This window comes from Pinus tabuliformis, chromosome 7 (genome assembly GCF_031772625.1).
Source record: "Pinus tabuliformis cultivar Carrire ecotype Pingquan chromosome 7, CPIR1, whole genome shotgun sequence".
Classification (NCBI taxonomy): Eukaryota; Viridiplantae; Streptophyta; class Pinopsida; order Pinales; family Pinaceae; genus Pinus; species Pinus tabuliformis.
The window spans coordinates 1707267894-1707412072 of NC_142293.1; the positions used below are offsets into that span (position 1 = coordinate 1707267894).

Genomic DNA, 144179 nt, shown 5'->3' on the forward strand with positions numbered 1-144179 from the left:
CAGCAGGTAGAGAAGGCCAGAAATGAATTAGATCAAGCCGAAGAGATCATAACTGCATATCTTGACTGGCAAGATTCTGATCAAGGGAGAGCAGCAAATTTGCCCAGGATCTTAGAAACACATAAATATATACTCTTCACAGAATGGCAGACTCAGGTGATGAAAGCAGAGAGGGCGGCTTCAAGATGTAAATCAACTTCCAGCAATCTAGTTGAACTAGTTAACAACACTCTCTACTTAGCAAATATGATTTCCCAATGTACACCAGGAAAGATGACAACAACAAACATATTGGAGCAATCATGTTATCCTGATTTAGAGGAAAAGGGGAGATTAATCGCCGGGATTAACAGTTTAACCTTCGAGGCATATTGGCTCTTCCTGATTAAGCCGCATACACAGAGAGCCGCCCTTAAGTGCCTAACAGATGCAATCGGGTATATAATTCCCGATATTCAGGATGCCACCTATGCCGCCCAGCTCAGTTCGCGCCTCAACAAACCTCCTGAAGTAGAGCCAATGCTTGCGATAAGTCAGCTCAGATTTAAAGGCAAGCAGCCTACTTGATGAATCATGCCGCCGATTGCCAGATCGCTGAGGGAAATAGGATCAAGATTTATTGATACCAATTTAGTAGGATTTCAGTTTAATAGATATTTAGATTAATTTAGTATTTATAGACCCTTTCATTGTTTTGGAAAGGGTCGTAAAGTTTTGTACCAGACTTAAAAGACTGAAGTTTGCACTATTGTGCTTCAGTCAATATTCTTTTATGAAACTGGACCAGTTGTTCTTAATTCGACAAGGAAGCTTTTTATGCAATTGTGCACTATTGTCTTTGTTGAGAATGTTTTTGCGTTGAAGGAAGAACTACAAGTAGCGATTGATATTGGGAATGTCAAGCAGCTCATATGGTATTTCTATCTATGTCTGAATTCATTCCTTTCATATGAATTGCTATGTGATTATTCTTGCTATTATTGATTATATGCATGCGCTGTAACAGCAGATCTATATTCATTCCACTATTGGATGTTTTATGATGTGTTTCTTTTTAATCATGTATATGTCAATGATATAAATGATAAGTGTGGTAATATCGCTTTAATCGCTTTGCTTAACTATTTAAGCATAGTAATCATGAATGAAATAATGTCTATGTCTGTTAAATAGAGTCATCTATATGCCTGTTTATAGACACAGATCATCAAGCGCTGCACTTTAAAGCTCAAATAAGTTCCCGGGATAGATTATAGTTTATGTATTCTTGTTAATAGTTTAGTTATTCGCTCACCGTTAGCTTAGTTTATAAATCATCCATTCATCCCGTTTATCCACTTTTGGGAAACTGGTCCCATTATCCCCAGTCGGAGCCACTATTCCAAACGGAAAAGGAGCTGTACTAAGGTCCGGACCGGGTGGTTATCCCCAATGTTGTTGCAGCGATTTTCGAGGCATCAACACTTTCTTAACCAGCAGGGTGCATCTTTGAATGAATAAATTGAAATCTGTTGAACATATGGACATATCCACACCTCTATCCAATTCTACATAAATATTTGAATGTCCTGAACAATGTTTTATATGAATTTTTTGGCTCGCTGACTCACTACACGGATCAGTGTAGGGCATTAGACACTCTAGATGACAGGTTGGATCGTTTTTCCTTTAGGATTAATGAAGCTCCTTGAGGCCGAGGAGGTGGAGGAATAGGGGGGGGGGTACATGAGGCCGAGGTATGATCTAGTGCTACAATTGTGATCAAGAGGGGCATGTTGCAAGATACCGACCATTACCTAGAAGACCTCGGTGCTGACAATGCCGAGTCAACAGATACATAATAGAGGATTTCCTGGAACTAATCACCAGATGGGAGGAGCATAGCCGACAAAGGGGGGTAAATTTGATCAATGTAGAACCATGGGAATTTGAACCAACTTTGATGTCAAACATTAACATAGTCACTCGGGGGGGGGGGGGGGGGGGGGGGGAGACTGACGCTGACTCTAGGGTCGCTGAACAACCAAGGATCATAAAACTTGCCTCTCCAAATCGTTCTTATGATTCCAACCAGCAGAAGAAGTATTATAAAGACGCTGCAGATATTTTCAACCAGTTGGTTCTGAATGATGGGCCCCTATAAGAGAAACCATAACTTTTGAAGCCAACAAGCCCAAAGCTACCACAAAACAATTCCTAACTTGTAGAAGAATGATTCAAGTTGTTCCTGCAAATCATGAATGATGAATCAATGTTGGGGCAGTTGCGGAAGAAGCTTAAAGTTGTTGTTAAGTATGGGGAACTCTTGGAAGGGCTAATCTCTTTCAACTTTCTCGAGAGGCATTCTAGGCGAGTGTGGAGGAACAAGAAAAGGACATGGAGGGAATTTTGTGTTGATTCCCAAATTGCAGGGTTCCAGATTAAGGATACTATGCTATATTTGGGATAAGATGTGAACATTCTACCAAGGAAGATCTGGGAAGCCTTGGGAATACCTAAGCTAGCATTCTCCCCGATTCAGTTTCTCATGGAAAATAAATACTGTATCCTCCCAGTCGGACACCTGGAAGATGTAGAAGTAGACATAGCATGGGTGAAGATGTATGCAGACTTTGAGGTCATAGACATCATGAGAGATAAAGATCCCTATCCGGCATTGCTGGGGATAGATTGGGCCTTCGAAAATTATGCAGTGATTGACATAAATAGGGAAACAATGACTTTCGAGGTAGATGGATTCAGGGTGATTCAACCCTTAGATCCCTACCAAGGTCCTAGGTTCACTAAGTCAGTGGATGATGGGGAAGAACCAGAGTTACTAGATCAATTATACTAGTTCACAACAGGAAAGAGAGAAGACTACATCAATCCTATAGCGAATGGATAGATTATTTGGATAAGTATTCAAAGCTCCAAAGTCAAATCAGAAGTTACGTGGGATGATTGGAAGCAAGGAGGCCATGAGATCCACTCTAGGCGATGTGCAATGATCCACTGTATCCATTAGGTTGGTACAGAGGTACGAGAATTTCATGTTTTTAATGGTATGGGTTTCGTTATTGATTTTATCAATGAAGTTGATTCGAACATTTTGGAAGCACAAAAGGTGCCCTTACTGGATGTCGCCCTTCAAGTGACATTGGTAAGGTAGTTGGGATACCATTGCAACCACCTCAGGGATTGGAGATGGTTAAATCTGCATTGGTATGTAAATTCGGGTATTAAAAAGACTACTTGCCTGATCTCATTAAGTATGAAGGGTACATTGATCCTCACCAACAAGTACAAAACTATAAGGACAGGTGGACTAAGGAAGGACTTCATGAGATTTTGTGGGTGCATAGATTCGTCAACACTCTCGGAACATTCCCCTAGGTATGGTACATTAAGAAAGAAATAGGGAGGCAAACTAGTGAGTGGGACCGCATGACAACACAATTCATTAGTGATTTCTCCTTTGTTGATAATGAAAAGAGGATAACAATTGCCTTGAAAGAAGTTAGGAGGGTCATGTTCCCAACATGAGTGCTTACTAAGGACTATTGCAACTAGGATGCCTTCAATCATATGTATGAATCTGGATTTCATGAGGTTGTGGCTTGCGAGAAGATAGAACTTGAACCTAATGGAGAAGAATTAGAAGGGCTAAGGCACTTAAACTTTAAGAAATGTGAAGGGGAACGAAACATAGAATATGGGCCTATAACAACTGATCCGTAGCTACAACCTCTCAAGCTGAGGAAGCACAACATTGGAACTGAAGAGAAACCAAAATTGGCTTCCGTTGAGGACTACTGGGATGAATAGACCACCAAGGAAATATTCGATCTTCTAAGGAAGTATGAGGACTTGTTCCCTTCGTCTGTTGCAGAGCTTAAACGAATTAAGGGGGAGTTGGGATAAATGAAGACTGTACTCAAACTACATTTGATACCAATGAAACATTGGTCATATAGACTAAACCCAAGGGTCAAGGAGAAGGTGAAGAGGGAAATTGACATGATGTTGGCAGAGGGTCTCATCTTCCTGGTTGATGAAGTTGAGTGGGTTAGTTTGATTGTAATCCATAACAAGAAAGATTTTGAAGAAATTTGAGTCTATGTAGATTATAGGAGCTTGAACAATGCCTGCATCCATGACCCCTTCCCACTCCATTCAGTCACGAAGTGCTTGATAATGTTGCAGGTAATGAAACCTACTCCTTCACGGATGGGTTCTCTAGATATCACCAAGTTCGCATTACAGAGGAAGACAAGAAGAAAACCACCTTCACGACTTTATGGGGCTCTTACGCCTACCATGTCATACCATTTGGGTAGAAGAATGTGCCAACAATATTTTTAAGGATTTTAATTGTGTTATGAAACCAGTTCAAAAAAAGATAGAAAAGATAGTTGAACACCTTATAATTCAGCCTCTTCGAGGGGGCAACCTCCTTTACATTACACAAATGAACAATTCTTGGATGATTCAAATGAAAAAACCTCCTTTCTATATATAGGAGTCTAAGGAGTCACAATATAACCCAACTGACCTAACAATAATAATATAAAGCCACAAAAATAACAATAGAGGGATTCTATGGGTCACAGTAATAACAATATGGGGAAAATAGGGGCACAACAATATTAATAAGGGATACAACTACAATATTAATGGGGTAGTCACTAGTATTATAGGGACCTAACATGCCCCTCTCCTTCAAAAAAGTGTTGTCCTCAACGCTTGAGTAGTCCTGGATGCTTCTGTATAAAATTCTCATCCTCCCATGTGGAATATTTAGCGGATAAGTTCTTCCACTTGATGAGATACTCCGAAATTGATCGATTTCGTAGCTGTCGAGTTCTTGTTTCTGTGACTACTTCCGGTTCCAATATAATTTTTCCTTCCTCATCAAGTTTTGGCAATATTGTTTGAACTGGGAGCTTGTCGCCTATAACCTTCTTTAAACATGAAACATGGAAAACTGGGTGCACTCGAGAAGCTGCAGGAAGCTCCAATTTGTATGCCATCGTATCAATCTTTTGCAACACCTTGTACGGACCATAATACTTTGGTGATAATTTATTATCCTTCTTAGCTTGCTTGAGGGACATTTGTTTATATGGTTGCAGCCGTAGGAATACCCAATCACCTACATCAAAACTTCTTTCGCTGCGATGTTGATTTGCATGTGGTTTCATTCTATTCTGTGCCAACATGAGGTTATCCTTTAAGAGTTGGAGGACTTGTTGCTGATGTTCGATGTGATGTTACACTGCTTGAACCTTAGAATTTTCTCTTAAATATGATGTGATGGATGGTGGCTGATATCCATAAAGTGCCATAAATGGGGTCGTTTTTGTTGTTGTATGGAAGGAAGTGTTATACCACCATTCAGCCAGAGGCAACCATTTGACCCATTGTGTCTGTTTATCAGATACAAAGCAATAAAGATATCCTTCCAAACATTTGTTTACTATCTCAGTTTGCCCATCAGATTGAGGATGATAAGATGAGCTATGAGCTAACTGAGTACCAAGACAAGAAAATACTTCTGTCCAAAAATTTCCAGTGAAAACATGATCTCTGTCACTTACAATAATCTTTGGATTTCCATGTAGCTTTTGAATTGTTTCCATAAATGCAGTAGAAATTGTACTGGCTTTAAATGGATGTGATAATGCAAAAAAGTGTGCATACTTGATAAGTCTGTCAACTACTACCATGATGACACTCTTTCCCTCAGACTTGGGTAAACCTGTGATAAAATCCATTGAAACCTCCACCCAACGTTGGCTTGGAATGGATAAAGGTTGTAATAGACCCGGGGTCTTAATTATTTCCACTTTATTTTGTTGGCAAACCAAACATTCCGCCACAAACTTTTGAATATCCGATTTAAGGCCATCCCAAAAAAATTCCTTCTTAACCCTGTGGTAAGTTTTTAAAAATCTTGAGTGCCCTCCTAAGGGAGAAGTGTGCAATTCCATAAGAATCTTTTGTTTGAGTTGGGAATTCTTACAAAGATTGTTGGCATTATGATTCTGGTATGGCTCTATGTTACAGGTGTTGTACTTGATGGCAACTCTCTTAAGTGGCAATGCTCTGTTCAGGCTCTCAAAATGTTGGAAATTAAGAGGTACGCAGGTGAATGGTTCAAAAGGTGCAGACCCGCAGGTACGCCGGCCAGGAAGTGCGTTCATACCCGCAGGTTACCCGTTCATGAGGTGCGGACCCCTAGTTCACTCACTTCAAGGCAGAGAAGCGCGCTCACGTGGGGTTTCTTATGTTTGGCCCGTGGTATTTAGCCCGCCGTTCTTGATTCTATGGTTTTGGCCCGTGGTATAGGATCTAATTTAGCCCCGGTTTGGATCCCTTGTATTGGTTATTGATGGTTTTGTCCCATGGTGTGAATAAGGGCTTGACTATAAATAGGGAAGGAGATCACTTGGCTAAAGTATCTTTTGCAAATTGAATATCTTAAGATCTGAAATATTGGGTTATCGGTTTAAAAGCTTGATCTATATAAAAGTGAAGTTGAAAGTGAATCTATGAAGTGTGATCTCTCGGGCACATGATCAAATCTGGGCATCTGACTATCTGTGGCACACTGGTGGACTGCTAATTTGGCCCTAATCAGAGGTTCGCAGGCGATTAACGGTGCAAGTGCGGGGGTACGCATCCCAGAAGAAGGAGCAGTGCGTGGGTACGCAGCGCGACAGAAGTCCAGGTGCGGTGGTTCGCAGTGAAGAGAAAGGAGAAGCGCGGAGGTACGCTGTGCGACAGAAGCCGCAGGTGCGGAGACACAGTGAAAGTACGCGGCGCGATAGAAGCAGTAGCTGCGGAGGCACAGTGAAAGTACGCGGCGTGATAGAAGCAGTGGGTGCGGGGGCACAGTGAAGGTACGCGACGCATTTAAAGGAACAGTGCATGGATACGCAGTGCAGTTCAAGGCTCTCTGCGGGGATACGCAGAGGTGCAGAAGGTGAAGTGCGTAGCAACGCATGCCAGATAAAGAAAAACTGCGGATCTGTATTAAGGCATTTATTTGACTGACTTTTCTCTGTTGATAAGGTGTTCTGGGTTTAGTTTACTGTTACTATTGATCTGGTTACTGCAGTTGACTGGGTGATTTACTTGTACTTGATGATCATTTGATGTTCATGGATCCAGTTTGAAAATTTATGAAAAGTGATCCTTGAAAGAAAAGAAGTAGGGGGTTGTAGCTCCCTTCCAGGAGAGACTGGAAAACGAGAGAGAGTTGTAGCTCTCTGCAGGTTGCAACCTGCGTACTGGTAAAGGATTGCACCAATACAAAATCATTGTAAAAGGAGTTTCTAATTTGAAAGAAGATAGAGACATATTGCAGCAGGTGGTTTTCACCCACATTGGGTTTCCACCCACATTGGGTTTCCACCTTATATCTGGTGTTCTTTGGTGTGACTATCTGTTTTTCTTGTTCATGCTCATTATTTTATGGTACTGACATACAAAAATAATTCAAAGTATAAATAAGGAAGATTTATTAAAAGAACTTGATAATACTGATTCACCCCCCCTCTCAGTATTATTTCCAACAATTGGTATCAGAGCAGGTCCTTCAGAGAAGCTTGATCGCTTGAAGGAAGATCACTCATCATGAGCAACTACGAGAGGGAAGCATCAATCAGGCCACCAATTTTTGATGGGACAAACTTCAATTATTGGAAGGTAAGAGTTACTGCCTATCTTCAATCTCTTGGTACAAAAGTTTGGGATATCATAGATACAGGCTACACTTTTCCTTCAACTACTCCTACAGATCCAGCCGAAAAGAAGAAATATGAAACAAATGCTAAAGCAGTCAATACTCTGCTGGGATGCTTATCTCAAACAGAATTCGTGAAGGTTATGCAATATAAATCCGCAAAAGAAATATGGGACAAGATTGTCTTGAGCTACGAAGGAGATGAACAGGTAAAGCGTGCTAAACTTTAAACCCTCAGGATTCAGTATGAGAATCTCAAAATGTATAATGATGAAAGTGTGGCTAACTATTTCCTTCGGGTAGACGAGATTGTTAATTGCATGAAAAACTTGGGTGAAGAAATAAAAGAGGCTATTGTGGTTGAAAAAGTTCTAAGATCATTGTCCCCCAAGTTTGAATCTAAAGTGTCTGCAATAGAAGAAAAGGAAAATCTACGAACTCTTACTATGTCTCAGCTACACGGAATTCTAACTGCTTATGAAATGAGAAAGGGAGGTCCATCAGACAGGAGAGAAGCTGCTTTCAAGGCTTCAGGCAAAGGAGACTACTATGAAGCAAGTCACGTGCCAGAAGAAGAAGAAGAATCAAATTCTGTCAGAAATCTTCAACGGGGTACTAGAAGGTTCAGAGGTAAGTTACCTTTTAAATGTTTTGCTTGTGGAAGAGTAGGTCATTATGCTGCAAAATGTCCTCATAAGGATAAGATTGACAAAGGAAAGGAACCTGCTAGATGGAACAAGAAACAGAATGCAAATAAGAAAAGCTACTACACTCATGAAGATAGTGATGGTCTATCAAATAGTGATGAAGATGAACGAGGTAATGACTATAAACTTTTAATGGCATTTGAAGATGATGATTACATGGATGCTATAGATGTGGATAGCTTTTATGAAGAAATTTCTAGACTCAAGACATGTATAGAAGAAAAGAATAGGATCATTGATACCCTACAATGTCAAATTGATGAAAAAGAAAAATATCTTGAAAAGTTAGAAGGTGAAATTGTTGGTCTTAGAAAAGAGATTGAGAAAACAAAGGCTATTAATCTTAAGTTTGTCAAAGGATCTGGAACTCTGGATGAGATCATCAATGTACAACGTTCTCCTCTAAAAATTACAGGTCTGGGCTATAATGGAGAAACTTCTCAACCATCCACCTCAAAGAGTTATCTTGATGCAGCAAGAAGGAATGAGCAAAAGCACAATGGAGATCACCAGGTAAAACAGGGGCGAATTACAACAAGAACAAACAAGGACTATCAGGTAAACCAAGGGCAATCCGTCTTAAGGATGAACAAAAGCTACAACCAGCCATAGGTAAAATCCTCTCAATTTGCTTCAAGAATGGATGACAATAGAAATTACAATCATTTGGCCGGAAGATTTGATAACCGCAGAAGTTTCTTCAATGGACAATGCTTCTCTTGCCATAATTTTGGTCACAAAGCAGCTCAATGTTCTGCATATAAAACAATCATGACTAGAGAAGCTAAAAAACAAAGAAGTATGACTGGGATTAAAAAAAGGACCTATAACAACTTTTCGACTCTTGAAAATGAAGTTGAATGTTCTATTTGCAATAACTTTGGTCATGAAGATTCTGAATGCAGGAGTAGGTTTCAACAGACAAAGGAACAAGCCTCAAGCACCAAAACATGGAGAATAAAGGAACCACAAACAGAAAGATGTGGGATAGAATTTTATGCAGAGGGACAGGAAAATCTATGGTACATTGACAGTGGATGTTCGAAGCATATGACAGGTGATAAAGAAAAACTTGAATCATATTCTGCTTTAGAAAAGGGAAAGAAAGTTTCTTTTGGAAATGATACTCCTGCAGCTATAAAAGGAAAAGGCACTGCTCAGTTAAAAGAAAAGGTCAAAGCTGGAAATATTTTGTATGTTGATGGATTGAAGCATAATCTTCTAAGTGTCAGCCAGATGTGTGATCAAGGAATCGAGGTGATATTCATATCAAATGGATGTCTTGTTCGTGATCTTGATACAGGTGAAACAATGATCAAAGGTAAAAGAACTCCAAATAATCTATACATATTTGAAGAAGGACAACAACAATGCTATCTGAGCAAGGATGATGAACACTGGTTATGGCACTGGAGGTTGGGGCATCTAAGCTTTTCACAAATAAGGAAAGCATGCAAATATCAGGCAGTTCATGGTCTTCCAGATATCAAAATTCCAGACAACACCATATGCAAATCATGTCAGTTTGGAAAGCAAACCAGAACTAACTTTCCGGAGAAGGAAGGATCAGCTAGCATGCCTCTTGAGCTAGTACATACATATGTATGTGGCCCATTCAGGAAAAGGACACCTCGAGGAGAAGAATACTTGATATTATTCATTGACGATTTCTCCAGGTTTGTCTGGTTAGGACTTATGAAGCACAAAGATGAAGCATTCGAAAAATTCAAATCCTTTAAAGCCTTGGTTGAAAATGAATCAGGATACAAAATTAAGTGCCTCAGGTCCGACAGAGGTGGGGAGTTTACGTCAAATGAATTTTTCGATTTCTGTGAAGAACATGGGATAAGAAGATAATTCTCTACAGCTAGAACTCCTCAGCAAAATGGAGTGGTGGAAAGAATGAACAGAACAGTCCAACAAATGGCTCGTGCTATGCTTGATGAGTCTGGAACTCCCGCAACTTTCTGGGGTGAAGCTGCATATGTTGCGGTTGTTATTCTCAACAAAACAAATGTCCGGGTGAACAACACACAAACCCCTCATGAGCTCTGGTATGGTGAGACTCCTTCGGTAAAGCACTTCAAAATCTTTGGGAGCAAATGCTATATTAAGAATACTGATGAGCAACTTGGCAAACTTGAAACTAGAGCAGATGAAGGAATTCTTCTTGGTTATTCTCCATACAAAAAAGCATACAAGTGCTACAATAAAAGACTTGGAAGAATTGTTGACAACATTGACGTAGTGGTTGATGAGAAGGGATACATTCCTAGGCAAGTAAATCATGAAAATATCGAAGAAGATGAAGACTACCCTCAAAGACAGAATAATGAAGAAGAAGAACCTCAAGAAGAACCAGAGGAGCAGATAAGGATAAAAGAGAAGACTCCATCCAGGTATGTTCAGAAGAATCATCCAGAATCTCAGATTTTGGGGCAAAAAGAAGCAGGTGTACAAACAAGAAGAACAATTGCAGAAGCTTCAAGCTATTTGGCATTACTCTCTTCCATTGAACCACAAAATGTGAAAGAGGCATGCAAAGATGAATGTTGGGTCAAAGCAATGGATGAAGAACTTGAGCAGATTGAAAAGAACAACACTTGGGAGTTGGTTCCTAGACCAAAGGATAAGAATGTTATAGGGAAAAAATGGGTCTTCAAAAATAAATTGAATGAAAATGGAGAAGTAATTAGAAACAAGGCCAGACTTGTTTGTAAAGGGTATGCGCAGCAAGAAGGAATATATTTTGAAGAAACTTTTGCTCCTGTTGCAAGACTTGAGGCCATCCAAATGTTCCTTGCTCTCTCAAGCTTTCAAAACTTCAAAGTATTTCAAATGGACGTGAAATCAGCCTTTCTGAATGGAGACTTGGAAGAAGAAGTATACATTGAGCAGCCAGATGGTTTCATTCTTGGGAATGATCCAAATCTTGTATGCAGATTGAAAAAGGCTCTCTATGGTCTCAAACAAGCTCCAAGGGCTTGGTACTATCGTTTGGACAAATATCTTCATCAACAAGGCTTTTCAAAAGGATCAGCAGATAGCAATCTTTATATAAAAGTTGAAAACAACAAATTGCTAATACTTGTTGTGTATGTAGATGACATTATCTTTGGCAGCAATGAAGAAGCTATGAGTCAAAGCTTTGCCTTGGTAATGCAGAAAGAATTCGAAATGTCCTTGCTGGGAGAACTGACATATTTTCTTGGTTTGCAAATCCAACAAAAAGAAGGAGGGATCTTTTTGTCTCAAACCAAGTATCTCAAGTAGATTTTGAAGAAATATGGCATGGAAGATGCAAAACCAGTATGTACACCCATGGTCACAGGATGTAGCCTCAGTGCAAATGATGAATCAGCAGCAGTGCATCAACCAACCTACAGATCTATGATTGGAAGTCTACTTTATCTGACAGGTACCTGACTAGACATCATGCATGCAGTGGGAATAGTTGGAAGATTTCAGGAAAATCCAAAGGAAACTCATCTTCAGGCAGTAAAGAGAATCTTCAAATATCTTCAAGGAACTCAAAACTATGGCTTATGGTATCCTAAAGATACAGATCTCACACTTCATGCTTATACAGATGCAGATTGGGCTGGAAGCGTGGATGACAGGAAGAGCACAAGTGGTGGTGCATTCTTAATGGGTTCCAGATTAGTATCTTGGTTCAACAAGAAACAGAGTTCGATTGCCTTGTCTACAGCTGAAGCAGAATATGTTGCTGCTGCATCTTGCTGCACTCAACTCCTTTGGATGATGCAGACCTTGCAGGATTTTCAAATCACTTGTACACCACCTATCTCCATCTTATGTGATAATACAAGTGCAATCAGCATTTCAAAGAACCCAGTCATGCATTCAAAGACCAAGCACATACCAATCAAGTATCACTTTCTCCGGGAACAAGTGCTTGAACAAAAGGTCAAGTTGGAGTATGTTCCTTCTAAGGAACAAGTTGCTGATATACTCACCAAACCATTGCCCAGGGAGACTTTTGAATACCTCAGGTGAAAGCTGGGGGTTGTTGATGCATCATCATGTTGTTGAATCTCTTCTGATTGATGGTTGTACGCAAGGTTCATCTGGGGTATATGCGTACATGTGCTGGGTTGCGGATTGGTCGAAGATCGAATGGCACAGGTTCAGGGGGAGCATATAATGCATTGTTGGCATTATGGAGGAAGTACAGAAGGAGATCATGGATGATGGTCTGAATAATGCTGCAATATGTCTCTATTTCTTTCATGGTCATTAATGGTGTTTGGTGAATTATGGTGCTTCTTTTCAGATCTGGTTTATAGTCAGGGGGAGCATGTTCTTAGGGGGAGCATAACCCTTTGCCCTTGATGTCAAAGGGGGAGAATGACGTTGAAGATCTTGAGGTTTCCATCAAGTCCAAAGGGGGAGATTGTTGGCATTATGATTCTGGTATGGCTCTATGTTACAGGTGTTGTACTTGATGGCAACTCTCTTAAGTGGCAATGCTCTGTTCAGGCTCTCAAAATGTTGGAAATTAAGAGGTACCCAGGTGAATGTTTCAAAAGGTGCAGACCCGCAGGTACGCCGGCCAGGAAGTGCGTTCATACCCGCAGGTTACCCGTTCATGAGGTGCGGAACCCCAGTTCACTCACTTCAAGGCAGAGAAGTGCACTCACGTGGGGTTTCTTATGTTTGGCCCGTGGTATTTAGCCCGCCGTTCTTGATGCTATGGTTTTGGACCGTGGTATAGGATCTAATTTAGCCCCGGTTTGGATCCCTTGTATTGGTTATTGATGGTTTTGTCCCATGGTGTGAATAAGGGCTTGACTATAAATAGGGAAGGAGATCACTTGGCTAAAGTATCTTTTGCAAATTGAATATCTTAAGATTTGAAATATTAGGTTATCGGTTTAAAAGCTTGATCTATATAAAAGTGAAGTTGAAAGTGAATCTATGAAGTGTGATCTCTCGGGCGCATGATCAGATCTGGGCATCTGGACTATCTGTGGCACACTGGTGGACTGCTAATTTGACCATAATCAGAGGTTCGCAGGCGATTAATGGTGCAAGTGCGGGGGTACGCATCCCAAAAGAAGGAGCAGTGCGTGGGTACACAGCGCGACAGAAGTCCAGGTGCGGTGGTTCGCAGTGAAGAGAAAGGAGAAGCGCGGAGGTATGCTGTGCGACAGAAGCCGCAGGTGCGGAGACACAGTGAAAGTACGCGGCGCGATAGAAGCAGTAGCTGCGGAGGCACAGTGAAAGTACGCGGCGCGATAGAAGCAGTGGGTGCGGGGGCACAGTGAAGGTACGTAGCGCATTTAAAGGAACAGTGCGTGGATACGCAGTGCAGTTCAAGGCTCTCTGCGGGGATACGCAGAGGTGCAGAAGGTGAAGTGCGTAACAACGCATGCCAAATAAAGAAAAACTGCGGATTTGTATTAAGGCATTTATTTGACTGACTTTTTTTAGTTGATAAGGTGTTCTGGGTTTAGTTTACTATTACTATTGATCTGGTTACTGCAGTTGACTGGATGATTTACTTGTACTTGATGATCATTTGATGTTCATGGATCCAGTTTGAAAATTTATGAAAAGTGATCCTTGAAAGAAAAGAAGTAGGGGGTTGTAGCTCCCTTCCAGGAGAGACTGGAAAACGAGAGAGAGTTGTAGCTCTCTGCAGGTTGCAACCTGCGTACTGGTAAAGGACTGCACCAATACAAAATCATTGTAAAAGGAGTTTCTAATTTGAAAGAAGATAGAGACATATTGCAGCAGGTGGTTTTCACCCACATTGGGTTTCCACCTTATATCTGGTGTTCTTTGGTGTGACTATCTGTTTTTCTTGTTCATGCTCATTATTTTATGGTACTGACATACAAAAATAATTCAAAGTATAAATAAGGAAGATTTATTAAAAGAACTTGATAATACTGATTCACCCCCCCTCTCAGTATTATTTCCAACAAAGATATAAGCGATATTTGTACCATAACGAATCATTTTGCCAGCTAAATGTATCAGATGTACTGGAATCTTGTTGTAACTTTCGAATAAGTGCCCACACTTATTCATCATTCTTCCATTCCTCCCTTGCTTCGTTTATCCAATCTGGTTGGATAATAGAAATGGTGCACAACAATGCTTCCAAATCCTCATCCTTTCTTGAGAGTGCATCTGCCACCACATTTTCTTTCCCTTTTTTGTAGATGATTTCAAAGTCATAACCCAACATCTTTGTGACCCACTTTTGTTGCTCTTCAGAGGATAATCTTTGTTCTAAAAATTATTTAAGGCTATCATGATCCGTTTTTACCTTGAAGTGTCTTCCCATTAGGTAGGGTTGCCATTTCTTAAGTGCATCTAGTATTGCCAACATTTCCTTCTCATAAATAGCTTTGTGTAAAAACTTTCCCTTGATTGGACGACTTTCAAAAGCAATGGGTCTTTCATCCTGCATTAAAACAGCACCAATTCCATTTCCTAAAGCATCACATTCCACAATAAAGGTTTTTGTGAAGTCTGATGTAGCTAAGACCGGTGCTTGGCACATTGCCTCTTTAAGATGCTCAAAGGCCTTTGTTGCTTCTGGAGTCCATGAAAATGCATCTTTCTTCAATAATGTTGTCAGAGGTGCTGCTATTCTCCCATAAGTCTTAACAAACTTGCGATAATACCCCGTCAACCCGAGAAATCCTCGTAGATGATTTATGGATGTGGGGATTTTCCATTCCTTAATGGCTTTAATTTTTCTAGGGTCTACCTTAACTCCTTCATGAGATACAATATGTGTTATGAAACCAGCTCAAGAAAAGATAGAAAAGAAAGATCAACGCCTTAGAATTCAGCCTCTTCGAGGGGGCAACCTCCTTTACATTACATAAATGAACAATTCTTGGATGATACAAATGACAAAACCTCCTTTCTATATATAGGAGTCTAAGGAGTCACAATATAATCCAGCCGACCTAACAATAATAATATAAAGCCACAAAAATAACAATAGAGGGATTCTATGGGGCACAGAAATAACAATATGGGGGTAATAGGGGCACAACAATATAAATAAGGGGTATAACTACAATAGTAATGGGGTAATCACTAGTATTATAGGGACCCAACATGCCCCTCTCCTTCAAAAAAGTGTTGTCCTCAACGCTTGAGTAGTTCTGGATACTTCTGCATAAAATTCTCATCCTCCCATGTGGAATCTTCAGCGGATAAGTTCTTCCACTTGATAAGATACTCTGAAATTGATCGATTTCGTAGCTGTCGAGTTCTTGTTTCTGTGACTGCTTCCGGTTCCAATATAATTTTTCCTTCCTCGTCAAGTTCTGGCAATATTGTTTGAACTGGGAGCTTGTCGCCTATAACCTTCTTTAAACATGAAACATGGAAAACTGGGTGCAATCGAGAAGCTGCAGGAAGCTCCAATTTGTATGCCATAGTACCAATCTTTTGCAACACCTTGTACGGACCATAATACTTTGGTGATAATTTATTATCCTTCTTAGCTTGCTTTAGGGACATTTGCTTATATGGTTGTAGCCGTAGGAATACCCAATCACCTACATCAAAACTTCTTTCACTGCGATGTTGATCTGCCTGTTGTTTCATTCTATTTTGTGCCAACACGAGGTTATCCTTTAAGAGTTGGAGGACTTGTTGTTGATGTTCGATGTGATGTTCCACTGCCTGAACCTTAGAATTTTCTCTTAAATATGATGTGATGGATGGTGGTTGATACCCATAAAGTGCCATAAATGGGGTCATTTTTGTTGCTGTATGGAAGGAAGTGTTATACCACCATTCAGCCAGAGGCAACCATTTGACCCATTGTGTCTGTTTATCAGATACAAAGCAACGAAGATATCCTTCCAAACATTTGTTTACTATCTCAGTTTGCCCATCAGATTGAGGATGATAAGATGAGCTATGAGCTAACTGAGTACCAAGACAAGAAAATAATTCTGTCCAAAAATTTCCAGTGAAAATGGGATCTCTGTCACTTACAATAATCTTTGGGTTTCCATGTAGCTTTTGAACTGTTTCCATAAATGCAGTAGAAACTGTACTGGCTTTAAATGGATGTGATAATGCACAAAAGTGTGCATACTTGGTAAGTCTGTCAACTACCACCATGATGACACTCTTTCCCTCAGACTTGGGTAAACCTGTGATAAAATCCATTGAAACCTCCTCCCAACGTTGGCTTGGAATGGATAAAGGTTGTAATAGACCCGGTGTCTTAATTGTTTCAACTTTATTTTGTTGGCAAACCAAACATTCCGCCACAAACTTTTGAATATCTGATTTAAGGCCATCCCAAAAAAATTCCTTCTTAACCCTGTGGTAAGTTTTTAAAAATCCTGAGTGCCCTCCTAAGGGAGAAGTGTGCAATTCCATAAGAATCTTTTGTTTTAGCTGGGAATTCTTACAGAGGTATAAGCGATCTTTGTACCATAACGAATCATTTTGCCAGCTAAATGTATCAGAAGTACTGGAATCTTGTTGTAGCTTTCGAATAAGTGCCCACACTTCTTCGTCATTCTTCCATTCCTCCCTTGCTTCGTTTATCCAATCTGGTTGGATAATAGAAATGGCACACAACAATGCTTCCACATCCTCATCCTTTCTTGAGAGTGCATCTGCCACCACATTTTGCTTCCCTTTTTTGTAGATGATTTCAAAGTCATAACCCAACATCTTTGTGACCCACTTTTGTTGCTCTTCAGAGGATAATCTTTGTTCTAAAAAGTATTTAAGGCTATCATGATCCGTTTTTACCTTGAAGTGTCTTCCCATTAGGTAGGGTCGCCATTTCTTAAGTGCATGGAGTATTGCCAACATTTCCTTCTCATAAATAGCTTTGCTTAAAAACTTTCCCTTGATTGGACGACTTTCAAAAGCAATGGGTCTTTCATCTTGCATTAGAACAGCACCAATTCCATTTCCTGAAGCATCACATTCCACAATAAAGGTTTTTGTGAAGTCCGGTGTAGCTAAGACCGGTGCTTGGCACATTGCCTCTTTAAGATGTTCAAAGGCCTTTGTTGCTTCCGGAGTCCATGAAAATGAATCTTTCTTCAATAATGTTGTTAGAGGTGCTGCTATTCTCCCATAATTCTTAACAAACTTGCGATAATACCCTGTCAACCCAAGAAATCCTCGCAGATGCTTTATGGATGTGGGGATTTTCCATTCCTTAATGGCTTTAATTTTGCTAGGGTCTACCTTAACTCCTTCATGAGATACAATATGACCCAAATATTCCACCTCCTGGACTCCAAAGAAACATTTGGATCTTTTTGCATATAATTGTTTCTCCTCCAATAGTTGTAGCACCCTGTCAACATGTTCAACATGATCCTTCCAAGACTTGCTGTAGATTAGTATATCATCAAAAAATACTAACACAAATTTTCTAAGGAATGGTTTGAAAATTGAATTCATCAAACCTTGAAATGTTGAAGGTGCATTGGTAAGGCCAAAAGGCATGACCAAAAATTCATAATGACCCTCATGAGTTCTAAATGCCGTTTTCGGAATGTCTTCAATCTTCATTCTGATTTGATGATATCCCGAACGAAGATCCAACTTGGTGAAGTAAATTGATCCATGCAATTCATCCAGTAATTCATCAATGACAGGAATGGGGAACTTATCTTTAATAGTGAGCTTGTTGAGCTCCCTATAATCTGGACACATGCGCCATGATCCATCCTTCTTGTGCACCAATACTACTGGAGCTGAGAAAGAACTTTGACTCGGTTGAATTATACCAGCCTCTAGCATTTCTGCAACCATACGTTCAATTTCACTTTTTTGGACATAGGGATATCTGTACGGCCTGATGTTTGGAGGAACACTTCCTGGAATCAGATGAATAGCATGATCATGATCACGCATAGGTGGGAGACCTTTGGGAGTCTCAAATACCTTGGAATGATTGTCCAGGACTTTTTGGAGATCTGGAGAAATAGATGATTCCAATGTGGAAACATCTAGCGAACATAATTGTGCAATTACACCTCTTTGCTCCTTTTTTAGAAGCTTTGTCATGCCATTAGAGCTGATTATCTTTCCTGGTTTCCCTGCAATACCCCTTAATTCAACTTCCTTTCCTTCCACAGAAAATTTCATGAAAAGTTCTTGAAAATTAAAAGCTATTGTACCCAAGGATTGTAGCCATTGGACTCCTAGTACAACATCAGCACCTCCCATTGGAATGGAAAGCATTGGGCTAGTCAATACATATTCTCCCATGGATAGCTTGATATTATGGCACTTTCCAGAACAATTTATTGTTCCTCCATTTGCAATCATCACTTGACACTCTGGTGCTGGATATAGGAAGCAATTCAATTCTTTTGCTACCCTACAATGAATAAAATTGTGGGTGCTTCCTGAATCAATCAACACTATTACCTTTTTCTTCTTGATTTGTCCTTCTATCTTGATGGTTTGAGGAGTGGTAATTCCCGCCAATGCATTACAAGATATGGTCGGATTTATTTGTTCTTCATCTAGGCTTTGTTCCTGGAATATATCCTCTTCTTTTGACCTTTCTTGCTCCTTTTCTTCTTCCTCTTCACAATCTATGTAGAATAATTTCTTCTCAGCACACTTATGACCTTTTGTGTATTTGCTATCACAATTGTAACAAAGCCCTTTTGCTCTTTTTTCTTCCAATTGTTGTGGTGTCAACCTTGTAGGTTGTGGAAGACTATGGGCAACAACACTTCCGTCTTTATAGTTGTGAGTGGTATGCTTCCTAGTTGCCATAATTTTGCTTTCCATTTTTCTTGCTAACCTGAATGCCTTCTCTAATGAATCAGGTTCCCAAAGGCGCACATCATGTTGGATATTATCCTTTAAAGACCCTATGAACACATCAATCCTATGCTCCTCTGGAATATCTTTTACCCTTATGTTCAATTTTTGGAACTCCTCAATGTGCTCCATTATTGAACCCTTTTGTTTGAGACTTATCAATTGGCTAAAAAAAGTGTTGCTTTTTGTATCCTCATAATGTGCTATCAATTCTTCCGTAAAAATTGCCCAAGTGATAAATTGTTTACGAGAACAAAGCCATTGATACCATACAAACTGATTTGGTTCCAAATATAAAGTTGCCATACGTACCTTTTGTGTGTTTTGCACATTATTGAGATCGAAGAATTGCTCCATCTGTAATATCCATGTGGCGGGATCCTTGCCATCAAACTTCCTCATATCGATTTTTGGAATATGGTGAGTCTTCGATCCAACATTAGAGTCTATGGAATCATGATTAACATTTCTTTTGTTCTCATCATGAGTTTCCTTTACTACCTTTCACCATTAGTGACTATTTCTTGTAGCAACTTATCCATCTTATCATCCATGCCATCAATTTTAGCGTCCATGCCATTCACCTTAGCTTCCATGCCATCCATCTTAGCTTCTACACCTTTCTTTAAACCATCCATCTTAGCTTCTACATCTTTCCTTAAACCATCCATTTTAGATTCTGTTGCTTTTTGTGCAAGTGACATTTGTTGCACTTGTTCTTGTAATTTTGATATATCATGTAGCATTTCTTCCTCTTCTTCATGAGTCATGCTAGAGCTTTCAGGTTCCTTACTAGGTGTTTGCATTTTCTTTCCTCGGGGCATCAGTTACCGATAATAATGCTCTACTATGCCCTTTGAATTCCTTCAAAATAAATTTTCAAACCAAGCTTAAGCAAAAATTAAAAAAATCTACACACCTTTTTTCACTTTGTAGGAGCTCGATATTGCCTCTGATGTATCTCTGTACTTTCTGATCATCTAGTTCTGAATTTGTGACCTGTAGTAGCCCTCTGTGTCCTCTTTCCAATGCCACAAGTCTGACCCAAATTGGATTCTCCAAGGAAGAGTTATGCGAAATCTCCCACAGTGACTTGATTATAGACTAGTTCAGTAGAGCGAACTTGTACGACGTGCCACGAGTCACTGTTTCAACCTTTGACTCTGAAAAATATATAAAAGAAACTACAGTCCGTCCTCTTTCTGTACCTTCTTACGAAATTTCAATCCGATCCTCAGAGAGAAAGTTATGACGATTTTCCCCAGGTCACCTGTTTTGAATGTAATTCAGGAGTCTGCAAAAAGACCAACTTCCTCAGATCATATCTCCGAAAATATCGCGCAAAAAGCTCTGAAATTTGGACCCAAGGTTCAGCGCGATTTCTTCTCAAATGGGTTTTTTTTTGCGACTTCTGAAACGTCACAGAAAAAAAGTTATAGCGAAAATGCCACGATGACCTGTTTGGAGCAGCGAAACCCTAGAATCCAAAGCTCTGATACCAAATGTTATGAAACCAGCTCAAGAAAAGATAGAAAAGATAGATCAACGCCTTAGAATTCAGCCTCTTCGAGGGGGCAACCTCCTTTACATTACATAAATGAACAATTCTTGGATGATACAAATGACAAAACCTCCTTTCTATATATAGGAGTCTAAGGAGTCACAATATAATCCAGCCGACCTAACAATAATAATATAAAGCCACAAAAATAACAATAGAGGGATTCTATGGGGCACAGAAATAACAATATGGGGGTAATAGGGGCACAACAATATAAATAAGGGGTATAACTACAATAGTAATGGGGTAATCACTAGTATTATAGGGACCCAACAATATGTGATCAGGGGTTCATGTCCCAAGTGTTGTAAAATGCTCAAAATTTAAAATGCTCAAAACTGGATCAAACCTAAACGACTGGATAGAGCTCATCGTCCTGATTCCGATGCTACAAACGGTTCGAAAAAACGGTTGCCATATGAGAGCCAAAAAGAAGAATTTCTCAATAACATTGAAATTTTGAATTTTTCAAAAAAAATTAAAAAAGAATATTTCACAGAATATTCCAGGGAATATTCCATTTGGGAAGCCAATAGCAATCTGCCACGTGGCAGGCTCGAAGGCAGCCACGTGGCCTGGATGACGTCAGCAGGTCGCAGGTGCGTTATACAAAATTTTGGTGGCAGTGAGGTTCGATCCCATGACCTCCCGTTCAACAACCAAATGTCTTACCATTCCGCCACAACTACAGTTCATGTTAGGGGAGTGGCCTAAACATCATATGAACTGTAACGTTGGTTTGGGCGGGGCCCTAAGGGGGCCAGCCCCTAACGGCCAGCCCCCATTCCATGTGACCTCCGCCCTTGGACCGTGGGCTCCTTCCTTAACCGCCAGCACGAACTCCAACGCAAACCACCTGCCGAGGTTTCCGGTCACATGCGCGCTAAAACTGGAGTTAACTGCCAGTCAGCATGGCGGAAAATTTGGCGGAGCGCCAAATTTGGGTGGTCCCGCCATAATTGGCGGAGCTAACTGGCCCCAACTACAGTTAGCTGGAGTTTTTTTAGGCTAAACTGGAGGGAATCTTTAATGGGCCATAACTTTGGGTAGGAAAGGCGGTTTTGGATGATTTTTTTTTTTTTTTAATTTTGGGTATTTTCGACCTTCTGAAACCATTGGCATAGGTCTTACAGCCATCTGAGGTCATTTGCAGAGGTTTTGGAGCCGTGGAAGTTCTAGGAGCTGTTGAGGGCCCGGAAATCGGGTCGACAACAAGGGGGATACCCACCCGGTCCGGAACTTGGTTGGCAGCTCCTTGTCCGTTTGGTATAGCGGGTCCGACTGGGGATAATGGGACCAGTTTCCCAATCTAACGGGTGTGTGTGTGTGTAGAGTTTGATGATGCTGATATAGAAGTATATTTTAAAGCTAATTTAATTCTAACTTCTAAACTGACTCTATGCTATTGTAATCTAATAAAAACAACACATCTAATCTACGCTAACCCGGGGTAGATTTCCTCTATTATGCGATCTAAAAAGATTTCGAACAATAACTTGTAATAAAAATCATTCAGCTATCATAAGAATAGAAATCAATTAAGATAAGCCATTCTGCATAAAAAGTTAGACAAAACAGTTGTGAACAGCATATCGCATAATAAGTTATTCATATGTCAAGCACAAATAAATGACTCCACCGTACAGAAGTGCCAAATGGTAACCCACACATTCATACATTAACATACAAACAACTCAGCTGCATATCACTCTAAGAATATAAGTAGAAATTGGTCAAGAGATAAAAGTACCATTTATGACTGATTTCACTCATAAACTTCAAGCAATAACGATTTATCTCTACTTGTTCTAATATCTACTAAGAGTACAGAAGTGCAACATCAGTAGCAGACATTAAAATGCAAACATAAATAAATCTTGATCCATCCATTCATCAAAAACCCCCTCCGAGGGTGCAAAAGTGCATGTTCTGAGGACAAGTTTTTTGACAAATTTCCGGACCCTTCTCCAAATGCCATGAGAAGGGTTAAATACTACTAACTAATTAATCTTAATTACACAAATTTAGGAAACGGCTTCAAATGACCTCCCTTTTACTAAAACAAATTTATTTCTAAAAATTGAATCTAATTTCTAACCGTTTCTGTATCTGCTCCTTAGTGCTGTAAGCAATGCAACGTTCGCCTGGAAAGGGTCGACTGGTTGTCTTTTCCTTTCGTTCGAGCGATAAAAGTAGAAATAACAAGAGCTGGCACCTCTTTCTGACAAACTAGGAGATATTTTTGAAAATCTTCCTCTGGCTGGGTGTATTCGCTGTGTGTATACTTAGTGTAACCCAGATTTCTTTCAAACTGATTGTGTTGTTGCTATTTCGGTTTCCGGCCGTGCGAATGACTCAATGAGTTAGGGATTTCGTTGCCTGAACAATCTTCTGTATTGAAACTTGCTTCCGTTCTTTGTTCCAGGTTTTTCTGGAGCGTCTTCCCTCTTTAGCGTTTTTCTTTTTGCTTTACCCAGTCTGAGCTTCAGGATCTTTTGCAAACATGCTGCTTTTGTGCGCCTTTGACTCTGAGTCTTGGATAGTCTATTTCCATCAGTATCTTTTGAGTGATACTCTAGAATCCGCATTCCTGCTGCATGCGGCAACCATTTGCGAAGGCATCTCCTCTCTGTTCTCCTAGTATTGGCGCTTTCCCCTTCTCCTTAGATGTTTCCTGCATATTGATTTATATTAGTTGCTGCCTTACAGTTTACGCAAAGGAAAAGAAGAATTACGAAAAGATTGACATGAAAGCATTAAGTTCTAATGAATGCATAATCATGACACTCATAATGACTTGACTCTTCGAAAAACGCAACACAATCATTCTTGGATACTCAGGCGTACAATCATTAATTTCCCTTAAGGTGCGCGCTCAATTTTGGGTTTACAGACTATGTCGAGGAAATCTTGCGATGAGTGGTTCTGCGATTCGCATCGCAGTATCGAGGATTGTGATGTCAAGAAGTGTCATCGTAGGAATTGATAGTCTCATTCATCGCAGATCGCAAATCGCAGGATCGCAGATCGCGAGATCGCGTTTTTCATTTAATCACTGTGTGTTGCTTATGCGATGTTGCGATATGCGACGTCGCATATCGGCCGTCGGCGATTCCTTCAGATTTTTCATTTAAGGGCGCTTTCAATATATGCGATGCGATGAATTTCGCGTCGCTTCTTCGCAGCTTATTTATGCGCATAGGAAACGCTTCACTCTCTCTTCGCGATGCGATCTAGCTTTAGGGAGTTAAAATACAAAAAATTTGATAAAAATATTTTTTGGATTTTTTGCTAAGGGTCCCCCTTTGCTTGGTGTTATTGCTAATATCAAACAAAGAGGGGGGTTGTTGGTGACCACAACAATGGCGATTCACTGTGAAGAACCAGTTATCTCTGCTTTTCTATTGAATTTCCACTTCCGAAACAAAAATTTTTTCGTATGTCTAAATTTTGTTATGGACAGATAGAGTATGTTACCCCTTATCTTGTCAACGATACTTTGTCTCAACCTTTTCATATTCCAATTGTCTGCTTCCTCAGGCTTAGTTCTTGCATTCATACCAGACATTACTTGGTTTTATTAAAGATAAAATAAGGTTTTCTCTGCGTATTGGCTTTTTAAAATATGCTCATTTGTCGTAGGTAGAGCCTCTGCTGCCCGCAAGCGTCCATAGCCTCGACAGGGTTACCATGTTATCCAGCAATGATCCTTTTTCCTGCTTGAGGTTATTTACAACATTTCAGAGAAAAATCCTTTTTGACACTTTTTCCTTTTTTATTCTCTAAAGAACAATGTCTTGGTTTGGTGGCCAAATTATGACACAGTCATTCACTTGATTTACACTTTTGCTGAACAAGCTAGCTCGCGATGAGACCCCTTGTCTTTTGATTGCAACAATCTTGAGTCATTGCCCTGTTTTGATAGACAGTATTGGAAAAGTCAGTAAGTTATAATATCTGTGATCATGATAAGTCGGCTCGTGATGAGACCTCTTATTCTTTGAGATATAGTGTTTTATCGGATTGTTCCTCTGAATGCTGCGATTTCCTTTAGCAGGGAGGAAGTCATTGTTTTTCCTTAAGAAAGCTCTGGACGAAAATAATAGAGTTTGAAAACAGCAGCTTTACAGAGAATATTTATTTTATTATTGATGATACCTTTCATTGTGCTAACATGAAACAATTTTTTACCAAAGGTTGCTTTCATCAAAGTTTTTCTTTTAAGGTTGAAACTAACATCATATTCAGGCTAAAGTTAACTCTACTTGTCAATAATAAAAATCAGATTTCTCGAAAAGTTTTGCTACTTTTACAAGCGAAATCAAAATCTGATAGAGAATTGGTGTGCTCTTTCATGAATCCTTGTTGATGATCATTTACAACCGGTTTTATTTATAAGAAAGAGAAAAACAAATAAAAACTAAAACTATCCTACAAAAATAGAAGAATGATCTTCTATGGAAAATACATTTTAAGAATCTGTCCATTCACAGGCAAAGAATCTCTTCTACCTGCCAAATCCTGCAACACAAACGTTGATGGGCCTATGACTTCTACAATCTGAAAAGGACCAAGCCACAACTTCTGAAATTTCGTATGTTTGCCCTTTTCTTCATGAGCCTTATCCCATTTTAAAACTAAATCTCCCATCTGAAAGTTTTTTCTGGTCATTATGCTTGAGTCAAAAGAGGATTTTATTAGCGCTTGGTGGTGAGCATGGGTTTTCTTAGCTTGTTCTCGTCGTTCTTCTAGTTTGATTATTTCCATTTGTCTCAGTTGTAAGGAGGAAGTAGATACTTCATCGATGTATTGTACTAAAGACAAAGAGGAATGACTATGTGAGTTGGAAAAACCACTTCTTTCCCATAAACTAAATTAAAGGGAGAAGTGCCGATTGAAGCTTTCTTCGTAATTCTATCTGCCCATAAAGCATTTACCAGCGCTTTGTGCCAATTCTTTTGGTTTTGGTCGACTGTTTTTTTAATAATCCTGATTAGGTTTTTGTTTGTTGATTCAGCCAACCCATTACCTTGTGGATAGTAGTTGGCAGAATACTTCAATTTGAACCCTCTTTTAAGTGCAAACTCAGTCATTGTATCTCCAGAAAAGTATGAGGCATTATCAAACATTAAGGCCGTTGGCAATCCAAACCTAGTGATGATAAATTGATCTATGAATTCAATAATGTTTTCAGAATTAGCTGTCTTGAGAGGAACTGCTTCTACCCATTTAGTAAAATAATCTGTTGCCGTGAGGATATACCTATGCTGCATAGAAGAGTGAGGAACGATCTCACCTATTATGTCCAAGCCCCATTGGCTGAATGATTGCTTGATGTTAACCGGCTGCAGTGGCATGGACGATTTATTTTGTCTCCCTGCGGCAGTCTGGCAGACTTGGCATTTCCTTACGTAATTATATGAGTCTCCGAACAGTGTGGGCCAATAATATCCTGCACGTAAAATTTTATGTGCAGTAGCTTCTCCAGCATAGTGTCCACCTGCTGGTCCATTGTGGAGTTCCTGCAAAACCTTTTCGGCTTCAGTTTTCTCAAGACACCTAAGAAGTACAAAATCGTAATTCCTTTTAAACAAAACATCATTTATGAGTTGGTATTGTTTAGCTTTCAATCTTAGAGCTCTTTTCTTGGTGTGGTCCAGGTGTGATGGAGCATACCCGTTCTTAAGATAATAAATGGTGTCAGCATATAAGGATTCTGCGTCGTTTAGGCTTACCTCATACGTATGTACCTCTTCAGATGAGTTCTCAAGAATTTGCGATGCTCCAGCTAACATCTTGCAAAAGCCTTGACCTCTTACGATGTTTGCTGGCTTGATCTCAAGATCGTATTCTTGTAAGGCGGTAATCCAATTTGCTCTCTTTTTGCCCACATCCTTCTGTATCAGAAGGTTTCTTACCGCTGGAAACGACACTATGACTTTGGTATGGGCTTTAAGTAAGAAAGGTCTGAAATATTTGATCGCTTTGAAAACAACATATGCATGTTTCTCCACGTCTGAATAATTGAGTTCAGCACCTTGTAAGTTCGAGCTAAAAAATGCGATTGGAGCTTCCGCCTTCTCTTGATTTGCTTGAGTTAAAATCGCGGCATAAGATTTCTCTGAGGCAAATGTGTATAAGATAAAAGACTCTGAAAAATTTGGGGTCGCTAAAGATGGAGCGTTGATGATAGCTTGTTTGATCAAGTTGAATGCTTCATGTTCGTCTTGACCCCATTTAAAATTTGAATTCTTTTTTATCATATTTTGTAAAGGAGAAATAATACGTGAAAAATCCGGGACGAACCTTTTTACAAAATTGATTTGACCAAGGAAAGATTGCATGGCCTTTTTGTTATGGGGCATGGATATTTCGGAAATTTCTTTGATTCTGTCAGGTTCAATGTGAATACCAGATTTTGACACTATGAATCCTAGAAATTTCCCTTCACTTAATGCAAAAAAAGATTTCTTTGGGTTAAGTGAAATCCCATATCTTAAACATCTTTGAAAGATTTGTTTCAAGTCTTTGAGATGGTCACTTCGCTTCTTGGAGTACACTGTTATATCATCCAGGTAAATCACTACAGATTTATTGACTAATCCTTTAAACGCGATGTCCATGGCTCTCTGAAAGGTAGCGCCGACATTGATCAGACCAAATGGCATCTTCCGATATGCATATGTGCCCCATTTAGTTCGGAATGTGGTTTTTAACTGATCATCGGGATGTACCAGCACTTGATTGTATCCTGAAAATCCATCCAGAAAAGACATTAATTCTGAGCCTGCTACTGCCTGTAATATTTGCTCCATAGGTGGGAGGGGAAAATTGTCTTTTTGACAGGCTTTGTTGAGATTCCGGAAATCGATACAGATCCTAATATCTCCGTTTTTCTTTCTAACGGGCACCATATTGGATACCCATTTGGAATGTCTGACGGGGAAAATTATTCTGGCTCTCAACAACTTATTTAACTCAGTCTTTATCTGATTTTCTAAGTTGGGGTGGATTTTTCTGAGTTTCTGCTGGACAGGTTTTTCATTGTCAATCATAGGGATAGTGTGTTGAATGATAGAAGTGTTGTATGTCTTCATCTCATCGTAATTCCAGGCAAAAACTTTTTTGTATTGTCTCAGAAGATGGATATATGCTGACTTTTCTTCAGGGGCTAGGCCGTGGCCTAGATTAACGTTTTGTGGCTTCTCATCGGTTCCTAGGTTCACTAATTCATAGTTTAGAGTCGAACTGTAGAGTTTAGAATTGGCAGACCTTTTAAACTGACTTTTTAGATCATATAAGTCTTCTAACTTAACCACCGATTTAGGTATAGCATTATCAGTGCTATTTAGTTGTATTTGGTGATCATGATGGTCTTCGTCAATTATTTGGTTTGAGTAGGATCCTTCAGAAGTGAGGAAGTTTACAATGTCAGGATCGTCGTTGAATACTCTCCAGTTGGTGATGTTGTCAGGGATGGATGGTCTAAAGATTAATTCTATTGAGAATCTATCTGGACTAAAATCTTCGGAGGGAATAAGTCTTGGGATTGACGAAATATTGAATGCTATGAAATGTACAGTCAGATCTTGTACTAAAGATTGATAGTGCTTCAAATGACCTGATAGGCAATGTATGGTGTTACGTACCTGTTTGACGATGATCTCAGAGTCTCCAAAGACTTGAAGATACTTAACGTTCAACCCGATTGCTTTGTATAGGCCTTGCACCAAGGCCTCGTATTCCGCTGTATTGTTTGTGCAATCGAACTCAAGTCTGCACATAAGCATGGTCTTATTTCTGTCTGGGCTAATCAAAACGCATCCTGCTCCTGCTCCCTCGTTAGATTTGGAGCCATCAAAATATAATTTCCTAAACAAAGATGTATTTACAGGGTTATCTAAAAAATTAACACATTTTGAATTATCAGTTTGGGAAAAATTTTCAACTTGGGACAGAACTGAATTTTCTAAGTAAGGTGAGGTATGAGCATTGAAATTGCCGAGGAAAGAATCTACCGAGTAATTGCCTATGATACTGTTGTTGTATGCTATTGCTTCATTCTCTCCTTCCAATTCCGTCACTATGTATTTTTGGTGCAACTCTCGTTCAACCTTTATTTGATTCGGTTTACCGTTGTAGGGTAACCACATGTGCGACCAGTCGGTTGAGAAATATCCGTGGAGTTTTTCGGACCAATCCCTGCTAAGAATCAAACCATAGAATTCAGGGATATCAGCTACTAGAATGTCGATAACCTGGCATACCTTCGGGTTAGACGACAATCTTATGGTCACTTGATTAAGTTCACCAATCACTTCGACTTGAGATCGATCAAGTTGAACTATGCGCACTGCGGATTTTTGTGGTTGAACATTCTATTTGGGACATATTGATCTGGGTAAAATATTCGTTGAAGCACCAGAATCAACCAAGCAATTGTGCACGTTTTTATTGAAAATTTCATAAGTGAGAAGAAAAGGAGGAGTATGAGATCTTGATCTTCCTCCAATCAAGGTGATGTCATTTGGATCAATCTTATTGATCGTGTTGGTTGGAGGTCTTCCCATGTTGTGGGAAGCTACGGCTGTAGGTAAGGATGTAGTAGGCACGGCATGTAATTCCTTCATCATTATTTTCTGTTGATGTTTCAATTTGCTCAACTCGTAAAGAGTGATATTAGCCCTAGTCTTTTTCATGTCATCGATAATGTTATACTCCATTTCATCCGACACTATCAGTGTTCTTGATGGAGGTGCTTGATCTGATTGGACTGGGCTAAATTGGGTCGCTCTAGCGGTTGTTTTCTTTGTTGCGACCTTATCTTTTGTTGCAGGGCTTGCGCCCTTCTGTTTAGGGGTAGTTTGGGGAGGATCAAGTTGGTTTTTGCTTCGTGTGCTAACCGGGAATGCTTCTTGATCTTCTTCTTGTGGGAGGATGAAATCCCACATTCCTTGTAGTTCCACAACTTCTTCATCATCGGTCTGCCCTTCAGTGGTATTCTCTTCTTCTTGTTCTTCTTCAGATTCGACGTTTGAGACAGCATTGGGTGGTCTGACATCCATGGGAGGATTTCTTTTAAAAGCTCTGTAGGGCTTTTTTGAAGAAGTTTCTGCTACTTGTTTTTTTATGTCAATCATCTCATTGGACATGGCCTTTAACACTTTTTGTAATCCTTCCAAATCAAAAGGATCTTTCGTTTGTTTCTTCTTGGTGTCTTCTTTGAAAGAGATTTTCTTAGATTTGCGTTCTTCTATTGCAGATCTCTTTTCTAGGGCCACTACGCGCTTTTCTACTGCTAACGCCTCTGTCAAGTTTTCAACTAAGGTCATCTTGTTTGCCCTATCTACGAAGATAGCCAAGTTTGATGGTAAGGCCATGATATACCATTGACATCTTACTTCCTCGCTGGGTTGAGAAGCAGCGGGAATTTTGTTGAGGATCTTATTGAACCGTAAATTGAAATCTTTAATGGGTTCTCTAGCCTCAACTTTAAGATTGGATAGGTCATTAATCAATGTCGCTGTTGATCTGTCATCACCGAACTTGGTAAGGAATTGACTCTAAAAAATGTCCCAGCTTGTGATAGACCCGGAAGGTAACGAAAAGTACCATGACCCGGCTGTTCCTTGCATTGTATAGGGAAAAAGCCGGACAACAGCATCTTCGTTGGTAACTCCATTGAGATTAACAGAAAGCATGAAATTATTGATATGCTCTTCAACTAGAATTCCTGTTTCTGGATTGAATTTAGGTAGCCATTTCTCAGGATGGGCCGGTATTGGGCTCAGGGGTGGAGGCATTAAAACCGCCCCAGGGTTGTTCCATGGAGACTGGGCCATCGTTGAGCTGCTAGTTAATGAAAGTGCAGGGGATGATCCCTGATGCTGAGAAGATGAAGATATTATGATCTTTGATGATTGAAGAGGAGGGGTTGTGGAAGATGGATGAGTGATTTGGGATGAAGATGTGGGTGGTTGACTTCGCGATGAGGGAGTTGAAATGGACGAAGTAGATGAAAGAGTCTCACTGTCGGACTCTGGTGGTGTTTTCCTTTCTCTTTTCCTAGTGGGGAGAGGAAGTTCAGTTGGCTGGATGCTAAACTTTTCACTCTTCAATCTGGTCAGGGGATGAGCAGGATTGTATTGCGAAGTCACGTTGCTTTGAGATTTATCAGGCCACTGATTGAAAATAGAGAATCCCTGGAGTTTACGAATCAGAGTTTGAATTTCAGGGGTTCAATGATAAGTTGGTCTGATATATTAGGGTATGTAGCAGTGGTGGATACTCAAGCGACTTCTAACTCCGGGTTTAACCGTACTGGAGAAGTGGGGGGAGTTGATGAGGGTGATTTACTCTCAGAAGGGTATTTATATTTTTATTTAGGTGCCATTCATAGTTCGTGCCCTCCTTCTAGCGCCAAATATGTTGAGGGCCCGGAAATCGGGTCGAAAACAAGGGGGATACCCACCCGGTCCGGAACTTGGTTGGCAGCTCCTTGTCCGTTTGGTATAGCGGGTCCGACTGGGGATAATGGGACCAGTTTCCCAATCTAAGGGGTGTGTGTGTGTGTAGAGTTTGATGATGCTGATATAGAAGTATATTTTTAAGCTAATTTAATTCTAACTTCTAAACTGACTCTATGCTATTGTAATCTAATAAAAACAACACATCTAATCTACGGTAACCCGGGGTAGATTTCCTCTATTATGCGATCTAAAAAGATTTCGAACAATAACTGGTAATAAAGATCATTCAGCTATCATAAGAATAGAAATCAATTAAGATAAACCATTCTGCATAAAAAGTTAGACAAAACAATTGTGAACAGCATATCGCATAATAAGTTATTCATATGTCAAGCACAAATAAATGACTCCACCGTACAGAAGTGCCAAATGGTAACCCACACATTCATACATTAACATACAAACAACTCAGCTGCATATCACTCTAAGAATATAAGCAGAAATTGGTCAAGAGATAAAAGTACCATTTATGACTGATTTCACTCATAAACTTCAAGCAATAACGATTTATCTCTACTTGTTCTAATATCTACTAAGAGTACAGAAGTGCAACATCAGTCGCAGACATTAAAATTCAAACATAAATAAATCTTGATCCATCCATTCATCAAAAACCCCCTCCGAGGGTGCAAAAGTGCATGTTCTGAGGACAAGTTTTTTGACAAATTTCCGTACCCTTCTCCAAATGCCATGAGAAGGGTTAAATACTACTAACTAATTAATCTTAATTACACAAATTTAGGAAACGGCTTCAAATGACCGCCCTTTTACTAAAACAAATTTATTTCTAAAAATTGAATCTAATTTCTAACCGTTTCTGTATCTGCTCCTTAGTGCTGTAAGCAATGCAACGTTCGCCTGAAAAGGGTCGGCTGGTTGTCTTTTCCTTTCGTTCGAGCGATAAAAGTAGAAATAACAAGAGCTGGCACCTCTTTATGACAAACTAGGAGATATTTTTGAAAATCTTCCTCTGGTTGGGTGTATCCGCTGTGTGTATACTTAGTGTAACCCAGATTTCTTTCAAACTGATTGTGCTGTTGCTATTTCGGTTTCTGGCCGTGCGAATGACTCAATGAGTTAGGGATTTCGTTGCCTGAACAATCTTCTTTATTAAAACTTGCTTTCGTTCTTTGTTCCAGGCTTTTCTGGAGCCTCTTCCCTCTTTAGCGTTTTTCTTTTTGCTTTATCCAGTCTGAGCTTCAGAATCTTTTGCAAACATGTTGCTTTTGTGCGCCTTTGACTCTGAGTCTTGGATAGTCTATTTCCATCAGTAACTTTTGAGTGATACTCTAGAATCCGCGGTCCTGCTGCATGCGGCAACCATTTGCGAAGGCATCTCCTCTCTGTTCTCCTAGTATTGGCGCTCTCCCCTTCTCCTTAGATGTTTCCTGCATATTGATTTATACTAGTTGCTGCCTTACAGTTTACGCAAAGGAAAAGAAGAATTACGAAAAGATTGACATGAAAGCATTAAGTTCTAATGAATGCATAATCATGACACTCATAATGACTTGACTCTTCAAAAAACGCAACACAATCATTCTTGGATACTCAGGCGTACAATCATTAATTTCCTTTAAGGTGCGCGCTCAATTTTGGGTTTACAGACTATGTCGAGGAAATCTTGCGATGAGTGGTTCTGCGATTCACATCGCAGTATCGAGGATTGTGATGTCAAGAAGTGTCATCGTAGCAATTGATAGTCTCATTCATCGCAGATCGCAAATCGCAGGATCGTAGATCGCAAGATCGCGTTTTTCATTTAATCACTGTGTGCTGCTTATGCGATGTTGCGATATGCGACGTCGCATATCGGCCGTCGGCGATTCCTTCAGATTTTTCATTTAAGGGTGCTTTCAATATATGCGATGCGATGAATTTCGCGTCACTTCTTCGCAGCTTATTTATGCGCATAGGAAACGCTTCATTCTCTCTTCGCGATGCGATCTAGCTTTAGGGAGTTAAAATACAAAAATTTTGATAAAAATATTTTTTCGATTTTTTGCTAAGGGTCCCCCTTTGCTTGGTGTTATTGCTAATATCAAACAAAGAGGGGGGTTGTTGGTGACCACAACAGGAGCCACGAGGGCCCAGTATTGGGAAGACTGTATAGGGTTGCAGGTACCCATTTGAGGTGAACCAGTAGTCAATCCTGATTCAGGATTCAAGTGTTATGAATCTGTTTTTACCATCTATTCCACCTGTAGATGATTCTATTCAGCTGTATATTCAATTTGAGCATTTAATTAAAATGAGGACAGGCCCATTTGGGAGCCTTGGACCCAGTAGACGTAGCCCAAGAGGGGTGAACTGCTTCATCAACTTCTTTTGCATCTGTGGTTGATTTATTTTGCAGAACAAATTCGTTTTGGTGTGTTAAACAGTTAAAGGAAATAAATCTGCTATACTTAAATGGGTCATGAACAGCTGAAAATTTCATTTGTTTCTTTTCTGCAAGACATGGACATTTTTTAAACATGTATATATCTGAATTGAATACCTTGCAAACCATTTACAAGTAGTTTCAAATTCAGATCAAGTTGGTATCGGAGCCAGGTTGTTGTTTCTTTGTATCAAAATCAGTCAAATAAACTATAGACAGAGCCTGAAACGAGCCTGAAACGAGCCAGGAAGCCTTCGAAATGCTCTTGTTATACAATTGCAAATTAGATAAATGCTCTTTCAGTCAATCTCTGGTGTAGTTGTCTTTTGATTTTTTTTGTGCAAAGATCTTCTAATTGTCTTGCAAGTATTGATGCTTACTAGGTTGAAACTTAAAAGAGGGGAAGGACAGTTGACTAGAGAATGAGAGAATCGTCAGTCAAGGAAGGCCAGAGAGCCATCACCTCCACCTTCAATTTCACCCTCAAGAGTCTCAGCAGAAGTTTCAAGAATGTCTCCACATGAAGGAGAAATTTCTGCAGACATGGATCCAAAAGAAGAAGAAAGAGTCTTTAGAAATGCTTTCCTGGACCTCACTGAAATGGTGAGGATATTGTACTAAGAAAGAAATGAGAAATTGGCTGGAGAAGGTTCCAAACATCCACATGAAGGAGAGGGATCTTCAGGAGCTAAGAAGGATGATGATCATTACAAGAAAGGACATGGAGGTAATGGTGATCCACCACCCCCATCATCACCTTCCTCCTCTTCATCCTCGTCTTCTTCTTCTGTTCATAAGCATAGATCCTCTGGAAAAAGTCATTTTTTGAAGCTTGATGTAAAATTCGAATTACCTATGTTTAATGGTGAAGTGAATGTAGAAAATCTTGACAACTGGATTAGGCAGTTGGAAGTTTACTTGAGGATCCAAAATATGCATCATGATGCCACAAAGATTCAGTTGGCTTCTTTGAGAATGGATGGAGCAGCATTGGTCTGGTGGGAGGCCAAGACTAAATAGGAGATCAAGAAATTTGGTAAGGTTACCTTAACATGGCCTGAATTTCTTTTAGCCATTAAAAAACAGTTTTATCCTCTTGCTCACATGCAGAAAGCCATTATGAACTGGCAAAATTTCAAACAACTTAAGGGTCAGAGTGTCCAAGACTACACCCAAGAATTCAGGAGAAGAGCTCTCTTGTTAGGGGTAGATTTACAGACCCAAGAAACCTTGCTGAAATACATTGGTGTCTTGCATAGCTACCTTAGACACACCATCTTGATGTTTACCCCTACTAGCCTAGACGAGGTTTGTGTCCAAGCTACCCATTTAGAGGCAAGGGGAAAAACACATTTGAAGAGGGTAGAAACAAGCCCCCCAAGGGGAAAAACAAAGAAAAAGCCTCCAAGGGAAAGGGAAAAAAGAATGCATCTGTCAAATAGGAGAGTGAGAAAGTGATCTGTAAACATTGTTCTAAACCAGGCCATGAGGAGAAAAACTGTTGGAAATTACATCCTGAAAAAAGACCTCAATTTAACAAATCCAAAGGGAAACAGAAAACTGCTGCTACTACATCTACACCACAGGATTTAGGGGATGATTCAGGTGATGAAACCAAAATTGTAGCCATGGGTTTGAAAAACTTGAAGGGAAAAGAAATTGAAACTCAAGCCAGCACTAGTACCTCAAACTACCATGTACAAGCTCCTAATGAGGAAGAAAGAATTGAACTGTTTCATGTGAGGGTGATTTCAAAACATACTAAAATTGACACACTTTTTTATAGTGGGTCATAAGAAAACTTAATATCAGAGGACTTGGTCAAGTAGCTTAAACTTGAGACCGTTACACATCCGAAGCCATATCCACTTGGATGGATTTGCAAGGATGCAAATTTACAAGTTTCAAGAAAGTGCACATTGCGCTTTGCAATTACTGCACATTTTATTGACACAGTTGAACTTGATGTGGTACCTTTTGATATAGCAGGAATTGTTTTGGGAAGTCCTTACTTGTTTGACAGGAAATCTATCTTTCATCGCCATGAAAACAAATATCATCTTTTCAAAGATGGCAAGGAGTTCATTGTTAGAGCTCATCGTAAGAAGACAAATATAGCGATGGTGAATGCAGAACAGGGAAAAAGGCTGGTCAATTCAAGTAAGATTTTTGTTCTTCTTATGATTAAGCCCAAGGTTGATGTGAATCATGAGTCATTTGACAATTGTGATCCAAAACTTAAATCAGATCTATATGATGTAGTTGATGCATATCATGAGATGTTTCGGGAGCCAACAGGTTTGCCTCCTAAGAGGGAGATTCAACATGAAATCCATTTGCATCCAGATTGTCCTCTTCCAAACATAGGCATGTACCGCATGTCTATTATGGAGAATGCTGAAATAAAGAAGCAAATCAAGGACTTGTTGGACAAGGGTTTCATAAGGCCAAGTACTTCTCCATGTGGGTCACCGATTGTATTGATTCCAAAGAAAGATGGCACTTGGCGTATGTGTGTTGATTTCAGGGCCTTGAACAAGATAACAGTAAAGAATCGTTACCCACTCCCAAGGATAGATGATTTGCTAGACCAGCTGAAAGATGCTCGATATTTCACTAAGTTAGACTTGCGTAGTGGATATCATCAAGTAAGAATTGAAGAAAGTGACATTTGGAAGACAACCTTTAAAACCAAACAAGGACTCTTTGAGTGGCTTGTGATGCCGTTTGGTTTGTGCAATGCAACTGCAACTTTCATGCGGGTAATGGATGATGTCTTGCGTCCTTTTCTTGATGATTTCATTATTGCCTACTTAGATGACATCTTAATTTTCAGCAAGTCTAGAGAAGATCATGTCATGCATGTTAGGAAAGTACTTGATGTTTTGAAGAAGAATCAGTTATTTCTTAAAATGTCAAAGTGTGAATTTGGAAAGACTTCTTTGGTTTATTTGGGACACATAGTAGGAGGAGGTGTTTTGAGAATAGATCCTACTAAAATAGAGGCTATTGTGAATTGGCCTACTCCCAAATCCATAACAGAGGTAAGAATTTTTTTGGGTGCAGTTCAATATTGGAGGAAGTTCAACTCTAACTTCTCTTCTATAACAGCTCCTATGCATGCAGTGACAAGTGTGAAGCATGCTTTCCAATGGGGAGGCAAGCAGCAAAAAGCTTTCGAATCTTTGAAAGAGAAGATTAGTTCAGCTCCGGTCCTTGCATTACCGGATTTGAGACAACCATTTGAGATACAAACCGATGCTAGTGATTATGCCATGGGTGCAGTTCTTCTACAGCATGGTAAGCCTATTGCTTTTCATTTTGAAACTTTTAATGGTGCTGTTGTAAATTATCCTACATATGATAAGGAGTTGTATGCATTGGTACAAAGCGTCAAAAAGTGGAAACACTATTTGATTGGCAAAGAAACTGTTATACATACCGACCATCAGCCCTTACAGTACTTGCAATCACAAAGCAAGTTACAACAGTCCCGACACTTCAGATGGATGGGCTTCTTGCAACAGTTCCATTTGGTAATAAGGTACAAGAAAGGTACTCTGAATAAAGTTGTTGATATGCTTTCAAGGCCTATTATTGGTGCTATTACTTTACTTAAGAATGATTCATTGTACATGATAGTTACATAGAACAATATGCATCTGATGATGACTTTAAAGATGTGTATGCTAACTTGAGTAAAGGGAATCATGTAGAGGAAAATGACAATCACATGCATAACAATTTGCTGTTTCATTTGGGCAAGTTGTGTATACCACAGGGGGAGAGAATAAATGTCATAAGAGAAGCTCATTCTTCTCTTATTGCTGGCCATTTTGGTGTAAGCAAAACAATTGCACATCTACGGAGGTATTATTATTGGCCTCACATGGTAGATTCTGTTTGAAGGTTCATACGAGGTTGTTCATTATGTGCTACAAGCAAGCCTAGTAATAGGAAGCTTGGCTTGTATACTCCTTTTCCAGTACCTTTTAGACTATGGGAGAGAATCTCTATGGATTTTGTAGGAGGTTTTCCAAAATCTAGAAAGCAACATGATTATTTATATGTAGTAGTTGATCGTTTCAGCAAAATGTGTATACTTATGCCTTGTAAGAAAACTATAACTGCTGAACAAACTTCTGAATTATTTTTTCATCATGTATGGATTCACTTTGGTTTGCCTACTTCCATTATTAGTGACAGAGATTCTAGATTTGTGGGGAATTTTTGGTCCAACCTATGGGAGATGATGGACACAAAGTTGAAGAAAAGTACTGCTTTCCATCCGCAAATAGATGGACAAACAGAAGTTGTGAACAGAACCATTGTGCACCTCTTGAGAGGTTATTGCCGCAAGCATCCCAAGCTTTGGGATGAACATTTGCACTACATACAACATGCTTACAATCGTGCCAAGCACTCTTCCACAAACACCTCACCGTTTGAAGCTTGTTTTGGTTACTTGCCAAAATCACCTCTTGATTTCATTCTTGAGAAAGATGTCACCATTGAGGGACATAGTGATATTGACAAAGCTCGTTCATTCATTGAAATAATTCAGCAAATACATCAGCAAATTCAAGAACAGCTTGAGAAGAGTCAAGGCAAGTACAAGGAAAGACACGACAAGCATAGAGTCGATCACAAGTTTCAAGAAGGGGATGAGGTATGGCTGTACATTAGTAAGGAAAGGATGCAAGGAGAAGGTAAAAAGCTGAAGCCTATTCGTTATGGTCCATTCAAAATCCTCAAGAAGGTTGGAAATAATGCTTTTCAATTAGATTTGCCTTCCTATATGCAAATGTATTCTGTTGTCAATGTGGAGAACTTACGTTTGTATGAACCTCCTTTGATTGCTGATCATGAAAGTGTTGTTCAACTGCCATCTATAGAATATTTCTCGCCATAATTCTTAGATGAGTTGAAAGAAGATACAATCCTTGACAGAAGGATACACACTTCAAGGAGGGGCAATGTAGATTATGTGCGGGTTGGTTTCAAAGGCAGCCAACCGAACAAGGCAAAGTGGATGGAGGTGGACAGAGTGAGGGAGCTATACCCTCACCTCTTTAACAGGTAGTTGAAGGCTTTTGGGGTTCAAAAGCTTCCCAATGGGGAGGCGTGATCAGGGGCTCATGTCCCAAGTGTCATAAAATGCTCAAAATTTAAAATGCTCAGAACTGGATCAAACCTGAACGACTGGATAGATCTTGTTGTCCTGATTCCAGCGCCACAAATGGTTCGAAAAACGGTCGCCGTATGAGAAAGTTATGCCAAAAAGAAGAATTTCTCAATAACATTGAAATTTTGAATTTTTCAAAAAAAAATTAAAAAAAAAAAAAAAAAAATATTCCACAAAATATTCCTTGGAATATTCTAGGGAATATTCCATTTGGGCAGCCAATAGCAAGCTTCCACGTGGCAGGCTCGAAGGAAGCCACGTGGCCTGGATGACGTCAGCAGGTCGCAGGTGCGTTATACAAAATTTTGGTGGCAGTGAGGTTCAATCCCATGACCTCCCGTTCAACAACCAAATGTCTTACCATTCCGCCACAGCTGCAGTTCATGTTAGGGGAGCGGCCTAAACATCATATGAACTGTAACATTGGTTTGGGCGGGGCCCTAAGGGGGCCAGCCCCTAACGGCCAGCCCCCATTCTATGTGACCTCCGCCCTTGGATTGTGGGCTCCCTCCTTAACCACCTGTCGAGGTTTCCGGTCACATGCGCACTAAAACTGGAGTTAACTGCCAGTCAGCATGGCAGAAAATTTTGGCGGAGTGCCAAATTTGGGCAGTCCCGCCATAATTGGCAGAGCTAATTGGCCCCAACTACAGTTAGCTGGAGTTTTTTTAGGCTAAACTGGAGGGAATCTTTAATGGGCCATAACTTTGGCTAGGAAAGGCGGTTTTGGACGATTTTTTTTTTTTATTTTGGGTATTTTCAACCTTCTTAAGCCATTGGCACAGGTCTTATAGCCATATGAGGTTATTTGCAGAGGTTTTTGAGCCGTGTAAGTTCTAGGAGCCACGAGGGCCCAATATTGGGAAGACTGTATAGGGTTGCAGGTACCCATTTGAGGTGAACCAGTAGTCAATCCTGAAGGATTCAAGTGTTCTGAATCCATTTTTACCATCTATTCCACATGTAGATGCTTCTATTCAGTTGTATATTCAATTTGAGCATTTAATTAAAACGAGGACAGGCCCATTTGGGAGCCTTGGACCCAGCAGACGTAGCCCACGAGGGGTGAACTGCTTCATCAACTTCTTTTGCATCTGTAGTTGATTTATTTTGCAAAACAAATTCGTTTTAGTGTGTTAAACAGTTAAAGGAAATAAATTTGCTATACTTAAATGGGTCATGAACAGTTAAAAATTTCATTTGTTTCTTTTCTGCAAGACATGGACATTTTTTAAACATGTATATATCTGAATTGAATACCTTGCAAACCATTTACAAGTAGTTTCAAATTCAGATCAATATGACCCAGATATTCCACCTCTTGTACTCCAAAGAAACATTTGGATCTTTTTGCATATAATTGTTTCTCCTCCAATAGTTGTAGCACCTTGTCAACATGTTCAACATGATCCTTCCAAGACTTGCTATAGATTAGTATATCATCAAAAAATACTAACACAATTTTTCTAAGGAAGGGTTTGAAAATGGAATTCATCAAACATTGAAATGTAGAAGGTGCATTGGTAAGGCCAAAAGGCATGACCAAAAATTCATAATGACCCTCATGAGTTCTAAATGCTATTTTCAGAATGTCTTCAGTCTTCATTCTGATTTGATGATATCCTGAACGAAGATCCAGCTTGGTGAAGTAAATTGATCCATGCAATTCATCTAGCGATTCATCAATGACAGGAATGGGAAACTTATCTTTAATAGTGAGCTTGTTTAGCTCCCTATAATCTGGACACATGCGCCATGATCCATTCTTCTTGTGCACCAATACTACTGGAGCAGAGAGAGAACTTTGACTAGGTTGAATTATACCAGCCTCTAGCGATTCTGCAAACAAACGTTCAATTTCACTCTTTTGGGCATAGGGATATCTGTACGGCCTAATGTTTGGAGGAACACTTCCTGGAATCGGATGAATAGCATGATCATGATCACAAATAGGTGGGAGACATTTGGGAGTCTCAAATACCTTGGAATGATTGTCCAAGACTTTTTGGAGATCTGGAGAAATATATGATTCCGGTGTGGAAACATCTAGCGAACATAATTGTGCAATTACACCTCTTTGTTGTTTTTTTAGAAGTTTTGTCATACCGTTGGAGCTGATTATCTTTCCTGGTTTCCCTGCAATACCCCTTAATTCAACTTCCTTTCCTTCCGCAGAGAATTTCATGAAAAGTTCTTGAAAATTAAAAGCTATTGTACCCAAGGATTGTAGCCATTGGACTCCTAGTACAACATCAGCACCTCCCATTGGAATGGAAAGTATTGGGCTAGTCAACACATATTCTCCCATGGATAGCTTGATATTATGGCACTTTCCAGAGCAATTTATCGTTCCTCCATTTGCAACCATCACTTGACACTTTGGTGCTGGATATAGGAAGCAATTAAATTCTTTTGTTATCTTACAATGAATAAAATTGTGGGTACTTCCTGGATCAATCAAAACTTTTACCTTTCTCTTCTTGATTTGTCCTTCTATCTTGATGGTTTGAGTGGTAATTCCAGCCAATGCATTACAAGATATGGTTGAATTCATTTCTTCTTTATCTAGGCTTTGTTCCTGGAGTATATCCTCTTCTTTTGACCTTTCTTGCTCCTTTTCTTCTTCCTCTTCACATTCTATGTAGAATAATTTTTTCTCAACACACTTATGACCTTTAGTGTATTTGCTATCACAACTGTAACAAAGCCCTTGTGCTCTTTTTTCTTCCAATTGTTGTGGTGTCAACCTTATAGGTTGTGGAAGACTAGGGGCAACAACACTTCCATCTTTATAGTTGTGAGTGGTATGCTTCCTGGTTGCCATAATTTTGCTTTCCATTTTTCTTGCTAACCTGAATGCCTTCTCTAATGAATCAGGTTCCCAAAGGCAAACATCATGTTGGATATTATCCTTTAAAGTCCCTATGAACACATCAATCCTATGCTCCTCTGGAATATTTTTTACCCTTATGTTCAATCTTTGGAACTCCTCAATGTGCTCCATTATTGAACCCTTTTGTTTGAGACTTATCAATTGGCTAAAAAAAGTGTTGCTTTTTGTATCCTCATAATGTGCTGTCAATTCTTCCATAAAAATTGCCCAAGTGATAATTTGTTTACGAGAGCAAAGCCATTAATACCATACAAACTAATTTGGTTCCAAATATAAAGTTGCAATACGTACCTTTTGTGTGTTTTGCACATTATTGAGATCGAAAAATTGCTCCATCTGTAATATCCATGTTGCGGGATCCTTGCCATCAAACTTCCTCATATCGATTTTTGGAATATGGTGGGTCTTCGATCTAACATTAGAGTCTATGAAATCATGACTAACATTTCTTTTGTTCTCATCATGAGTTTCCTTTACTACCCTTTCACCATCAGTAAGCATTTATTGTAGAAACTTTGTTAAATCTGTCTTCAAATCTTCCATGCATGTCTTCAAATCTTCCATGCTTGTCTTCAAATCCATCTTCAAATCTATCTTAGCTTCCATGTCATTCATCTTAGCTTCTACACCTTTCTTTAAACAATCCATCTTAACTTCTACGCCTTTCTTTAAACCATCCATCTTAGCTTCTACATCTTTCTTTAAACCATCCATCTTAGGTTCTGTTCCTTTTTGTGCAAGTGACACTTGTTGCACTTGGTCTCGTAATTTTGATATATCATGTTGCATTTCTTCCTCTTCTTCATGAGTCATGCTAGAGCTTTCAAGTTTCTTACTAGGTGTTTGCATCTTCTTTCCTCGAGGCATCAATTATTGATAATAATGCTTTACTATGCCCTTTGAATTCCTTCAAACTATTTTTTCAAACCAAGCTTATGCAAAAATTTAAAAAAAAACTACACACCTTTTTTCACTTTGTAGGAGCTTCATATTGAATCTGATGTATCTTTGTAATTTCATATCATACAGTTCTGAAATTGTGACATATGGTAGCCCTTTTCATCCTTTTTCCAATGCCACTAGTATGATCCAAATTGGATTCTCCAAGGAAGAGTTATGCCAAATCTCCCACAGTGACATGATTATAGACTAGTTCAGTAGAGCGAACTTGTACAACATGCCACGAGTCACTATTTTGACCTTTGGTTCTGAAAAATATATACAAGAAACTGCAGTCCATCCTCTTTCTGTACCTTCTTATGAAATTTCATTCTGATGCTGAGAGAGAAAGTTATGACGATTTTCCCTAGGTCACCTGTTTGGAATGTAATTCAGGAGTCTGCAAAAAGACCAACTTCCTCAGATCATATCTCCGCAAATATAGTGCGAAAAGCTCTGAAATTCGGACCCGAGGTTCAGCGCGATTTCGTCTCAAATGGGTTTTTTTTGAGCTTCTGAAACATCGCAGAAAAAAGTTATAGCGAAAATGACATGATGACCTATTTGGAGCAGCGAAACCCTAGAATCCAATGCTCTGATACCAAATGTTATGAAACCAGCTCACAAAAAGATAGAAAAGATAGTTGAACGCCTTAGAATTTAGCCTCTTCGAGGGGGCAACCTCGTTTACATTACAAAAATGAACAATTCTTGGATGATTCAAATGAAAAAACCTCCTTTCTATATATAGGAGTCTAAGGAGTCATAATATAACCCAGCCGACCTAACAATAATAATATAAAGCCACAAAAATAACAATAAAGGGATTCTATGGGGCACAGTAATAACAATATGGGGACAATAGGGGCACAAAAATATTAATAAGGGATACAACTACAATAGTAATGGGGTAATCACTAGTATTATAGGGACCTAACAAATTGCTTCTTTCCGTGACTATATCCATAGATTCCTGGAGGTATATATGGATGATTGGACAATCTATAGCTTATTGAAAATACACTCCATCTTTCTCAGAGTGATGTTTAATTGCTGCAGACAACTACAAATTTCTTTGAACTTGAAGAAATTCATTTTTGTTGTCCCTTTTGGAACATTGTTGGGGCATATAGTCTGCAAGTAAGGAGTGTGTGTCGACCTTTCCAAGGTTGTAGTGATCCTGAATATGCCTCCACCATCCAGTGTCAAGTATCTAAGATTGACTCTCGGCCACACAGGATAATACTGCAGGTTCATCCGCAATTATGCCCAGATCACTACACCACTGGAGAAGTTGTTGAACAAAATCTGAGTGGATTTTCTGGTCCGATGAATGTGACGTTGTCTTCAATGTGATAAAAGAGAAGTTGGAAAGTGCACCAATCCTGGTTTACCCGGATTGGAATAAATAATTTCATGTCCATATTGATGCATTAGGATTTGCTCCGGGAGTTGTCTTGGCCTAGCCCGAAGACAGTAACCTAGATCACCCGATTTATTTCTCCAACAGGAAAATTTCCACTGCAGAAAGAAACTAAACCACTACTAAATGGGAAGCTCTTGCAATGGTGTACTCGCTGCAAAAGCTCGGGCACTACCTCCTGGGTGGTCCATTCAAGTTCTTTACTGACCACTCTGCACTGAAGTACCTAGTAAATAAGCATGTGCTTGAAGGGAGAATTTGTATATGGCTCCTACTGTTCCAAGAGTTTACATTCGAATTCATTGTGAAGCCAGGAAGGATGAATGTAGGGCCTCATCTCTCCCGACAAGGGTTGGGCAAAGCTGGTGGGTCAATAGATGACCAACTACTGGATGTTGATCTGTTTTGGGTTGAGGCCATCCCTGACTATTTAGAAGACATCACACTATTTCTAACCACTAGAAAATGTCCGGATGAGTACACAATAACATAGAGAAGGCATATGGTGGTTCGAGCTACGGACTATCAGCTAATTGCAAGGCAATTATACAAGATGGGTCTCGACCATATATTGTGACGATGTGTCCTCAACCATGAAAAGAAAGATATGCTATGGGAATTCGATTCAGGATTTTCGGGATGACATGTAGGGGGAGAAGCCACCGCGAGGAAAGTACTACAAGTTGGGATCTGGTGGCCCACACTTTTCAGGGATGTAAAGGAATATGTCAAGACATGCGATGTCTGCTAACGGGTGGGAAGACCATCACATCGAGACGAACTTCCTCTATTTCTTGTATGGGCACTCTAGGCATTCTAAAAGTGGGTCATGGACTTTGTGGGGCTTATAAATCCACTGACGCGTCACTCACATGAAAGGTACATTAAAACTTCTACAGATTATCTCACCAGATGGGTCAAGGCCGCACCAGTTAAAGATTGCATTGCAGACACCACTGTCTGGTTCATCTTCAAAAATATCATCACTCAATTTGGGTGCCCCCGAAGCCTCACCAGTGACCACAAGACCCAATTCATTAATGAGACATTTATCTCATTTCTGTAGAAATTCATGATCCAGCACCCTAAAATTAGCCCCTGCCACTCTCAGGAAAATGACATTGTTGAAGCTTTCAACAAAATCCTATAGACAAGTCTCACCAAGATATGTTCTGCCAACATAGACGAATGGGATGAGTGGGTACTGGCTACCTTGTGGGCTTACCATACCACCTGATGAGCCTCGGTAGTGCAACAAGAATGCTGCATCTCCCAAGGCTACCAACTTTAATTATCAACCCGAGGTTCGTACAAACTTAAGAGGTATCGACACTATATGTGCAACATACAATGTGTCCTTCCTTCGTTGTCATGATGTAATGGAGTGCATGTAATGAAATCAAATCCTAAAATAATTACAGAAAATGAAATGCTCGAAATAGAAACCTTAACCTATTGCAAGAAAGAAAATACAAAGAAATAAACATATTATAATTGCACAAAGTAAAGATCATGAACTAAATGTCAACCATTAATAGAGTTTATTGGATATGGAAATCATCATTGTATTATCTATTTCATAAATTTGTCCATTAGCCCAAATCAATGAAATGTTTTGCATGGGTAAAGAGGCAAGTTCTAAGTGGTATTTAATCTTCCATAATCATTGATTTAGAGCCTATGGGTCTTGATTCAACACTAAGGGAAAATAACCAAGATTATTGAGAAAATTTGGGCAACTATACACATGTTGGAAGGCTGTTACATGAGATCCTGTAGTTACTACAGGAAACTGCAGATTTACTACCTGAAACTATAATTCACCAAATGACCAAGAAAATCAAATCCAAATTGGATGGGACAATTTTTTTTATTGACTAGGCTATCTTAGGTCTCCATTCCAAGTGGAATCACTCAAAAAGACCTATGTTAACCCATGCTAAAAAATAGCAGAAAATTTCTAGTCTAAAATCTAGAAATTCGAGAACTAGTGAGCTAGGAAATATATAAAATGCCTAACTTAATCAAGTGCAAACGAAATGGGGTAGATTTTGTTATTAACTAGAATGTTTTGTGATCTAATGCAAGTGGAATCAACTCGATTGAAGTTCGTTAACATGCTCTAAAAAATTGCAGAAATTTACTGTTATTTGCCACAAGGGACTTCCAGAAATCTAGATTTGATAAGCAAAACTAATTGAAGCAGCTCAATGATCACTATGACATTCCAAAATTGTTCCAATGATGAAATGATGTTTTTTATCCTACAAAATAACTTACTTCAACCATTTAACCCAATCCTAAAACAAGAAATCATTAATACTAAACGCAGAAATAGAAAAAGACAAGAACAAGAGATGCATGTGAATAAGAAGTGAAAGGGCTCTGAGGCTCCTGGGATGGCCAAGCCCAAGGAAACTCAAAGTACTATGGAGGAGACCAATATTTAGAAGTTGAACATGGCACCAATATTCATTATTTCCATCAATACAATTACATCCCTGTAAGAAATGAAAGTGGAGCTAAAAAAATACGAGTTCTCTCCATAAGAAGACTAAGAAGTGAAAGGGCTCTAAGGCTCCTGGGATGGTCAAGCCCAAGGAAACTCAGAGTCCTATGGAGGAGACCAAGATTTAGAAGCTGAACATAGCATCAATGTTCATTATTTCCATCAATACAATTACTTCTGTGCAAGAAATGAAAGTGGAGCTGCAACAAAAGGGCTTTGAGGCTCCTGGGATGATCAAGCCCAAGGAAACTCAAAGTCCTATGGAGGAGACCAAGATTTAGAAGCTGAACATGGCACCAATCTTCATTATTTCCATCGATACAATTACATCCCTACAAGAAATGAAAGTGGAGTTCAAAAAATATGAGTTATCTCCACAAGAAGACTAAGAACTGAAAGGGCTTTGAGGCTCCTAGGATGCCCAAGCCCAAGGAAACTCATATTCCTATGGAGGAGACCAAGATTTAGAAGCTAAACATGGCACCAATCTTCATTATTTCCATCAATACAATTACATCTTTGCAAGAAATGAAAGTGGAGCTGCAACAAAAGGGCTCTGAGGCTCCTGGGATGGCCAAGCCCAAGAAAACTCAGAGTCCTATGGAGGATACCAAGATTTAGAAGCTGAACATGGCACCAATATTCATTATTTCCATAAATAAAATTACATCCCTGCAAGAAATGAAAGTGGAACTGCAAAAATACGAGTTCTCTCCACAAGAAGACTAAGAAAAATCCACCCCTAGAGGCAAATTCAACTTGGTACTTATACAAAATGATTAGGAATCATTCCCCATGAAAGGAGGAAGCTTTCCCCACCAAAATCCTTTGATTAGTGGATCTGGTTCCCAATACTAGGAATTTGCATTAAATGACAGGGAACACATTCCTAGATTTTCTCAGTCATTGGAGCTCCAGGCCATAATTCCAGAATATCTTGTTGATTTATTATTTAATATTGATCCTCTTGTAGTAGGGAGGAGATCCTTATATTATCTCCTCCTCCAAATCTCTATAATTTGCCCAATATTCTCATAATATTCCACAAAAATAAATAATATTAGGCACAAATATACAATTATCCATAAACTTTCCTAATGAACATATTAAAGTTAAAAATATATTATCTAATGCAAAAAGAGAGGTTTAATGTGCTTAAGGATGGTTTGATGGGCCTTAAATTATGTCTAATTTGGAGGCCCATCACCATCGTCAAACACTTGCACAAATATATGTTGCTCCATCTTATTTATGGCCGAGAATTCATAGTACATGCCGATTTCAAAATTTCCAGCCTCTTTATTATGCGAGCCACTTAGATGTTAGAGGATGAGTCAATTGCAAAATGACTGGATGAACTATGGGAGTTGGATGAAGCCAGGTTTATGGAAAATTTTCACCAGACTATTGAGAAGGAGAGACATAAAGCATGGCATGACCAACACATCAAGAGGAATTCCTTCGCAGTCAAGGATAAGGTTCTCATGTATGATAGTAAGTTTTTGAAACATCCTGGGAAGCTCCAAATGCACTGGTTGGGACCATTCATTGTTGTGTAGGTGTGAGAGTCATGAGTGGTTAAATTCACGCAATTGGACGAAATTTAATTGTCGAGGTGGGTGAATGTCGCACGCTTGAAGCCCTTCCATGGCCCAACCTCTTATTAATAAAATTGATTTAATCTCTGAAAGGGGATCATAGTTAGGTTTAGGATAGAGTCAGTTAGTCAAATTTGAAGTCAAGTCAATTATGTTAGTTGTGAATAAATTTACTTGTGTCAGGTCTATTAGTTAGTTGAGTGCACCTCATCATAACTAATTGTGGTTGGGGAGGCACACAGGGAAGTCGTCTTATCTGCCATAATTAATAATAATTCCCTACGTCTTTTCGAATTTGGTTTAAATATCTCCTGTAATATCCCTAACACATTCTAGTTATCATCTTTTTGGTTTTTTCCATCATCTTGTAATAATTGACCATCATGATCATCTGCCTTTTGAGTTTTTGCATCATCTAGATCAGGTCCAGGTCACAGTCGTTGTTAATGCCATGATTTGAATCAAGTATAGCAAGTTGCATATTTATTAGTTAAACAGTCTAATCACAAGCATCGTGTTGAGACTTTCTATATAGTTTGCATGCCAACATTAAGATCTCCATTGTAAAAGCTTAGGTGGTTGAACTGCTCACTCTAGCTTCATTGTCGAATTCCCCTGGTCCTCAATCCAAATTCAAGCCCCCTATGTCTGTTATGTATAGTCGTCGAGTTATAGTCATCACTAAGGTATCAAAAATGTTTATTCCCACCCCCCCATATGACCCTAGAGTGATAAAATTTGAAATTCTCCTTCGTAAATACGAGAAGTCCAAGCTCGTTGACAATGATTTATCAGATTCCTTCCATTTCCCTGAGCTCAAGCATGAAGTTTTCATAGAGAGTGCAACTGACAAGATGGCAGCGATTCTTGCAAGAATAAAAGACGATTTCTAAGGAATACAATAGTCCACGTTGTTGAATTTAATGAATTTACCATTATTTGGCACCTCAAGCAACCATGCAATGCACCAAGTTCTTTATCAGTCGGCTGCATGGAGGTTCTCTTTGGCTCGAAAGGGAATACCCCATACACGCTAGTGACATTCAAAAATTGATGGGGCTATCTTCTACATGAGCCACAATGTCGTCTACCTTTGAGACTACCTCTAAGTGTGGGAAGAAAACAAGTGACAACAAATAATACACCAAGTATGCTACTAAGCGTGGCATCAAATGAGCCAAGATTGGTCCCATTAACATTCCCTCCATGAAATTCGCTTGTTACATAATTGTTGGGAAAATAATGCACCATTACACAAAGGGCGAATGTACTCTGGATACCATCTCGATGGTGGAAACTTGTGAAAAGGGAGACCAATTGAAATGGTGTAGTTTTCTATTGAATGAAATTTTTGAAGCCTACGAGGATGTGTAAAAGAAGGCAGCATACTTCATCTATGGATATCTTGTTGTCTCTCTGGAAATGATGAAGTGGTGTCCTCTCGAAGGCAGAGAGCTAGCCCCATTCTATGAAGATCAACCCCTATCACTTAGGTATTCCCCATGGCAAACCTCAAGGGACCCAAACAATAAGGAAACCAATAAGGCCTCCTTCGCAGGATGGTATGAAAATATTCTCTTTGACACCAAGTCGTCCCCAAAATCCCGCAGTTGATTTTAGATGAACATTCACATGCCATAAGGTTTAGTGTTCACCATGGCACTACCTAGATTCAGCCCAAGGTTGTTCACCTGGACACCTTCCAAATGCGCGCTCTACCTTTCATTCTCTCGGAAGAGGCGTTCTACACTGAAGTCTTGTCCTGAACTGGAGTTGTTGGTGAGGTCTGGGACAACAAGAAGACATATTATTTTCAAGGGATGTTGCCACAACCAATACTTGGAGAGAGCCCCTCCGCCTCCTGGAAGCGAGTAGTAGAAGATACGCTCAATCCTATCTTGAAGAGATTTGAGACAACGATGACATCATTTCGCAACATCCTGGAGGGTCTTAGGTTGTTAGTAAGTTCCTTGCCCATGTTCTCTGAATTTCTTAATGTTATTCCGATTAGTACTTTATCATTCAGCCCAGTGGTTGCCTCACTACCCCCAGTGGGCCCTCATTATGTTACTGAAACCACAGTCCAAGACACTTATCTAATTACTACCTGACCTCCATCACTTCCTCAAAAACCCATTAAAGTTACCTTTGCTCAGGTCTTCAATCTTACTAGCGAAGGAGCACATTCTCTCGCCAACACCCAAATCATTGAGGAAATATCGCAATCCACCTCCACTGTGTCCCCAACGTCTCACAACCCATCACCCTGCACGACCTCCCCCTCCGCAACCATTTCAAACCTTCCTTTGACCGACAACTTCCTCAGTGTTGAGACCGAGATGGAGGTTGATTTTGTAATTCAATCCATCATTGACACTAACCAAGACACACTCGATGTTCAACCTACAAATGTGGAGTTGGTTAACATACCTTTGTTATCTTTGTTACTAGCATCAATCCCATGACCGACAACCAACTAGCATATTAACTCTAATTCACAGGGCCAAGAAGTTATAATCGTCCCACCTCAGACCTACAACCCATTCACATTTTGCCAACACATTATGTTTCAGACCACACCAGAAACCACATTTCAAAGACCTTACAATGGGAGACTTCACCCTAAGGACAATTTGATACATTGGTTGCCACTGGACAACCGATGCAAGCCCAATACTCTCCCCCTGCTACCATGAAACCTAATGACCTTTAGAGCTGGTCATCCTCTCAATTATTTACTTTTATTCAACTGGATTCTTGCCAAGCAGAGGTGCTGCACAATTCCTTGACAGTGGAACATGAGCAACAACAACATCAAATTATCTCTATTGTGGCCAAACGAAATCAACTTCTCTAGGAAAATCAAGCGTTACAACAACAAATTGATGATATCAACGCCAAATTCCAGTCTCTTTAGCCTATCGTTGTTGACGTAGTACAAAACGGACTAGAGGAATTCTCAACATGCACTCTGCTAGATTGTTATGATCACATCCACACTACATGCACCGACCTTGTTTCAGCAAATAGGAAGCTTCAAAAGAATATTGCAGCAAGATAAAGAGTGCTCCCTGATCCAACCACCCAGTATGCTAGTGACATTGAGCAGAGGATCACTAATGTGGTTTATTTGAAGAACTCCCTTCATCGGGCTACATGATAGGCAAAATAAATATTCACTCAGGTTCATGACTGATCAGGGTTCCTTGCTAAGAAAAATCAAATGGTCTATACTTTGCGACAATAGGTTCATTAGTTGTTCAATTAAGGCTTGACCACACCCAACCACAGCCAGAAACAAGATCTTCTTGCACAGATCAACATTCTCAAGAAGTAGACCCAACAAATTGAGGATGACCCACGTGCAACCAAGGCTCTTCTTTGTGACCTCAAGACACCCGCAAATATCCATTTCCAGAAACTACAACAACTCAGCGCAGAAGCATATAATTAGTGGAATGCTCTACTAAATGCAATACCCATCCAACCAACAGTTGAACATACCACACAATTTATTGAGTAAGCTAGCACTCTCATGGATCCCTAGCGGTCGACCCTTGTTGACTATACACAATTCAAGACCGTACCCATCCAATATGTCCCAGAGTTGGGTCCTTTGTTTAAAGGATAATTTGTAGCATGCGAAGAAACGGTTCAAGATGTAGCACAAGTAGGATCCTCATAGCAACACAAAGAAATAATAACAGCAACAAGGGTGTGGAATCTAAGGAAGAAATTGGCAGTTTAGGTGGGCGAAGTTTATAAAAGCTAAAGGAAAAGGAAACCAAGGGGAGAGAGAATTCATATGCCGAGATGTTGTCGTTGAGTCTAATGGACTTAGTTTTGTTCTATGCTTACTTGATTCTTAGCTACTTTGTATGTTGATTCTCTTGTTCCTTTTTGAATGGTCATAAATCCAGAATGTAATGATGCTTTAAGTTAATGGGAAGAGTTGTGGGATTTCTTTATGGTTCTAAATGTGTTAGTTGCATGGGCCTCTTTAAAAATTTTCTTATGAATGAATGTATATGTCTTTTGTCTCTTGGATGCTTTCTTATTACGCTTTGTGATGATTTATGTCAGATGCTATGATTTCTAGAGTAGACGAGAATGATAATATTTACACAACTCTCCTTGACGCCTGGTCCTAATCCCTATCTTAGTAAGGTCGTGGCAAGCCTCAGGTGAGACGCCTTACTCCTCTTGGGTAAGGTGAAAATGTCGGTGTTGCACTAGACTACAACAGATCTTTTGTTGGCCCCTATGCCTGAACCCAAGGTCTCTATCCTGTATAATTTTCCACCAACAGTTTCAAAACTTCTGATTTTCCCTATTTCAAAGTTTTAAAGACCTTGCTAATGGCTAGTCTTTGCATGCCTAGTATTGTTTTTGTGTACTGCATTTAGCCTATGCACCCAATTTTGCATTATATGCCCTATTCTTGTTCACACACTAGACATAATTGACCAAGATTTTGGTGTTGGCTTCTACAACTAACATGTTGAGTTGATATAAACAAGGTTGATTAATGGCTTCATCCTATATAAATTCTTTATTTTTATCAAATTCGACCCCATGGATTTCATTTATAGGAAAATTTTAAGCTCTAATTAAGAACTAGATTCAATGTGAATGTTTCTCATTCAATTGGAATATCTTCTTTCCCTTTAATGTTTTTTATCTTAAAATCAAATTCATATGGAAATTCCAGGCATCTAGTTTTCTTAGCAAAGTTTTGTTGCTCAAATAAATACTTCATGTCATTATGGTAGTTCTAAGTTCAACTCTCTTTCCCTTCATATAGTGCCTCCACATTTTCAAAGCATGCCTATATTTGTGGATCAAATTGATGATAATGAAAAAAATGAAAAGGTATACCCAAATATGAGAAAATTATGATTTCAATTTTCATATCCATGAGAAAACATGAAAACTCATAAAAATTACATAAATGAAAGAAGGAAATAAAAGCAATAAGGAAACTTGTTTGTTCACTAGATATTTACTTATCTTTCTTTTTGCTCACTCATCAATAATTACTCTTAATGAGAAACACAAACATAAGTTCAATATCCTTGGGCTTTAAATTCAAGTAACAATCTAACTTTTCTCTCACTTCGCCCATGAGAGTGATTGATAGTCGACGCTTGATTTGTACAATTTTGAGCATCAATAGAATACAATTATAAAAACAAGAAGTAAATAAAGGTAAGTGATACGTACACTTCCCATAGGCAAGATTCGGTGTTGTAGGTGTTGTTGAAATGGACTAGGTACTTACATTGGCAAAGTTTATTAGCTTACCCCAAGCTAAAATGATAATGTCACCAACTCTTCAAGAAGGGATAGAGAATATGAGAATATGTTCAAAAAGGAAAAGAGGCAATGATTTTATGGCAATATTAACAAAAGAAAGAGAGGAGAGGTGGTGATGATGGCATGGTGTTGGCAAAGGCATGAGAAAACAAATATTCATTAAGAACTAATGCAAACATGAGAGGTGGTACATACTAATCCAATATTATCACAATCATAGACATGACACATTATTCAATGACACATGGGAGTTCCACGCTTATGATCATTCAGAGAGCATGATAACAAAGGTGGCATATATCAACAAAGGACCTAGTGCTCATAGGGTAGATGGCATACATAATTTTGGGGTGTGACACAAGCAATAATGGTGAAAAACACTAATCCAAGGTTGCCATGATCATGAAGGTTCGATGCAGTGGTCAAGGACAAAACATGAATCCCATGCAAAATACATTAATACAAAAATCACGAGCACAATCGCCACATACATTAGTGAAGAACCGAGAGCGGGAAAGGGAAACAACATACATCAACATAGTGTTGATATGAGCACATGTGGAAACCTATCCTAACACAAAGTTAACATACGCATAGAGGAGACTAATGCCAAAAATTTACCAGCAAATGATGAGACGTCGATGCCATAAAAGGGGTTATATTGTTGTAGAGTACAAGAGGTGACCAACTCAAGGTGACATTGTAGGAGAAAGATCAAGGAAGCAATTCATAATCCTAACTAGGGAAGGGTCTTCTCGAATAGAATCATACTTGAGATAACAAACTAGAAATGATCAAGCCATTAATATTACGATAAAAGAAAATGGAGAAAAGGAATGTAGGAGAGAGGAACTAGGGTAGAGGGGCAAGTCTTATCTTGAGGATCCCAAGGACATGGAATAGAGGAGGACACAAAAAATGATAGGAATCAAATAATATAAAGATATGAGAAGAAACCCAAGGAAGATAGAATGCCACCAAGCTAGGAAATGGCCAATATTGACAATAAGAGATCCAATCTAGCCCCACAAAAATACCCACTTGGGACTAGGCTTCATTTCACTTGGTAAACACATATTGATATATGGGACTCTTCCAAGTTTAACAAAAGTTATCTTGAACTACTACCAAAACATTGAGGAAGGGTAAAGGGGGAAGGGAAGGAGAGGAAGAGAAGTGATTACGCTAAGTAGGTCGAGTCAAGCATGATGGGGGAGGAAGGGAAGGATCAAGTGATCCAAAATGACTTAGAGGACATGTGCCTTCTCGGTGAAGGTGGAAAAGAGGAGGGGCAAGAAGGCAACGTTACAACCAAGGGAGTCCACTGCTCATCATGTTTAAGATGTCCTCCAAAAGGTTTTTTCTCTCTCTCTTGAAGTGTCATGTTCAATGATGTTATAAGGTAAAAGGGAGAATTTGAAGAATTAGAAGGCACATCGCCCCATTATTGCCCCAAGGGAAGTTCCCTAAAGACTTCCAATGTAGCCTATGGTTGGAAAGGTGTGGTGTTCATAAGTTGAGAAGAAGGACATGTATTCAAGAAGTGTCGCGTTGAGTTGTGGTACCTTGCTCTTGGTTAATGCATAACTAACACTATAGACACTTCCAGTGGGGAAGATTGTGAGCCTTGCTAGAAAGAAGAAGATGATTTTGTTGAAGGGATCAATATTCATCTATGTTGTGAGTGTTGCATTTATGATACTTGCACCACTTGTTTGACCTAGGGCAAGGGTTAGTATTTAGGTATGTGTAACTAGTTGCATGAGTACTTAGCTTAGGAGAGGAATTCTTATATCCCTCACAATTCTTAGGTGTGTGCATGAGGCTCCAAATGAGGGAGACTTTGGGTTAATGTTGGAGGTTCAACTTGGTAAACCTAGAAGCAAGAGTTCAAGAACCTTACATAATCTCTAAATTCAATATGCATCTCCCCCATGTGTTGTAAGACTCACTATAATAAGAATTGAACTTTTAGGTACTCACTAAAAAATTTATCATGGATATCAAGGCCTCTCATTTTTTTTTAATTATAAGTAACAACCTTTGCGATGGTTGGGATATGGAAAGGTGGAAGAGTTGAATGGTAAATTTGTTTTGGAGGTGATGGAAAAGTTGTACAATAAACTCAAATGGCAGCTTCAGAACAACAAAGGGTGTCATGTTGGGACAAAGTGGTGAGTCCTCCTTAACTTGATTCACATAGTATTGTAGGTCCTCCTATATTACAAGGTTGGGTTGGAATTGTTGTATGAGTACTCGTGACTATTGGACGAGCATGTTAAGAATACTCATCTAAGTGAGATGTGATAGGTTGGGCATGTCTTGAGGGTAGCATTAGTTGATTCCTAGATGTGTGGAGCTAGATAAAAATGGGTTGGAAGGAGGAGGACAAGACTATGTAGTCCCAGGAATAAGGGGGAAATGAATAAAATAGAAGGGTGGAGAGAGCATTTACTCAAGAAAGTGAAGTGTTGGCAACCACACTCTTATGGAGTCACCACAATGTAGTGAAAAAAAGGATTTGTGCTGTCGTACACAACATAAAGATTGGATGGAATCCCATCCAAGCACACCCCCACACCACAAAAAGGAAGAGGAGAGTGGAGTTGTTGCTCGATTTTAGAGCTACCACTAAGAAACCTTAGGGTGAAATAGAGGATTAAAAAGGAGGGAAAGTCATTAGATTGATTAGGATCTTAAGATTATAACCTAGGGTTGTCTATGATTACAATGCTTTGCTTAGGTTTCAGATTAGGTTTTAACAAAAAAATTAAATGAGTTAAGGGACACAGCAAACTAGAATTAATTAACTAAAGATCTCTTTCAAGAGTTGGAAACCCTAATTTTATAAATAAAATGAGAAATAGGAAGAAAACTCACCCAGAAGTTAACGTTGTAGATGATGAAGCTGATACGTCTCCAAGAGTGATCCACATCCTAGAATAACCTACATTCTCAAGGTCAGTGCCCTGCATGACGATTAGAACCGATCTCTAATACTAAGATATATAGTCAACATAACCAATACATGATCTACTAATGTAAAGATAAATCAATGAATATATGGCGTAGAGAAACCCTGGTACAATTAGTGGGGATGATACCTGCTTGCTATGATGGAACCTCCCTTGAGGTTTTCAAATTGAAACTTCCAAGGTATGAGTAGAATTATACCAATGAAGATGCCCTAGGATGAATAAATAAAACCTACAACATTGGAGCCAAGCTGCCACAAGAGGTCCTTGTATAGGTTCTAGACATTCAAACAATCATTAAGGCTTGAGAGAGGTGGAAATAGTTTAGTGATTAATCTAAGTGTTTACCTACAAATTATGGGTTTCAAAGATAAAAGAGGTTAGAAGAGTTCTAGAGTCTTTACAAAGAGGAATTGAATGGTATAAATAAGCATGAGAGTGATCTTAAGGCATAGGAGAACATTAAGTTAGTCATTAGAGGGTTTGAGTCATATGAAAACATCACACGACCCCTACTACCTTCATGTTGTGAGTTTGGTATGATAGTGCCATAGATTATTTAACCCAAACGTGGTCTTTGTTATGTGAATTGTGGATTCATGGCAACAATACCCTAAGAAAACTTGTGTTACACCTTGCACTAAGATATCAAGAAAGATTTTAGGGGTTTGATTCAAATTGAATCCATAAATAACAACCATACAAAGGATTTGGGCAAACCCAAAATGAGGCATCCTAAGTAATCATTAATCTAACTGAGGTTTGTGCTCCCAATTGGGCCTATGAAGTTAAGAAATGCCCCAGATGGGTCCCTCAAGGGCAAAAGTGAGTGAAACTAGTGACCAATCACTAGAGGCCAAGGGGGAAGTGGCACTTCATGAACTCACTTAAGCATTATACATCCCATAGAGGTCCCATGTATAATTCAAGGCAAGTGGTACTCCAAAAAGGTGATCCATTACATTAGAGTCAATTGAGAGGTATTGTATCACCATTAAGTTCACTGTGTTTCCCCTCAAGTAGGGAAGGACACTATCTATTATTTGTTAAAGGTTATGAGCGTCGAGTAAGGAGAAAAATTCAGTGAACTACCCCTTTATGTTGAAGTACGAAACTCATAATGACAATTCTATTATTGTGAATGAATGTTGGACAAAAAGGAATACAAAAAAAGGAAAAGCAAAAATTCTCATCTCAAATTACTTTGCATCTCAAATTCCCTCACAAATCTTCCTCTCATGAATTCTTGGCCTTTAGTCCAGTTATGGAAAATGAAGTAAACTAGTTCTCAATAGTCCTACGACTAGGAAATCCAGGGAATTGAGATCGAGAATGCCTTACTAGTGCCAAGTTCATATCTTTCAAGCATCATTGATGCATTAATATTGTAATGTGTTACAATTTTAATGGAAAAAATATTTTTCCCTTCTTATTTAAAAATAAAATAAAATAATTTACAAATTTTTTATCCTTTAAAGGCACAAAGGAAAAGGTTAGTTGTTAAACTATTATTACTTTTATTAATTATAAAAGGATATAAATAATTTCTTTAAATATTTCACTTGCATTCTAATCAATACATTTCCTTTCAATTTTGCCATCCAAACAAAGTGGCTCATTCTCAAAGTTCAAAAAGTAAGTTTTCTCATGGGAAGTCACACCAACCATCCTCACCATCCATTGGCTCCTTGTTACCTAAGATAGTCTTAACCTATAGCATCCCATTGTATCTCCTAGGGAATTTGTCAATTCTTAATGGACTAAAGGAGACAAGTCCATTTTTTGTAAATCCTAAAGGAGCTTGAAACAATGGTTACATTTAGTGGCTATATGGTTGGAAATTACATAGAGACATTTTCATTCTTCAGGGAAACAAGGAAAAGGATCAACATGTCATAAACGAAGCTTGATTTTTAGATAAACTTGCAAAGTGTTTAAAGCCTTATAAGCAAACCTTCATGAACTAGTACAATATATATTGGATATAGAAACCCCACTGAAACATTGAGGAGTTCATGAAAAGTGGCAAAACACCCTTCAACCATCTTGTGGATTTTTATTTCTATTCAAGGTGAATTACATCACCTATCTACTTTTATTTTGTAAAAATATAAGATAGCCAAAGCACTGAATAGGGATGTAATAGTAAACAAACCTTATCACACCATTACTAGGATTCTTTGATGACAACTCTCAATCATAAACTTGTAAACAGATTAACTATAATCAGTAATCTTGTTACTTTTATTGTAGATAAAATTCCAATATCACAAGAGGTGTCACTTTCACATTCATTGTTTTTAAATCACTACACACAAGACCAAAATATATACATTTCCAATTTTGCATGTATTCTAGTTAAAATGCCCCAATAAGCCTCTACATAGTTTGCTTTGATTGTTCTCAATGTGCGAGCTTTCCAAATATCAATTTCTTTATTTTCTAGTATAGTTTATGATTCATATAATTTAAAGCATTCTTACATGAAAATAGTAGGTTTAGTTGCCTAGTATACAACCAAATATATTATTATCCAATCTAATTCCACATTTGTTAATTAAATGAAATATTTTTTTCCATGAGAAATATTCTTTATATTCCATATGAAGAATATATATGTTTCGGTACTCAACAACAAAGCTCGAAATCATTACAACAAGGCTCATCTTATCACTTGTGACATAAAAACTAAACCTCAATTGAGAAGATAACAACCATTCCTCTCAACCACTAAAGACAAACCCAACTAAGAAATTATCTTTATTCCAACTATAATATACAAAATAAAATGCATCATCTTTATTCTTTATTCTTAACTATGGTATATAAAACATAATATTATATCATTTTTATTCTATCCTTATATACAATGTAAATCTGATTATCTTTTACACAACCATATCCTTATTTCACATTTATTAATTTAATAATAAAAAATATTTATTTATTTATAATTTTTACTTTAATTGTGATATATAATGCTTTTGTAATGCTTTTGTTATGTTAGTAGTAAACTTAAGGGATTCTCCTCAAGCTAAAAACGTTGCAATCTACATCCCTATATTCTAAAAGATTGACAAAAACATACCTATCATAAGCTAAAAGGGTTACACTCTACATCACTATACTCTAAAGATTGACAAAAGCATACCTATCATCAAAAGGCAACAAAAACGCAAACATAAGTTTAACACAGCAAGACTAATGATACTCTTGATTTCTCTTACAGTTATTACTATACTAAAAAAAAATTGTTAAAAAATTTTAGTCAGTAATGAAGTGGCCAGATATAATAACTAAAAATCTATTCTTATTACCCAAATATCCAAAAGTTTCTGCTCATAAACATGAGCCGAAGAGTTTAATATCATACCACAGCGCATCTCGCATCTGGATATAGTAGAGATGACCTTCCTCACTGCTAGAAATTTTGGAACCTCAAATAAAGATTCGTTTAATAATCTGAATTTTGGCCCATATTCAGATGAGTCCAGCTATGTCCAAAAAAAAATGACACGTCAATTCCATAAAATGCATATAAACACTCCGCTATAGCAGGTAAATAGCACAGAAGCTATGTAAAGTAATTTTCTAGTTGTATTAAGCAATATAGCCTTTCCATTTAATAACAGATACAGAGAATATGCTAGTAAACACTGCTTCCAATAGATAGCAGGTTACTTAGAAAATTAAAAGTATTGAACTGTTCTTTATCATATAGGATAGTCCTGCGTTATGCTTGCCCAAGCTCCGAAGCCATCCAATCCACAACTCTACATCGCTTGTTACAAACTTTGGTCGTAAGGTTGAATTTAAAAGCGGAGTAGAGAAGATGAAAGGAATTTTAATTTCTGCCATTCCCTAAAGAACAAATTACATTGAAGTAGAAGAGTGGATTAATCATCTCCCTAATCGATATATCACTGTGTATTTGTACTCTTGGCAAGAATACTACAATTTGTATCTCAAGTTTTAGTCAAACGATGAAAACGATACCCAGGGGATATGGAATGAGGCACAACTCCATTTTAACGCCATACATTTTTTCAGTGGACTGTATTAACCTAATGCTTTAAAAAAGTATTGATTTATGAGTTCCCAAAATTACGGAAAAGGAGGAGGAAGACAATATTACCAGAGTGCTTTCCACAATAACCAACTAGTAGAAGCACTTTACCAATGAACTCATCATTAGATCTGAGAAGACATAGTATTACACAAAATCTAATACCTAACATGTATAGAATTCCATGAATAAAATAGAAATTTGCAAAACTTGATAAATTAGAGCTTTCAAAACTTCGACATTCAACTAAAGCGCAGGTACGTGGGTGGAACTATGAGAAACATGCCAGAACGTGGCAGGTCAGTAATCAAAGACCTAAAGACGACTCAAATACATTTAAGGCAAAATCATAGCACATTGTTATCAATCATTCCAAATATTTCACATATGAATTAGATAACTGTCTACCAATCGTTAAATGCAAGTGAAATACATGTACAACAGCTTCCATATTTCTCCCCCCTTAACTATAGGCAGCTAGTACTTAAATGCAGTTTGTGATTGCTGCTATTATTTGACAGTTCATATATTTAACTGGATTCAAACTCCACGACAATAACGGGGAGAATTTCAACAGTGATGTCAAACTGTCTTCCAAATTTAATTAAAAAAGAATGTCTCTCCGCCAGAGCATTGTGCAGGAGAGAATGGTCAAAACATTTTCACTTACAAACAGTTATGGTGACTTTCTCTCATGTCTCTATTATTTGCTTTTTACTTCTACTTGTTTTCCTTCCATCCAGGAGATGAAAAGCTCAACAGAAAGGCCATGAAAACTCTAGATGACAGCCTTACCACCAAAGCAGTGAGAATAGATTTATTTCAAAATAAAATAAATCATTTAACATTGAACTTATATCCATTTAATACTTGAATGCATCCAAAAATAGACCTAAAGAGAGTCCTGCCTTCCAATAATTGATCATGATGACAAAAAAATTTAACCTTTCTATTAATAGATATGCCCGATACATTAATGCACCAATTGCTTCTATTATAGCAACTGCCAGACCCGCAGACAAAATATCCCAATCCCCTGTCTGACCTAGACTTGTAGCAACAAGACCTGCACAGTAAAATCCTAGAAGCAGAGAAAATACTTTCATCGGAAAGTTCTTTTGCAGCTCTTTGAATTTCTTGGTTGTTTTGTTCTGAACCTCCTGAACAATTCTAATGAGCCGTGTACTTCCTAAACTAGATTTTCTAAAAGGCCCATCACTTTGTGGAATCTCACTTTTATCAGAACTCCCGTTATTTTTCCTACACTTTACGACCAAAGACTTGTGCTTCCTGCAGCAACATATAAAGTAATTTGCATCATTAGCAAACTCAAATTAGATTGAAAAAGAAGGGCCATCAAAAGCATGACCTAACGACTTGCGATGCTGTTTGTGTATTTCCTTGACAATTGTACTGTTTTCCTCTTTTCAGAAAAGGAACCAAGGGTAAGGTTGAAGAGAAAGAACAGAGTTGAAGGTACACCATTTTCTTTTGATGTTCAAGGACACAGATGCACGTCGGCTATGGATGCAATGTATACCCCAAAATCTCTCTCGACCAAATGCCAAACGCCTGCCAACATTACACGATGCAGCAAAATCAACTGTTGCTAATGTTTTTGCACTTATATTGAGATGACTACTTGACAGAGATGGAACATGGAACCCTTCCAAAGCCATACCAAGGAGATGAGAACACCTGCAAGAGGAATTTTAAACTTAGAATTTGTTTTAGTTATACATAAGAATGCCCAGTGATTGCCAAAATAGCAATTGTCAAAGAAGGGCCACAATATAACAAAATTAGTACTTACACACTGAATCTATGATCATATCACAATTTACAATATCCAAAACTGCATTAGAAATTGGCTCTTATCAACAAACATGGTGAGATCTTCCCCATTTTGTCAATCCACCTAAGTTAAAACATAAACAAGTACAACAGATAGAGTATTGAAACAGTGCACCACATCTCAGGCCTTTTTATTAGGGAAAATGAGGGTGCCAGGATTAAGCCAACTCTATTACAATTAATTACAAACTAATTACACTGCTCACAAGGATACAGACAAGAACAGTAACCTGCATAATCATCCCTTTTAACTAAGGAGGACCACAACCACTAAGGAGCCACAGTTGGTAATATAACATGCAAGGAAAAAGCATGCCCGCTAGGACATCCTCATGGAAACTACTACAAGTTGCCAATAGATGTCGGTTATACTGATAGTAAATAGGAAAGGCAATGAAACCTAAAAGGAAGAATAATTAATGGGGCAACCAAAAAAATTACTATATACAATTGATGTTGGTCAATCGGGTTTAGATCAGGTGGTTGGGAAAAGTGCTGTGATCCTCCCCACCTGGGTTCAATTCCTGCACGTGACATGTTGAACTCATAATGAGTACTTGTGATGGCTTCAAGCTTTGTTGGTTGAGCAGTCCCTTGAGGACAGAAACATGTATATTCCTCATATGAATATAAAGATATTTCTCTGCAATAAATAAATAACAATGGACATTTAAGTTCTGTTTAGATTGATAGCCCTGAGGGTTAGCTCAATTGGTCGAGGTCCCGTTGCTACAGCAGTATTAGATGAAATATGACAATAAATATCAGAAGATGTTAATAGCTAGGCTGTAGGATAACCACTCAGGATAAATCTGGAAACCCGACCCACAAGGATAAGCTTGTCTGATGAATGAAAATATCTTCAGCCTTCTCCCTAACAAGTCCTCAGCAAGTGATGACTAATTTCTGTAGCAGCTTGAATGGACCCAAGATAAGGAACTCGGCCTTCTTCAAATCAGCAGCTTGGACCCTATGGAATGTCTGCAACTCAACCTTTGAATAGAGGCAACTAGGCCTGCAACAGTTAACCACCCAATGGCAGTGATCTCAGCTTCTCTACAGCACCAGAGATTCGGACACACAACAGAGAAGATAAACTTGGCCCCTTCAACAATGGTACTCTGAGCCCTCAATAAAATATCCCCAGCCTCCTTAGTAGCTAGACTTTCGACCAGCAAAGAAGAGAGACTCTCGTCCCCTTTAAATAATACTCTCAACCAGATATAAGAAGTGGATTTCAGCCTCTTTGCAAGGTATGGACTCGGCTCCCAATGTAGTTCAGAATTCAGCTTGAATAGAGAGTAAGGAATACTAAAAGACAGATTATAAAATCAATTGATAACACCTTCAGATTTGTTCCATCTCTGTCAATGCCTTCTTCTTAGTAAAAAATGATGCACAATGTCAGAACCTGAATGATTATGCTCCAATACTAGCTAGGGTGTATAGTTTCAACACTAAAACCAACAACCAGAATGAAGATTTTCAAAACCCTAGACTCTCTTCTCAAGAGCTCTCCAAAAATCTATTTTTCAAGTGAGTGAATGCAATAACAAGGAGAGAATTCTCATTTTCCTTTTTTATAACTTGACCCATTTGCCACCCATTGACCTTTATTTTAATAAAGTAACTTTAGTGGGTTTTTTCACTTTATAATTTGAAAGTGACTTTGCATTAACCTAAGACCCATGTCCCATTTTCTCCACTTAAGATTTTATAAGGTTTTCTCCTAGACAAATTGTTTTCCCTTGATTAATTTTCCTCATCCTAGCCAACAAGGACTTAATTAGGCTAGCAAAATCTTCCCCTTATGTCTCCTAAGCAGATGGGGACATTACAATCCTCCTCGCCCAAGATTGTTTGTCCTCAAGCAAATTCGATCCAAGATGTTGGAGCACCTATTTTCCTTCCCATGTGGCATCTTCGATAGGTAAATTCTTCCATTTAACCAGGCACTCTTTAATGGTTATGTAATGTTCCTTAACTTTCGTTCCCTTACCTCTAAAATTTCTTCTGGAACCAGAATCAATTGCCCTTCTCGTCTAATGGTGAAAGCTCAGTAGAAGTGATGACGTGCTGCCCTAAGGTCTCCTTGAGGCATGAAACATGAAAGATATTATGTATTTTGCACCCCTCTGGAAGCTCTAGCTCGTATGCCACCTTTCCTATATGCTTCAAAATCTTGTAGGGTCCATGGAAACAAGGCTTCAATTTCTCTGCCCCTTTCATTTTAAATGATGATTACTGGTAGGGTTGCAGACGAAGATATACCAAGTCCCCTGCTTCAAAGCTATGCTCCACCCGATGCCTGTCTGCATAAACCTTCTATTGATTTTGAGCGATCTGTAAATTATCTTTGAGGAGTCGCAGTATGTCCTAGCTCTCCTAAATCCAATCCTTAGCTTTAGGCGCCCTGTTGTCTCCAAACACCCGATCCACAAACATTGGTGCATCATACCCATACAAGGCTTTGAAGGGTGACATCGACATGTGATAAGTAGTGTTATAACAATGCTCTCCCAAGTGTACCACTTTATCCAAGCTTTATGTTGGCTTGACACAGTTTCTAAGATAGCCCTCTAGCCATTTGTTAACTATCTCATATGCCCATCTTTCCGTAGGTGGCAACTAGTACTCAGAGTTAACTTTGTCCCAACCAACCTAAACAACTCCTGCCAAAATCCTCCCATGAATTTGTTGTCCCTGTCACTGACAATGGTCTTTAGCAGCCCATGCAATCGAAATATCTCCCTGAAGAATAACTCTGCTACCAGTGCAGAGGAATATCAAGAAGGGATGGCAAAGAAGTATGCAAATTTTGTGAGCTTGTCAACCACCACATAAATGCAATCCTTCCCTGCACCTAAGGTAACCCTGTAATGAAATCCATCAAACTGCTTTTCCATTTTTTCCCTGGAAGGGGAAGTGTTTGGAATAACCCTGTCGGATGAGCATGCTCTGCTTTATTCTGTTGGTAAACGCTACATCCCCTCACGAATCTCAACACGTTTGTCTTAAGGCCCTTCCACGTGAATCTTTCCCTGATTTTCCTATAAGTTTTCAAATATCTAGGGTGCCCGATGAATGGTGAGATGTGCACTGCATGCATGATCTTTTGCTTAACTTGAGACCCTAGTGCTAGGTAGATCATGTCTTCGTAATAAATGGTGTCATCAATAACATGATATTTGTAGTCTTGGATCAATCCATCAAGGATCTTGCAAGCAACTTGTTCTTGGAGTACTCAACCAGTGGGAGAGATTTTCAATCAACTGAAATCTCCATGATGGAGATAGCGGGTGGTATTCTGGAAAGGGCATCGACTACCACATTGCTCTTGCCCTTAACATACTCGATCTCAAAATCATATGCTTAAAGTTTACTGATCCACTTTTGTTGTCACTCACTCAACTCTTTCTGCTCCATGAGGAACCTTAAGTTGTTATGATTTGTCTTCACCTTAAACCTGTTCCCCACCAAGTATTGTTTGAATTGGTCAATCCATGCATGATGGCCAACATCTCCTTATCATATATTGAGTAATGTGGCTCATATTCCTTGAGTTTGTAGTTCTCAAAAGCAATGGGATTGTTATTCTGCATCAACATGACTCCTATCCCTATCCTTGAAGCATCACACTCAAGCTCAAATGATTGAGTGAAGTCTGGTAAAGCTAGCATAGGACATGAACTCATCACCTGTTTCATCCTCTCATCCTCTCAAAGGTCGAATGTGCTTCATTTGTTCAACTGAAAACTTCTTTCTTAGTGAGGTCTATAAGAGATACCATCAATTGTGAGAACCCCTTAACAAACTTCTTGTAATAAGTGCAAAGACCTTGGAAGCTTTTCAACTCTGTCACATTCCTAAAGGTAGGTCACTCGATGATTGGCCTGATCTTTTCCTAGTGTCCCTGGACCCCCTCTCTCCTAATCACATGCCCTAAATAAAGCATCTTAGTCATTCCAAACTCACATTTGAATTTTTTGCATAGAGTTGTTGTTCTTCTAAAATTCCCAACACCTCGTCCAAGTGCTTGAGATGTTCTTCCCAAGTCTTGCTATAAATGAGTATGTCATCAAAGAATACCAATAGATAACTTATGTAATTGTTTATTGAAAGCATGGTTCATGCAGGACTTAAATGTAGTGAGAGCATTGATTAGCCCAAATGGCATAACCGAGAACTCATAGTGCCCATAATGGTACCAAAAAGCAGTCTTCAGGATTTCCTATTCCTCAACTCTGATCAGGCGGTAGCCTAAGCGAAGATCTATCTTCAAAAAGTATTTTGCTCCCTTCAACTTGTCTGTCAACTCATCAATCGTCGGGATTGGATATCGGTTCTTGATTGTTTTTTATTAAGTGCCTAGGATACACGACACATCCTCAAGGTGCCATCTTTCTTCTAAGTCAACACCATTGAAGAGGCAAAGGGACTAAACTACGACGAATGTGGCCCAACCTTAACAACTCTTCGATATATTTTTCGATCTCATCCTTGTATACTTTGGGATGACGGTAAAGACTGGTTATAACTACCTATACCCCCTCCTCTAACTCTATAACATGCTCAAACCCTTTATCTAGGGGTCTACTTAGAGGAATATCACCAAAACATTTTGATGTTTAAGAAGCAATACTTGGATATCATCTAGAATATCATCTAGATGTTGTTGAGGTTGATCTGGTGGCTTCCTATCATAAATATAGCACTCAATTTCCCATTCTATGTCTCCATGTCGCAACACTACCTCCATGTTGTGAGATGACACTATTTTGGGCGGATACTGATGCATGGCCCGCAAGACTACCATTTTGCCATCATGGTCCATGAACTCCATCTCCATCTTTTTCTGATCAATAGTGTATCTCCTAATGGAATAAAGTCACTGAACTTTGAGTACCACATTGGTATCCAATACATCCACCACAAAGAAGTCAACGTGTAATTCCCCATGGTTATTTTCACTCTGGGGATACATCTAGTGCACTCCATTTGATAACCACCCAATATGGTCACTGTGAAACCATCAAACTCCTCTGTCGGAATCTCTCATATATCCACCATAGCTACGTCTATAAAGTTGTGAGATGCCCCACCATCAATCAATATTATCACCTTATGTCCCAACATAACCCCTTTGACTCTAAATGTGTGGTATCTAGGAAGTGCTAACATGGATGCAATACAAGGCCTTTGGCCCCATCCTGTGAGGTTTCCTCACCTATTTCCTAGTGTCCATATTCCTGTGCCTAATCCTCTTTCTCCTCATCACTGTACTATCCGAATAAACCTCAATATAATGGGCCTTGCTCACCTTTTCCTTCCCTGAACACTTGTCCCTAGTACCCAAGGCTCCTGACAGTTGAAACATAGTTTTGTTTTCCTTGGTTCTTTCGGGTCTTCTCATCCAGCTTTGGTTTCTCAATACCCTCCTTTTGAAAGGGTTTAACCTCTTTGTTCTTCTGGGGGAAGGATTGTTTAGGAGGAAACCTGCTCTTAAGAGCAGCATCCTACATATCTCTAGCTCTATTGTTTGCATCCTGTAGAGTTGCAGGATTATAAGCCTTAACCCAACCATGTAGAGGTTCAGATAGCCCTTCAACAAACAACACCACCAACCATGCATCAGATATATCGATGATCGTCATTGTCAACCTCTGAAAGTCTGAAATATATGACTCTGCATTGCTAGTCTGATTGAGTTGTGCCAGCTCTCTAAAATGAATCCCTGGGTCCTTGTCAAAACGTTCAATGAGCTTCTATGTAAACTCGTAGTATGAGGTTATGTTGGCATGACCCAAAGTCACTAACCCATGGTACCACAGCTCATGGGCCTCACCATCCAAATGTAAAGTAGCCAACTTCATCGCATCTATCTCCATCGTTTGATAAAGTTAGAAATATGTGTCCAACTTTTGAACCCATGATTTAGCTAAACATTTTGAGGACCCATCAAAGTTTGGAATGGTCACTTTCCCAAGTGTCTTCTAAAGCTCTTGGTTCTGTATCATAGTCTTCTTGGCTCCCTTAGGCATGTTTTTGCATTGGAGGTTGCAAAAATCTATGAGAGTCGAAGCAACGTGAAATTCATCCCCCAACCTCCTATACTCCTCCAAGAAGGCCCCAAAAGGTACATCTCAGTCATCCTGCACCCTTCGGCCTATTATTGTCTCTTCTAAAAATTGTGGCATAGTGAGCCTAAGTGTCTTGTTGTATAGGTGCGGGTGGTTTTGCATAGTAGTGCATGCATGGATGCCTTCTCCACTGTTAGATCCATCACCATTATTGTGATCCTGCTTCGACCATTCCCTGAATGTGTCACTGGGCAATTTCCCCATCAGCTCTATCATCACCTTCTAGCCCTTGGCTAAATCATTTAGGATGTTAACCAAATTGTTATACTCTTGGTTCTCCCTATCTTGCATGACTGATTTACCCTTTTCGGACTGTACTTCTTCCGCTTCTCCTTCAAAAATTTCTTCGTCCTCTGAAATTGGAGTCTTTGACCTTGTAGTGTCTCTTATAGGTAATGTATGGGTGGTTTTTAGGATTCATAAATTGTTGTTATAAATTGCCTTTCAAACCACAAAGTTGTCCAAGACCATGCTCTTATTGTTAGCTTTCTAATACCCAATTGTTAATTTAATAAAAATTCAACAATGAAGAAACTGAAAACTGAACTTCAAACACTTTTACTAAATATGTTGAGTATTATAACAAATAATAACAGTGGAAAATAAAATCACGAAAACACAAGCACATAATGAATAATAAACCAGAATTTACCCAAGAAACCCCAATGGGGGGAAACCTGCCAACTTGTGTGTTTTATTATATTTTGCTTCGCAAAAATCTCAGAAAATTGTTTACAAATGTTGGGAAAAATTCCCTATCAATTCGTTGTCCCTCAGTACACTGTTTAGCGTCTTTATAACCAACTCGACCTCTGCATACACAACTATACGGGCTCGTACAAGCTATTCAGCCCTCCTACGCAAGCTGACTCAGCCTTGGTGAGTGAGCACACTGCAGAAGAAATTGTTGAGGCTATTCGGCCTCTTTCTTTCTACCCTAGCACGTTGAATTGGAATCTCTTTTTATTAAGCTAAAACACATAAGTCTAGTGCATAATGATAATAGCCAAGCCTATGCCCTTCCCTTTTTATAAACTTGAATTGGCCCATTAACTGAAGTCGAACTGGTCTATTAACTCAAGTTGCACTGACCCATTAACTCAAGTCAAACTACAAAGATCGATTTACTATTTTTAACTATAGGAAAATTAGAAATTTCCTAAGTCAAAATTAAGTGAAAGTATAATTGCGCCTTAGCTTCACTTGTGGATTCCACTGCCAAATTTAGCGCACTTCTAAATTTAGCAGAACACTTCCATCTCTAATTTCAATTAATACGGATACCACTGTAAGATATCCCCCCTTGGAATATCTCGAAATTCCCACTAAATTTCTGAGTTTGTTTGGGTTTGTCACTAAGGTGTTCTGTCAAACAGTGTGCATGCATATGGTTGTAGGTGTATTCTTATATATATATATATATATATATATATATATTTTAAAACAATCATACAAAGTACCAAATAGATACTCCTAAGTACTTCAAACAATAGTATATAATTTGTATTAAGTTCAGAAATTACACATACCACTAATAGAAGCTTGCAACAACAATATTAGATGAAATATGACAATAAATATCAGCAGACTTTGCACGAACAGGCTGTAGGACAACCACTCAAAGGATAAATCTAGAAACTCGGCCCACAAGGATAAGCAAGTCTGATGAATGGAAATATCTTTAGCCCTCTCCATAACACGTCCTCAACAAGTGATGATTAATTTTGTAGCCGCTCAAATGGACCCTGTTGACCACTACATGTCAACGACCCATAGCAATACACACCATTTTTCGCAAAAGGGATAGCGCATGATCAATGTGTCTGTATTGTCTAACTATCATCATCAGCGTGACTCCAAGATGTTATGTAAACCTATTCTGCATATGTATAATGTAAATAATCTCAGCAAACCTATGTCATGTATGTAATGACCTGTGTAAACCTACCTTTTTAGTGACGATCTCCATTCTAGGAGGTTTTCCGTCTCACTGATTCATTTTCAGATGGTCGACAGAGTTTTTCCCTCCAGTCTTACCCCAAAGTTGGAATGGATTTTGTCGCTAAGATCTTAGTCAAGTCCTAGTGTTCTAGATCGAATTTATGTAAAAGTGATTTGGGAATAATCCTAGCTATTTGGTTAGGTTATTTTATTACAAATTGCTTGGTTGGCTGGATTATATTTGTGTCGCAAAAATGGGTGGTCTGTGAGGGTCTATTACAAATGGGTTTTCCTCCTTATGATGTAAAAAATATGAAAATCATGATGTAAAGTGTGTTGAGGGTTGGAAAAATAATTTATCCCCTCATGGGTTAATTAATTAAATTTTTTGGTCAAAAAATAATTAAAATCCTAAGCCAGAAATTTAATTAATTCTAGTTCCCAGGTAAATTTAAATTATCCAAAGGCAAAATTCGTCAATCCTAAAAAATTAAATTTTAAAAGGTCCGGGAACTAAGGTAAATTAATTATTTTGCTAAATTTTAAACCTTTGATTCCTGGGGATTAAATCAAAACCAAATTTTTTGGGAAATTAACTCAAAAATTCTATTTTTGAGTTAATTAAAATGCATTTAATTAAAAATTTCAATTTTTCCCAAATATTTAAATATTTGGACGGATGAGATTAAAAGAAATTTTAATCTTCATCAACAGTCGAGATTGTTTTGACGAGGATCACTCGAACTAGCAGTTAGAGGATTTATTTTTAAATAGAAGGTCATTTGTCAGTTGATCTATCCGATCTTTGAGTCATGTGCTTAACAAGAAGCTCTTGCGTAATCTTTTTCTAGATAATAAAGAAAGACTTTGGGGTTAAATTCTGTTGGTGTTACTCTTCATGGGAATACTGTAAGATGTTTTATTTTCATGCATAATTTTTTTTCTAAAGTCATTGATAATATTTTCTGAAGAGTGATTTGAGTACAAATATTTTGCTCAATCGTTGGGGTTTGAATAATAATCTAAATTTTGAACGTAATAGCAGGTATCTCTATTTGTTTGAATTTTATTATTATTTTCTCGCTCTATTTTTTATGGATGGATTGACTTTTGCAGGGAAATCTTGATTTTAGATCCTCGGGCGTTAGGGGAAGTTTTCAGTTGGACCAGCCAACTCCCAATCCGTATTCTCTAAAAATACCAGCGAAACTAGCTTCAAGCTTTTCATAAGATTTTGTTGGTGATGCATGAAGGGTTTCGAGTTAGCACCTCCTTTAAAATTTAAAAAATCTTTTTAATTTTTGTGCAGCATAATGATAGATCTGGCTACTTAGAGCTTTCAGCTTGTAATTATTGTAATTCAATTGTTTTTTTTGTTTTTGTTTTCATCATTGTATATATCATTTCTAGGTGTTATTGTCATTTGCAATTGTAGTCGCAGATTTGAAAGAAAATTTTTGTTTGAAGCCAGATCTAGGCCCTAGAGGTAAGATCTAGCCTCAATATCACTTTGCAAGGATATTATTCAACCTTTTTGCAATCCAAGGGTTTTAAAATTTTGTAAATCTGGAAAATTTTATAAGCATTTCAAGGCCAAATCTGAAGTAGAGGCATATCATTTAATAAAATAAATTTTTGGGAAAAAAAATTTTAAGTTTGTGGGCTACCATCTACTGCCCTGAAGCTCTTCAGAAAAATTGTAGCCCTCTCTGTCTGCATTTTTCCTTCAGCTCTTTCCTGTTGCCTGCGTTTTTACTTCTCTCTTCTTTCTACCTGTGTTTTGTGTTTTTCTGCATCTTAGATCTGCATAGGTTTCTCCTTTCGTTGCCTAAGCCTTCTCATCTTTGCATGTGATTATCCCAGCTCTGTGTGAGCCTTTTTCTTTTCCTGCAAAGCGTTTATTCCGTTGTGTCCTTGCATTCTTGCAATCTCGCCTCTCCCTCTAAAACCCTTGCACGTCCCTTCCTGCATGTTGCTCGCCACTCCATCGCTGCCATCCTGCGTCAATCTGCCTGCATATCCTCTCATTTCCTTTCCATACGCTGCCCATCGAAGCCCAAAGTTTCATCTTCATCTTGCTCCCTCACTGCCACTGCCGTCAACCTGCAAAACCCAAACAAATTTTATTTGTTTCCTTTGTGTGTATCATATGCTTTAAAATTTTGTTTAGGTTAGGTTTGAGTTTCATAAATTCGACCTTTTTTTTTACTTTGTTGATATGTTTATTTTGATTTTATTTTTTGTTTTATGTTTTTTTCATTTTTATTTCTTATGACTTTGTATTTTGATCTTTTTTATTTTCATTTTTTATTTCATATGAAGAACAAAAAAAAAAAAATTGTGACTTTGAAATTGAATGAAATAAATCAAAAGGGGAACCTAAGCTTTCACATTTAAGAAATTTTTATTTCTATGTGGCCGTAAAATTTAAATTTAATTAAATTCTTTTGATTTTTATTTTTGGTCAAATTAAAAAATTCATTTTCCACATTAAACTTTGATTCATAAACTTAATACATTAAAATAATTACCTAAGGGATAATTAAATTCTAAATCTAAAGTTCTTTGGTGTCCTATTTGTGTTAAGTGTAAAAATTTAAATTTTGTGGTAATGATTTCTCTATTGTCTAGTGTGATTAATGTTTTAAAATCATTGACTATAGGAAAAAGGTAAAATTTTCTGGATCTGGGGTTATTGAAGGAAATTATTTTAAATCTAATCACTACTTAGCACTTGAATTTCATAGTTTTTCATGGTATTTAGATCTTTCGGAATTTAATTGCTAGAAAATCTTGCATGATAAATTTTTGGGCATTTCCATTCAATCGTTCATGATCGTAACTTTCGCCACATTTATAAATTGCTCTGAGTAACTTGTCTTTATTTAGTCTATGGTTAATTGAATACAAGGCATTGATCTAAAATCATTTCTATCTTGTGGCTTTGTCTTATTTGTATTAATTGTTTGATCTATCCATCTCAGTTGACCAGCACTTGTTCTATATTCTACAAGTTGTTCATCCTTAAGTTTCCTAGAGCCTATGTTCTACAGGCTATCCTTATTCATTTACCCCTAGGGACTACCCCCCTTGACTTGTCTAGGAGAGTCTTAACAGAGTAAAGATTAGAGTGACAACCTTACTCTAAGCGTTGTTGCAATGCCTAGACACTTTGTGCGACAACAGACCCAATATAAGGAACTAAATGTTCTTCAACTCAACGGCTCGACCTCTATGAAATGTTTGCAACTCAACCTCTTAATAGAGGCAACTTGGCGTGTAGCAGTTAAAAACCCAACGACATTGATCTCGACCCCTCTACAACACCAGATATTTGGCCACACAACAAAGAAGATAAATTCGGCCTGATACTTATTCAAAAACAATAATAACCCAACCCCTTCAGTGATGGTACTCTCAGGCCTCAATAAAATATCTTCGACCTCCTCAACAACTAGACTTTCGACCTGCAAAGAAGAGAGACTCTTGACCCTTTTAAATAATACTCTTAGCCTGATATAAGAAGTGGATTTCAGCCTCTTTACAAGGTTGGAACCTGAGTAATTCCACTCCAAACTAATTAGGGTGTATAGTTTCAACAACCAAACCAATAACCAGAGTGAAGGCTTTTGAAACCCTAGACTCTTTTTTCGAAAGCTCTCCAAAAATCTATTTTTCAAGTGAGTGAATGCAAGAATGAGGAGAGATTCCTCATTTCCCCTTTTTATAACTCACTTAATATTTTTGTCACCCTTTTGCCTTTAAAGTTAATAAAGTCACTTTAGTGAGTTTTCTCACTTTAAAATTTGAAAGTGACTTTTCGTTAGCCTAGGACCCATGTCCCCTTTTATCCACTTTATCTTTTATAAGGTTCTATTAGGTGAATTGTGTTCCCTTGATTAATTTTCCCCGTCCTAGCCTATAAGAACTCAATTAAGCTAGTGGAATCTTCCCCTTATGTCTCCTAAGCGGATGGGGGCATTCTATTTTTCCACGGAAAACCTAAGGGATGCTTCCCCATATTTGTGGATGGCATCCCTAGTAAACTTGTCGACGCAGATTAGTGTCCCTAGCATTGGAGGATTCAGAACACTCACTGGGACTAAGCTAGCCTAATGCCTAGCAACATTGCCAACAACCAATTCACCTAAACCCGACTTCCCAATTCACATTATCCACTTCGAAGTACGAGATGTTTCATTAAACAATTTGTTCTGTCACATTATTGCTATTGTTCAACTTCAAAAAATAGCCTCTCTTTATAACAAAAGCCATCATCATCTTGTTTATAAGAATGATTTCTCTTGATGGTGTAGCCAGTAGAACCCAACTAAATTCTATTTAAAAGTGCATTTTAATGTAAGTTTCCATGAATTAGTTTCAACATCCATGCTAAGTTACTAGGATATGGATACGGATCCACCAGATTTTTTAAAAGCTAGGATCCAATTACAACAAGGAAACAGTAAGTACAAAAAATATAAAAATGAAGAACTTCTCGATGGCAATTACAGTAGAGAATTTCAATGACAATTTTTTGTCATATGCAATATCAAATTGTTGAAAATGCAGTGAATAAAGGTCTTTTGGCTTGTGCCTTAGCTAATGAAGACCTTGAATTGTCCTTCTCCCAATATGAGTGTGAGCTCATGAGATAGACTTTAGTTAAGATGAGTTTATTTCCAGTTTACTGGAATACTCATCAAGATGGCATGCGTAGAGTTGAAGCTTTAGTTAAGTAGAGTCTTCATCAGTTTGACTACAGAACGAGGTGGCAGTTACAAGTTCAGTTAGAACAAGTTAGTCTTCAGTGTTGATTGGCGAGAGAATGAGTTAAGAATTCCAGTGTTAATTGGAGAAAAGATGAGAAGAACTCTCAGTTAGCTCTCAGTCAAAAATCGACTTCTAAAATAGAGTTGGGCCTCCTTGCATGTTCGAATTGGGTCTATAAAGAGGAGGACGAAGGCACAAGAATTAATAGGTTTTGAGCACAAGGTTTGTGAGACAACACAATTCACGAGTTTGTGAGAACATTTTTTATTGTGGAGAGCCCAAAGCTTGTGTCATAGGAGATCACAAGTGCGTTAGAATTTAGGATACTGATTGTGCGCAGTTTTGAGGAGCTGAGGATTTGCGCTAAGAAATAGGAGCCAAAATTACTTTAGGAAATACGAGATTTGTGGAAGGAAATAGGGTTTCCAAGTGCACAAAGGAGTAGGGTCAAGCAAGAAGCAGGGCAAGTCAACGAGGCAACAAGGGAACAATTGTGTGCTAGAGGCCCAAGATCAAGCAGTAATCAAGGCAAGTCGAGATCACTTGTATCAATTGAGATTTGTGAGAAGAAGCAAATCACTTTCTTAGAGAGAGATACATTGGTTTGTAATAGATCCAATTGCTCAAGAACAATCAATAAAATACCACATCAAGGAAGCAGGTTTTCCTTGTTGGGTTTCCTGAGAAAACAAGTGTGTCAATTTGTGTGATATGATTTTATCTCTGGTATTTTTATTCTGCTACCTCTAATTTGCTAAGAAACTCTATATATTGGTGAAAGTAAATTTGGTTTCAATTTATAGTTGCCTAGATTTTAGTAATTTACTAAGTAATTGCAGAGTTTCATGGAAAATTAACATGGTATCAGAGCAAAGATCAACATAAAGACTAGCACCAAATTGATAAGTCAGTGAAGAGCACAAATTAAGCAGGACAGTTGTGCTAGACTTTGAAGAGCAGTATCTTTAGATAGCAGTGTGGCATTCCAAGGCCTAAGGTCTGCTAATGGAAGGAGCAGATCTCAGTGGTGTTGCAAGATAATGGAATGCTCGAGTATATGAAGCAGGCAATAGCTCCACCTCAAGATGCCCAACAATTGATCCAACATAACAAGAATGACACCAAGGCAAGGAGGATCATTCTTGAGGGGGTCAAAGACCATATTATCCCTCACCTCCCTGAGAATAAGTCAACATATGAGATGTTTAAAGCCATCTTAGATCTGTATCGGGGTTCCAATGATGCCAGGAAGCTTGCTCTCAAGGAGAAGCTAAGAAGTATCCAAATGAGCAAAGGAGATCCCATCATCACGTATCTTTCAAAATTCACTCAAGTTTGGGATGAGTTAAGTGGTGTGGGCGCAACTATAGCAAACAGTTACTTTGTGAGTCTTGCACTTTTGGGACTTCATAAGTCTTAGGAGAATTTCCAGGATGCAGTAAGTAGTAGAGAGAATATTCCCAGTTGGGAAAGACTATGGAGTGACTGCATTCAAGAAGAGATTTGGAGAGGGACGAAAGCTGGGAGATCAACTCCGAAAGAAGATAAGGAGAACTTTGCCCTGACAGGCAAAGGCAGCAAACCCAAGGGCAAGAGGGGCTAAGGAGTGGATGAGTCTAGTCAAAAGGGCGAGAAGAAGAAGAAATCAGAAAAAGGAGTCCACTAAGGATCATGTAGCTGCATCAGTTGAGGTAGCTACGTTTTATGCTCAGTTCAAGAAAGATTTTTCATTGATAGCTTGCATCGCAAGCTCAACAAACAACAATGTATAGTATATTGATTCAGGAGCATCCTTCGACATGACCAAGAACAAGGAGTATTTCAGCCACCTGAAGGACAACATGCAGTTTCAGATTAAGCTAGGAGATGATGGCAAGTACTCAACTAGGGAGTTGGTACTGTCAGTTTTGAGAGGGAGTTAGGTATCTCTCTCCATCTCAAAGATGTCCTCTATCTTCCAGGCCTGAAGAAGAATCTCTTTTCAATGGCTACAGAAGAGGATAAGGGTTATGATATCATCTTCAATAGAGGTAAGGCTTACCTCATGCACTTAGCGTTGGGATGTAAGAAGCAGATAGGTGTGAGGATGAAGAATCTATACATGCTACAAGTTGAGACAGGGGCAGCCTTGAGCAGCAAGGCAGCGAGTGCGCAAAGTAGAGACATGAGGGTTGAGGACAACAAAGCTCTGAGGGAGTCCTAAGAGTGAGAGCGGGTTAGAGCTCCCAAGAAGGAGTCTCACTCGGTATCACAGTTTGAGTCTCGAATAGTTGGCAAGTGGGCCACAAGCAGGGTGATGAGGAGAAGAGACTAGGACGAATGGAGGTAGCCACTCAGTCAACGACTCTCAGCACAGGGAAGAGGAGAGCCAACTCTGTCGATCAAGAGGCCCAAGAACAAGTTGAGACTCCTAGCTCTATGCTCTGGTAGAGCAAGCAACCATAGAGGTACATAGGTTATATGGCATTGATGACTGAGTTGATAGACTCAGAGCCAAAGGACAAATCAGTGGTAGGCTCAAATGGGGTGTACAACGTGCATCATAGGAGCATGGTCGGAAGGAACAGGTCTTCAGATCAAATTCCGCAACAAGAAGCAAGGAAGTCTTATAGTTCAAAGGGAGCAACTACAACATCGAATAACATGGTGGTGTTGAAAATAGATCCAGGTGGACGAGATTCTTCCAGAAGTCCCTTCCTTGCTACGAGTAAGTGTTGAAAATGTAGGGAGTAAAGGTCTTTTGGCTTGTGCCTTAGCTAGTGAAGACCTCGAATTTTCCTTCTCCCAATATGAGTGCGAGCTCATGAGTTATACTTCAGTCAGGATGAGTTTGCCTATATCATTTACATATCAATTTGAGTATCAATATTATTTTACATGTATACATCATCACAAATTAAAATGTTAAACCCCAACAAGAAGTAATTTGTCATACATTAAGGATCAGCTAATGTCCATCATGTTAAAGTCCATTTTTTCTTTAGCAATAACAGCCCCACCTTGACACCTTTATTTATGCATTCCATCATTACAAGAATCACCAAGTTTTAGAGCACAAACAATGTTCAGTCAACTCAGCCAAAAAGTGAGCCAATTCAAACTGATCACTGGAAGACATAGACAAATTGATCACTCAGCATATTTGACCAGGGATCAACTGTCTTGCGAGACTCAGCCAAGCTCAACTTGTAAAACTCACCCGAATTTCTTTGTGAAATTTTATGTTATTTATGCTGAGAATTTCCAAAAGTATTTCTTATGTCCAAGTCAAAATCTTACTCTTCAAATTGTTGGGCTATTCCTGAGTCCAAGTCGTGTGACTTTGATGCATTCCCTATGACTATTGACCTGATGGGTGTGTAACACTCCTTTCATTACCCCAAATTTTGTAATCAAATTAACATCTAATGTTAGGGTGTCCACATTGACGCTATGATGTCAAACTCTATTATATGATGTAATGTTTATTTTTATTAATAAAAAATGCTATAGCTGAAGAAAGACGACAGCTAACAAATTATGATGTCTTGGGGAGAGAGAAAACTTGACTTAAGAGGAAAAATATAACTTGAAAGTATTTCCCATTGATGTGATGGTTAGTCTTCCCAAGAAGCTGAAAGGTTGAGAATGTGAAGGGTCAATGTGTGATTATAAAAATAAGGAGAAGGAGCAATCAAAGGGTTCTTCTTAGTTCTTAAACTCCTCTCTCTCTCTCTCTCTCTCTCTCTCTCTCTCTCTCTTAGAAATTTGAATTGGCATGAGAATTGTTAACTTGTGTAACAGGAATTGAATGTGTTGTAGTGCTTTTTCCTTGGGTTGGATGGGGCTCTGAGGATTAGGAGTTGTCCTAGTTATGTGTGGCACAAACAACACTGAAGAAGGGAGCGCAAAAGGCCTGCAGATATCAGAGAAGGACTCCCTTGTGTTGTGTAAACCTGCATTATCATTTGTGAATGTCTATGGGCTTGGTCACTAAATTGAAAGGCTGAAAACTGAGATTTTTTCCTTTGTGTGGAAGAGGGTTGTGTTCACTTTTTGTGTTAAATATGGTCTGAAAATTGTGTTAAATCCCTGAGTTTAGTTTTGTCTCTAGGGCCGAAATTTTGTCTCTGTTGCAGGGTCGAAGTTCTGAAGTTGAGGGCCAAAAATATGATGTTGGGGCTGAAATTCTGCTCTGAAGTCGCACCTTGAAGCGTTGACATTTGGAAGGCTGAGAAAAGGACATCTACAAGGAGGAAGAGCTGAAATAGTGGTTGGAGGTCCAAGTCTAAGGAGTCTGGAAGTGTCTCATCTTGAATTGAATTACTGAAGGAAGAGTTCTTGACTGGGTTTTCCCCTTATATATGGGTTTTGCCCCGGCTGTGCGCTACATCTTGTGTCTCTTGTTCTTGTGATCTTCACACATACATAAATTTGGTAATTGCTTGATGAAAGATAAACTAATAAAGAAGAAAAAGAGGCCAACATAATTCACAAGTAATTATCAAGAAAGAGGAATCAAACCTTAATATATACTAGCATTGATTTCTCAACATGGTATCAGAACTAAGGTCGAAGAAGGTTGGAGATCACTTTGTTGGCTTGAAAGGAAAAATTATTCCCTCTCTGGCAAGTTACTTGAAGATGGGATTCAATATTATAAAAATTGCAGAAAGTTGGATTGGAAGGATCATCTACAACTTATCTAATAAAGTTAAAAGCAAAGGGTTCTTGGCTACTCTCACAGGTACTCTCGATGATGACAATGCATGGATAATTGATAGTGGAGCATCAAGTCACATGACGGGAGAAAGTGGACAGCTTCATACTCTATCAAAGAAATCATCATCTCATGTAGTGGAGCTAGGAGACAACAACAGTTATGCAGTCAAGGGCCTGGGATCTACATCATTAAAACTGGAGAATGGAGCAAAGCTACATCTCAACAACATACTCTATGTTCCAGGTTTGAAAAAGAATTTACTTTCAATCTCTTGTAGATGGAAAAGTTTTGGTTTGGGGAAAGGATTCAAGCATTGATAAGGCAAAAGTTATTGGAGTACATGAAGGAAGGTTATATAGAGTAATAACTCGATCTCCTCAAGCCCTAGTTCACATGGAGATTAATCCTATCGAACTATGGCATAGGAGATATGGGCATATACATTAAAAAGTCATTCCCTCTCTTAATCAAATGGTAAATAGCATCCCCAATATCAAGGAAGATCGTGAAGGAGTATGTAAGGGATGTGCTTTGGGGAGGAATAGAAGGAAACCTTTCAGAAGCAGTGATACAAGGTCTAAGGAAATATTAGACCTCATTCATTCCGATGTGTGTGGCTCTATGTCTAACAAATCTCTTGGAGGTCATCTTTATTGCGTGACCTTCATTGATGATCACTCTAGAAAGACATGGCTCTACCTTCTCAAGACAAAAGACGAAGTATTTGAAAATTTCAAAGAGTTGAGATCTGAAGTGGAAACCCTAACCGAAAGAAAGATAAAAACTCTGAGATCCGATAATGGTGGGGAATACACTTCAAAAGAAACAGTTGCATATTGTAAAGACATAGGTATTATGAGGGAGCTCATTGTTCCCTACAATCCTGAGCATAATGGAGTTGTAGAAAGGAAAAATAGAACAATTGAAGAATGTATAAGAACTATGATATTTGATCAAGATCTACCAAAGCTTCTATGGGGTGAAGTAGCAATGACATCAGTACATATACACAAAATAGAAGTCCTCATAGAATCCTAGAGAATATGCCACCTGAAGAAGCCTTCACAAAAAAGAAACCATGTGCGGACCATCTCTGCACCTTTGGGTGTCCCACATACATCCATGTTCCAAAAAACAAGCGAAAGAAATTAGATTCTACAAGCATTAAAGGAATCTTTGTTGGCTATAGTCTCTCTTTAAAAGCATATAAAATCTACATCAAAGAAGGAAGATAAATTGAAGTAAGCAGGGATGTTATATTCGATGAGAATCATGCCTACAAAAGATCCAAGGATATTCCAATAGATTTCGATGACGAAGATACACCACTATTCGAAGAAGAAAAACATCATGACAAGACAACTAGAAACCAAGAAGTAGAAGGACCAAGTGAGCCTATTCGACCCGTGATCATACCCGAAACAAGGAAGAGGCCAAATTGGTTAAAAGCTACTCTTGAAGATGTCGAAGGACATGGAGCTACTAAAGGAACTTTTAGAGAAAGAAAAAGACCAAAGAGATATTCAGGATATGTAGCATACATGACAAAATTAATAGAAGTTGAACCAACTACATTTGAATAAGTTGCTCATCAAGAAGAATGGAAGAAGGTGATGCAAGAAGAATATCAATCCATTATGAAGAATGGCGTTTGGGAAATCATTCCTAGACCTAGTGACAAATCGGTTGTCACTTCAAAATGGATTTACAAAATCAAACATTCTATTGATGGAAGTATTGACAAATACAAAGCTAGATTTGTTGCAAGGGGTTTTTCTCAAAAGGAAGGTATAGACTATGAAGAAACCTTTGCACCTACTGCAAGATATACTACTATCTTTGGTTTCGTTGGCTGCTACAATGGGATGGAATATTCATCAAAAGGAAATAAAAACAACATTTCTGAATGCAACCATCGATGAAGAAGTATACATTGAACAATCAGAAGGCTTTGAGATAAATAGTAAGGACACACATGTTTGCAGACTCAAGAAAGCCCTATATGGCTTGAAGCAAGCTCTTAGGGCATGGTATGCAAGAATGGATGCATATCTCTTAAGAATTGGGTTCGTCAAAGTTTTGCAGATCCAAACCTATACATCAAGGTGGTGAAAAATGAACCAATCATAAGAATTGGGTTCATCAAAAGTTTTGCAGATCCAAACCTCTACAACAAGGTGGTGAACAATGAACCAATCATTATTCTACTATATGTGGATGATTTGTTCATTACAAGTGTGAAGCACAAAATACAAGAATGTAAGAAGATACTGGTAGCCGAATTTGAAATGAAAGATCTGGGACTCATGCATTATTACTTGGGTTTGGAAGTCTGACAGAAACCTGGAGATATTTGGGTCAAGGGAAATACATAATCAAGATATTGTAGAGATTCAGTATGATGGATTCCAAACCTATGACTACTCCCATGATCACTAATCTCAAGAAGTTGAGAAGCTTCAACTCTAGTCTCATCGATCCTACTAGCTATCATAAGTTGGTGGGTTCTCTAATGTACCTAGTAAATACAAGACTTGATATATGCTTTGTCGAGAATGTTCTTAATCAATTTCAGTTGAAGCCTCATCATGACCATTGGATAGTTGTCAAGCATATTTTGAGATATCTACGTGGCACTATACATCACTGCCTAAAGTATGATGGAAAGGAAGTCAAGTTAACAAGTTTTACCGATTCCGATTGGGGTGGCAGTGAGACTGATGGAAGAAGCACTACAGGTGGATGTTTTAGCTTGGGATCTTTTATGATTTCGTGGATGAGTAGAAAACAAGATCCTGTTGCATTAAGTAGTGTTGAAGCAGAATACATTGCTGCATGTGAAGTAGGAAAGGAAGCTATGTGGTTAAGGAAACTTTTGTCAGATTTGTTTGGGAAGCCTCTGGATCCTACTGTGATAAATTGTGATAATCAAAGCAACATCAAGATGTCTGAAGATCCCGTATTCCATGCAAGGACAAAGCATATCAACAACAAGTACCACTACATTAGGAGCCTGGTACAATATGGGGTCGTAAAGCTATAAATATATTACAACAAATGAACAGGTAGTTGATGTATTTACGAAGTCTCTTCCGAATAAGAAGTTTGAATATTTTAGAAGCATGCTTGGGTTGGTCGATATTACAGATTTAGTTGATAGGGAGAGATGAAGCATCTAATGGCGGATGCTTGGGAGGACATCTGGTCGACCTGTGTTTTGATGTCTAGATCTCGAAGAGGGAGGGTGGCATTGGTCTTGGAGCTCTGACCTTGGATATGCACCTAGATCCCTGGGTTGATGGTTAGTTAGTAAGCCTGATGGTACCTAGACTGGCTGAAAGCTTTAGTCCATCTTAGTCCCACCCAGATAGATTACCCTGGTCAGGAATCTAGTCCGTAGCATTGAGTGTGCTAGAACTCTTCGTAGTTCATGTCATTTTGAAACCTTCCATGTACTTGTATCTATGTGTAAAATGTAATTATGAATACCTCCCTAGTTAAGAGGGAGTGTTGAAGAATGTAACTAGCTTCGGTATTCATAATTGTACTTATCAAAAGAAAAATGACTTATTAAAGCATGGGTTTCATGCTTGAGTCAAATTTTTCTAGGTCAAATTCCCCATTGAGGACTTCTAGGTTTTGTCTTGAGTCATTAGAGTCATTGTCATTATTATTAGACCCTTCTTGGGCTTTTGTATCATGTAATAAGAATTATTTTTAAGTCAAAAAGGTAACTTGTCACCTCCACACCAAGTCGACCCTGCCCTCAACAAGTCGACCTGGATTAAGGCAATTCAACCTCACAAGAAGCCTATATATGGAGTAGTTCGACTTCATTTGGAGAACATCATTAACAAGTTCGATCTCTAAGAAAGCAGTAGCTGGTAAAGAGTGCAAAGTTGAAGGAGAAGAAGGATAGACGCTGAGAAGAGGAAAATCGAGCTTTTGGGCTATCTTTCTCTCACACGTGCGAAGATATTGACTTGAATCTAGGGTTGAAATTTTGTCTCTGTTGCAGGGTCGAAATTCTGAAGTTGGGGGCCGAAAATCTGATATTGGGGCCAAAATTCTGATTTGAAGCTACACCTTGAAGCGTTGACACTTGGAAGGCTAAGAAAAGGACATCTACAAGGAGGAAGGGCTGAATTGGTGGTTGGAGGAGGTCTTTGTCTAGATCTAAGGAATCTAGAAGTGTCTCATCTTGAATTGAATTACTGAAGGAAGAGTTCTTAACTGGGTTTTCCCCTTATAGGGGTTTTGCCCTGGTTGTGTGCCTACATCTTATGTCTCTTGTTCTTGTGATCTTCACACATACATAATTTGGTAATTGCTTGATGAAAGATAAACTAATAAAGAAGAAAAATAGGCCAACATAATTCACAAGTAATTATCAAGAAAGAGGAATCAAACCCTAATATCTACTAGCATTGATTTCTCAAGAATAAGGAGATCAAAGGCACACTTTGTATCATCATTCTCAAGCACAAGTTTGTGAGCAAGAGAGCTTGTGGAGGAATGAGCTAAGAGTTTCTTGCGCGATTTATTCTGGAGAGTGTTTCTTCTCGAAAGTGCACATAGAAATAAGGGAAATCCCTATTTAATAGGAGCTCAGCTAGTGCTAGGAAATAGGGGCCTATTTCCTATGGATTTGCACTAGGAAATAGGAGCATCTATAGCGCATCGCAGGAGGTAGAAGATCAACATCTTGCAGGTTGTTTCAAGCCTAGATTAAGGCTGAGAGATCAGATTGTATTCTCTATTGAAGCAGGGTTATTTGTAAGAGATCTATTGCTCAGTTTTTCCTCAGTAACTAAATCAAACGAGGGTTTTCCCAGTTGGGTTCCCTACAAAAATGTGTTGTTTCTTGTGTGAATTTGTGCAAATTATTTCTGATCTATTTTGCTGCTATTTGGTAGGGAAATTTTGTGTCTATGTGAAAAAAGAAAACTTGTTTTTAGATTGTTCATACTAGCATATTAGAATTTTCGTGGAAAATCTACATGGTATCAAGCTTTGAACAAGAATCGATCAGTGCATAGTCTTCAAGTTTGCAAAATGACAACTCACACAGGATTAGGATTGAGAGAGCAGGATAGACTGGATGGCTCCTCCAATTTTGGTGTTTGGAAAGTCCACATATTGTTCTTGTTGGACGAGTTTGGGCTGAAAGAATTTATTGAGCAAGGTGTTGCAGAACCTTCAGATCCAAACGAGTTGAGTCTCTTCCAAAGGTAGATGGCCAAGGCCAAGAAGATGATCCTGGATGGACTTCAGGATCATGTAGCCCCTCATGTTACAATTAAAGATACAACTAAGGACATGTGGGATGCCTTAGTCAAGCTCTACCAAAACTCTTCTGAGAACCGGAAGATGGTCCTCAAAGAGAAGTTGAGGACAATCAAGATGCAAAAGGGTGAGAGTGTAACTACCTATCTCACCAAAATTCAAGAAGTTTGTGATGAGCTAGAAGTTGTTGGAGAGAAGCCCATGGACAAAGAGCTAGTGCAGGTGGCTCTAAATGGGTTTACCAAAGATTGGCATACTTTTGTTCAAAGCATTATTGGACGAGATAAGTTGTCGGATTGGGAACACCTATGGAGTGACTTCATCCAAAAGGAGCTAAGGCTCAAACTAATTGGGAACACCTATGGAGTGACTTCATCCAAAAGGAGCTAAGGCTCAAACTAGTTGAGACTTCTAATAACAGTCGCAAGGGATAGAAGGAGGAGGAAAATCTTGCTCTTGCGGGGAAAGTCAAAGGCTAGAGAGTCAAAGTGCAGAGCGAGAACAGTCAAAAGGGTGATAAGAAGAAGATGGATCTGAGTAAGAACAAATGCTTCCATTGCCATACCTTTGGACACTATGCTTCTAACTGTCCTAACTGGAAGAAGAAGGGATCGAATAAGGAGCATGTAGTTGCATCAATTGAGGTAGATGAGCTTGACTCTTAGTTTGAGACAGGCTTCTCATTGATAGCTTGCATAGAAAGTTCAGTAGGGAGTAGTACATTGTATATTGATTCAGGAGCCTCTTTCCATATAACTGGAAATCGAGAGTATTTCAGCCAACTGGATGAGAAGGATATGCAGGTGAACATTGAGCTTGGAGATAATGGCAAGTACACTACCAAGGGAGTTGGTACTATTAGCTATGAGAGGGAGTCAAGTAATACTCTTCATCTTAAAGATGTTTTCTATGTTTCATGGCTGAAGAAGACATTGATTTCAGTAGCTATTCATGAGGATAAAGGATATGATGTCATCTGCAACAAAGGTAAGGCTTACCTCCAACACTTGGCTTTTGGATGTAAGAAAGAGATAGGTGTGAGGGTGAAAAACCTCTACAAGTTGCATGTAGAGACTGATGCAGCCTTGAGCAGAATGTAGGTGAACTTTGGCACAGGTGCATAGAACACTTACATCATGGGGCGTTGAAGATTCTTCAGTAAATTGCCACAAAATTACCAGCAAGAGGCCTTAACAAGAGCGGAGTGTGCAAGGGATGCACACTTGGAAAGTATGCTAAGTCTTCCTTCCATGGTAAAGATAGCAGAGCCAAAGGTATTTTGGAGTTGGTGCATTCTGTGTGTGGGCCCTTCTCTTCTCCATCACCGATGAGACACAAGTATTATGTTACTTTCATTGATGGTTTTTCTCGGAAAACTTAGATTTATTTAATGAAAAGGAAAGATGAGGTCCTAGATAGGTTCATGGAGTTTAAGGCCTTGGTAGAAAAGCAGACTGGGAAGAAAATCAAGGCAGTGAGAAATGACAATGGTGGAGAATATATCTCCAATGCCTTCAAGGAGTTTTATGCAAAGAAAGGTATTAGAAGAGAGTTGATAGCACCTCATAACCCTTAGCAGAATCGGGTGGTGAGAGGAAGAACAAGAGTATTGTTGGAGTAGCTAGAGCCATGTTGCATGATCAGGATCTGCCTAAGTTCTTGTGGGTAGAAGCATGCAATACTACAGTATTTATGCAGAACAAGAGTCCACACAAGGTGCTTGGACGAGCTACACCAGAGGAGGTCTTCACAGGCAAGAAGCTTGATGTTTCACACTTTTGGATCTTTGGCACAAAGGTCTACTGTCATGTGTCCAAAGATAACAAGGAAGAAGTTGGATGCCACAACAAAGAAGGGTATCTTTGTGGGGTATAGTGAGACATCTAAGGCATACAGGGTGTATCTTCCAAGATTCAGGACAACAGTTCTCTGGTGAGATGTGAGATTCTAGGAAGATAAGGCTCTGAGAGTTTCCTTAGAGTGTGAATAGATTGTAGTTCCTGAGGAGGAGCTACTCACTCCCAAACAAAAGTCACAGCCAACACCTTAGACTCAGCTACAGCCACAGTCTAGTGGCAAGAGGGTAACGTAGCAGGATTTGCAGCTAGATGAGGAGGAGAAACCAGGTCGAGAGCAGACAGATCAGCCAGAGCCACCCACTAGAGGGAGGAAGAAGGCCAAGTGGGCTGAGAAGTTGATTCAGGAGGCTCAGGAGCAGGTCGAGACTCCTAGCACCATGTTTAGGCAGAGTAGATAGCCACAGAGATACGCAGGTTATATGGCACTTATGACAGAGTTAGTGGACACTAAGCCTTCTTCTTATGAGAAGACAAATTCTTAGTAGGTTTGGCAAGATGCCATGGTGGAGGAATATTCCTCTATCATGAGGAATGATGTCTGGGAGATTGTTCCACGACCTGAGGGGAAATTAGTAGTTGGATCAAGATGGGTGTTGAAGCACAAGTGCAAATGAGAGTGTGGAGAAGTTCAAGGCCAGGTTTGTGGCCAAGGGCTTCTCACAGATTGAGGACATAGATTATAAGCAAACCTTTGCCCCACTAGCACCGTATTCATCTATCAAGACTATTCTGGCACTTGCAGCACAAATAGGATGGACGATCCACCAGATGGACGTGAAGACAACCTTCCTCAATGGAGTTGTTGAGGAGGAGATCTATATAGAGCAGCCATAGGGGTTCAAGCAGTTCAGTAGAGACACAGATGTGTGTAGGCTAAAGAGAGCTCTTTATGGACTCAAGCAGAGTCCGGGAGCATGGTACACTCGGATTGACAGCTACCTTCAAGGATTAAGCTTCACTAAGAGTGAGGTGGATGCTAACATGTACTACATCATGGTTGGAGGGCTTATGCTCATTCTAGTACTCTATGTCGACAGTCTTATATTGACTGGAGATGAGAGCTTGATCCAGGATTGCAAGGAGGACCTTAGAAGGGCGTTTGAGATGAAGAATATGGGGCTTATGCACTATTACCTTGGCTTGGAAGTTTGGCAAGGTGATGGTGAGATCTTCATGGGACACGCCAAGTACACAACAAAGATTCTCCAGAGATTTCATATGCAAGATTGCTGGCCCATGGCCACACCTCTAGTCACATACAAGAAGATCTCATTAGGTCGTTGATGTACTTGGTCAACACATGACCTGATATTTGTTTTGTAGTCAACTAGCTGAGTCAGTTCACGGTGGAACCGACCAAAGTGCATTGGGTTGTTGCAAAGCATGTGTTGAGATATCTCAGAGGCACAACAAACTACAGATTATGGTACAGACAGGTCCATGGAGTGAGGCTTAAGGGCTTCACAGACGCAAATTAGGCAGGGAGCTCCACAGACAGAAAGAGCACTTCAAGTGGCACCTTCAACATTGCGTCAGCTGCAGTTTCTTGGTATAGCAGAAAGCAAAGATCAATTGCACTCAGTGTTGAGAATTCAGTAGGGCAATGAATATGTTAATTCTCTTTACCTGATAATTGTTTGTGTTACTTTTTACTTATTAGCTATGTTCATTATTATTCCAATGTGCAATACATCAAACAACGACCAAAACAATAAGAACAATGACACAGTATATAGGCTGCAAGCTAAGGCCAAAACCCCTCCTCTTGAGGGGAAAACCCGTAAATCTCTTCTCTTCTTATAGATCTTTCAATTGACGAATACCATGACCTAAAGACTCAAACAAATACCCTCCAAGATCAAGTTTACCACAGCCTCCTGCTTCAATATCTTTGACCTCCTAGTAGATCTGAAATTCTGCCCCCCCAGCAACTGTTGCAACTGTTGTTGCTTCTCTTAGAGACTTCAATCTCCCTCTAATAGCCTTCCTCTTGACTTCGCTTGCCTTGTCTTGAGTCTTAGGGCTAATAAGATGCCCTAAGAGACCTTTGCTTGCCTTCCCTTCTCTTCTTCTTCCAAGATCGAACCACAAAAGATCCCAACGCAAAAACCCTAACTTTGATCTTCCCAAGAGAGATAGATAAGACCCAAAACACTTCGACTTCCTCTTCTTCGCACTTCCTTCTCGACTTTCTTCTTCTTCTTCTGCTTCTTTGCATAAGAGATGAGTGAGTGGTGAATGGACGACGAGTTCCTCTCTATATATAGGCTTCTTCAAGGGTGAGTGTGGCTCTTCATGTAGGCCGACTTTACAGCTCTTTAGGTCGACTTGATCTTGGAGGTATTTTGACACTTTAAAAACAAAATAATTTTTTCTTTACAATTTACAATGTGCCCATAGGGTCTTCAATATATGACAATGACTCTTATACCTAAGACAAACCCTAGTACTCAGTGGGTGCTTGACCTATAAAATAAAAGAACTTGAGCATGAAACCCATGCTTCAATAATAATAATAATTTTCTTTTTATTTTGTATTTACAAGAATACATTTCATACTTATGAAAATTGAACCTAGTTACACATTTTTCAACACTCAGTTCAGTAGAGGCCGGCTACATGTTTGCTAGTCAAGCAACTTGCAAGGCTATTTGGATGAGGAAGTTACTTGTGGGACTTTTCAGACAGAGGATGGAACCTACCATGATACATTGTGATAATCAGAATTGCATTAAGCTCTTTGAGAATCTAGTGTTTCATGATTGCTCAAAGCATATCGAGATCCAATATCACCATCTTAGAGATTGTGTGTAGAAGGGGATAGTCAAGCTACCATACATTCCAAGAAGGGAGCAGACAACATACTTCTTAACAAAGGCATTGGCAAGAGGCAGCTTTGTTCATGATAAAGATAAGTTGGGAGTTGTACAAAATCCCTTCCTCGCTAACAGGAGTGTTGAAAAATAGTGAAGGAATGGATTCCTTGATTTGTGCTTTAATTCAAGTAATTGATTTAGTAATCTTCTTAATCATGCACGAGTTCCTGTGATGTGGACGAGTTCAAAAAACAGTTTGACTAGTGCGAGTTTGTGGAGGACCGAATTATTTGTTCTCTAGTGTGAATTAAATTGGGAATTGAAAGCTCAAGTGGAGTTAGCCTCCTCACGAGTTAACAACTTGTGTTGAATTTTGTTAACTAGAAAAGCTTGTTCAACTCCTAATTTAGAAAACTCACTAACAATAGCCAAATCAAATTGCTTAAAAGGAGATCGAAGGCGCACTTTGTATCATCATTCTTGAGCACGAGTTTGTGTGCAAGAGAGCTTGTGGAGGAAGGAGGCAACAGTTTCTTGTGCAAATTATTGTGGAGAGCATTACTTCTTGGAAGTGCGCATAGAAATAGAGGAAATACCTATTTAATAGGACCTCAACCAGCGCTATGAAATAGGGGCCTATTTCCTAAGGATTTGCGCTAGAAAATAGGAGCATCTAGTATGCATAGCAGGAGGAAGAAGATCAGCATCTTGCAGGTTGTTTCAAGCCTAAATTAAAGCTAAGAGATCAGATTGTATTATCTATTGAAACAGGGTTATTTGTAAGAGATATATTGCTCGTTTTTCTCGGTAAAATTCTAAAGCAAACAAGGGTTTTCCCAGTCGGGTTCCTTAGAAAATTGTGTTGTTTCTTGTGTGAATTTGTGCAAATTATTTATGTTCTATTCCACTGCTATTTGGTAGAGAAATTTTGTGACTGTGAAAAAGAAAACGTATTTTCAGATTGTTCATACTAGCAGATCAGAATTCTCATGGAATTGTACAGTTTGGATGGAATTGTTTGAGCTTTACAGGGCTGCCAGCTGTTTTTGATAGATATCACCTAGCACGGGACTTGAACTTGACCAGAAAATCCAAAATAAAGATGCTTTAAATATTTTCAGTTCCATCTAAAACTCATTACCTTTCTAAAACATTACATTAGTAAATATATCACTATTACAGTAACTAAAAGACCATCTTTTGACTTGGGTATTGGAATGTGCCTAGAGGTTGTTCAAATCCAAAGGGGTTCTTTCTTTAGTGTCATTAGAATGTTACAGCCGACAACCAGTTTCAATGTTGTTTTTCTTCTTGGAATGCCTACAACAGGGAGTTGATTATAGAGTTCTTAATCAATCTAAAGCTAGAAGGATTGATGGAAGCAGATAGAACAATGTCTGTTAATTTCTTGACTGCCCAACTAAGTTGCACGAAACGGGGAAATGGGTACGAGTTTCCGAAACGGGAAGCGATACGAAACGCGACCTCCCCAAATTTTGGAAACGGGGAAACGCGAATAGATATATATATATATATATATAGAAAATATTTAAATATATATATATATGTGTGTGTGTGTGTGTGTGCAATCATAAAGCATAAATTATACATTATAATTTATTACACTTAAACATTAAGATTTAACTTACATCACATTTACTCATGAATGATCACATAATGAAAATAAAAATATCGGAATATCCAAAAGCAACCTTTATTAGATATCCAAATCTCAAAATCAGCCTTTATTTATATTAATACATGAGGCTGCAAGTACAATAAAGACTATAAGGCTGCAAGAGAGAGATCCAACTCAGGATTTTCTGCATCCACATCCCATTCTTTAGAAGGACCACTGTTGTATTGGGAGTCTCCTCCTACATAGTCGAACGACCTTAGTGCTCTTGATTAAATATACGTTTCATACCCTAGTACCCTACATGATCTTGATTATTGGGAGTTTCCCCTGCATAGAGGGCTTGGTTTTCTTGATTAAATACAAATTCCATACCTTAGTACATGATAAAATCCAATGGAAACATTGCAATCCCCCCAATCCTGAAATCCTGAAAAACAAATAAGTCTGTTGGATTTTGAGTGAGATCTAAAATTCTACTTTCTCCATATGAAATCCAATGAGGGCGAAACCACTCTCAAACATCCTGAGTCATTTCATGGTAATGTTAAAAATTTAAGTAAAAGGATGAAAATGAAAAATAAAGGAGAATATCACTTTTACTTTAAGAATTTAACATTACCATAAACTGCATATCAACACTAGGGCAAAATTCACTTTTATAACTTTAGACACCCATCTAGAAAATTGAAAAACAAATTTGAAAAAAAAAATTAAAAAAAAACAATTCAATTGGGAAACGCGGGCGTTTCCGTTTCGGGAAACGTGGCAGTACGGCCGGAAACGCGTTTCCTGGCCGTACCAAACGCGTTTCCGCGTTTCGTCCCAGTTTCCAGCCGGAAACGGGCCCCCCCCCACGTTTCCTGCAACATAGCTGCCCAAGTGTTAAATTTGGCAACAAGGCCAAACATCACTTTGGACAATTCTTATGAGGCAACTGATATTTTTCTTGGATTCCTCTTTCCGAGGGGTGTATGATTGATCTAAAGATCATCCCATTCTAACATGTACAAATAAAGTTATGAATTTATTTTGATTATGGACAAATTGTCAAGGTCGGCCAGCCATCAAATTAGCCTCCTCCAGCCTTCAACGTTGCATATAAATACAAGGTGCCTCCTCCTCATTTTGGCATCACTCTCATTCATCTTTCTCCCTCTCATCTTGATTGGGTACAGGTTTCTGGGCTTCTCTCTCTCTCCACACGTGCAAAGGAAGGTCTGATTTTCTAGGTGCTGCGTTGAACAGATTTGACCGAAATTTCAAGAGGCCAAAATTTCAGGCGGCTGACTTTGACCAGCGTTGACTTCAGTTTTGCGAGGGAGACTTCTGTTTGGGCAAGCCGCAATTCTGGGCACAAAAACCGAGGCAGTTTGACCCCTGCGTTGACCAACATTGATTGCCCTAGTTCTGGTTGCTGTGTTGACTTTAGTTGACCAGGTTTGACTGGTTAATTTTAGACTGTTATGGGCTGCATTATCTTGTTGTTGAAGGCCCAGTTGACCAAAGTTGACCAGGCTGTTTTGGAGGTCAATTTATGTTTCTATTTCTACTGTTTTGACTGATCAGATTAAGCAAATGAATATTGTAAATTGTACTCTCTCTGCTGAACTTTTGAAAAATTATAAGAAGAATTGATCAAGGGTTTCCCCACATTGGGGTTTGCCCCTGGTTGGTGCCATATCTTGTGTCCTCTTGTGTTGATTTGTCTTCTATTGTTGTTGTTTATGTTCTATCTGCATTTTACTATCATGATGATGTGATTACTGAACTAGATATTGATATTGGGCTAATAAAGAAATTGAAGTAAAAGTGCTCTAAGCATAAGAACATACCATTGTTATCCTAAAATTAACATGGAATCGGAGCTGAGGTGAAGACAAAGCCCAAGCAAGAGTGAGAAGAGCAATCACCAAGAGGAGAAATCATTGATCAAAGACAAGATTCAATGGCTTCCACATCCTACTTCAAGTCTGATTATAAGCTTCAAGATAAGTATGATTATCATGCATGGAAGATGTCTCTTGATTTGATATTAGAAGAACAAGATGTGATGGATTATCTGCAGGGAAAAATTTCAAAACCTCCTTCTAATGCATCGGCTGCTGCGAAAATGAAATACAAGAAAGTTGAAGTCAAAGCCAAGAAGATCATCAGGGATTCTATTCATAAGCATTTAGTTGCTTACATTTCCGATTTGAACACATCAAAGGAGATATATGACAGGTTGGTTTGCATGTTCAAATCTAGCAATGCAAATCAAATTATTTTCCTCAAGAATAGCCTGAAGGATATAAAGAAGGGAAAAGGTGAGGATATTCAATCCTACTTTATGAGGATTACTAAGATCAAAAATGATCTTCTTTCGATTGGTGAAGTTATTGCTGACAGGGAGCTGACTCTCATTTCCCTTGGAGGTCTTCCTCCCGAATGGCATGTGTTCAACACTACTATTCTCAATAACGGCAGAATTCTAGGTTTTGAAGAATTGCTGACTAGATGTTCTCAAGAAGAAACAAGGATGATGGAAGTGGAGATGCCTTCGAATAGGAATAATCCTACCACATTCTTTGTCATGCCAAGAAGAAGAACAATGCAGTTTCAAAGAAGCAAAGTCGAGGAAGACCGAGATTCAAAAATGGAAGGAAGGGAAGGTGCTTCGTTTGCAACAAGTTTGGTCACTATGCCAGGGAGTGTCCAAATAGAAGGGATACATCTCATGATGATGATCACAATCATTCCAGGGGCAACATCAACAATCAAAGGAATGGCAGGTTCAACAACAAAGGGAAAAGATCGAGCTTCTAAAAGAACAAAAAACTCCAGGTATGATGAGTCTATTGTTGTAAATTCTAAGCAAAAAGGAATTTTATCTTATATCTACCCTCTTTGCTGCCTCTTCTCTGGATACTTTGGGAAATTGGTTGATTGATAGTGGTGCCTCAAGGCACTTCACCAGGTATAAGGAAGCTCTTTCAAATCTAATAGAGAAGGATACAAATTTGGAAATTATCCTTGGAGACAATGCCACTTATCCCATGAAGGGAGTTGGGAATGTTACCCTTCAATTGAATCAAGGTAACATCATTCATCTTCAAGAAGTACTATATGTACCTAATCTAAAGAAGAATCTTGTGTCTATCTCGGCGATGGAAGACAAAGGACTTAAGGTGGCATTCATTGATGGAAAGGTACGTGTATGGAAAAGAAATTTCAAGCATTTACTCTTGGAGGAAGTCCACTAGGAGCTATGTCTTGCGACACATCTCTTCAATCCGAACTATGGCACCGGAGGTTTGCTCATCTTCACTATAAGGCTCTACTTGATGCAAGGAAGATGGTTATAGGTATGCCTAAATTCAAAATAGAACATGAAGGTGTATGTCAGGGATGTGCCGAGGGAAAACATACAAGGGGACCATTCCCCTCAAGTGATAGCAAGACCATAGACATTTTGCATATGGTTCATTCTGATCTATCCGGTGCAACGCTCGTGAACTCATTGGGAGGATACTTATAATATGCAATCTTTATAGATGATTTCTCTCGCAAGACTTGGATATATTTCTTGAAGAAGAAGGACGAAGTATTCTCATGGTTTCGTTCTTTCAAAGCTTTGGTCGAAAATCAAACTGAGAAGAAAATCGAAATATTGAGGGTTGATAATGGAACCAAATAAGTTCAAAGATTATTGTAGAGAAGCTGGCATTAAGAGGGAGACTACTACCGGATATACTCTTGAGCAAAATGGTGTTGCTGAAAGGAAGAATCTTTCTATTGTAGAAGACACTTGTGCCCTGCTTCATGATCAAAGCCTTCTGAAGTTCTTATGGGCCGAAAATGCAAACACCGCTGTGTATGTTCAAAATAGATGCCCTCATCAAGTGTTGAACTCCAAGACCCCCGAAGAAGTTTTCACCGATAAGAAGCCTGATGTTTCTCACTTTAGAATTTTTGGTAGCCCCGTATATTTTCATGTGCCGAAAGAAAAGAGAAGCAAATTGGATGCTTCCAGGAAGAAAGGAACATTTGTGGGCTACAGTGAAACTTCTAAGCATATAGAATCTATGTGCCTGTTCAAAGAGAAGTGGTGATAATTCATGATGTCACTTTCGATGAGGATGCTGCCCTTGGGAAGATTAGTAACCTTCCTCTTCCAATGAAGGACAAAGAAGCAGATTCCGGAAAGCAGGGAGAATCGTACGATGAGCAGATGCCTGATGCTAAAGGACCAATGGATCCCATTGATCCACCCCCTCATGAGCCCTCCTCCTCGAAAAGGAGACCCTCATGGCTTAGGAAGACTCTCGAAGATGCCAAGAGACATGTTGCACCTAGGGGAACATTTCGTGAAAGTAAGAAGACGAATAGGTACCAAGGGTACTTAATTGCTATGAGCACCATTGTTCAATCTGAGCCTTGCACATTCGAAAAAGCTGCCAAACACCAGGTTTGGAAGGATGCAATGAACAAAGTGTATGAGTCAATTATGAAGAATGATGTCTGGGATGTGGTCCCTAGACCCAAGGACAAATTCGTTGTCACCTCAAAATGGCTCTTCAAGATCAAAAATGGAGCTAGTAGAAGTGTTGAAAAGTTGAAGCCCAAATTCGTTGCCCGAGGCTTCTCTCAAAAAGAAGGTGTAGATTATGATGAGATATTTGCACTGGTTGCCCACTACACCACCATCATTCGATTATAGCCCTTGTTGCCACGCAAGGATGGAATCTTCATCAGATGGATGTCAAGATTGTCTTCTTGTATGGTTCACTTAAGGCGGAAATCTATGTAGAACAACCTGAGGAGTTCTAAGTTCAAGATCGTCAGTCACATGTATGTAGGTTGAAGAAAGCCCTCTATGGGTCGAAGCAAGCACCCCGAGCTTGGTATGAGAGGATCAATAGCTATCTAATGAAGCTAGGATTTACGAGAAGTGAAGTTGATCCTAACTTTTATTTTAAGGTTGAGAATAATAGACCTCTCATCTTGGTACTCTATGTGGACGATCTCTTTCTGACAGGTGTAGACCCTCTTAGTCATCAATGTAAGAGGGAGTTGGCTTCTGAATTCGAGATGAAGGACCTGGGACTGATGCATTACTTCCTAGGGTTGGAGGTCTGGCAAAAGCCAAGCAAGATTTTCCTCTCCCAAGGAAAATATATTGTGAAGATTCTTGAAAGATATGGGATGGTGGACTGCAAGTTCGTGACTACTCCGATGGAACTTAACTTCAAGAAGTTATGCAGAAGTGCTACTGGGCCCGATTTGGGAAATCCTTCTGAGTATCATCAACTCATGGGGGCCTTGATGTTCTTGGTGAACTCCCGTCCGTACATATGTTTTGTAGTATACATTGAGCCAGTGTATGGTCGAGCCTCATCACATACATTGGATTGCTGCTAAGAATCTCTTGAGATATCTTCAGGGCACAACCAATTATGGATTGAGATACACTACTAGGAATCTGAGGCTCCATGGTTACTTTGATGCAAACTGGGCTAGCAGTGTGGTAGATCGTAAAAGCACATTTGGATGTTGCTTCTCTCTAGGTTCTGCTTCGATATCATGGATGAGCAGGAAGCAGAAGTCGGTTGCCTTGAGCATCACTGAGGCTGAATATATTGTTGCTAGTTTGGCCTCCTGTGAAGCTATTTGGTTGAGGAAGCTCTTTAGTGAGTTGTTTGGACATGCGTTGGATACCACCGTGATCTTCTGCGGCAATCAGAGTGGGATTCATCTTTCGGAGAATCCCGTGTTTCATGACCACTCCAAGCATATTGATATCAGGTACCACTATATCTGGGATATGGTACAACGAGGAGCAATAAAGCTCCAACACATTGGGACTGATGATCAGGTTGCCAATATTCTTACCAAGCCCTTGGGAAAGGTCAAATTCTTAACCTTCCGTGAACGACTTGGAGTCGTGGAGAGACCCCCTTATGAGGGTCACGTCTGAGATGGATGTTGAGCTCTGGGAGCTCCGAGGGGCTTGGGGTACTTCTTGGAGCGATGAGCGACCATAGGGTGAATGGTTCACCTTCCCCTAATGGTGCGCAATGTACAAGGTAAGTGGTTCACCTTCCCTTGTGATAACTCATGGTGGCATATGCATAGGATGAGTGGTTCACCTTCTCCTATGGCATATGAGCAAGATGAGTGGTTCACCTTCTCCTGCCGACACATCCTACCCATGCAGTCTGGGACTCATGGGAAGTACCTCTCATTTGGCCAATGTGTAAAGAAATGAGGATAGGAATAGTACTACTGATGGACGCATCGTGTACTACCGTACTCCCTATGCTAGGATGTTGATATTGATCTGAGAGTAATGGAAATTGGCTTCGGGTCAGTTAATAGTGGTATGACACACTCTTTATTATTGGAGACTGACTTCAGGTCAATGGAGAAAGGTATGATACATTCTCGATCATTTCTTCTTTCTTCATGTTGCAACAGAGCAGAGCAGTGACAGGGCTGGTACAGATTGTCAGACAGTTTGGCAAGGGATGTTCTCCCTAGTTGAGAGGGAGTGTTAAATTTGGCAACTAGGGCCAAACATCACTTTGGACAGCTCTTATGAGGCAGCTAATATTTTTCTTGGATTCCTCTTTCCGAGAGGTGTAGGTTTGATCTAAACATCATCCCATTCTGACATATACAAATGAAGTTATGAATTTATTCAAGGTCGGCCAGCCATCAAATTAGCTTCCTCCAACTTTCAACGTTGCATATAAATACAAGGTGCCTCCTCCTCATTTTGGCATCACTCTCATTCATCTTTCTCTCTCTCATCTTGATTGGGTACAAATTTATGGGCTTCTCTCTCTATACGTGCGAAGGAAAGTCTGATTTTCTAGCTGCTGCGTTGACCGGATTTGACCGAAATTTCAAGAGGCTGACTTTGACCAGCATTGACTTCAGTTTTGTGAGGGAGACTTCTATTTGGGCAGCCACAGTTCTGAGCACAAAAACCGAGGCAGTTTGACCCCTGCGTTGACCAGCGTTAACTGCCCTGGTTTTGGTTGCTGCATTGACTTTAGTTGACCAGGTTTGACCGGTTAATTTCAGACTGTTTTGGGCTGCATTATCTTGCTGTTGGAGGCCCAGTTGACCAAAGTTGACCAAGCTGTTTTGGAGGTCAATTTCTGTTTCTGTTTCTACTATTTTGGCTGATCAAATTGGGCAAGTGAATATTATAAATTGTACTCTCTCTCTCTGCTGAACTTTTGAAAAATTATAAGAAGAATTGATCAAGGGTTTCCCCACATTGGGATTTGTTCTTGGCTGGTGCCATATCTTGTGTCCTCTTGTGTTGGCTTGTCTTCTACTGTTGTTGTTTATGTTCTAACTGCATGTTACTATCATGATGATGTGATTGCTGAACTGGATAATGATATTGGGCTAATAAAGAAATTGAAGTAAAATTGCTCTAAGCATAGAACATACCATTGTTATCCTAAAATTAACACCAAGAGAGGGCCATGAAGTCCCAAAGTTGCTCTTCCATTGTGCATGCATATGGGCAAATGTTTGGTGACTTTGTAGGGAAAAAATGGTCCTCCTCGCACAGAAATTCAAAGTTCTATTTATCCAAGGTTGAACATAAGGATATGAACAATGACAGCATACAAGTGCTGCAATACAATGAAATACAGAGCCTGATTTCTCATACCCAAAATTTTGCAGTATTTCAAAAATTCTAAATCACTTAACAGAAGACATTAAGGTTTGGACAACCCATTGTTAAAATCCCTTAAGGCACACTTTTACACGCATTGGTTGTGTTCCTCTCTGCCCGAACATGAATTCTGGCACTTGGAGACAATCTTTAAGGTGTAATTTTTACTAGAAGAAAAAGCAATGGATCCACGCTGTTATCAAATATGTTCTTCTAACCTCTTGGTACTCGGGAAGAATACAACCTAAAACGAGTTTTATTTGGTTTCCAGCAAGGACAAATTTAAGGACAAATTTTTCTTAAGGTGTACAAACCTTAGCAAATCTTACTAGTATGCAAACTATAAAATTTATTAGAAATTTCACCTATAATTGTTCTTGTTTCAAAGATATAAGAGAAGGATATGCATGTCTGGACATGATGTTTCAAGAACTAAGATTTTATTCTGTCGCGGACAAATAACCGAAGTTACAGTAATAAAGAAATAAAGGACGTTCTGATGGTGATTATCAGGTTTTAAAATTCACTGGATGATTACAAAGAATTTATACCATCTTGTGCGCTTGCTGTTGAATATAGGCAGATAGAACGTCCTCAAATAAGGCAGACTGCACACTGCGAAAGACAGCTTGATGAACCAACAACCTGGCAACTTATCTTGGACGGTGGCCATTTCTACTTGGAATTATTTTATTAACTAAACACTGCTCAACCGATGACAATGTATTAGTGAGATTGATGTGATGGCAATAGTGGGCAGTATACTCTATAGATGGGGAATCAAAGACACTCGATAACTACGGATTTCTTAGCTGGAAATCAATTATTTTATAAAATTGAGCTATAGAAATCTGCAATGTGAAACTGCAATAGTATTCGAGAACCACATTCTAACTTAGTCTAACAAACCAGAACCTCTGAGGTTTGCAGAAGCTAAACTGCATCATCATTGACATAGAAAATGAAAAAGGGCTATATTTCACTGGTAGTTAATATAAGCTAAATAGAATTAATGACAAATCATTATCTAAGAAAATGGGTTTTCGCGGTGCTATATGATAATTTGACTCAAAATATGTTTGACTAAATTGACCCGAAGTTTTCGCAACTGTGGCTAGTTCGTGGCGTACTCTGAGCAAATTCCTTGGATTTACTTTAAGTTCAGTTTAAGTTACCCAAGTTTCCAAGAAAATCAACCTGTCCAAAATAAACCTTATAAAATAATTCCCTATAAAATCAAGGCATAAACTCCAAAGTGGATAGTACGCTTGTGTGTGACAACTATTACCGGGGTCTTCCCTGCGACTCGAACCTTGATTCATATTCTGAAAATCCTCGCCCTCTGAGCTCCATCAAACACTAGAACTGACAACAAAAAAGTGGGGCATACACTACGAAGTATATTAAATTCCATAAGAGAAATTAAAAGATATGCTGTTTGGCAATAGCATTAACCTCACCTGTTGCATCCTAGTCGCAGAAAAGAAACGGGAACCGGGATTAAACCTCGAATTTACAACCCTGAACTTCAAATATATGGCAATTTAGTGTTAACCTAAGATGAAATTGTGTTTATCATATTCGTTGTTGAAAGGAAGAATTTGCTGAAGCGGTACCTATGGTCTGACAGCATTTTCCATAGCGTTGTTCTCTGCATGTTGGTGTCCATGGGCCGTGGAATTTAGCAGTTAGGCGAGTTCATTTTCAAACCCTAAGGCGCCATTGAAACCCTTACCCGAAAGCATGTTCTGTAACCGCCCAACACACGCAGTAGCTTGTCGTTTACCTCATAGTGACTTTTCTGTTATATTTAGCTCCAAGATTTTAATTCATAGATCAAATACACTATTTGAATGTTGTCAAGATATCAACGTGATTTTAAGAGATTACATGTTTAAATTCATTTATAGTGAGAGTTTTTGAATGTTACCAAGGTATTTGTGAAAAAATTGTATTAAACAAGGTTATATAGTTAGTGTGTTTTGAAAAAATTTATTAAATTAGCTATTTATTTTTTTTTGCCTCTTAGTTTAATTAATTGAATTTTTTAAATAGTAGTAGAATAAAATTTCATTGTAATTAATTATACTCGTAGATTTTAATCATTTTACATAACTTATGTTTTGTTGAATATAGATTACATATGCATTGAAATCATGTTCTATTGCGATATAATTTTGATGCAAATATATATCATTAGTGACTTACAATAAGTAGGAATGCAGAATATCTTATCTATAAAAAAAACAATAATAATAACATCAATTTATCTTGGATGTGTGCTTATATTATCACAATATGTCATTTTCTTTTAAAGTTTGATGATAGAGTTGATAAAGATATTGAAAAATGAAAAAAATAAACATTATTAAATTATTAAATTTAATAAACATTGTAGAGTATAGAGTAACCTAAAAAAAAATATGGTAAAAACTCGATTTGCAACAAGATTTTCAATTTATGAAACTTGGTAAAGCAGATTTACACAAAATTATCTATAGGAAGTTTTATTTTACTTGTAGTAAAGCACGTTGACATAAATCCCCTATTTGTCTTTTTTCCTGGCATGAAACCAAAAACGCGGCCAAGTAGTAGTAGGAGCTAAATAATTGTGAAAGCAGATAGCAGAGATGTATGTAAAAAGAAATTACAATTTCTAGCATACCATTGAGCAAATGATCAAATTTATATCATTTTATACATAGAATTCATTTTATTTTATTTTTATTTTCTTGCTATTGCCATAAAGTTTAATGTAAATACAAATGTTAATTTTCTTTTAATAGGCACATATGATAAATTAGCTATTGTTTGCATGTCATAGTGTATTTTGAAATAGTTTATAACGTTTTTCCAATATAGCTTTGATTACATAGATAAAATAATGCTTCCCAAGGCGCATACACACAATTTTAAAATTCCTATGAGATGAAATAGAAACCTAACGACACCTAGTCAAAGGTCGGAGCTTATTCGTTTGATAGCATGTGAAGGGAGAAAATGTCGACTCCCAACCATGGCGTGGACGCAGAAAGAGATTAAGTCGACCCTTGGAAATATGCATATTGCATTTCAAAGTTGTGCCCTCACAGAGTAAAATGCATGTATGATATTTTTTTGCTTTTCAACAAAACCCTAATTCAAAGGAAAGTGGTTGCAAGTGTTGGACTTTGTGATTGTAGAAGCTAGGTGCCATGGAATCAGGATAGCTTTCAGCTTATTAATAATTTCGATGCATATCGTGGGAGGGGTTGGTATGTTCAGTGGGCTCGTGATGCTTGGCAGAGCAGAGAAAAATAATTTAATATGTTTCCCATGAAGAGACTTGGATTGAAGAAGATTCTTTAGTCACGGTTTGATGTTCGGTAAAGCATAGAAAAATAATTTAATGTGTTTCTCATGAAGAGACCTAGACTGAAGAATATTCGTCTGTCACAGTTTCTCTATATCAGGGGAGGAAGGGTTGATGAGGAAATCAGAGCAGAGAGGAAGGGAGTGGGGTCGGTGTTCAGATCCCACAGGCACCACAGGAAGGGACCTGCCCGTTTTCACAATCTCGACTACGAGGACCACAGGGGGACCACAGGAAGGGACCTACCCACTTTTGCGATCTCGACTATGGAGAGCACAATGGCTACATCAAGGGCATTGTCTCCGATGTTATCCATGGCACAAGGTGGGGTGTCACACTTTTGAGGGTGAGTTTCAGGATTGCCTTACGCTACAGGTACACGAAAGAGCTTTTCATCGCAACCGAGGGTATGCATACGGGGCAGTTGGTTTATTGCGATAAGAAGGCCAATCTTTGATACTTAGTCTTGGAAACATGGTTCGTAAACTTGCAATATTCAATGATGATATGATATCCAAGACATGACTAGGAGACATGTCTGTTGTTATGTCTTTGTTGTGATTTCCATTTTGAGACTTTAAATAACATGAGCACATTCATTCAAATTTATAGCATAATGTAACAAATTACAAAATTTTGACTAAACAAAATTCAGTGCTTAAGGAAAAAGAGTAGAGTATAGCAAAAGTTTGCATTGGACGTTTCTCAAAATACTTCCACAAAATAGAATTCAGTGCTTATAAAACTATTTAGTTGACAAGAATCGAAACTCACACATAGCAGGACAGATAAAAAATTGCAGACAGTGTTTCAAAACATTTATGTCACTATGAGCAAAAAAAGTAATTCCTCTACTTGACATGAATGTTTTACAGTGTAAAAGATTTTTTTGTGGTTGAACATAGTGATGTTCATTGTTCCTTCGGCATTGACATTTAAGATCTATAATAACCTGGTGTATTGCTTTTTGCACTTTTATCATCCCTACATGAGGAAAAAAATAATACAAAGTTCTTATTGAAGTTGGCATAAATAAAAAATTGCAAAATTTTGTTATATGACTAAAAAGTAAAGTTAAGAGGAAGGAGATGATACCTAAGGAGAGAAGAGAAAGTTGCTAGTTGGAACTTTGGGTTGTTTTGTTTTCTCTATTGTTATTGTCAGCGTCCAGAATCTCATCATCGCCATTGAGAGTGAAAAGACCATGTATCTATAAATTCCGCAACATATGAATTTTTTATTTTATTTTTGTAGATATTCTTGGTAAGACATAGTAGCCAATTCAGGGATTAGTTGCTTTAGAATTAACCTGTTTATGAGACAACATCACTGGATGCTATTATCAGGAGTTCTTGTAGTGCAATTGATAAAATGTTAAAAAAGAAAAGGGGTTTTTTGTTTGCACTTAACCTAAAATATTGACAAATCTTCTATCATTGCAAAGGAAAACATTGGGCAACTACATGTTGCACAAACAGGTTCAAATGGTGCATAACAACCCTAGTAAAAAATCCATGTAAAAAATATATAAGCCCAAGGTCATGGGACACATATTCCAAGCTGAATGGTGGGAAAAACATCCTAGTGTGTGTTCATTTTGGTTATTATGGCTAAAGCAAAATGGCGAAGGCAATGGAAAAGGCTTTAAAAAGGCATGAGGCATTAACTAGCATTTTATTTATGAAAAAAATGGAAAATAGGAGAAAAGGAAGGTGAAGAGTCACAAGTTGATGTGAGGAGGAAAATGAAGGAAAATAATAGAAAATGAAGAAAATAGAAGGCTCATTAATAAAAAGGCTTATGAGGATCAATTCATAGACTTTTGTCAATTCAGTTTTGGATCTCTCTCTTTATCACTCTTGGACACCTAGAGTTTCCTGGAGCACTTCAGCTTTGGATCAAGAAAAGAAAAGAAGGAAAGAGGAAGCAAGGAAGAGCAGGATCAAGCAGCCACAACGAGATTATTTGCAGGTATTAATTTGCATGTATGATTTCCCTTGCTAGTTTTGGCATGCATGGTTATGCATGTGTGTTCTTAGTTCTTTTGTTGTCACGAGCATGGGTTTTCCCAGGTGTGAAAGTGTTCTTAAACCTTGCCTTTCCATTTCCGGATAGCCATGGTGTGATGGGTTCTCATGTTTTTGGTTGAGCTAGATTGTTGAATGGATTCAGAGCTGAGTGAGGTGGATCTCTGAAAGGAAGAACACATAGCCTAGTGATCCCTGAACTAGATTGTGGATTGTGGTAAAGCCACAGCTTAGTGACCCCTCAACCGGACTATGGGTTGCGGTAAAGCTAGATGTTGTGTTGCCTCGGTGGGCCTAAGAATCCTCGAATGGTGAATGGCGAGATATGCAGTAAATCCTAGAGGTGGGTGCTCTCCATCGGGCCTAGGAATCCTGGGATGGGATATATGGTAAAGCATAAAGGGTGGAGTCTCGATTAGGGCATAGTGATCTGGTGTGGATTGTGGTAAAGCCCAAAGGTTGGTGTCTCGATTAGGCCTAGGAATCCTCGACCAGTGAATTGTGGGTACAGTAAAACCTAATGACTAGGAGACAGGAAAATTCCTCACATTGTAGGTGGAGAAATCTGGTGGCATCCATGCTTGTTTTGGCCTAGAGATCTAGTGAGGATTGTGGTAAAGCCTAGTTCTATTAATGAGGGTGAGGTGGTGTAGCCTCAAGAAGCCCTGGTTTAGTTTTGGTTATGAGTCCCATATTCATGCTTGGAATATGGCACGAGGGTGATTGGCTGAAAGAAAGATTTGGTTCAGCTAATCTATGGTCGGCTGGTTCATTGAAGTCCCATACCCAATTGGCTTTTGCATTTGTTAATAAGAGTTCCTTTCCTTGGCATTTTATGAGCAAGTGTATTGGTTCGTAAGTGGCATTTATGATTGATGTATCCTTATCATTTATGTTGTTTATATGCTGGATATGAGTATGTTTTATGACAGTGATGATGTATGGCTCTCATCATGTTTTGGTTGATAAATGAATGAACATTAAATATATGACCTAATGGATGATAATGTAGCTAATGTGATAAGGCATCAATGCTTCCTTATGAATCTCAGATAAGTATGAGACCCTTATGCTTAGATGTGTTGTTATGACTTGTAGATTACTTGTGCACAATGTGTTCGACAAAAATTTTGTCATGGTTAGTCTTAGTTAGGTCAATTCCTTGATAAAGTTTTTTGTTAGAGGCCTTGTCTTGGTATGATTTATTGCCTTAGAAAGTCGCATCAAGTTCTGGGCAGTGGTTTGGAGACTAGCCCTGAAAAAGTGGCTTAAATATCGCAGTCTCTGGCACAGAACTGGCTGAAAAAGACTGCAATCTCTCCCTTGAAGGCATTGTGGGAGCGACTGGAGGGTCCTAGTTGCATGCATGCCCATGTCATGGGAGAGACTGGGGGTTTAATTCATTTAATGGCTAGGTTAACTCGGGGTTGGGCACCTAGAGTGGTGGATTAGCTCATGGGGGTCCTATAGCACTTGAGGGAGGTATGTGAAGTGTTGGTTTGTTGATTCCACTTCCTTCACTGCACTTAGGGAGTTGAACCATATCATAGTAACTCTTTGTCACATGTTTACCCTGGTTGGTCGGTTACTTGGGTAGATGTGGGAGGAGGGTGTTACAGAGTGGTATCAAAGCATGGTTCAACACTTGGACTAGATGGGTGGAATGTGTTTGTCATGCATGCATGTAGGTTGTATATGTGTTTGTTGTGTATGCATGGTGATGGTCATTGTTGAAGTTGTGTTGTCATGTATAGGTTGATGATGTGGATATTGGGATGTGCTTGTCATGAATGCATGTCGGTTGTATATTCATTTTTTATGTATGTCAATGTTTATATGTTGTTATGCATGCATTGTCATGGTTATAGTTATGCATGTATAGTAGGTCAAACATGCATTGTGAGGTCATTGTATGTAGTTTGTGTCATTTGTGTTGGTTATTACGATACTAATGTGTTGGTTGAGATAGAACAAGAGATGCAAACTATTAGAGCGAGGTTGCAGAACTAGACTTTGGGGTAAGAGCAGATTGTCATACAAGTATTGTATGTTTGCCATGCAAGAAAGTTAGTTAATGGATTGTTATATGAATTAGGGTTACTTATATACTTGTCATTCTATTGTTGTTGTGGTTACATGCATGGTAGTGCGGTCATATGCACATGTGTTAGATAGTCATGTAGGATGGTAAATTGTTGTTATATGCATTGTTGTTGATGTTATGTGTTAGTTAACTTGATGATAATGTTATATGTTGTTGATGAGTATGATATATGTTTACTTGGTGTTGTTGTATGTTAGTTAACTTGATGATTAAGGTTATTGTATTAAGATCTTGATGTTATATATATCATGTTGATTTGGATTGGCCTATGCAAATGGTTATGGTTACGATATTTAGGTACGAGTCGACCTATTATGATATTATGTCATACTAATCTAGATTGATTGTGCATATATGATTATTATGCATGAATGACAATTGTTTATGAGTTTATGATGTGAACATGTTAGCTAGTTACTATTATCGATATTGTGACCTTATTTATGCTTGAGTTGATATGTTGTGAAGTTATATCATGCTAATCTAGATTGATTGTGTAGACAAGATAACCTCCCCTAAGATACATTAAGGTATGAGTTTGCTTATGTTGTCTGCTTGGTGCTTGAATGTTTGATTGTGTTGTTTTTTTGTTGTTTAAATGTTTGATTAATTGCATGACATGAGTATGTGTCTATGAGACTTCATGAAGAAATGATCTTATTTTAAGATGGTTGTACTAATACATATGAATTAAGACAATTGATATGTACTTGAGTGTAAGTAGGTTATAGTTGTAGCATTGTGTATTATGGCTGATGAATGTGAGTTGATTGTTGAGTGTGACATGATTGTTAGACTTGAAAAAGGTTGATTTCAAATTCATAGACATGATGCCTTGATTTCTGGAACATGTGACTAACATGTGTGACTAGTTGCAAGGAAACATGCTTGGTATTAGCATGACAAGGTAACAAATGATTTGCTTATATATACTTAATAGTTGTGTGAAGTGATAGCATATAGTAAGATTCAATTGTAGCAAGGTAAATGGTAAAAGAAAGGAATTGGGCAAGAATTCCTTCGGCTATGTTTGGAAACCATCATTCCAAATGAATGCTTTGCGTACATGAAGTCTTCTTAACCTTGATTTTGTCTAACATTATATGGGTATGTGCTATAGTTATGAACATGTATTTGATAGGTATATCAGCTAGTTTCTAGATATAGTTGGATCCATCAGGGAATTAGAGTCCCTTAGGAGATGGCATGGATGTGTTCGGTTACAAGGCAGCATGCTTGGCATAACAAGGTAAGGTAATTGATGTATTGTTATGTTTATTTATGCACTAACAATTATGTGTTTATGGCAGTATGATGCAGGGGATTGCATGGAAAAAGAGACTGCCATGAAGTTGTGAAGAAGGCTCAGGTTGGGCTTTCCCTTGGAGGCTTTGGGAACCATGGGGATTGAGTCATGGTGTTTGTTGTTAGCCTTGTGCTTTTGGTATTTTGTGATTTGTTGTACTTGATTATGCCTTTGTTTACATATGGTGTATGGCCATATTGCTTTGTTTGCGGTATCATATTGTTATCGGTTTTCATGGTTTTCTTCTTTTTGTTCATGCTCTTGTCTTTTATGTTGTAAGAGTGGTTGAGGGGAAAGTACCCCGAGGGTCCTTTGGGTTAAGACTCTACCAGACTGAAAATTGCTTATTCAAAGAAACACACACACAACCATTATCTTTACTGTAAGCAAATTCTAATGTTTAGGGTACGTACCTAAGGTCCTACGTTCGAGAAGGCCTTTAGGGTCCAAACCCTTCTTGGAGTTCCCTTCTTCTCCTTTGACCTGTAAAACAAACAAATCAAAGAACACAACAGTACATGGACAAATACTTATACACAAACCATCTTCATGCTATAAAGTTAGTTATAAAAATCTTTAAGTAACTACTTGCATAATGATTCAAGACAAGAATCTCATAAGCATAAAGAAAGATTGTTTCGGGAACCAAGACGTGTTTCTTTATATAAAGGCAAGCAAAGTACATATAACGGAAAGATTTCACCTGAAACACCTTCAGCAGGCTCCAAGCAAAGCTTCCTCCCGGATTCGTTCCAGCCTCAAGCCTCCAACAAGAGCTCCTTCCAAGTCTTACTCAATGGTGATATAAAGGATGAATGATCACCAATACATATGGAAACAAGGGTTTCCTATGCAATATGGGGGAAGTGCAGAAAGCACCAAGGACTTCAGACCTGGTCTAAGGGCAAAATCTCAGCATAATAATCTTGCTCTCTTTTCTCTCCTCCTTTGGCCTTCCCTTTGATGTCTTTTTATACCATCTCCAAAGTAGTTTTTTAGTTAGGAGTTGGTTGGGAACAGTTGGGTCACGGGCACTAACAGGTGATCAACAGGTAAAACCCGCGATCTCCGCCCGAAAATAAGGAATTTTTTTTTTTTTTAAGTGTTTTAATACATACACGCGGGTTGGGTATACACAGACCCGCGTGTACATGCGTTTAACTGAGGGCAATGTCGCGTATAGGGAATAAAACACTGTTTTTTAAATTTTAGGACCAGGTCTGGAAGGAGGGGTTGCCCTAGGCCATGAGTGCAGCATCACAAACCATAAGAGTGAGATTTGGAGCTATAATAGATGCCCCCTAATGTATGAGGTCAGAAGGGGAACATGATGGCCGAAATATATTATGTAAGTACATGGAAAGGAACTCTGTCGAGAAACCGAGGAGGACTTCACCAGAATTCAGCCTGCCAAGCCACCAAAAGGAGATCAGAAAGAAACACTGTCTGAGGCGGGCATACCCATGCTCAGAAAAAGTAAAGCATGTCCGCATATCAAGTACAAGCGGATCCACTAAGTACACAAGTATAAAGGACTGGGAGATACATAATGGATCATCTGATCATAATGAGTAAGTACATGTCTGAATATCACATATAAGACTGTCAATGATGCTGAAAGATGCAACAGATCACTGATATCAAAGACTGATCCCAAAAGGTACCAACTAAACATGATGGAATAGGATGGTACTACACTGCAAACTCAGGTGCCAGCATATAGAATGTCGCCATGACTGACTGCAACATATAAGGTGGAGTGGTATCAACTAGCAGCAACAGGAGCAACTGTCAAGTGAACCAATGAATGCTGATACAACCTGAGGTCTTCACCGACCGCCGTGGTACATTTCTACACCATGGGAATAAATGATCTGAAGTCGACCATGTGAGAACGGTCATTGATGTATACCGTTAACAAACGCGAGACTACTCACCGATAATGATAATGAGCGTCAAGGTACCCAGTACAATCTAACAAGTGTGAATAGATGAGCTGAAGTAGAACACCTGTAAGAATCTATCGATCAGGAGACAATGATGGTTTCCCACTGTCGATAGCGAGGAATCTGCCACTAATGACTGCAAACCCCAAGGTACTGCCAAATGGACTCTAGATCTTTGCCCCAGAGCAATGAGTCGGAGTCGATAGGGAAAGATCCGCTAGAAGGAAGGCATTAAGGCATCCTCCATCAATCTAGCGTGAGTGTAACCCGTAGGCCAATAATGTGGAAGGAATCGAACGAAAAAGATGTAGTAACCCAACCGAAGTACGTTTCCGGCGTACACAAGATGTGGCTAGCGCACGACAGAAACCCTCTGAACCAACTAATAATGAAAGCCGACACAGAGGCGAGGTATCCACCAATAGGGTCAAATGGAAACCAAGGTACTGCACGAATCCCAATGTGTGATAATGTATGCTGATGTCGAACACAAGGGAAACCACTTAGTCAAAGACCCATGATACTGATCGATGTTGAGCACAAGGTGACCTATCAATAATGAAAATAGGGCCAGGGTGCGGCTCTAGGCCTGTCCTCAGAGCAAGGTGTCGTCGTCGATAAGGACAAGACCCGCCAGCAAGAAGTCAATGGGGACCTTCTCAAATCGGCACGAGTAAAGGACCAATATAGCTGATGTGATGATAGACATGATACTGACAACCAGGGATGGTCGACTGAAAAATGAGTCAAGAGACACCGTAGAGAGGCCGACTCAGGCTAACTTCCCTTGAACAAAAGCACGACTCAATGTGACTATGTGGCAGCATATGATGACTCTGTATAAGTTCGCCATGCAGGAGGCACGAACGAACCATCCATATGATTGGAAGAGATAACCAATCGGGGGAGAACTGACTCAATAACAAGGTTATGGCACACCTAAGTCAAACTAAATCCCACCCATGCGGAGGAGACTTTGTTTTGAGTGCTTTGTTCAAGGGCGACACGACTGACTCTAGCTGCCAACAATAAATGGAAATAATGTCCCTGTTCCCGCTCTTTTTGGAATATTTACTTTTTTTTGTCTTTTTCTGTTAAGCCGGAAAAAGAATAAAAGAATGTTATGGTACAGTGGAAAGAACGAGTGTCGGTGAAACAGATGATCTAGTTCCTGGGAAAGGAACGTTCCTATGCTCAATGCAGGGAGGTGAAAACTAGTCAGTGACACTCAGAGGTATGTTCCTTCCACGGATTAGGGTATGTCAAGCTGTAGAAGTCAAAGGTATGCAAGGTTGATTTTGCAGACGTCATGGTCAAAAGTTGGCTTAAACACGAGTCCAAGTGAAGCCGACTCTAGGCCAAAAGGTGCAAATGGTCAACATGCAATGCAGAAGTACAACTTGACACACATAGGAGCCTCTAGGGTATAAGGCCAGAACGAAGCGAAGAAGTAAAGAGGAATGAGTCTTCAACGCATAAGTCATGGCGGGACTACAGAGGACTCCCGAGCCTACTCAAAACGAAGCAGCATGGGCAACAAATGTCAGTGAGGTGCTAACTACGATGCCCATGTAAAGGGATGGCTCTACCATCGTGTCATGATTTAAAGAATCGGCGAGTGAAAATGGCTTACGAACCATAACACGATGGGGTGGACCCTACGACAGATGTATCGGTCATGTGGAGGCTAGTATGCATAATGCAACGGAAAAAATGGTGTCCCTAACCTATATGCCAGTGAAAACACGATACCTGCCATGACGGGTCAGCGGTCATGGAACCGTCTCGAACTGTCAAAAAATGTCCAAAATGTCCTGAAAAACAAACCAAACTCGGCATTCCAAGCTCCCAAGTTAAAAGTCACATGAGGTCAAACAAAATAAAATTTTGAAATTTTTTTGCATTTTCAAAACTTATAAAAGGCATTTTTGACTTACCATTATCACCATTTGACTTGGAGAGCAAAAATTGTGGAGCAAAAGGAGCAAACTTCCCTGTGACCAATTCAACCGTTCAAACTTGCCGAAAACTTCCAGGTAAGCCTCAAACTTGTCTTGCAATTAATTGTGATAGTTTTTAGGAATTTTAGTTGATGTTTTACCGTTGGATTTTTGCAAAAAATTCCTTTGCGGCGTACACGCGGGTTGGCTATATAGAACTCGCGTATACGACGGCCCTACACGCGACTGTATACAAAGGAACCCGCGTGTGCGCAGCAAACTAATTTTATACACAAAACTAACAGATGAAAATGATTTTTTCTTCCAGGATGACTCTCACATGACATGAAAGAGAGCACTCAATCATGGATAATGAAGTTATGGGCAATGATGAGGCATTGGAGGCCTTACGGGGATGCGGGTTGCTAAAATTCTTCAAATTGCCAAATATGAAAGCAAACACGCGTCTGCTCGAGAGGCTCATTGACTATTGGGATGTCGATGAGGAAGCATTCATTATTGATCAGATGCCACTCAGGATAGAAGTGGAAGATATATATTTTATCACGGGCCTTTCCCGAAGGGGAGAGGTAGTACATTCCCGGGGCAGAACACGGAATAGCCTCAGTGTAGATGACTATGTACAGATTTACTGCCCGGGTCATCGGAAGGTTGGGAGTCAGATCTCTATCCCACATGTGGCGAGTTTGTCACTCAGGATAATCTTGTTCACCATAGCTCGAGTGAACGGATCATCCTCACTACATCAGGCGTCACGGGTAACCATGAGCGTGGCAGTGGACTGTCTCACTACTGTGTTTGACTGGTGTACTCCTCTTCTTGCCAACATGAAGGAACAACTCACTTCTATCAGGAGGGGACAGACCAAGAACTTTGGGTTTGGAACCATCTTGTGCACTTTCTTCTTCGAGAAGGTTCCCGCACTCCGCCCCAGGGTAGCAGTTGCCATCAGCAGTCCATGTGATCCACGCATGGGCCGGTGGGCTGACTTGATGAAACGTCTGGGGGGTGGGGAAGTCCCAAGGAATGCATTCGACGATGACTTCTTTACCTGGTGGGAGCAGCAGATCATCGCCGTAGATGACTACCCCTATGCTGGGCTGGATTTCCGAGGAGATCCTGATCTAGTGTTACCACCGGATGCAGCATGGGGCGAGATTGGTAAGAATTTTTTATGATTTTATGATTTTTTTGGATTTTTCAAATATAATGATAAATTTTGAAAAATATTTTTGGTGAGACTCAAATGACTAATATGATGATCATGTTCCAGACATCGGGCCCGTACGACCAGATGGATTCCTGCGGCATGGACGGCGTGGCCGAGGAGCCGAAGAGGCGGCTGCCGATACGGAACGGACCCTCAACAACGTCCAGCGACACTTGGCGAGACTGAGCTGCCGAGTACCGATGGCCGAGATAGAGGACCTTCCTCCGGATATGCAGCGTCATGTGGTTGGCATGCCACGTGACTGGGTTCGCGTCTTTCGGCGCGTGGCCAATGCCATAGTTACATATTTAGATGCTCATCCTGAGCCGAGGCGTTAGATATGCCTGACATGATTATGGGCATTTGAGTCCCAATTTTGTATATTTTTGGACACACATATGTACACTCGAGGCGCTTTATGATATATATATATATATATATATATATATATATATATATATATATATATATATATATATATAGATATATATATACAGTTTGACTTTTTGATGCATGATTTTATGATGATGAATGATTGATATGCCAGTCTAATGCTTGATTAGCGATAGAATCAGCTAACCAATTTTGAGATCTTGGAATGTGCAAATAATTAATGTAAATGAATGATCTTTGCAACAACCTCACCCTTAAATATTGGCGATATAATAATGGATCCCTAACGCGATAAATGTTATTTAATTGAGACACTATCAATTGAGAATCAAGATATACTACCAACGAGTCGATCCCATAAGAGATTGCCTCAGATAATAAATTGATCACAGCGGTATACTCAGCCATATTGTTTGAAGCAGGACCAATACATACGCCTCTCGATACCATCAATTGACCAGTTGGATAATAAAGTACCCAAGCTGCGGAAGCAAGATTCCGAGTGTGCCGACTAGCACCATCGGCGAACCCAAAATAGACCAAATCATCCATCAGCACCTGCCACAGCAGACCAAAAAGCACTGATATCAGAAAACGCTCGACGATATATGTATAAATATATACATAAAGTACAAGGAAGTCATTGCCCAGCCTGAACTAAGCAAAGCACTTCCTGAGGTAGAGCTCGTCAGGGGGCTCCGCCAACCTACTCCTAGGGATGTTTATAGGTACGATGATCGAACCAATCAATATACTCTCTTCGGCAAATAAATGTGTTGGAGCCAAAGGGACCGTACAAACATCACTAGTCGAACTAGAGGACCGAGATTCGACTTCATGCACAGGGGAACAAAAGTGTAACCGACGATGCAAATCTTCCAACGGTCGATCTACAGCCGTCATTGCTTCGAATATCGCTTCGTCTGATGGAAAAACAATATCCGGGCAATCCGATGCAGAGGTGGAATCAAGGGTCCGAAAATGAGCCACATCACCATCTATCTCCTTCCCAGAGGAAGAAGTAGAATGGTTATCTGCAGAGTTATCTATAGATTCACATCTAAGCTCTACTGCAGATATAAGAGATTCTATTCCACCCACCTCGTCGTCACCTGATGTGGTCACAGATGAAGCTAAGGTTCCAGGATTCGAAGAATAAGGAGTTTGGACAAACTCTCTCCGTAAAGGATCCCTAGAGGATGAAATTGTATCTATACCAACTGTAGGAGGGGGAAGGTTAAACGTACCCATCAATGAAGAGTACATCCCGACTCCTAAACTCTCAATAGGTGGACGGGGGTTACCCACTAAAGGAATAGTAGAGTCAGAGCTTGCTTGAGGATCAACTGGACAATAGTCCAATTGGTCAACCTTAACGATTTTCCCCTCATGAGGAAAGCAAATGACACGAAACAGAGTCGATACAACGGCTTCCATTTCGTATACCCAGTTCCTTCCTAATAGGAGATTATAGTCTAGGTTAGCGTCTATGACCTCTACTTCAATATTAACGACCTTTCCTCCAACACATACAGGAAAAGCCGGGATAATCCCGTATGGCCTATGAGAATGACCATCAAATGTTGTCAATAGGGTGGTGAAGGAACAACCGACGGTGATCCAATGGCCTTCCAGCATGACATAGACATGACACACGTGGAAGCTCCCTCATCTACAACCGTCCAAAAAATATTCGTTTTCTGGTAGGTAGACTTTATCTGGAAAGCCATGTGATGAGGAAGTCTCTTTTTGACATTACTCATATCAAAAGTGAGAGCTAAGGAATTACTTGGATCTACTGCCCCCATTGCCGATAGCAAGGCGCTTTGTTGAGCAGGACATGACTGGAGAACCTCTAACGCGGACATAGCACATGGACTCTGGGCCAGATCCTCAACAATGGAGTAATTCTGGGCTGCCCTAATATTAGGGTTGATAGTCGCGCATTTTGCGGGACCTTTCGGTACCCGAGGTACAGTCTCGACAGAAGGTCGCTCAATATGAAGCGGGTTGTTAGTTTTGGGAATTGATTTACCCTTGGAATTTTCACCTTCACCATAATCGCGTGACCGTGTGGTCACATTAGCATGAGCACCCATCATGAAAACATTTGACGACTTGTCCCCTTCCTGGTTGCCCCCTGCGGAGGTACCAGGGTTTGAACTTGCGCCAGCAAGAAGTTGCTGCCCTTGGGGGAAAGGGTTGGTTAACACAGCTTGAGAACTAGAAGTTCCTTGCTGCCCTAACAAGCGCTGAACGTCTTGAATCTTAGGGCAGAGATGAGTTAGATGGTCTCCATTGCACAACTTGCATGGAAACTTGACTTTCTTTCTCGACTCATTTCTACCACCACCAGCATTGTTGCCGGATTTATTTGCATCAGGCTTCCCATCCTGGTTCTTTTTGTTACCTCGTCCTTTCTTTTTTCCATTGGAATTTTGATTTCCTTTGGGGTTATCAGATTGGACGGCATTTATTGAAGAAGTTTGGGAAGCGGGGGAATTAGACGATGTGACTTGGTTGTTAGAAGCAGTTTGCAAAGACAACTCCTGCAATTGATTCAACAAGTTCACTGTAGTTGTGTCTACTGACCCAACGATACCATCCGCGTGCGGACCTGGCTTTAGCTTAGCTAAATCAACCTTAGATCCAGGAGCATCTGGCAAGTACTTTTGTAGGATCCCAGACTGAGAGTAGATCAATTCTAATTGTTGGGCCCTAAAAATGGCTTGCTCCTCAGAATATACCCCAGACATGGAGACATCCTTGGAGATCTCGGGTTGTAACGACTTCAAAAACCACTCGAGACGGTATTCCGGAGGAATTTCGGCTTTAATGAGCCTCTTTCTCCGTCTCCATTCCTGAATGTGATCGGAAATGTGAGTAGCCTTATCCTGACGAAAGGTGGCCAGAAGTTCAGTTTCGGCGTCATAGCGGACAGGCAACTGAAAGTGATTTAAGAAGATGTTGGCTAAGTCGGCGAAGGATGTGAAGCTGCCCCCCGGCAACTCTATATACCACTTGGCCGCATTACCAGTCAAGGTGCGCTGAAAGAGTCTCAACCTAATCGAATCATCGATGAGGGAGTTGGATGAGCACCACAGATGGAATGTGGTTACGTGGTCGCCTGGGTCCTCACCACTTTTCCCTTCGAATTTTGGAATGTCTGAAGGGAATTTGGTTGGGACCGGAGGCCAGGCCGGATTATACCTGATTGGGTCATTCGCTAACTTAGTGAGATCTGGCAAGTTTAACGTTGCCAGAAACGGAAGCCTAGGAGGACCTAGGGGATTCCACCCAGACTGGGCAGAACTCCATAAGATCTGAAAAGATTGTCCTGGAATTTGGGAGGCACCAGGCTGCTCGAAGTGACTAGTAGAACCGGCTGAACCAAAAGGCAAGCCTTGTGGTCCAGCAAAATTCGGAGTTTGACCAACTCCTGTCGTATAACCTCCATAACCTGCAAAGTTTCCTCCTAAAGAATGGTAAGGAGTTGATAACCCCTGATATGGATTCCAAGCCGAAGCAAGGGGAGGAATACTTTGAAACATGCTAACCGTGGAGTACGGCCTATTCCCTTGTTGGCCGCTAAACGAATTCCCAGTTCTTGCGCTACTAACCCCAGGGTTATTCCAACCTTGGAAAGGATTGCTGCTTTGTCCTATAGAAGAAAAAGGCATGGATCCTACCGTTGGGTTGGAATGTGGTATATGACCACTTCCGAAAGGAAAACCTTGGAATGAAGCCGATCCGCCCATCATGGACGTAGCGGCACTAAACGGAACCGATGGAATACCTTGTGATTGGGTGCCAAAAGGGAAGAGTCCAGTACCAAAAGCATTGGTTTGGGCATTTCCACTCGTGGACGGAATGGAGGTAGATCCCACTAATGATGTGCTAGCAAAAGATCCGAACAAGGAAGCGGAGGGGATGGAAATGGTTCCTCCCCCTTGCACCGATGTAGGGGTTTGCATAGTCGTAGCACTCGTAGAAGCCATGCTTCCAGTAGTGGTCATGAATGGTAAGCGCGTAGCGTAACCTGGACTTGATGGTCTATGTGACGGAGTCCCAACGTATTGCAATACGTCTGGATGACTAGATGGTAGTGGAGAATTTGGAGCCACTAATGACTCTGAAAGTTCTTCTACCTCTACGTTATTCTCCGCTTGAAAGCGAACTCGAGAAAAGACTGGAGTGTCCCTCTCTTGCTCAGAAATGCCAGGCCTTGCTTGGCCGCTAATGTCCCCGAAAGGAGGATCAATCCCCGATGCGTCAACCAGCGTGGGACGAACCCCACCGGTAGTATTGCCTCTGCGCCTTCTAGGAGAAGGCTCTAAACTTGGTGGCGAGAGACCACGAAGTCTTCGAGACCGTCTTGGAGATCGGTCAGCCACTTTGAATTTTTTGTTATGATCTAACTAAAGACTCAAAAAATTAAAATCTAGGCCAACTAGGAGCACAGAGCACACACTATAAAGTCCCTAAAGATACAACCAGTCAAACAACTTCCAAGTATTTCCGCTCCGGGTGATTAGGACCGGACACCAAAATACGAGAAAGTGAATCAAGGGGCCTTCCGAAGATAGTCTGGGATGATAAGGGCCCAGTCCTATCAGCGAAGGTATCAGAGGAAGTTACGCTGACCTCCTAACAACAGCCTGCGCCGGTGCAAGCCCCCAAGCTTCGCAAGGGTGCCCTCCAGTAGTACTGTTGAGAGTGATACAACGTCAACCTCAGGTGCCACGAGATTCCCCTCCGCAGCCACCTGTGTAGATCCCTAGGAGAGGCAACTATGGGTACCAACTCGTCGCAGAAGCCAGGCGGAACAGTCGTGAGGTAAGTTCGGACAAGTAGGAGAGGGGGTATCTCTCTTCCCTGTCTTCACAGACCCTCGTGCTTAACTCCCAGATCTAGAGCTTTCCTGGTCTTCCTAACACTATTGGATTTACTCTCGTTAATCAAACTCTTATGTTTGACGTTTTATGTGGCCTTGGAGAGTTAACTCTCCACTCGCCTAATCCAAGGCCCTAAAATCCTGAACTTGTTGGTGTAACTGACTAAAACAAAAAATTCTAATGGATTTTAATTAGCGCTTGATTTTATTAGGCTGTTCTTTAAGTCACAAGGTAATGGAGATGAAACTTGTGGTGTTTTTATGGACGCAAAAGAAATTAATAAAACTTAGCTACATGCACATGCACTTTTTGTTTTCGATGAAGAGCAATTTCTATGAGGTTCAGAAGGTACTTCTAATATAAACAAATTTTACTTTTCTTTTCAGACTCCACACTCACAAAAACTAACAAAACTATATATGCCTAAAAAGAGATGCAAATCTATCCTAATGCAAGAACTATATGTGGATGCAAGATTCAAAGACTACTCTAAAAACAAAGAAGGAAAGTTGCTCACTTATCAAATTTGTCTTGCCACTAAAATGCTTAGATAGAAGATGATGTGTTACCAATCATTTTGTCCAAACAATAAAAACAAGTTCTAAGATAAACACAAAGCACTTTCACTTCGCAAAAAAGGAAATCAAATGAAAAGCAAGTTCAAGAAAGCGAAACTCAAAACTTTCAAAAGATTTTCTTTCAATCAAACCAAAAAGTCTTTTTCAAAGAAGGCTCTCAAAAATACTGACACCAATGATTGACGAATAAGCAACCAAACACTTTTGTGAATTCACACCTTTCAAATGATGAAAATCCAACAAAAACAAATGCATTTGAAAACGCTCTTGACAATCAAAAGCAGCAATGAAAGTCCAAAAGATCAAAAGACAAGTTTCAAGAAGATGTTAACTAACAACTTTCCCGAAACGAAGGAGCAAATGGTCACAAAAATGATTTCGTTAAGCAAACAAAAGGGTCACCGAAACAAAATGAACACAAAGATTGAATCCAATCTTCCTACTCTGCCAAAACAGAGCAGTCAAGACTCTTAACCAGAAATCTTGTGTGTCAAAAAACAATGACGCTTGCAATCAACGAAAACACGACTGATACTCCTTATAACTAGAGAGAGTTCAAAACAAGATGCCCCCTGTTAAACAGAGGACTGTTACTGGAAAATGACTGCTTCAAACTGACCCAAACCACCAGACAAACATTCAACAAAAAGAAAATTTATAAATCTTGAAAATTATATAATATACGCGCCTGCAGTGGTGTGCAGAATGCGTGTACACGCGACTGTAACTGAGGAAACTCGCGTATACGCGGGTTCACTTAGTACAACTTGCGTATATACGCTTCTGTAATCCAGAAAAACAGCGTATCTGAAGATTTTCAAGAAAAATAAAAAATACAGACTGAAAAAACTGGAAAATCTTAGAGTTCAAGAACAGATCAGACAGTCAGAGCCAACAAACAGAGGGGCTGAGCCTTGATTGGCTTGAAGACTACCCAAACTAGGAACAACAAGAGTGTTGTTCCCCAGTGGAGTCGCCAATTCTGGTTGAGGGGAAAGTACCCCGAGGGTCCTTTGGGTTAAGACTCTACCAGACTGAAAATTGCTTATTCAAAGAAACACACACACAACCATTATCTTTACTGTAAGCAAATTCTAATGTTTAGGGTACGTACCTAAGGTCCTACGTTCGAGAAGGCCTTTAGGGTCCAAACCCTTCTTGGAGTTCCCTTCTTCTCCTTTGACCTGTAAAACAAACAAATCAAAGAACACAACAGTACATGGACAAATACTTATACACAAACCATCTTCATGCTATAAAGTTAGTTATAAAAATCTTTAAGTAACTACTTGCATAATAATTCAAGACAAGAATCTCATAAGCATAAAGAAAGATTGTTTCGGGAACCAAGACGTGTTTCTTTATATAAAGGCAAGTAAAGTACATATAACGGAAAGATTTCACCTGAAACACCTTCAGCAGGCTCCAAGCAAAGCTTCCTCCCGGATTCGTTCCAGCCTCAAGCCTCCAACAAGAGCTCCTTCCAAGTCTTACTCAATGGTGATATAAAGGATGAATGATCACCAATACACATGGAAACAAGGGTTTCCTATGCAATATGGGGGAAGTGCAGAAAGCACCAAGGACTTCAGACCTGGTCTAAGGGAAAAATCTCAGCATAATAATCTTGCTCTCTTTTCTCTCCTCCTTTGGCCTTCCCTTTGATGTATTTTTATACCATCTCCAAAGTAGTTTTTTAGTTAGGAGTTGGTTGGGAACAGTTGGGCCACGGGCACTAACAGGTGATCAACAGGTAAAACCCGCGATCTCCGCCCGAAAATAAGGAATTATTTATTTTTTTAAGTGTTTTAATACATACACGCGGGTTGGGTATACACAGACCCGCGTGTACACACGTTTAACTCAGGGCAATGTCGCGTATAGGGAATAAAACACTGTTTTTTAAATTTTAGGACCAGGTCTGGAAGGAGGGGTTGCCCTAGGCCATGAGTGCAACATCACAAACCATAAGAGTGAGATTTGGAGCTATAACAAAGAGTTTTGGGAATTGGTTTGGGAAAGAGAAAAGTTAATGGAGTTGAGGAAGAGTCGAATGCAACTCAACAGGTAATGCAAGGCTTGGATGAAGCTCGGTGCATGAACAAGTGTAGCTAAAGGTAAGAATGTGACAGTCGGTTCGGTAGTTGGGTCCATTGGAAGAATGCACAGTGAAAGGATAGTCATGAGAAAGGTAACATCAAAGGTCAAGTACATGGAATTGAGGCATCAAATGCCTTGGCTATGTTGGGAACTATTGTTCTCAATGTTGTGCATGAATAAAGGGAGTTCTCTTAACTTTGACCTTATGTTATCTAGTAATTATGTTGTGATCATGATTGTGCTGATGTGTATATATGTATACATGTATGTATGTATGTATGTCATGTCTGACAGGGTCATCATGGATCATGTTTTTTTTTATGCTAATGTTTATATGTATATATGTATGTATGTATGTCATTGTCTGACAGGATCATGATTGTTTTATGTTAATGTTTATATATGTGTGTGTGTGTGTCACTATCTAATAGAGTTTTCAAGGATCATTCTTGTGGAGGAATGATTGCTTATGTAGGTGAATGGCATGAAGAGGTTCCTGGCTTATCAGGAATCAAGTGGAAAGAGTAACCTTGACAAATATACAAGGTTAGTGTCATGTGGATATGAATTGATATTATGTGTTTATATCATGTCTATGTTTATGTTATGGACGAGTAATGCTAAGAGATACATCAGCGGAATGAAAACAACGTGATCTGCGACATGCTAGGATAAGCATAGATGGCGAAAAGGCACTGGAAGTAAGGTTGCTTGGTAGAGACAGTGTGGTTTTGGATGTGCAGTGTCATTGTTGTATAGATGTTGTGCATATTATATATTCAATGATTGTACCTATGGTGTTGTGTGCTTGTTGTATATATGGTGGTGTATGCATATTGCATATGCAATGTTGGGTATAGATGGTGCTATGTACATGTTGGATATGCGGTGTTGTGTACATATTGTATTGTTCGCATGATGGATATGCAGTGTTGTGTGCATATGATACTGTGAGCATGTTGGATATGTGGTGTTGTGTACATATGGTGCTATGTACACATGGTGTTGTGTGCATGTTGTACATGTGGTGTTGTGTACATGTTGTACATGTGGTGCAGTGTGTAGGTGGTGTTGTGTACATGTCGTGCATGTGATGTTGTGTACATGTGGTGTCGTGTACATGCCGTGCATGTGGTGTTGTGTACATGTGGTATTTTGTACACATTATACAGGTGGTGCGGTGTACATGTGGAACTATGTACACGTTGTGCAGGTGGTGTCGTGTACATGTGATGTTGTGCACACAATGTGCAGGTGGTGCTATGTATAGGTGGTACTGTGTACATGTTAAATATGGTACTGGTGTACACATGGTATTGTGTGCATGTCGTACATGCTGTGTTGCGGGCTATGTATGTGTATTTTGTAGTTGTGGTATCGTGACATGTGTATCCGTTGTGTTGTACTCCAGGTGTAGGTACATGTATTGTGTGGTGTTGTATATTGGGTATAGATGTATGTGTTGTGTTGTACATCGGGTGTAGGTGTATGTGTTGTGTTGTACACCGAGTGTAGGTGTATGCGTTGTGACGTACATTGTGTATGTGTATGTGATTGAGGAAAAGAAAAGACACTGGTGTTGTTGGTTGTGGCAACCGATCCGGTGTGTGTACAGAAATGACAAAGGATAAAGGTAGAAGCTAAGGATTGATTAAAGGATAAGTATTAGTATTTTATTCCAATTTTATTATGCATGTGATCTATGATTCTGATTTATGATGATCACATGCCATCTATTATTTTGATTTATGATAGGTACATGTTATTTATGATTATGATTTAAGATGGTTGCATTGTGAGCTAACCAGATGTAATATGTTTATACATAATGATTTGATCGAATATGCTAGTTTGACTTCTCGTGACAGGAAGTAAACAGGATTGCAAGTGTACCTTATTGACTAGCTACCAATGAGGTATGATGTGAATTTATTTTAATTTATTTTTAATCTAATGGAAGTTATGTGCTTGGTACAAGAAACATGGAAATGCCTAGTTGGGTGGTCGAAACTGATTGCAAGGATTAGCAGCAACAACAAAAGGAATTCGAACAGGAAGTAGTATGTTGGTAAAGCACTTCAAGAGTAGGTCCATTGCGCAACACTAGTGCCCAATAGTGTCGATTGATTTCCATGAGGATGCTATGACTGGTATTATGGTTTGCAAGCAGGTATATGCCTTGGTTGTTGACCTTCCGATGTGAGGAAGCCTTTCCAAGGGATGGATCACCTGAGATGGGGGATGATGGGGAACTTGGAAGGTGAGTGACTACACATAATGGTGTGACCATATTACCTGAGGGACTATGTACCAGAGAAGGGAAGGTCGAGGATGGATTTTTTTTGGTCAATAGCATTACCAAATGGAATCAGGTGCACATTGGGAGTGTGCCTTGGAACAATGAGTCGGTAACTATTCACTAAGAGGACAATAGCACAACATTGTAGCATTGGACATTGGATGCAACTTTGACTTTGAGCAGATTTTGGACTACCTAGGAAGGAGGTGAATCCTGGTACTACTTCTGAAGGTGGAGGTGTAAGCCTATGGATTCCCTTATTGCGGATGCAAGCATCATATCCTTTTATTTGTTGGTTGAAGCAAATGTGCATAAGTATATGTGGTTGTTATTGTAAACACTGTAATGAGCTATGTAATAAAGCTCCAATAAATTATATGTTTGTCATGTTTTAGCAGTGATCATTGTAAATATTGCAACGAGCGGTGTTATAAAGCTCCATAGGCATTATGATTTGGTTTTGAGTGGTCTTGTTGGTTATAGGTGTCATTGAACACTAAGGACGATGTTCCCCCAAGGAGGAGGGTTACATAATAGCCCTAGTCAAAAATCCATGTAAAAATTATATAAGACCAAGGTCATGGGACACATGTTCTAAGCTGAACGGTGGGAAAAACATCCTAGTGGGTGTTCATTTCAGTTAGTATGGCTAAAAGAAAATGGAAAAGGAAATGGGAAAGGCTTTGGAAAGACATGAGGCATTAATTGGCATTTTATTTATGAAAATAATGGAAAATAGGAGAAAAGGAAGGTGAAGAGTCAAAGGTTGCATGTGAGGAGGAAAATGAAGGAAAATAATGGAAAATGAGGAAAACATGGGCATCATTAATAAAAAGGCTTCTAGATCAATTCCTAGACTTTTGTCAATTCAGTTTTGGATCTCCCTCTCTACTCTCTCTCTCTCTCATTCTTGGACACTTACAGTTTATTGGAGCACTTCAACATTGGATCAAGAAAATCAAAGAAGGCAAAAGGAAGCAAAGATCAAGCAAGGAAGAGGAGGATCAAATAGCTACAAGATTATTTGCAGGTATCGATTTGCATGTATGATTTCCCTTGTTATTTTTAGCATGCATGATCATGCATGTGTGTTCTTGGTTCTTTTGTTGTCATGGGCATGGGTTTTTTCGGGTGTGACATTGTTCTTCAGCTTTGACTTGCCATTTCTGGATAACCATGGTGTGATGGGTTCTCATGTTTTTGGTTGAGCTAGATTGCCTAATGCTAGGCGCAGGATCCCCCAAGGAAAGTTTTGGGGCTTAAAGCCCAATTTTTGTTTAAAAGTTGTAAATACGATGTAAAGACTCCACATTTTGTGGGCGCCGAGTGCGAAGTTGTAAATGAGTCATAGGGTTGTCTGCCCTCAATTTTGTAATGTAATGTTAACTTTATAAATCTACCCGTGGTCCATGGACCATGGGATTGTATAAATAGAGCGAGGCTCTAATTAGTTGAGATAGATAATAGAATTAGAGTAACCATGGAATAGAAACATAGTAGAAGATCTAAGCGTAGAGTTGAGTCTTTGGGTCGTAGAGTAGGAAAAGGCTCTGCAGCTAAATGCGTAGAGGCCTAGTAGTCCGCAACTGAGTGCGCGGACCCCTGCAGCTGAGTGCGCAGAGCGAGTCGAGTCTGTAACTATTGAAGCATTAATAAAGAGAAGCTTTACATTAATTATGTGTATTTATTTCTTGTTTTTTGTATCGAATATATTGGGTATAAATTGCATTTTTGTTATCTATATGGTGCGCAAACATATCTAATTGTGTTGATTAAGTAAATGTGAGATAAGGTATCTGTTTACGTGAAGTTAACTAACAATTGTAAGAAGAGAAGTAAGATACGTGGTATAACTTGGGGAAATAGCGCAGATTGCTGCCCTAGCAACGCGAAAGCATTCCAGCCCCTGGTTAGGGCTGTGCGAAAGGCGATCCTAACAGATCGCGAAGGTCTCACAGGTCAGGACAGTGCGCGAAGCGACCTATGCGAAGGTATGCACAATTGGATTAAATCGACTCCTCAGACATCTCCAGGGTGCAAAAACTTGGTTCCAGCATCCCTCCATACTACTTCGGGTGAGACTTCAGTCCACGCACCACGGGCTGATGCCAAAAGGGTCAGTAGTGTAGGGATTTTCTTGGCTAATTAACTCTGAACCTGGGTCAGGCCCCATCAAGCCAACAAATGGTTTCGTTGACGGGACAGACGCCTTTTAGGCTTATCTATGGAGTGGAAGCTATAATGCCGATGGAATACATTGTGCTTAGTCTACGAATAGCAGCGCTCATAGGTATGACGGACCATAAAGCCCTGGAGGAGAGGCTCGCGCAGTTGGAGGAACTCGAGGAAGAACAATTTTTGGCTGGCTTTCACCAACAGGTACAAAAGCAGCGTGAAAAGGCCTGGCACGATCAACATATTAAGTTGCGCACCTTCAAGGTGAACGATTTGGTGTTACTGTATGATAGTAAGTTTGATAAATTCCTGGGAAAACTCAGAATGCATTGGCTGGGACTGTATGTTATTAAGGAGGTCACAAACGGAGGCGCGGTGTAGTTGGTAAAGTTAAATGGAGAACCTTTCCCAGGAAAAGTGAATGGCAGTTGGTTGAAGCCATACATAGGTGGCCCGACTATCTGACTAGACGACAGAAGCATAGTCTTAGTGCTCCAAGCAGTTGAAAGGAGGTGCGGGACTATAAACAGGTGCAGGGCAGCAGTTCAGCTACAAAAATCTCTGAATATCGTGTCCAAAAAGTGTGGTAGGCAACTGCTCAGTGTGTTGCTGATCTTGCAGTAGTCCAGGTAGAGTTGGGAGGTCTTCGCGCAAAGATCTCTACACCAACAGAATGACTCGAGGGCGAGTCATGACGTTTGTGTTGGGGGCCTGTTGGGCGCGAGATCCCCCAAGGAAAATTTTGGGGCTTAAAACCCAGTTTTTGGTTAAAAGTTGTAAATCTGATGTAAAGACTCCGCATTTTGTGGGCGCCGAGTGCGAAGTTGTAAATGAGTCATAGGGTTGTCTACCCTCAATTTTGTAATGTAATGTCAACTTTATAGATCTACCCATGGTCCATGGACCATGGGATTGTATAAATAGAGCGAGGCTCTAAGTAGTTGAGATAGGTAATAGAATTAGAGTAACCATGGAATAGAAACATAGCAGAAGATCTAAGCGTAGAGTTGAGTCTTTGGGTCGTAGAGTAGGAGAAGGCTCTGCAGCTGAGTGCGCAGACCCCTGCAGCTGAGTGCGTAGGGCGAGTCGAGTCTGTAACTATTGAAGCATTAATAAAGAGAAGCTTTACATCAATTATGTGTATTTATTTCTTGTTTTCTGTATCGAATATATTGGGTATAAATTTCATTTTTGTTATCTATATGGTGCACGAACATATCTGATTGTGTTGATTAAGTAAATGTGAGATAAGGTATCTGTTTACGTGAAGTTAACTAACAATTGTAAGAAAAGAAGTAAGATATGTGGTGTAACTTGGGGAAATAGCGTAGATCACTGCCCTAGCAGCGTGAAAGCATCCCAACCCCTGGTTAGGGCTACGCGAAGGGTGATCCTAACAGATCGCGAAGGACTCGCAGGTTAGGACAGTGCATGAAGCGACCTGCGCAAAGGTAGGCACAATTGGATTAAATCGATCCCTCAGACATCTCCAACGTGTGGAAACTTGGTTCCAACATCTCCCCATACTGCTTCGGGTGAGACTTCAGTTCGTTCACCGTGGGCTGATGTCGAAAGGGCCAATAGTGTAGGGATTTGTTTGGCTAATTAACTTTGAACCTGGGTCAAGCCCCATCAAGCCAACACCTAATGGATCCGAAGCTGAGTGAGGTGGATCTCTAAAAGGAAGAACATATGGCCTAGTGATCCATGAACCAAACTGTGGATTGCGGTAAAGCCACGGTCTAGTGACCCTTGAACCAGACTATGGGTTGTGGTAAAGCCATATTTTGTGTTGACTCGGTGGGCCTAGGAATAGATGGGTACTCTCCGTCATGCTTAGGAATTCTGGGATGGGATATACCGTAAAGCCTAGATGGTGGAGTCTCAGTTAGAGCCTAGTGATTCGATGTGGATTGCGGTAAAGCGTAGAGACTGGTGTCTCTATTAGGCCTAGGAATCCTCGACCAGTGAATGGCGTGATATATGGTAAAGCCTAGAGACTAGGAGATAGGAAAATTCCTCATAGTGTAGGTGGAGAAATACGGTGGCATCCATACTTGTTTTTGCCTAGTGACCTGGTGAGGATTGCAATAAAGCATAGTTTTATTGATGAGGGTGAGATGGTTTTAGCCTCAGGAATCCCTGGTTGAGTTTTGGTTATGAGTCCCACATTCATGCTTAGAATATGGCATGGGGGTGATTGACTGAAAGAAAATTTTGGTTCAACCAATCTATGGTCGGGTGGTTCATGGAAGTCTCATACCCAGTTGGCTTTTACATTCATTAGAACTCCTTTCCTTGGTGTTAGTGTCCTAGGTCTAGGCATCTTGGTTATGATACTCTTACTATGTCACTTAAGGTCATGTTATAAGGTCATGTTAGTGTATTTGTTTTGGTTTTCATGAGTGTCATGGCATTAAAAGGTTAGATTTGTCAAAGTATCATAGATTCAAAAAATTCTTTTTGCCATCATTTTAAATGTAATGGTCACAAGAAGTCATGATTCAAAGTTGTAATCATAAAAGGTCAGTTTTCATTATAAGAGAGTCTAGGTATCAATGTAATCAAACTTTAGTTATCACATTCCAAGCATGGAAATCATGTCCACATAAAAAAGAATCATGACAAGGGAATGGCATAGATTTGGAGGCAGTGATGAGTCATTTTGGAAGTCTTTTCAATAGAAGAGTAATGATCTCAGCAAAGGAGGTAACGATTATGAGTACAATCCTTCTTTCTTCCCAAGTAATGTGAATCTGTACATGTATTGCGTTTTCATGATTGGTCATTCAAAATCGTGATCAACATCATTTTTATCCACTCCTAGTTATTTTGCATGTTCAATTGGGTTATTATATTCACTCCTCAACGTTAATTTCTTTGACATTCTCATCGGAGGCTCCAATTCACTTGTTTTGTTTGCTGCACAAAGTCTACAGGGGCGTTGTGAGTTCAAACAACGTTTATTTTCTTCCATGCAAGTGTCAAATTCTCACTCATAGGTGCATATTCAGTTTGGTCTTTATCCTTAAGACTTGAAACAATTATGTAATTGTGATTAAAAGCTAGTATAGACCAGGTCAAGCTTATAAAAGAAGTGAAATTTGTTATTGTTGTGTTTATGTGTTTTTCTATGTTTTCTCTTACTCTAGTGCCACGTTTTCATCCTGAAGCGTTGTGAATCCACACAATGGATCACAACCCTTCTTCTCAGCTGCCAATTTACCTCTTTCCTCTATGTAAACATTGCATGCAATTGTGTTTTTAGCATAGGGATTGTAACCAAAGCTTTTACCTCAAAATTTATGCCCAAAAGTGTGTTAAAAACCAAAATTTCCTTTGCACTGTGTTTCTGACCCTTTGCGTTGCAACTCTCCCTCATCAAATTACTTATCAACAGTTATCAAATTTCTAAGTTTTATAGGGATAAGTTGAGAGTGGTTGTAGTTGTAAATCTTGACATAATTACTAGACTATATTTTATTGCAAGGTTTGGGAACCAAAAAACACCTCCATTTGTTGCCTAATAAGCTTACCAAATTCATTGCTGCAAAATTGAAAATATGTCAACGCCAGAGGACACAAAACATAAAGGAGGAGCTATTGTACATTTTGAACCGCAAAACATCTTAGCTATCAATGCATACTTAGCCATCAAGGTAGCTTTTAACCAAGTAGGTTGTATGAGATTTTGTGAAAGAATTCAGGGATACCATTTGCAATTGACTAAAGAATTTACTAAAGGTTTTGATGGTGTAAAAGCAAAGGTGGGAAGCTTGACATTTCCAGTTTCAACCCAAACAATATCTGAGGCCACTGAGATTCCTTTAGGTGGAGAGGAGTGGTTCAAAGGAATGGATTTTGATTTGGTTTCCTTTAAGGATTTTCTAAAGTCTAAACACAGGAAAGGGTATGGTTCATCTATTCTTAGAAGTTATTTAAAGGACCATCATGGCAAGGTACGAGAGGTCATCCAAAGGTACTTTACATGTGAGGGAATATTCAGTAGGGTTTATCACTACCACATCAGGCTCTTAATGCATTTCACTAGAAAGAAAGCTATGAGTCTTCCCTATTATATTTTGAGGAGTTTAGGTAAGATGGTTGATGGAGTGCGGACAAAGGAAAGTCAAGTGGAGGCTAGTTTATTTCATTTTGAATTAACTAAGTTGATGGCCTTGAAGGAGCTTGAGAGAAGAGAGAAAACATGGCAGGAGTTCTTGGTCTCTTCAGGTTGGGCAACACAGTCTTCAAACAGTCAAAGGACTAGGAAAGACACTCCTTTAGTTGTGATTAAGGAAGTTTCACCTGCAACAAGCTCAGTCAAGAAACCTTTGACCAAAGGCAAATTGGATGGTAAGAAAAGTGCTAAGAAGCTACAATTTTCCCCTGAGATAGAGAAGGTGGTAAGGGTGCCAAGAACAAGGTTTGCAACTAAGAGATTACCTGTGATCCCTTCATCATCTCCTATTCAAATCATGAAATCAGAAAGCACACAAAGAGAGGTGGAAATTGATGAAAATGACCAACAAATTAGGGAATTACAGAATCAGTTAGACAAGGCACACGTGACTATAGCTTATTTGCAACAGGAGAATAGGGAGCTTAGACATAAAGTGTCTCAAGAAACTATCCATTCTAGCAGAGAAGAACCATCAAAGGAAGCATTGGCACACGATTCTCAAGGCAAGGGTAAAGTGGTGATTGATGTTAAAAAGTTGAAAGAGGAAATTCAGTATTCAAGGAGACATAAGACTAGGTTTATTGCTAAGGTACAAGTACAAGAAAAGGAGACTATGCAACCTGTGGTTTCTTATGAACAAAAGGAATATGAGAAGCTATTGGAGTAGCTTGAAGGTGTACAACATCAAGTGGATCAACTTGTAGAGAACAACCTTAGGGATAAGATGGCCTTGTTTAAAGAGGTGGAAGTTGTGTTGCCTGCTCTTCAAAAGGCCAAACACAATCTAAAATGGATTCTGACTATACATAGGCAAGTGAAGAATTTATATGTCCAAAACCTTATCCTGAAAAGAAGAGTTAGGTTGGTGAAGAAAAGGCTTACTGAAGTCAGAGAAGTTGGAAGAAAGAGGAAGAGAGGTAAGTTGGAATTGTTGGTAGAGGTTAGTACAAAGATGAAACTCCAACAAGAAACTTCAACCCAACCCTAAAAACTTCATTTTTGGCTCAAAGATCAGTTTTGATGAAAATAACAGAATTGCAACAAGGGGCTTGTTGCGCTTTCCATATGTAAATTTGATAGCTATGGGGTAGTGAAGTTCAAGGTTTTTGTTGTCATGAGGGATTTGTATGAAGGTTCTAGTACTTATTTTGAGGTTTCCAGCATTCCACATGGAGGAAAAGGTCATCAAGTTTTCAGTTTGTAAAGGCACTGCGAAAACAGATAGTGTGCTGTGAAAGTGGGGTACAAGCCAAAGGGAGGTCTACAGGTGTTTTGAAACTTTCTCAGGAGGACCATCACCATCACAGGAGCATTTGAGGCATACCCAATTGCTTCATTTTGTTAGATAGAGGTCACAACCATATAAAGCATGGAAGTCACTTTGTTTTGTTGCAAATCTGTCTAATGGTGCTACGAGTCTAGACAATTAGCCATATTTTGTCTTAAAATTAGAATTTTTGACTTCTAGTAATAGTTTTGAGCATGTAAATAGATGGAAAATTATCCTAGGGATTGTGTTTGATGTTTATAGTTCAATATTCTAAGGCAGTGATGTTTTAAACTTAGATTGGCTACAAGGAAAAGAATTCCTATCTTTAGGTATATGCACCAGATTTTGAATGTACCTAGTTAAAATTAGGTTTGGTCAATTACTTTGACCACATAGGATAGGATATCGAATCTTTGATGATGTATAAGGATTAAAAAGCATTGTAAAGTTTATGTTGGTTGAGTTTAGAGAGAAGACTTTTTGTGCACTATAATTTTGAAGAATTTTTGTGAGTGAATGAATGGAATAGCAGGTGATTCACAAGGATTCTTGTGTCAGAATTTTGGTGTCTTGTGCTCCTTTGAATTGTGAGTTATCTTATGTGTTTTTCATCCCTTTAATGTACATTTTTCTTGCTTGGAAAAAATTAGATGATTGATTCAGAATTCATCCTTAATGATGCTCTGATTAGTTTTCCAAGTTATTAATGTTTTCAGCTTTATAACAACATTTTAAAATTCATCTATTGTTTAATACTCTAATGTGCTTGTCCTTCACTTTTTCTTCCTTCATATTCCACAAAAATTTAATATAAAACCACCACCAAAGTTGCCTACCTTGCCCCCGTGGAAACAATCCTCTCTTTTTCCTCATATCACTGGACAAAAAGGTTGATTTGACATGACTCCATGCCCAATGGATTTGCCTCTTTTCTCATGAACAAACCTATGAAAACCAAACTTATTGAGATGATTACCTATCCCAATATCCTATTTGTTGGAGTAAACCGAGTGAGAGAGCCCTCTCCAGGCCAGAAGGGCTAGATTTTGGCCTAATTAATCTTGGGAAAAATACCGGGGGGAGGGGGGGATGAATTAGTATTTAAAATTTCAAAATAATAAATTTTCCTTTTCAAACTGTATATGACATTTTACAGAAACCAAACAGCTTATGTTCGTGACTATAATGAATGAAACCAGTGTATAGATAATAAACTTGTAAAACAGCTAATTCATTGTCTGTTGAACTTAAATCAAAGTGTGATGCATTTACTAAGCAGTAAACAAATGCAGTAAAAATAGAATAAATCTATTAAACACACATGGGCAACCAAAAAATATGAAATATAAAACATGCAAGTACATATTTTTATTAACATGAGATATACATTTATAGTACATTGTTGTGACCGTTGGGTTTCACATCCCAAGGTCTCTTGGACTCCTTTTGTCCATTCAGCTTCCACACTAACCCATTGAGGATTAGGTGTCCAACATTCCCCCCCTTAATACGAAGGGTTATGTATGATTCCAAGAAGAGAGCTGTAATACAAAATGTGCAAAAATGCATGGCAGCACTAGGCTGAATGTGCTCTCTGAGATGTTGGTATAAAGGGTGGTGGTTTAAGGATGACCACCAACACTGGAACGCTTAGTGCAGTTCCCGGAACTCTTCCAAAACTGGCAAGAAGCTGAAGTCTTCTGCTAGAGGAAGTGCTCCTATTGTTTTGAAGAGGGAAACCTTCAACCAATAAAGGGAGGTCGCACCCCGCATAAGAGGGAGAACTTAAACCTGAAAAGGGAAGTCTCAACCTGTGATGGTTTAAGGATAACCAACAACTCTAGAATGCTTAATGCAATTCCTGGAACTCTTCCAAAACTGGCAAGAAGTTGGAGTCTTCTGCTATAGGAAGTGTTCTCAATTTTGTTCTTGGAATTCTTCCGAAACTGGCAAGAAGCTGAAGTCTTCTGCTAGAGGAAGTGTCCCAGATTGCCAACTGAAGGCATGTTTAGGGGCATCTTTGCTTCTGGCTACAACTCTGAAACTGGTGTGGCGAGTTGTGGCTCAGGCTCGCTTGATGTGACTTTGAGGCTTGTAGATGACCATCATTTCCCCCCTGTCAGATACAAGGTGAGATGATGGAGAAAACTCAACTGCAAGACTGTTCAATACTCTAGAACAAGTTCTGACATGTGTTTGGAATATCTTCTTGGTTGTTGATGCCCATTGCCAAGAAGCGATCCATCCAAGATGAATCTTTGTTCTTGCAAGACATTTATTTCTGAAGCATCTGTGTGAAGAATGATTGGTTTTATGACAATGCTTACATGGATGAAGATCAAAACAATGATCTTTCAAATGGCCAACTCGGTCACAGTGTTGGCATTTCACAATCTGTTGTTGTTGTTGCTGTGGAAGAGGGGCAAAATCTGGAACAGCTGGAGCTGAACTGTCATGAGGAGCAGGTGAACTGTCATGAATGAATCCAGCACTATGAAACTGAATGGGCTTTGAGTAGTATGGAATATGAAAGGACAAGTCCTTGTCATATCCAAGACCGGTTTTGTGCTTGTTGTGGACAAGCTGTTCCCAATGTCTGATAATGGGCTTGGGAAGTGCAAGCTGAACCTCTGCATCTGCATGTAACCTTACTGCTTTATCTGAATGAATTGTAACATTATTGACTTGCTGTTGATGGGTTGTAGTCTCAATGTTCTTAACAAAAACATGTTCAGAATGACTCTTCTGTTCTAATTCTTCTTGTTGTAGCTGAGATTCAAGCTGCAAAAAATCAATCTTTTCCTGTGCATTTCGTAGACATGTCTGGATTTCTGAGAGAGATCCTTTGCTGCTTTGTAATGTGTCATCAACAGTAGATTGTATAAGAGTTTTCATGAACTCTAATACTTCACTGATTCTGGCCATTTATGCCTTAAAAACGGATCAAAACTACTACTTAATGCAGAAAAGTAATACCCACTCACAGTACACAACAATATCCTTATAAATGTGCAGCAAATGATCAGTGTGCAACAAGAAGCAACAGGTAGAATTCGGAGATGCTGAAACCGGATCAACTTGAATTGCTTTACAGTAGGCCAAGAAAGTCTTGAAGCATACCAGAAAGCAACTTAAGTATTCATTCAACACTATAATTCTTTCTTTCTCAAAATTTGCAAGGAGTCAACAAACTAGATAATGCAGATTGGTTCTTATTGAAAACTTTTATATCTCAACACCTGATATAGACATATAATCTCAGTAATAACATCTACAATAGACCAAGTTTTGACACCCAATTTCGTTAGCTCATCAAAACTGTCTCTTGAATATAAGTTTTATAGAGTATCAAAAAACTACAGTAATGTCTCTCAAGCAGTTCCTTCTAAAGCTGAAGTAGGTCTTCCACCTCCAGCTATTGCAAGCATAGTTAAAAAACACTGGTAGCAAAGAGAATTGTTGGAAATAAAACTGGTGAGCTTGATGTCAAAACAAGCTTACAACTAAGTCAAAAGGATGATCTTTATGATCAACAAACCAGAAGAACTTGCATCTACTACAGCAGTACAGGATGCCTCTAGCTATCAAGTTCTCGGATATTGAAGCTCCATTAGAACCCTTCGCACTCTACCATGATTTTAATTGCTCTCTGTCTATCATGCCCCCAAATGCTAATGTTTTGTGCATATTTTCTATTCTTAAAAAATATGCTTCTTGGTAAAATTCGTTGAGCATTACGATGAATGTATGACTAGTTTGGGAGTTGTTTGAAAACTAGTGCTATTAGAACGGTGTCTCTTTGATGCTATACCAGAAGTTATACAGTCGCTATTACTGACAGATTGTTGTAACAATTAGACTTCAATGCCGGGTATGCACCAAATTTATACCTTACAAACACTTCAATGCCTTGCTCTTTCAGATCTCTTACAGGGGCGCAAATTTGATCAGGTTGGAAAGTACCTGGAGAGAGTCTGGATCACAGCTTTTCGAGCTATGGATGACATAAAGGAAAGTGTTCGGAATGTTGGTGACAGTCTCTGCCGTGCAGCGACTTCACTTAGTTTAAGGTGCTGACAGAGGATTCTGAAGTGTTTGAAGAGGGAAGCATTGGAGAAAGACCTGGTGGGGAGAAACTAAGCACATATAAGGAACTCTGCAGTCTAGCAACTGACATGGGCCAACCTGATCTGATTTATAAGTTCATGGATCTGGCCAATTATCAGGCCTCTCTGAACTCTAAACGTGGTGCCGCTTTTGGATTTTCTAAAATTGCAAAGCAGGCTGGTGATGCACTTAAGCCTCATTTACATTCACTTGTGCCAAAGCTTGTCCACTATCAGTACGATCCAGATAAAAATATCAGGGAGGCAATGGAGAACATTTGGCGTTCACTGATGGCAGATCCCAAGAAGACCATCGATGAATTCTTTGATGATATAATTGTGGATTTATTGACACAAAGTGGATCTAGACTTTGGCATTCTCGTGAGCAGCAGCAGAACGACTGCTATGGTGATGACAGGCCAGCGTAAAACCTCAGCCGCCTCAGATCAGGAAGATGAGTTCAACGTTGGAGCTTTGGCAACAAATACGATATACAAATAATGTTGACTGCAACATATAATTGACTAACACGCATATTGTATTGAATCTCGAACCACAATCATTCAAATAGCTCGAACATAATACATAATCAGCCTCCTCGATACTTTCTGTCTTTACTATCCGCTGTCATTTTGCTTGTCAAGTTTTGTTGCCGCTATAGGGTCAGTTTACCACAATCACTGCTCACCAGACACATTTTCATGGAATTGAAATGAAATCTCTGCGCACATATATAAATCGGCCACGGTCAGGCTTCCACATACAACAGATGCAATGTTAGGGCCGGTCCTCTAACTACGCACATCATAACCTTAGCATTCTCAGCACACCATTCACGACATTCAACACAGAGGGTTCAGTGCTTCAACACAGAGGGTTCAACACACTTAGATCAGTAGTCGACCAATGTACCATAATTTTCAGAGCGGCTCAAATCAATGCACCATGGGCTCTGGACTCTTCTCTAAACATCGTCCATCATAGGAATATACAACCATTTTTTACCCATTTAAGATCTATGCAGAGGGATAGAGCAAAGGAATAATGGCAAAGTTCTGCAGCCAAGAGTTAAACACACATTCTAACCTTCAATTAACGATTTTCAGTGAATTTGACATACCAACAAATACCAAGACGTCCATCGAGACCTTTCGATATCCCATAAGGAGGTGGTTTACAAGAGAATGGGTGTTACTACGCAATCAGCTTATTCAGACAGTGAGAATTTTATGTATGTTGTTTTGGTGAGAAAAAGAAACGCTTCTGCAAGAGTAGGTAACATCCGACATGTAGGGAACATTTTCTACAACTACGACAGAATTGATTGGCGAAGCAATAGTGAAATAGAAGAGTTATAAGCAGACATGTATAAACTTAACTCTGACAAGTTCAGGATGGCGGAAGGTTCAAGATGTCAGAATGAGAAATTCATTTCTGCAAGGGCAAATCTGCTCATAACAGCGTGGAGAGAGCAACTTATGTGAAAGCGCTGTTATATATCAGCGTGGAGACTGAGACAGCGTTTTGCAGGAGCAGCAATTGCTGCAACAGAACTTCTTCAAGGATCCATAGACAACATTATATGAAAACAACCCAACAGCGTTATATGAAAGAATATATTATGCAGGCGGTGGACGTGAGGTGTATACCATCTTTTGGTGAGCAGACCCGGACTGACGAACTGTAATTCTCCACTTACAAATGGAATCCTCTCTCAAGCGTTACCCAGATTATCACGCAGAGGGCAGACTCTGATTATCACACAGAGGGCATATGTGTCAGGCTACAAAATTGCACAGCATGGGCAGAATACGCAGGAGTGTAGGTGCATGTCAGCCAGACAGTTTTAGCATGAAATAGGCATGCACACAATAATGACAATTCTATCTACAGAAATACAGAACTGACATGCACAGATAGGCCACAAAAAGTGGCTCAAATTTGGGCAGGGTAGAAATTCGCCTGCAGCTCTAATACCATGTTAAACACACATGGGCAACCAGAAAATATGAAAGATAAAACATGCAAGTACATATTTTTATTAACATGAGATATACATTTATAGTACATTGTTGTGACCGTTGGGTTTCACATCCCAAGGTCTCTTGGACTCCTTTTGTCCATTCAGCTTCCACACTAACCCATTGAGGATTAGGTGTCCAACAAAATCAACACACATGAACACCAGGATTTTTCAAGTGGAAACACAATGTGGGAAAAAACCACCACTGTTATCATCTTAGTCTTCAATCCTCTTATTACAAAAAGGTTTACAAGCTTTGTTGTGGTGCAAACTTTTTCGAGTACGCAAGCATCTACCTACTGAAGGCTACAACCTTCACTCGTTTTCCAGCTTCTACTAGGAGGGAGCTCCAACCCACTAGCTGATATGTTCACCAGTACGTAGGAGCTGACATACACAAGGCTACCACCTTCACTCATTTTCCAACTTCTATTGGAAGGAAGCTCCAACCCCTTAGCTCTTGTACTGGCTGATATGTTTACCAGTACGTAGGCACCAACCTACAAAAGGATACCACCTTCACTCTTTCTCTAGGGACCATGTTTCATAAATTTTCAGACTAGATACTCCTGGTACACATCAACACAATATGTAGGCCATGTTTCATCAAATTTTCATACTGGACCCATCAGTAACATTGAAGCTCAAAATCAATCACCACTGCAATACAACCATCAAACACAACTACATCAACCAATCGCTAAAACCCATCAACTCTAAAGCAAAACACAATCAATCAATCTGAACAGTCTGATCACTATCACCGGAACACAGAGCTGAACCCAGAACATTGCATCAACAACCAGAACCAACTGCAACCTCAAAAATCATATGTCAGAATGTATACGCTACTTCAATGAGGACAACCTGCGTGTATACGCTACTTTTTGTAACCCAACTTGCGTATACCTCTAAAGATAATAAATCATAAAACTTATGAACCAAAAACTGTATCAACCAAAGACATTATGAAGATCTACTGTCATATTACAAAGTTCTAAACAAATAGCAGCAAAGATCACCCTTCATACTCAATCAATCAGTGAGCCAGACTCAATCTCCTTATATAATCAAGTTAACTTCAAATCTAATAAAGACATCATTGAGAAACAACAGTAAAACAACACGATTTATCAGATAGATCAGTCATTTCTGAACAACAAGCCCTTCCTTTGGATGCGCCACTTGGAAGTGTCGAATCTGCGTGTATACGCACCTTCACCAAGGCGAACATGTGTATAGATCTGCAAATAATGAATTATAACTTCGCAACTTTTCAAGACTTCAGATATACCCAAATCATAGCGATTAAATGATAAAACATGTGTTAGCACTCATATCTAGCCTATCCATTATCAAATCATACAATGATAAGTCATTTCAGGTCTCATGATCCTGATCCAACATTGTATCCAAGGGTGCACAAGATATTTCAGATCTATATCATAACCATAGCCCTTACAACAAAAAATATACTTCAGATAGAACCATTCATTAAAAACTCTTTCACTTGCACCCTTAGCCCTTTGATCTTCTCCAGAGTATTTGTCAATACCATGCACCAAAACAACACTTAGAACCTATGGTATTCTTAGACGGGATCAAGTAACCGTTATTCTGCCCAATATTGTGGGCTAATACCATGGTATGGACCCTTGGTATTCTTTAACCTTAATTTTCCATCCCATACGTGCTTTTCCTTCTATGAAACTGTGTGTGTATGTATACGCACCTTTTATTCTATATACCTGCGTGTATACGTGACTTGGACTAGGTTAACTAGCTTGTACAACTTAAAACATTCTCTTTCCTCAATTTCTTGACTATGATCTGTAATCCTTTGTCCCGTCATCTTGTTCTTCGTACCATTACTCTGTTACCTTTGAATAGACCTGTTACAATGTGAGTTGCCCTTTATCATTTCTGAACTGGCCTATATGTGGGTTTCCATCAAGGACAACACATGTACCATAATGGCAACAATCTCCCCTTTGGACTTGATGGCAACCATATTGGTGTTGATCACTTGAAGTTGTAGAACCTATTAGATATATCAAGCAACACCAAGATACTCTACCCCTTTGACATCAAGGACAAAGAGTGGGCAGACCAAGATATTCTCCCCCTTAGTACATGCTGAGATGCACTATACTATCCGTGCTCCCCCTAAGCACATGTAGAGTCTGAAAAAATATTTTTCAAAAGAATAACACGACTCTATAACTCAACTATGTGAGTACGACCTTCCTATCACCAATGACTCATACACACATCAATCACTCAACCAAGTGGGGATACATCAAATGTTCATACATGACTAAAAATTGCAATTATTACATCATCCTTCCCATGGATAGTGGGGGTACAAATTACATCATATGTCCGAAAGGACTCATTCATAATAGACTATGAGAGAAAGAGACATATTATTACACCATAGGTATTTACATGACCTTTTCATCAAATGACATTAATAACTGAGACCATAACTGAATTCAATAACCATGATGACAACAATTCATAATATTGTGAAGGCTAATGCTCCCCCTAAACCTATGCTACCTGTGCATTGTCAACAATTCATTCATCAAGTCATCTTCATCAATCAAATAAACATTAATGAGAAAAGCACATCAATAGAGTGTATCCATCAATATCAGACTGAACAGGCATGTCAGAAACTGATTTTGAGTCCAACCCACTATTTTTCTATCGGAGAAACACATTCACTACTGTCGACACAGAAAATCGCATATATACGCGTCTCTGCTTCATGAAATCTTCCTATAGAAAACAATCCTCTAAATCTGAACAAGCTGGTTTTATAGCAATATGAAACATAAATAACTCATAGCTTTTGTTTGAGATATTCAAATGCTTCTTTGGGAAGAGGTTTACTAAATATATCAACAACTTGTTCTTTGGAGGGAACATACTCCAATTTAACCTTTTGTTCAAGCACTTGTTCTCATAGAAAGTGGTACTTAATGGGTATGTGCTTGGTCTTAGAGTGCATAACAATATTTTTTGAAATACTAATAACACTTGTATTATCATATAAGATGGAGATGGGTAGCGAACATTTAATTTGAATATCTTGTAATGTTTGCATCACCCAAAGAAGTTGTGTGCAACAAGATGTAGCAACACATATTTTGCTTCTATTGTAGATACGGTAATCGAACTTTGTTTCTTGCTGAACCAGGATACTAATCGTGATCCCATATAAAATGCACCTCCACTAGTGCTTTTTTGGTCATCAACATTCCCAACGCAATCCACATCTGTATATGCATAAAGGATGAGATCTGTATCTTTAGGATACCATAGACCAAAGTCTTGAGTACCTTGGAGATATTTGAATATTCTCTTTACTGCCTAAAGATGTGAGTCCTTCGGATTGGCTTGGAACCTTCCGAAAATTCCTATTGCATGTATGATATCTGGTCTGGTACATGTTAGGAAAAGTAGACTTCCAATCATAGATCTGTACTCTGGTTGATTCACTGTAGGAGAATCATCATTAGAACTAAGACTCCATCCTGTTACCATTGGAGTACATACTGGTTTGGAATCTTCCATTTTGTACTTCTTCAAAATCTGCTTGAGATATTTAGTTTGTGAGAGAAAGATGCTATCTTTTGTTTGTTGCACTCGTAGACCAAGAAAATAGGTCAGTTCTCCAAGTAAAGGCATTTCAAATTATTGTTGCATAACAAAAGCAAAGTTTTGACTCATAGATTCTTCATTAATGCCAAGGATGATATCATCAACATAAAAAACAATAATTAGCAGTTTATCATTCTCAATTTTTGTATATAAGTTACTGTCTGTGGATCCTTTTGTGAATCCTTATTGTTGAAGATATTTTTCAAGATGATAATACCATGCCCTTGGAGCTTGTTTAGTCCATATAAAGCTTTTTTGAGTTTGCATACAAGTTTTGCATCATTTCCTAGAATGAACCCTTCTGGTTGTTCAACGCATACTTCTTCTAAATCTCCGTTAAGAAATGCAAATTTTACATCCATTTGATAAACTTTAAATTTTCAAAAACTTGAAAGAGCAAGAAACATTCTTATGGATTCAATTCTAGTTATAGGTGCAAAAGTTTCTTCAAAGTCTATACCTTCTTGTTGTGTATACCTTTACAAACAAGCCTTGCTTTTTTTTAATTACCTCTCCATTTTCATTCAACTTATTCTTGAATATCCATTTTGTTCCTATAAAATTTTTATCATGAGGTCTAGGAACTAATTCCCAAGTATCATTCTTTTCAATTTGCTCAAGTTCTTCATCCATTGCCTTAACCCAACCTTCGTCTTTGCTAGCTTCATTTACATTTTGTGGTTCTATGGAGGATAATAAGGCTAGATAAATAGAAGGTCCTACAAGAGTTCTTCTTGTTTGTACTCCAGACCCTTTTTCTCTTAGAATTTGAGATTCTGGATGATTCTTTTGAACATACCTGGATGGAGCCTTTTCCCTGTCAGATGTATCTTCTTTTGATGCTTCATTGGTTTCTTCCTCTATATCATTTCGATTTGATATGGGAAAGCATTCACCATATTCATTATCATCTTCTTTTGTTGATGTCACATGTTTTGAATTTCTGCATGCTTCATCGATTACAACATCAATGCATTCAACAATTTTTCGAAGTATCTTATTATAACATTTGTATCCTTTACTTCTAGATGAATAACCAAGAAATATTCCTTCGTCTGCTCTGGGTTCAAACTTACCAAGTTTTTCATCAATCTTTTTGATGAAACATTTGCTTCCAAAAACTCCAAAGTGTTTTAGAGTGGGAAGCTTACCATACCAAAGTTCATATGGAGTTTGATCACTATTTACACGTACATGAGATTTGTTGAGGATATTTACTGCAGTATGTGCAACTTCACCCCATAAGGTCTCAAAAGTTCCAGACTCATCAAGCATAGCTCGAGCCATTTGTTGAGTTGTTCTATTCATTCTTTCCACGATGTCATTTTGTTGAGGAGTTCTAGCAACAAAGAACTCTCTCTTTATTCCATGTTGTTCACAAAATTCAAAAAATTCATTTGATATGAATTATCCTCCTCGATTGAATCTGAGACATTTGATTTTTAGATCTAATTCATTTTCAACTAAAGCTTTGAAGGACGTAAACTTTTCAAATGCTTCAACTTTATGTTTAAATAAACCAATCCAACACATTCTAGAAAAATCATCAATGAATAAAATGTAGTAATCTTCTCCATGAGGTGACCTTTTCCTTGTTGTTCCACATAAATCGGTATGAATGAGTTCAAGAGGCTTACTTGTTGATCCTTATTTGGAATTGAATTGAACTCTAGTTTGCTTACCGAATTGAAATGGTTTGCAGATGGTATTTTCTAGGATGATGATCTGGAAGATCACGAACAACCTTGAGCCTGCATGATTTTCTTATTTGAAAAAATAATAGATGCCCCAATATTCTGTGCCATAACCAGTTCTCTTTTGTTTTGCTTAGGTAGCATTGTTCTTGACCTCCTTCTCATATATATAGATTGCTTGGAGTTCTTGTGCCATTGATTATGGTCTTTCTTGTGTCAAGCTCACGAACCACAAATTCTTTTGATTGAAACACAACTTCATTTCCTTGATCACACATTTGACTAACACTCAATAAATTATATTTTAAACCATCAACATACATAACGTTTCCAGCTTTAACTTTTTCTTTTAGATAAAGAAAACCTTTACCCTTAATGACAGCTGGTGTGTCATTTCCAAAAGAGACATTCTTTTCCTTTTCTAAATCATTGTATGAAATGAGTTTATCTTTATCACCTGTCATGTGTTTTGAGCATCCGCTATCAATGTACCACTGATTTTCTTGTCCTTTTGCAAACAGAGCTATGCCACATCTTTCTGCCTGTAATTCCTTCTTTTTCCATACCTTGGAGTTTGATGATGTTTGCTCCTTTTGATATGTTGGCCAAAATTTTCTCTTGCATTCAGATTCTTCATGACCAAAGTTATTGCAAAATGAACATTCAATTTCATCTTCAAGAGGTGAAAAGTTGTTATAATAACTCTTCTTGATTCCTGTCACATTCCTTTGTTTTCTTGCTTCTCTAGTCATGATAGTTTTGTAAGCAACACATTGAGCAGCCTTATGACCAAAGTTATGGCATGAAAAACATTGTCCATTAAATAAGAAGTTTATGTGATCACAAAATATTTTGGTATTGTTCACCTTTTGGTTAGTGCTTCTATTGATGTTCACCCTTGGAGTAAAATGAGCATGATTTAACTCTGGAGTACCTTTAGGCTTTGCCGAGGATTGACACATTGTTAACTGGTTTTCGCTACATTAAGATAACTTCTGGTGATGGCTGAAGACTTTTTTGGTTGGGATGTTTCTCAAGTGTATCCAAGACCAGTATTTATAAGAGGAGAACGTTGAACCTTGATGATTTTGTCTAAGGTTTATGATCCTTTAGCAAATCTAAGATTCAAAAATTTTGTCTTCTCAAGTTCCTTTCTTAGACTCACTATTTCACATTCTAATTTTTCATTGTTTTTTTCCCTTTCCGTGAGTTGGTGTGTCAAGATGTCTATGGCTATATTCTTTTCTTTCAAACAGATTTTGACTTGAGTGATTTCTTCAAGAAAAATTTATTCTTCTAAGGCATCAATAAACTTATCATTTTCATAAGCCATGAGAAGATTAATTTCTTGATCAGATTCACCTTCATCACTATTAGACAGGCCATCACCATCTTCATGAGTATAATAACTTCTTCTATTAACAATTTTTTTCTTATTACTTTTTGCAGAATCCTTTCCTTTGTCATGGTTATCTTTATGGGGACATTTAACAACATAATGACCAACTCTATTGCAAACAGAACATTTGAAGGGAAGCTTACCTTTGAATATTTTTGTACCCAGTTGAAGT

The 144179-nt window shown here is 39.1% G+C and overlaps 1 protein-coding gene across 10 annotated transcripts; it reads right to left on the reverse strand.

The window, feature by feature from the left end:
- Positions 1–61419: 61419 nt before the first annotated feature.
- On the reverse strand, positions 61420–101174 carry LOC149255160 (uncharacterized protein ycf20-like). Of its 10 annotated transcripts, XM_089460346.1 has the most exons (7): positions 100933–101174; positions 100777–100837; positions 100605–100681; positions 92011–92065; positions 62310–62326; positions 62111–62200; positions 61420–61918 (listed from the first exon to the last, which is right to left on the reverse strand). In XM_089460346.1, exons 3-7 carry the CDS (start codon positions 100667–100669, stop codon positions 61492–61494), a joined length of 654 nt encoding a protein of 217 aa, XP_089316472.1. In that variant the 5' UTR covers positions 100670–100681; positions 100777–100837; positions 100933–101174; the 3' UTR covers positions 61420–61491. The 10 variants fall into 10 exon arrangements, with proteins under 10 accessions (XP_089316472.1, XP_089316468.1, XP_089316469.1 ...); XM_089460342.1 differs by having other exon boundaries at positions 62111–62326; positions 100933–101171; XM_089460343.1 differs by having other exon boundaries at positions 62111–62326; positions 100777–100842; positions 100933–101171.
- Positions 101175–144179: the final 43005 nt, after the last annotated feature.

What these genes read in the sequence shown, in the direction of transcription:
- LOC149255160 (XM_089460341.1), bottom strand. Translation starts at nt 99,989, where the DNA reads ATGGCCACCGTCCAAGATAAGTTGCCAGGTTGTTGGTTCATCAAGCTG. An exon ending in AACAGCAAGCGCACAAGATG is followed by an intron (nt 62,327 to 99,867) that starts GTATAAATTCTT and finishes TTCCTCTTGCAG; the next exon opens with GTGTTCTCATCTCCTTGGTA. An exon ending in TTGAACATCAAAAGAAAATG is followed by an intron (nt 61,919 to 62,110) that starts GTGTACCTTCAA and finishes ATGTTGCTGCAG; the next exon opens with GAAGCACAAGTCTTTGGTCG.